Source organism: Quercus robur, chromosome 3, assembly GCF_932294415.1.
Source record: "Quercus robur chromosome 3, dhQueRobu3.1, whole genome shotgun sequence".
NCBI classification, from domain to species: Eukaryota; Viridiplantae; Streptophyta; class Magnoliopsida; order Fagales; family Fagaceae; genus Quercus; species Quercus robur.
The window spans coordinates 18,781,881-18,910,317 of record NC_065536.1 but is presented as its reverse complement, the minus strand read 5'-3'; the positions used below and the strand labels follow the sequence as shown (position 1 = coordinate 18,910,317).

Here is a 128,437-nt window from a genome sequence, read left to right as displayed (position 1 = left end):
TGTCAAAGTTGTTGAGATTTGTACCCTCTCGTTTACTTTTTTTCATAATTGTTTTTCTTAATTGGATTGTGTAGCTATATGGACTTACATAGGAGGACATTGTAGGAACCATTTGTTGGAAAGTGACCGCATCGATAGTGCTTCCCACATATAGATTTTTCTAAAGAAAATGAATGGTTTACGCATGCACACATTTTGGTTTTTAAAAGACTATATTCAAAAGCTTGACTGCTTGGTTTTACTGCAAGTGCAGTCTACTAAGACTAGCCTACAAGAATTGATATATAAACTCACCTATACCATCTAGGTTTGGCTCTCGAGAAAATTTGCTTGTGAAGTACTAATTGATAAGGAGAAGCATTAGCTAGCCATACCACAATTTGGCAGGCATACTTGTTTAAAAAGTCATATGGTTTTTCAGTTTTTTAAGGTATTGGGGTATTAGAGCTCTTTCTTCTATCCTTAATCGCAATCTAAACAAAAATACTTTCAGGATTAATAAGCTAAAGTGGATAGTACACGAATAATTGCTACTTAGTGTGAGTACACTGTTAGAAAAATGCATAGTTAATTTTCTCATCAAATGATAGCAGTAGCTAATTAGGAAATGAGAGAACTTACTAATCATGTTCTAATAACATTATGTGGGGAAAACAATATTGAGGAGGAAGTCATTGTTAAAATCACTACTTCTGAGACCAACCTAGTGTTTGTTTGGAGGTGCTCTAAAGGTGTAAGTAAAAAAAAAAAAGAGAGAGAGAGAGATGAGGGAACAAGTTTACATACAAAGTGTCTGCGTTTTTGAATTTTCCATACCTTTGTTAGAACCAAGTTCAGTAAAATTGTAAAAATGTAATTTGAGATGAGCTATAATCAATAATTAATTATGATTTGATGGTGTCACAAATTATCCCAAATCCATAATTCGTCCATATGTATCGTCCAACGACAGAAGCAACAACAAGCGCACCAGCGACCCTCGTCCGTATATGGACGAGCTTAATACCTCTAAGATCTACTTGTCATTTATGAACGACAAGCCTTCCAAGATGATCTCGTCCGTCTTTCACTAAAAGTGGACGAGATCATCCTGGAGGTCTCGTCCATCCTTGCTATGGATGGACTAAAAGTGGACGAGCTCCTCATGAAGGTCTCGTCCATCCTCACTATGGATGGACGAGTTCATCGGCCCCTCCGACCTAAGTAACTTCCACAGCGGTTACTCCCAATTCTCCGGACTCCTCGACACTGGGAACGGTTACCAAATAGATAACCGTTCCACACACTATATAAGGCTTCTTCGATGAAGGAAAAAGGTATTCAGACATTTTCTTACTTTTAAGAGAATACTTCTTCGTTACAGAGAGTTCCAAGAAACTAACTTGATCATCGGAGGATTTTTGGCCGGTCACCACCGGTCCCCTCTGATTCTGTGTCTTTGGTATTACAGGAGATAGCCCGAAGATCAACGTTCAAGTCTTATCAACCCACTGATAATCAAGGAATCATCAGTTGGCGCCGTCTGTGGGAACGATTGTTTTACATTTTGTGTCTCCGTGACAAAGGGTTGATGGTTCGGACTAGATCAAGGGCTACTAGCCCAGGCCATCAGGGAAGCAGCAACCCGCTTCGCGATCGCCAGTCTGCGCCGGTCATGCAGTCATCTGCCCAACATACACAATCTATGGTAGACGCTATGGCGGAGTTGACTCGCCAAAACCAAGAATTACGAATGGAGATTAATATGAGGAGGCAAACACAAGAAGAACGTGAAGGAAGACAAACAGATGGTCATGGTGGAAGAGAGAATACCGAAGTCGGAAGTCAGTTTAGAGGCACCACTTCGCGAACGGTACCATACTTGAAGGAGGAAATGGACCAAATGAAGAGAGTTATGGAGGAGATGAAAGAGAATATGAAAAGAGCGAATCCGATAGAAGACTTGGTTCACAGGACTGATTCTCCCTTTACGGCCTCCATCAACGGTCACCCACTACCATCAAAGTTCAAGTTGCCTTCTCTGGATTCATATGATGGAACACGTGACCCGTTTGATCACATAGCCACTTTCAAGACCACCATGCATCTTCAAGGAGTGCCTGATGAGATAATGTGTAGGGCCTTCCCAACCACCCTTAAGGGTTCGGCGCGAGTTTGGTTTAGTAAAATACCTCCAAATTCGGTGAGTTCTTTTGAAGAGTTGAGCAAGTTATTTGTTAACAATTTCATTGGAGGACAAAGGCACAAACGTTCCTCGTCCAGTTTGTTGACGATAGAGCAGGGAGAGAACGAGAGCCTTCGGTCATTCATCACCCGTTTTAACAGGGAAGCTCTCAGTGTGGACGAGGCAGACGATAAGCTTCTACTGGCAGCCTTCCACAACGGGGTGAATTCAGATCTGTTTATACATAAGCTCTACGAGAAAGAGCCCCAGTCCATGGCCGAACTCGTCCATTCGGCTCAAAATTTCATGAATGCAGAGGATGCAATCATTGCTAAGAAGAGGAAGAGGTCCGAGAGAATGGACGCAAATCCCAGTCGTCAGCACGAGCAGGGTACTCGTCCAAAGAAGGGACGGATGGAGGAAAGGAGAGATCGAGAAAGTAAGAAACCAGGCCCTCCAGTACGGAACCAGCAGTATACCCCTTTAAACGCCCCACTTGACCAAGTCCTTATGCAAATCAAGGATGATCCTTCCCTGAAGTGGCCGGAGAAGATGAAAGGTGATCCCAACAAGCGCAACAGGAACAAGTACTGTCGCTTCCATAGGGATCATGGTCATGACACGGACGAGTGTTTTGACTTGAAGCAACAAATTGAAAATCTCATAAGGCAAGGGAAGCTGAGGGGTTTCCTTGGACGAGACCAGAGGGACGAGAAACAGAAGGGAAAGATGGAAGATTCATCGCGACCACCACTCGGGGAGATAAGAGTCATCATTGGGGGAAGTACAACTGGCCAGTCGTCCAAGTCCAAGAAAGCTTACTTGAAGGTAGTACAAAGCGTCCAGCTTTCTAGACGGTCACCAATAGCAAGATCCACGGACGAGCGGGCAATTACTTTCACGGACGAGGACGCTGACAGAATTCATCACCCTCATGATGATGCCCTCGTCATCTCCTTACTAATTGCAAACTACACAACCAGAAGAGTGCTTGTGGACAATGGAAGCTCAGCAGACATTTTATATTATCCAGCTTTTCAGCAGATGAGATTAGGACGAGACCAGCTCCGTCCAGTGAACTCCCCCCTAGTAGGCTTTGGTGGGATGAAGGTGCAACCAGTGGGTACCATTTCCTTATCCGTGATAGTGGGGGCATATCCACGACAGATTACCAAGGATGTGAACTTCCTTGTGGTAGACTGTCCATCCTCTTACAATGCCATCATTGGGAGGCCAACTTTGAATAGTTGGAAAGCTGTTACCTCCACTTACCACTTATCAGTCAAGTTTCCAACAGAACACGGGGTAGGACAGGTACAAGGTGACCAACTGGCAGCAAGAGAGTATTATTTGGCCATGCTGGCCATGGATGAACAAGTTCAAGCAATGAACATTGAAGAAAAGAGGGTTGTAGCAGAACCTACTGAAGCATTGGAAGATATTCCCTTGGATGAAAATAACCCTGAGAGGTGTACCAGGGTTGGAGCAGATTTAGAAGAGAAGATTAAGACGGACCTCGTCCAATTTTTGAAGAACAACATCGACGTGTTTGCGTGGAGTCATGATGATATGCCGGGTATAGACCCTAGTGTCATTACCCACCGTTTGAATGTATGTCCTTCCTCCAAGCCTGTGCGGCAAAAGAAGAGGGTGTTTGCCCCCGAAAGAGATAGTGCAATCAAGGACGAGGTCCAAAAGCTGATGGTAGCAAAGTTCATTCGGGAAGTGTACTACCCGGATTGGTTGGCCAATGTAGTAATGGTCAAAAAAGCGAATGGAAAGTGGAGAATGTGCGTTGACTTCACTGATCTGAATAAGGCTTGCCCCAAGGACAGCTATCCGTTACCGCGCATTGACCAGTTAGTAGACTCAACTGCAGGCCACAAATTGCTTAGCTTCATGGATGCCTTTTCAGGATACAATCAGATAAGAATGGACGAGGCTGATCAAGAGAAGACATCTTTTGTCACCAGTCAAGGCTTATTCTGCTATAAAGTGATGCCGTTTGGTTTGAAGAATGCAGGGGCGACATATCAGAGGTTGGTCAACCACATGTTCCGTCCGCAGATTGGGCGGAATGTGGAAGTCTATGTAGATGACATGCTGGTGAAAAGTCAAGACGAAGGAAGACATCTAGACGACCTGCAGGAGACATTTGAGACATTGAGGCGGTATCACATGAAGCTGAATCCTAGCAAATGTGCTTTTGGAGTATCATCAGGGAAATTCCTTGGCTTTATGGTATCCCACAGGGGAATTGAAGCAAATCCAGATAAAATTCAAGCAATACTGGACATGAAGCCACCGCAAAATACTAAGGAAATCCAATCCTTCACTGGACGAGTTGCTGCGCTTAACAGGTTTGTCTCTAAAGCTACTGATAAATGTTTGCCATTTTTTAAGGTTCTCAAAAAAGCATTCGAATGGACCGACGAGTGTCAGAGAGCTTTCGAAGATTTGAAGGTATACCTTACCAGGGCACCGCTGCTAAGTCCATCAGTGGAAGGAGAGGAACTATATTTATACCTAGCGGTAACCCCATATGCTGTGAGCTCAGCATTGATAAGAGAGGAAGATAAAGTCCAAAGACCTGTGTATTATACAAGCAAGGCATTGAAAGGAGCGGAAGGACGATATCCACAAATGGAGAAGTTGGCCTTCGCACTGATCACAGCTTCAAGGAAGCTGAGGCATTATTTCCAAGCACATGTCATTAATGTTATGACAGATCATCCTCTCAAAAAAGCAATGAGTAGACTGGAAGCTGCAGGACGATTAATCCAGTGGGCTGTGGAGCTAAGTGAGTTCGATATCAGATATCAACCAAGGCATGCCATAAAAGCTCAAGCCCTAGCAGATTTTATCGCAGAGTTTACCCCAAGTCATAATGAGGCAGAGGAGAGCAAGAGATGGATCGTCCATGTGGATGGTTCGTCTACACGGCATGCAGGAGGAATTGGTGTGGTCCTGCAGTCCCCAGAGGGAGACAAACTGAAACATAAAGTCCGTTTACAGTACCAAGCGACAAACAATGAAGTCGAATATGAAGCCCTCCTCAAAGGGCTAGAATTGGCGAAGTCCGTGGGAGCCAAGTCCATATGTGTTATGGGAGATTCCCAACTGATCATGGGGCAAGTGAATGGGATGTATGAAGCGAAGGAAGGACGAATGAAGAAATACCTTAGTAGGGTGATGCGCCTTGTGAAAAGGTTCGAAAAAGCTGACTTCGTTCAAATCCCCAGGGAGGAGAACGTGGAAGCTGATACTATAGCAAAAGAGGCCTCAGCAGATGAATCATTAGAAAAGTCAGATGAAGTTCAGTATATGCCGAGTATAGATGCCCAGGAAGTACAACAGGTGAACCACAGAGAAAATTGGATGACTCCCATTATATCATATTTGAAAGACGGACGACTACCAGAAGAAAAGGACGAAGCAAGAAAGGTGAAGGTGAGATCAGCTAGATACGTCCTTATGAATGAAGTGCTATACAAGAGAGGCTTCTCTCAACCTTACCTTAGGTGCCTTGCTCCGGACGAAGCAAACTACGTGCTGAGAGAAGTTCATGAAGGGGCGTGTGGCAATCACTCAGGAGCCAGATCACTTGTCCACAAGGTCGTCCGTGCAGGATATTACTGGCCGAACATGCAAGCTGATGCAAAAGCATACGTTAAAGTCTGCGACCAGTGCCAGCGATTTAGCAATGTCCCCAGGCAACCGTCGGAATACCTCACCCCAATGGTAGCACCGTGGCCCTTTGCACAATGGGGATTGGACATTTTGGGTCCCTTCCCTTTGGGAGTAAGGCAGATGAAGTTTTTAGTTGTGGGCATCGATTACTTCACCAAATGGGTGGAGGCAGAACCGTTGGCAAATATCACACAACAGAATGTTAAGAACTTCGTGTGGAAGAACATTGTTTGCAGATTTGGAGTGCCGAGGGTATTGGTGTCTGACAACGGACGACAATTTGACAATGCACTCTTCAAGGACTTTTGCCTACACTTTGGAATTCAGAACCATTATTCCTCACCTGCACACCCCCAAGCCAACGGCCAGGCTGAAGTAGCAAACCGATCCTTGTTGAAAATCATCAAAACTCGGCTTGAAGGGGCAAAGGGAATATGGCCAGATGAATTACCAGGAGTTTTATGGGCATACAGGACCACTGTGAGGACCCCTACAGGGGAGACCCCTTTCAAGTTGGCCTATGGAAGCGATGCAGTCATACCTGCAGAAGTGCATATGGCTAATCACAGGGTGATGACGTATCAAGACAAGGATAATGAGGACCAGCTTCGTCTGAACCTCGATCTAATAGACGAGGTAAGGGCAAACGCAGAATACAGGGCAGCAAAGTATAAGAACCTCATGGCTAAGCAGTATGATGCGATGGTGAAGCCTAGGCGTTTCCATATAGGAGATCTCGTCCTGAGAAAGGTCTCTTTGTCAACCAAGAACCCAGCACATGGGAAGTTGGGCCCAAACTGGGAAGGACCCTATAGAATAATCAACTGTAAAAGGCAAGGATCCTACTACCTGGAGGCCCTGGACGGGAGAAAATTGGAACATCCTTGGAATGTGGAGCACCTGAGGAGGTATTACCAGTAAGAGTGAACCTATGGACGAGACTTGGGTCTTATCTGTCTACTAGCGTACTATTATGAGTGATGCTGCTTGATACTACTATGTTTGGTATTGTTTGTGTGTGAAGTTTGAAACTATGATTTACTTTTTATAGTTGTGTTGTGGTTATGGACGAAGTCATGAAGTATGTATTTATTAAATAAAAAGGCATCAGTGTGCATATGCCTTGTCTGTAAACAATATTTATGTTATGTACAAAATGTTGTGTGAATTCTCCATGATATTGTCGTCCAATTCAATCCTCAAGAGGGTTGAAAGATCCAAGACGAACAAAATCTCTGGACGCAGAGATGTAACGTCTAAATTTTCTTGAATAAAAGAAACCACATCCATACTCGTCCAACTCATGGACGAGGTAAAGCCAACTGAAACAATCCAAATTCTGGACGAGACAAAAAGTTGGCAAAATAAGTAGACGGTATGTAAAATTAGTTTGCAAGTCTTAAGACGAATCAAACTAATTAAAAATACTACCTGCTAAGACGAGTTAGACTACATGAAAAATATGTATTATGGACGAGCTAAGAGTAAAATAGCTTAGCAGCATCCGTCCATGCAAAGAAAATGAAATCACTCGTCCATTCAAAGAAAATGAAATTATTTATCCATGCAAATAAAATAAAACTTCATTCAAAGGGTGGACATCCTACGTCCAAAAACCCTTGATTAGTTTGAAAAGCAGAAATAGTATACTTAAAAAACCCGTCCTAAAACCATGGACGAGTATAATGTATTCTTGTTACATAAAGAAGGTCCAAAAACAAAGGACCAAACACAAAAGTTACAAAAAAAGAAAAAGCAAAGCTACAAAGTTTAAAATCTCGTCCTAAGAAGGGGGAGCATTCACTGTAGGCTCGTCCTGAGGAGGCTGAGTGCTGGCGTCGTCTTCCACGTTGACATCATCAGAGCCAGTCTGGAGGAGAGAGCTTGTGGCAACAGCAAGGTTAAGCTTGATTGTGCTGAAATCAACTTCAGGAAAGTTTTCAACAGCGTCCATTCTGAAATCTTCAAAACCAGCTGCATAATTGCGATCCAAAATGTCTGTATACTCTTTGGACGACTTGAACTCAGCCACAGCGTCCTCTCTTGCCTTGGAAAGACGAGCATTCAACTCATTGTTCACCTGTTGTAAGTGATCAATGCGCGTCTCCTTCTCCAATGCATCCGTCCTTAGCTCCTCAATCAGCTTGTTATGCTCTTTGACCTCGTCCTTAGCTTTTTCAGCAAACCCAGCCCATTTCTTACAGTCAGCGTTCACCTCCTGAATCCTCGTCTCCAACAAGACTCTCGTCTTGTCCAACTCCGTTGCCTGTCTAGACGCTGCTATAAACTTCGACATGGCCTGTGAACAGAGAACAACATAGAATGATTAAATGAGGAAAATTTAATAACTAAACAAGGACGAGGGATACTGGCATACCTTGAAAAGGTCATGGACGCCTGAATGCTCAAATTCCTTCAAGCCCATGTTATAGCACATGTTTATATCCTCGTCCTTGACGGCCATCTGGAACCGTTCCCAAGCCAGGTCTTCATTTGCAATAATATTCATAGAAGGCTGGGACGAGCCAGGCATGGTAGATCTGGCCACAGGAGTTCTGGGAGGAGTCTTGGACGGGGTGGACTCAACTGGAGTGGACGAGTCCACATCAACTATTTGGACGGCAGGCTGAGACGAGGGTGGTTTGGACTTGACCACCTTGGACGAGCTTTGTTTAACCCTTTTATCTCTTCGACTGGGGAGCCCTTCCAGGTCAATGTTCTTAGGCAAGAACTTTCTTTTGTCCCCAGCCGTTGGACGATCCTGGGCTTGACCCTCAGGACGTTTCCCCTCTCCTGCGATCTCTTTTCCTCGGTTCTCTTTCATTGTTGACATTCCTAGGACGAGATGAACAAATGAGGAATGTATACATAAAAAAGAAAAAGAAGGGAAGTTTAAGTTAAAAACTTACTTTTTCGCACAGTGACTTCGTGGGCTATAGCTTCGTCTGAAGGCTCGGGACCTAAACCCCACTTGGCCAGACGCCTAAGCGTGACAAGGGAATGGAAGCTCCTGTCTGCGTGTAGACGGGCCCTGTGGACGCGGTCACGGTGAAATTTGCTCAAGGACGGACGTTTGGCAGCTACAAAACAATGAACAAACAAAGGTTAGAAATTGTAAATGTAATAAATAGAAGAATAAAAGTAGACGAGGGGAAGGGACGTACCTTCTGGACGAAGGTTCCCCAGGTCCCCAGTGTAAGGAGGAAAGGGATCCCTGCCAACGTCCACAGGGTTCCCTGCCCAGAAGCCTGAAATAAAAATAAACTCCGTCTTCCACTTCCTATCAGACGAAGCTAGGGACTTGATCAACCTACAATCATTCCCTCTAGCAGTAAATTGGTAAAAACCTTCAGACTGACTTATGGCAGAAGGTTTATAACAATAAAGGAACTCGTCCACTGTAAGAGGACGGTCCCTACCAAAAACTTCCCTCCACAAAATTTGCATGGAGATAATTAATCTCCATGCGTTGGGATTGAATTGACAAACACCTAGACCTAATTTGACTAGTAACTCCCTAGCAAAGGCATTTAAAGGAAACCTAAGGCCACCTAGGAAGTAAGATTCATAGACGCCTATTCCAAAACGAGGCTCACAACACCACTCTCCATGGACGGGTAGCCTAGGGTTAAACTCGTCTGGGATTTGATACCAGGACCTAAGGTTACCTAACCTCTGTTCGTCCGTCTTAGAATGGACGCCTACAGCGCAACTGAAGACGGTCTCTACCTCGTCCGTAGGATTGGACGGAGAACCAGCTTGAGAGCCAGAAGCTCTCCTAAGCTGTTCTTGGACGACTTCAATAGGGAGCCCAGGGGCCCCAGAAGAGTAGTTCTCGTCCGTGCTTCCTCCACTCTCATCACTAGCACTGCTAGAGCTAGATCTATCACTCGTATCATCACAATACTCGTCTATAACCTTATTAAGGCTATCTGTAGACGAGGAAGCGACAGACATCCCTAACAAGAAACTTAAACCTAAAAACGAGAAAAAGAAGAGTACCTGGCTCTAGACGGAAGAAGACTCTAGACGCAGAGAACTCCTAGACGAGGCTCTAGACGATGGATGTCAAGGAAGAAAATTTCTGGAATGAGGAGGGTCAAGGGAGGCATTCCACTATTTATAGGATGCTGACCTGGGTAATCGAAACGACCCAACCAATACAGAAGCAACACGTGGCATCTACCTTGGAAAAATAAATCGACGGAATCAGTCTCTAATAAGAAAAGGACACGTGGCACAGTAATTATTAACCAAATGTGTCCAAGAACGTTCAACCTTTTGGACGACTCACATGGACGAGGGGGCAACTGATGGTGTCACAAATTATCCCAAATCCATAATTCGTCCATATGTATCGTCCAACGACAGAAGCAACAACAAGCGCACCAGCGACCCTCGTCCGTATATGGACGAGCTTAATACCTCTAAGATCTACTTGTCATTTATGAACGACAAGCCTTCCAAGATGATCTCGTCCGTCTTTCACTAAAAGTGGACGAGATCATCCTGGAGGTCTCGTCCATCCTTGCTATGGATGGACTAAAAGTGGACGAGCTCCTCATGAAGGTCTCGTCCATCCTTACTATGGATGGACGAGTTCATCGGCCCCTCCGACCTAAGTAACTTCCACAGCGGTTACTCCCAATTCTCCGGACTCCTCGACACTGGGAACGGTTACCAAATAGATAACCGTTCCACACACTATATAAGGCTTCTTCGATGAAGGAAAAAGGTATTCAGACATTTTCTTACTTTTAAGAGAATACTTCTTCGTTACAGAGAGTTCCAAGAAACTAACTTGATCATCGGAGGATTTTTGGCCGGTCACCACCGGTCCCCTCTGATTCTGTGTCTTTGGTATTACAGGAGATAGCCCGAAGATCAACGTTCAAGTCTTATCAACCCACTGATAATCAAGGAATCATCATGATTGATTTATAAAAAGAATTAATTTTTAACTAGTCATGAGTCAAAATTTTATTGGTTAAATTTAAAGACAAAAATGTCTTAAGCGTTTGTAGGATAATTCTAATGGATAATGGTTATTTTATAATATTTAGTTAATTATCTTTCTAAAAATTGATGATTAATTGAAATCTAAAATCTTAATAATCCCTCAGGATAATCTAATTGAAAAGTATTTTCATCAAACACATCGAGTTATAAAATCACTGAAAACACATTATAGTTCATTTCCAAGTTCCAAGCACCAAGCTCCATATTCATCCAAGTTTCCAGAAATTTATCACCCAAACTACCATCGACTCCTTAAGATAACTTCATTTAGTAAACCTAAAGACATCTTTGCACATGATCAATAAAGTCTGAAGAAGTCGGACCAAAATTCCACCAAATCAACACACAATGTTGTGAATGTGCGTTTCTCAAAAAAAATAAATAAATAAATAAATAAAATGTTGTGAATGTGCATGTAACTCCCTCATTAATTTGAAGAGAGGGAAATAGATCAAGGATTGGCAAGAGAGCATTAATTTAAAGTAGTGCATACAAATATAACTTTTTAGCCATTTTTTAAATTTTCGCTCTTTATTGTTATTATTATTATTATTATTATTATTATTATTATTATTATTATTATTATTATTAGGGTAAATTTTACTAACTACCCCTGAGGTTTGGGGAAATACCAAAGAGGTCCAGAAGTTTTCAAAACCAACCCTTTCAGTCCTTTATGTCCAAACGGACCTAACCCCGTTAACCTCTCCTCTCATCCCTTTCTCTATCTCTCTCTCTTCTCTTTCTTGACTGAGAAAAATAGAAACTTCCCTGTAATTTTCTCAGTAAACAAACAGGGAAAGAAAATGCTTGAATGAATCCAACAACCAAAACGGAAAACACACAACAAAAATCACAAATCCATCAAGAACTGTGACAAAAAAAAAATCAGCCTCTCAACTCAAAATCCTAATCCCAAAACCAAACCCAATAAATCAAAACCTCTCTTTAACCAAAAACCCAAAACATCTTCTCAAATTCACAAACACTGCTCACTCCATCACCAAAACCCCTTTACCAATGGCTCTCAAGCTCAGCATCTTCATCAGCAAAGAGAAAATCTTTGCTCAAACCACAGCAAACCCACAAAACCTTTGCTCAAACCAAAGCAAACCCACCTTGCCGATCCAAACCAAAATACACAAACCTCCGCCGCTGACCCACCGCCGATCCAAACCAAAATCAAAAACCTCCACCGCCGACCCACAACCGATCCAAACCAAAATCCACACTTCAGTCGTCGACCCAAACTAAAATCACAAACCTCCATCACTGACCCACAACCAATCCAAACCAAAACCCACACCTCTGCTGCTGACCCACAAATAACCCAAACCAAAATCCACAAACAACCTCCATCATCGACCCACAAATAACCCAAACCAAAATCCAAAAACAACCTTCACCGCTTCCACACCAAAGCCCACGAACCACTGCTAACCCACAGCACGACACCGCTGAAAGACCACGAGAACCATTACCAATCCACACCGAAACTCGCAAACATTGTTTACCCACAGCTCGACGTTGCCCAAAGACCACGAGAACCAACACCGATCCACACCGAAACCCATGAACGCTGCTAACCCACACCACAGCATCGTCGCAAAGACCACGAGAGAGAAGAAAGGGACAAGAGAGTCAAAGAAAGGTATGAGAGTGGAAGAAGGTTAAGGCAATTAGAAAGATTGAGAAGAAAGGTCTAAGAGTGGAAGAGGGATGAAGGATTCAGAGAGGGTGAGAAGAAAGAGGGATGAGAGAAGAAAGGTTTGAGTGAGTGTAAAAGTTAAATAACGGCAGTTAGGTCCGTTTGGACTTAAAGGACTGAAAGGGTTAGTTTTGAAAACTTCTGGACCTCTTTGGTATTTCTCCAAACCTCAGGGGTAGTTAGTGAAATTTACCCTTATTATTATTATTATTATTGAGTATGGGTGCAAATAACATTTTTTTTCATTTGCTGATTTGGACTGAATACTTATATGACATGGTGATGAAATGTGACACGATAGGATGATGGGTGATGACGCCCAATTAAAAAAAAAAATGAAAAATTACATTTTATTACCCTAAACTATACACCGAATTACATTTTACATCCTAAATTTTTCAAATGAATATTTTGCACTCTAAACTATGACATTTGTTACCCTTCCCACCCTCCCATTAAGTTTAGCATTACTATGAACGGAATGCTCAATCACATGACTCCCACGTGACTATTGCTTAAGTGTCACCAAGTCAAAAGACCCAAATGCCCTCTTCCAAGTCCAAAGACCCAAAAGACGTTACACGGATTCTCGGTATCAGTCCTTCCCTCTCACTCACGATTTGGTGTTTTGGGTCTCTCCATGCACCGATCCACACAGATCGGGAGAGATAGAGGGTAGTGAACGACGGTGGCTGGGTGGCGATGGTGGCTGGTCACAGATGGTGGTGCCGATGGTACTGGGTCCGATTTGGGTTTTGTTTTGGTCATGATTCAGAACTAGTATGGTCAACTCCAAGAGCTCACAGTGGCATCCATGATCTCAAAATCGGTTGGGTACGATTCATCTCCTCTCTCTCACTTTCACTACAGATCTTGGCGATGGATCGGTTGAGAGTTGTGATTGTGATCTAAAATTCTGAATGCATTGATCAGAAAGTGTGGATTTGTGTCTGTGGATCTTAGTCGGTCCGAATTTGTGTTTGTGATTTGGTTTTTGACAGAGGATCTCATGCTCGAAAATTGGTGGCTTTACGATGGTATGTGGGTTTTTGATTGTGGATGTCATGCCCGAGAATTGGGCGACAGTGTGTGGCCAAAAAAGGTGGAAAAGTGCAGTTTGCAGAGGCAAAAATAATCGCTCCAATTCCATTTCCTCCTAATAATATCCAATAATAAACCATATCCAAAACAACTATATATATACAAGTTTCCATATACACAGAAAGAAAAAGAGAAAGAGGAAAATGTCGATGAAGAAAGGGAGTAGAAACACGATGACTCTCAAGGACTTTCACGGTGGCTCCATCCCAACTGATCTCCTTCTTCCCTCTTTTCCCGGTGGCTCCATCCCAACAGAAAGAAAGAGAGAGAGGTGTTTGTTGCTGGAGTTGGAAGAGGGATATTTAGGTCATTTGGCTTAGTGCCACTTAAGTAAGAGTCACATGGGAGGCATGTGATTGTGCTTTCCGTCTGACATAACAGCAAATTTAATATTACGGTGCAAAATGTAATAATGGTTATAGTTTACAATGCAAAATGTGCATTTGAAAAGTTTAGGGTGCAAAGTGAAATTTGGGGTATGGTTTAGGGTGGTAAAGTGTAATTTTTTCCAAAAAAAAAAAAAAAAAAAAGTAGCAAACAACCAACCAAAAAATAAAAAGACAATCCCCCAAATTTATTTTATAAAAAAAAAAAAATCATGACCAGGAAAATAAATAAATAAAATAAAATAAAGAAAAACCATGTCCAGTTAAACCAAAAAATAAATAAATAAAAAGAAAAGAAGAAGAGCAAACAAAAGAAAGCACCTACAAAAACAAAAGAAGTTGTACTTTATAGCAAAATATTCCCCACCCCCCCCCCCCCCCCAAAAATAATAAAATAAAAAATGCAAAAGCATGTCTAGTACATAAGAGGGGGATATGGTAGTTTAGTCATTGACTACAACTATTTCTCTCCCCTCTATTTTCAATCCAATTTGGAGAGATAGAATTTTGATGGGATTGGGGAGAAAACACTCGATCCTACCAATTTTATATCCTCCCATTCATTGGGGGGGGGGGGGGGGGGGGGAGGGATAGAAGGGGCCATGGCCCCCCTTGGGTTTTGAATAAATCCTTCCCCCTCCTTGCAATTTCTATGAGAAATAAAAAAAAAAAAAATTATCTATATTTTTATACATTAGCCCCCCCCTAAGAAAATAATCTGGCTTCACCATTGCAATCCCATTCTCTACAACCAAATACTCATAAAATTAGTTTTCTTTCCACTTTTCTTTCTCCCGTTTTTCTATCCTCCCTATTTCACTCCCAACCAAATGGACCCTTAAAAGGTCAATTTTAAGGTCAGGCTAGATGAATACCTTACAACTTCCATTATCGTGACATAGCCTTTAAGCTTAGATTTTAGGATTTAGATTAATAATTTATCTATGTCATTTCTATTTTTAGAATGTAATTAAAAGTCAGCATGTCATGCTAAGAGCCTTATACCTTAACCAATTGACACTTCAAAGTATTTACAATGAAGACAACCAAATTTCAAATTCCTCATCTCTTATTGTAAATTTTGAATTTTATATATATATATATATATATATATATATAAAGGGCTAGCTTGTTGTAATTTTCCTTTAGATTGTAACTAGGAAAATAAGCCATGTAAGTTTTTGTTTTTATGTAATTTTATGAAAGGAAATGTATATAATTTTGAGTTTTAATTGGATAAAAATATCTAATTTTGGTTTTCTTGAGTTTAGGTTAATCATCCCGGGCCTTCCCCATATGTGGTAGAAGAATGGCACCTTTCTTTTCTCCCCAAGTCATAGAGCTCATCAATTGTCACACAATGTTTAATGAATTTATGGTAGTTAGCAGATGGTACACCCCAATTTGGAGAAATTATAAGGTCCTCATGGTAGACTACATCACTTGTCCACAATTCCATTAAAAGACTCTCACTTGTTTAAAATTGATGAGTCGAAATTTTTTTTAAAGCAGAAACTGATTACTAACTCAGCAATTTTAAACAAGTGAGAGTATTTTAGTGGAATGGTGAATAAGTGACGTGGTTCACCATTAGGAGTGTATAATTTTTCCCCAATTTGTATAGGTTGATAAACTTAGATCCCTGGTCTCGATGAGGAATAATCCCAACACCTATTAGTGAAAGGGCTTGACCACTTGACTTAAAAAAAACACTTAGGGCTTGTTTGGTTTCAAAAAGTGATGTATCCGGTTTTCATTTTCTTTATTCTATAATCAAATTCTGAATTTGAATATAGAAAAAAAAAAAAAAACACTTATTTTCACATGTGGTAGTGTTTGGTAAGTTATTTTGAATACATAATTTGGGTATAAAATACATCATACCTGGGTTTGGTCATTGTTTTCTATTAAAAAAAAAAAAAAAGTAACTTTTCTCATTCACACATATCACACCATTAAAAAAAACAATTACTTTATATTCTCACAATATTTACAAATATGCCACTGTTTCCGTATTCATAGAAAATCAAAACATTGAAAAATTGTATTTATTTTATGTATTCAAATCTAACTCTTAGCATTCTCAAAAAAAAAAAAAAAAAAAAAATCTAGCTCTTAGGATACTGAAAATGGAAACTGAATACAAATGCTAAAACCAAACCAATTTTTTAATGGTGGGATCCACTAAAAACTGAAAATAAAAACAAAAAACAATACAATTTTCAGCTAGCCAAACAGGCCCTTATATTTTTCTATTTGTTTATGTGCAAGTGCAATTTTTCTTTATTTTTTTTCAATGTACAATTATATTTTAATTAATTCTCAATAAATTAGGGAATAAACTTCCAGCAAAAATTTACATCCAGAAACTACCAACAATAATTAAGAGTCAATTTTAAGTTATACCAGTTTCTCAAAAAAAAAAAAAAAAAAAAAAAATTTAAGCCATACCAGTTTCTCAAAAAAAAAAAAAAAAAAAAAAAAGTTTAAGCTATACCAATAGTAACTTTATATAGAGTGATACTAATCAATATCTACTTTTATAATCACGGCCGTGGACAACATACCTTTTATACTTAATTAGTATGTTAACTTTCACGTCAATAACATTATTAAAAAAAAAATTATGTCAATAAGAACATTATGAATAAATAATTTATATATGCATGCATTATAAATAATTTTGATTTATAAAAGGTTAAATTTAAGGTCTTGCAGACAAAATAGTTATTAATTCTTCAACATCTTTAAATTTGATAGGTATCGAGAATATGAAGAGAACATACAATAGAATTGTGATTTTGATAAAATATTTACCTACTAAATCTCTCTCACTCTCTATCATTTTCGTCCAAATTTGAGAGAATCACATTAGCACATTATACTTTACATTAATAGAATGATGAAATTAATATCTTTTAAATCTCTTTCTTCTCAAAATTAAAAAAAAAAAAAAAATTATAGATTTGTAAATTTGATAAAAACTTAAAATTAAATTATTTTTTAAGGGGAAAACATATATTTATATTTTTACTGAATAAGAGGATTTTATAGAAGCAAAAAAATTACTCGGATCCAGGCCATCTTATTTTTGGGCCTGAATCATGAATGAGAGGTGGGAGTAGATAGAGATGGGCTCTTTCCTATCACAAGGCCAGGGCAGCTAGCATATGGGCTAAACCGAGTTAATGGTCCTGAATCACCTGATAACATAACAACCAAAAAGTAAAAAATTAGAAGCTAGGAAATCTAAAGTCTATACACAAATAATTTGATACTTGTTTATGTCACAAGCGGTTAAGCAGTTAATGGTAAGTAAAAATGTAAACTTAATAACAACTCTAGATGAGAACTAATTAAGGTTTACTAATTCAATTATTGTAAAAAAATTGTGAAAATTATTTATTTATAGCGTTGCTCTCAAAAAATAACAGGGACCATCTGTCTAGACTATTAATCACAACAATATATTTGCTTCAACAGTGTCCAAAAAAAAGCAAATTGCTAAATCAGTGTTTGGTAGCTTAGACTTGGTGTGATCGGTCGGTCCTGGAAGGACCAGAAGATGGAGATTTGGTACTATGATGGTAAGTATTAACAAATGGTGGTAGGTGGGATCTGAAGTCAAGTCTGATTGGTTTGGTGAAAGTCATTCATTCCATTAATGTACCAGTGACACCGCTACCACTGCCACCAAAATGTTGAGAAAATTTCACATTTATGATACTATTATGGTAACTATTGACACAATTTTTTTTTTTTTTACTACTTATTTATTATTCTTTTAGGACTTGATAATTGATACTTGCTAAGTTTTTATTAGTATATCACTTAATACATAAGCAAACCATCCAAACAAATAAGCATATTAGAGATTTGATGTCATTTTAATTGATAATTAGATGCTAGAGATTTGTGTTTAATTTTAAATGTATCCATGCATTTGCATGAATTACATGCTAATTTGAATAATAGATATCTTTGTTGAAATTAGAAAAAGTTCAATTAGAATTTGAAATTATAATTCAATTTTGCGTCATGTGTCTACATTTATATGGAGACCACAGTATAATTATACACTTAAGTTTTTTAATCTTTTTGCCAAGTGAGTTAATGACTGCAAAATATTAAGAATATAATATTAATAAATTATAAAATTAAAAAAAAAAACTAATCACATATACTCAATAAAAATCACCACACATTCTATTTTGTTAAAAATTAGGAAAATAAATGATCATAAATAGTATCAAATTTAGGTAAGAATTTTAATATGTGACTAATTATGTTTACTTTTAAAAAAATAATTTGATTAATATTTTATATTTTTATGATAAAAATTGTGTTTAATTTTAAATATATCTATATGTATGCATATGTTACATGCTATTTTATTTTTTAATAATTTGACTAATTATTTATATTTTTATAATAAAAATTATATTTAATTTAAAATACATCCATACTTTTGCATGGATTACATGCTAATTTGAATAATGAATATTTTTTATTGAAAATATAAGCAGATTCCAATTAATTAAATTATAAAACTCTCGAAACATATTTAAAAATCTAAAATAATAATTATTTTTTAATTATTTAAAAAAGAAACAGCAAAGGTCCAATAAAATAAATTAATGAAAACGGTAATCTGTTTTGGACTGTTTATAAAACCTGAACCAGACATACCGTTTGTCTATACTCTGTTTGCTGAGGATTCCCATTTCCCACTATAATCTTTTCAATCAGAGGAGTCTCCCCCCAATACCCAATTGAGTGAAAAAACCTGTGGAAAACAAGAACAGGATGGCTGACGAGCACAGTGCCCAAATTCCAAAAGTGAAACTTGGAAATCAGGGACTTGAGGTAAAACCCATTTCAGTTCCTTGGTTTTACTTTCAAATTTTCAATACCCTATAAGATAAAGCACAAAACTTTAATTTCATTCTTTCATATACGCTTTTACTATGTGTTTGGAAATTGCTCGAGGTAGTACTAATTATCCAAATTCATGTACTACAACTGAGAAAAAAATGAATTTGATTTAAAACCCAGTTCATTGCTTGACTTCCCCACTGCAATGGCATCATAAAAATCTAAACTTTTTTGATCATATAGCTTTTCTTTATGTTCTTTTGCATTTAGTTTATATATTATGTCTGGGTTTTTTCGTGTCTGCCTATTAATCTATTGAAGTGCTTAAATGGCAAAATGAGATATAAAGATTTCTTCTTTTTTCCAGGTATAAATGGGGTTATACCTTTTGAACTGATAGATCAACAATTTTAGAAGTGTTTTAAGTCAAAAACTGATAGAATTGATAAGTAAGATCAAAACAATTATAACATTGTGTCCCTCATTTTCTTTTCTGTATAGGGTTGAAGAAACAAACATTATATATTTTTGAGATGGTAGGCTGATAAGTTATTCTCCTGTATCATTTGTTGATCTATTTGACGAGCCGTGATGGTGTTAAGTAATTCATTTTGTAAACTGGGATCACATATTTTTACCTCAAGTAGACATGCTATCATCAAATTCATTTGGACTCTCTCTTAAAAAATTGATCAGAGGCCTGAATTATGCCCCACTGTTCCTCTTTAGAATGTGGAGAAAGAGTTAAGAAATGGTTGTTTGAGTTCTTCTCCGCAAAATAAGAGATGTTTTTGCTTGATATAAACTTTTTAGATTGTAATGTAATTTGTCTTCCAGGTTTCAAAGCTGGGGTTTGGCTGTATGGGGCTGTCTGGGGTCTACAATGATCCCGTCCAGGAAGAGGTTGGCATATCAATCATCAAGTATGCATTCAGTAAAGGAATCACATTCTTTGATTCAGCAGATGTTTATGGAGCAAATGCTAATGAAGTTTTGGTTGGAAAGGTAATGCACCTGCACAATAATATTTTACTGGATGATCTATATTCATTTATGCTAGCTATAGTGCGTTTGAACTTTGAATACCTTTGCTGATTTATTTATACTGGCAGTATATCCGTGAGATGCATGACATTTTATAGGGGTTTAAAATCTCCATATCTACAATCACACAAGTTAAAAGACTTTTCAAATTTTATTTCACTAATCTAATTAATTTTCCATAAAACAAAGAAGGAATCAAAGAGTTCCCTCAAAAAGTATTTTTAGAACCTTCTTGCGATATCTGTTTGTATCATGTCCATATCTAGAATTAACTTCATATAAACATATAGAAAACAATATAACACATATAAAGATGAAAAACTCAACACAAAGGAAAATGCAGATCTAGATGGGATTTTGGGATTTAAAGATGTGTGTGTTCCATTGGTAATGGTTTGGAGAGAGAATGAGAGATGAAGAGCTGAGAGAGATGAAGATAGAGGGACAATTATTAAAAGCAAAGGAAAAGGTGTAATAAAACAATGAGCAAATGGAGCAAGGACAATGAGTAATTGAAGGACCTACAAAAATTAATATAACAACCAGTATTTGTATTGGATCCATTCATAATAGAGTGACTAGATTTTACACTGGCCATCAACCTACTGCAACACTCCTCCTTTTCCCAAACTTGAGACTAGTTGTGAACAAAATATATAACACTAAGCATAGACACAGGTTGAGTTACCCACAAAAATTAATAGCACAAAAAAAAAAAGGTCAATTCTAGCTGTCCTTGTAGCTGAATTTAATTCAAGGGCTGAACTTTCTCCGAGCTTGGATTTGTATATATTTATATGGTTTAGATAATATCTCTTTGTAGACTAGGACATCCTAATTAACAAAGAACGATATAGGAAAAGTTTTGGCTTTGTTTGAAAAACTCTGTAAAAGAAGGGATTGAGTACAATATGTGTTATAATTTTGATATGATATTGTTATTATATCTCTTGTATCAAGAAATTAATGCATTGCTCATTTCTGGGCTCTCAACCTTAATGAACGAAGCCACTTTCTTACCCTTGGGAAGAATGTATAACTTGTTAGCTACAGAGATCAATCTCCTGTGCATCTAAAACCTGAAACATTGGAAATGGACTTCTGAAGAACCATTGTCCATGCATTGTCCACATTAATTGAAAAGCCTTAAGCATTTCTTTTGGAAAATAAAAAACCATCACTTGCTTCTGAAGCCTTTGCCAGAAACATTTGTCATTATGCCAGGTTTCATAAAAATGACAATCAAAATAGTGACAGCAAACCCTGATGGTGAAAGCTTCTATTTATCTATTCATTAGTGGAAACAGAAACTATATTAGTAGACCATCTTATGAGAACACAGAATGCCATGATTGTTGTTACTTCTGCAGCTGGCTCAAGAGTAAAGAGTTTCATAAAATTTATGTCTTTTCAGGCATTGAAGCAGTTGCCTAGGGAGAAGATTCAGTTAGCCACAAAATTTGGTATTGTCAAAATGGAAGCTAATAGAGTTACAGTTAATGGTACTCCTGAATATGTCCGCTCCTGTTGTGAGGGTAGTCTGAAGCGCCTTGATGTGGATTATATTGATCTCTACTACCAGCACCGTGTTGACACTTCAGTACCTATAGAAGACACTGTAAGTGTTTCAAAAATTCTTTCTCCCCCTGTTTAAAATGCATTCTGCAAGTGACATCAATTTTTATATATATTGTTGCCTTAACTCAAACTCATAAGCAGTGCTGTTAGACTCTTTCAGCTTCTTGAAGTTGTAGACTAGGTAATTCATCTATTAATTTTTTTTTTTTTTTTTTTTTTTTATGGTAGATTGGGGAACTTAAGAAGTTGGTGGAAGAAGGAAAAATAAAGTATATTGGATTGTCTGAAGCTAGTGCAGACACAATAAGGAGGGCACATGCAGTTCATCCCATCACTGCTGTACAAATGGAGTGGTCCCTTTGGACTCGCGAAATTGAGGAAGAAATAGTCCCCCTTTGCAGGTAACTTCATATTCTATTCCAAATTATTAGAAAATCAAAATCTCTATTCACAATTTATCCATGCCTTCCTGCCCTAAAACCATTCCAGTTACCTTCTTCCATTAGGTTTATATATCAGTCAACATCTCAAGTTCTTGAGGCTTAAAACAGAAAATGCTGTAGCATGTTTCTTGCATCAGAGAAATGTACATGGATGTATGATAGACTAGCTCTATTAAAAAATATACCTTTTTATTTGAATTTTATATTTTGGCATTAGATTTATCTCCTAGGATAAAATGTTATATTTCCCCCACCTTGGGTTGTCGTGCCATTTGCATTTTCCTGTTACTATGCTGCTGTTACAATTTGTTTGAACACCATACTGTGCTGTGAAAAGTGTCCTTTAAGGATATATGCCAAAATGTACAGGGAGCTTGGAATTGGAATAGTACCATACAGCCCTCTTGGTCGTGGATTTTTTGGTGGCAAAGCAGTCATAGAAAGTATACCTGCAAATAGTTTTTTGGTATGTAGCTGGTTTTTCATTCCTTATCTGTGCATCTATATAAACAGATATTTTTTGGCTTGTTAGAAGTTGTTGTTTTTCTCTTGTTGCTTGTGAGATTAAGCTTGGACTGATGGCTAATTTTTACCTTTTGTCAGAACGCAAATCCTAGATTTCAAGGAGAGAATTTTGATCAAAACAAGACCCTCTATTTTCGATTTGGAAAGTTGGCTGAAAAGCATGGATGCACCCCTGCACAACTTGCACTTGCATGGATTCTTCATCAAGGAGATGATGTGGTTCCCATCCCTGGTGAGTGACTCTTGTGAACCTTGTTCACCTTCAATCTTGTATGTGTTGCTCAGATTTTCCAGCATCCTTTGAATTTCTTGGAAAGAAGAAAATAATTTGAGATAAACAAATCATTAGAAGATTTTCTATTTATTGGTTGGGCTACTGAAAAATCAACCATCACTATAAATTCAATATTAAATACTCTATCTGCTATTAGTCTTCCTCCTTCATCACCAGCTAGTTAAAAAAAGGGAAAAAAGGTGCTCTTACCTACTTATGATGTTTATTGGTAGCAAATGCCAACTTGCAAATCTGTCTTGTCATTCAAAAGCAGCTGGACACGATCATGATATGTTGTTATGATATTCTGGTTTCAAAATAAATGAAAAGTTCAGATATATTATTTCAGCGTCACAACTTTATGAAATTGGAGCAGTTCAAAAATCAAGAACTTCAGTTTTCCTTGTCCATCTAATCAAGCAACTAGGGAGAGTACAAAGTTATGTGATTATGTTATGCAGCATAAAATTATGCATTAGTCATACTTCTTTTGTACCTCAAAACATCTCATGAGAAGTAAGAACAGGTCAAAGTATTGGAATAAAACTTTACTCAACCTATGAAGAAAAAGGGCAAAAACAAAATAAAAATTAATCAAACTCAACTAAAAGCCTCAATCCCAACAGATTGGGCCAGCTACTTGGAACCTTTTTCTTTTTCTTTCCCTTTAGCACTATCAAAGATCATTCACTTCAGTTTAGAAATAGAACTAAAAGTATATTTTTTATTTTTCATACTTATCAAAAAAATATTTTTTATTTTTCATGAATCATGCCTATAATTTCTTCATGGTTCCTTCGTATAATTCACAAGTTGTTCAATTTAATGATTATTGTCAACTTCCTTTCATCTTGAATCTTGAATTTTATCATTTTTGAGTATTGTATGAGTTCCTTCGACAACGTTTACAATTTCTGTATTTTACCCATTATTTTATTTCTATCTTTTGGTCTAAAGACAACAATATATTTGGTTGGCACTTACAAATTTTTTTTTTTTGGAAAAAATTATTTGATTAGCTCTTCAACTAAGATGAATTGAAGTATAGCCTGAATTATTTGTCTGACCTTGCTTATGTTTTCTAGGGACAACTAAGATTAAAAATCTTGATGATAACATTGGTTCCATAAGAGTGAACCTCGGTAGAGAAGATGTGAAGGAGATTTCTGATGTAATACCCGTCAATGAGGTTGCAGGGGATAGAATAAGTGATAATTTTATTCGCTGCTCATGGAAGTTTGCAAATACACCATCAAGGGACAGCAAATTAGCTTAAAAGTCTTTATTTGATATGAGGTGTTTGTTTCGTGCAAAATTTATGGTGAAAGATGATGCTGATCAGCTACTAAAGTACAGTCCAACCTATGCTCAAGATGGTTTTCATTGAGGTGAATAACAGAGTACTGAATTTTTAGAATGGCAATGTTGTAGGATATTACGTGTGCTAGTGTGATTATGATGTTGTTCTCTGTAATTGAAGTACTATCCTCCATTTTAGGCACAATTAAATGTGTTGATGGCCAATATCTTAGAGATGTTTTACAAATCTGGTTACCTCTCTTTATTCAATGGAGCCACAGTGAGAGTCATGAATCGTAGTATAGTTTCACAAACTTCAGCCAATGCTGCCTAGTTTTACTGGGATGACAAGTTTTTTTCACTAAAGGCGCCTGCTAGAAAAAGCCTCAGCATCAGCTAACATGTCTATAGGATTCTAACTCAAACAAAAGACTTAGAATGCATGAAGGGTTAAAAGCTATGTAAAGATCTGCAAGACATGAATGTTCTGTTGAACTTCGCTCAAGCAATCATTAAAGTCAGGCAGAAAGTTCGCAAGACTCTTGCTTGAACTGGATAATAGAAACTTGAATTCAATAATTTAATAAACTGCTAGACAAATTAGATCTAAGAAAGATTGTAGCTCCAACGCATTTGTCTCATTCCCTTCGAGGATAATTTTTAATGTTGGGAGAACTTCCACTAAGCAGAACAGCTCAAGTGGGAAACATTACATAAAGTTTATCAATGGGGACATGTGCTACTTTAACATAAGCAACAAAAACAAAGCGTTGAAGATGCTTCATGGTGTCATATTTAAAGACGAAAGAAACAAATAAAATGGCCTTATAAAAAATATAGTGACAACGTGACATAATCAATGATGTCAGAAAGTTTGGACTGCAGGACCGATTTTGTGGTCTGAAGTTCATTTTTGTTGTTTTTTAATGGCATGAAATTTTTTGGGTTAGGTTTGGGTGCAGTGTCCAGTTACACTGGGCCCATTAAAATTATAACACGTGTCTACTTTTGAACACATGTCACTATCTTAACACGTGTCTACTTTTGAACACATGTCACTATCTTAACAGCTATAGCACACTACATGCATTGGACCTCACTCAATTTTTTTAAAACTCGACTCTAGTTTCCAGAAGTTTGATTTTTTAAATCGGCGGGTTCCAGCTATGGCTGAAAATTAGCTTACCATTTAAAGGTGAACTCATTGAGTTTATAAAAAAAAAAAAAAAAAAATGTGAACTCCTTCATGCATGTATCTTTGAATTCTTTAGCATTACTTGCTATTTAGGAAAATACTAGGACCATAATTTTTGCCACAACTTGCTCATGTGACAAGTCGTGAGTGGAGGAGTAAAAGTAGTGGATCCACAACTCCACCTCTCATGACTTGCCACGTGAACAAGTTGTGATTCTAATATTACTCTGTTTACTCCTCCACTCACGACTTGTCACATGAGCAAGTTGTGATTCTAATATTACTCTGCTATTTAAAGGTGAACTCCTTGATTCATTTATCTTGAATTCTTTAGCACTTCCGAGAAGTATTGCTATATATATATATATATATATATATAAAAGGTTATATTCAATGCATAAACTCTTATTTTTGCAAGGTTTGGGAGAGGTTATGGTAGGCAATCTTTCTTTTCTTTTTCTTTTTTTTTCTTTTTTTTTTGAGAGAGAGACTAATTACCTAACTTCAACTTATCATTTTTGGTGAAAGGCAAACAAAGATATGATTTTTTGAAGTAAGACTAATAAAAACAGCTGAGGAGCAGAAAGTTCAGATTCCTAGGGTGAAAAAGTTCATGAAGGGGAAGATATGTGTGTTTGTAGATATGACAAATTCTAAGCAATATTTTGGTTCACCATCTTAGTGGGACCATCATCCTTACTGCTACAAAAAAATAGTGACTAGTCGTAGCAGCAATAATACACCTATTAAGCCAAGTTTTTTTTTTTTTTTTTGCTGAATCTTCAGCCAAGTTATGTGCCTCATTGTTTGCTTCCGTACTTTCATAGAAACATCCCAAATAAGATAATGCATGAATATAAATGATAATCTCTTTTTTGGATTTTATAATGTCGGAGAACTTTTGGAGGGATCTCCTCCCAAAGCAGGCAATTGGGGGAAGACTTGTTAAATATTAGCAACGCGATGTGTTATATCATGTTGTATATGCTAGAGTAGATGCGGAAGAGGAAGCATAGATGAGGAACATTGAGAACACAAGGGTTACGTGGTTCAGCCTTACGGCCTACATCCACGGAGGAATCCCTTAAGGGCTACATCTTTATTGTATGAGAGTGTAGTACAATAATCTCCTGTGTTACAATGAACCCTAACATGAGTATATATAAGCGACTAAACCCTAGACTACTAGTACAAGCAGGAATGGGCTTGGGCCTATTACATTGGGCTAATATGTCTAATATATATCTCTAACACCCTCCCTCAAACTCAAGGCGGAAGCTCGATGAAGGCTTGAGGTTGGATAAGCATGAGAAGATCACTTGGAGATGCCTTGAAGAATGCCTTTGAAGAAACCACAATGAAGAATGTGCCAAATGTCCAATTTCGGAGCTTCAAATGAAGAAACGGAGGCCAAAATCGGAATCTACGCGAAAAACTGAGCAAGATAAGCCCTTTTAGAAATTTTGACTTTTGGTCAAAAGTCAACGCAAAAGTCAAAGTCAAAGTCAACTGGTCAGAGTCAAAGTCAACAGTCAAAGTGCTCACGGGTCAGATCCGGGTGGTCCGGGTCGGGTCGGTCCGGGTCAACGACGTGGTGCTGACGAGACGACACTGCTGACGTGGCTGATGACGTGTCGCTGTCGTGGACCAGGGCTGACGTGGATGAGCTTGCGTGGCTGCTGACGTGGAGTGATGACGTCATCCGGTGACGTCAGATGACATCAGCAGTAGTTTTCCGGCGCTGGCAGGAGCGTGCGATGTTCACCGGCGCGTGGAGGAGAAGCCAGAAACCCAGGTGGCGCGTGGAGGCGCGTGCAAATGCGGTTGAAGACCATATTTCTTCCATACGCAGATCGGTGGTCGACATGGCCGATTGGATGGCGCGTGTGGCCAAAGGAGGAGCTACTCATGAGGAAATCATGGCGGTGCGTGGGAAGGATCCTGAAACGCAGGCGGCGCGTGTGAGAGTTCCAGGAACCATTGTTCGCGCGTGGTGGCGCGTGCGGCTGCCAACGGAGGTCAGGTGCCTGGGTTTTGTAGATCGGTGAACGAGGAGGCCGCCATGGCGGCGCGTGTACCAAGAACACGATCTGGAAGTCAGGAATCTGAGGCGGCGCGTGGGAGATTTTCCAGAGACAACTGAGGCGCGTGGAGGCGCGTGGCAGGGCTTTGGGTGACCGGATTTCTGGGTTTTCCTCATAGGAGGCTGAGGAGCACGTCTGTGGTGTCGGTTTCGACAGGCGAAGGCTTGATGTGCACAGATCTGAAAAGTTAAGTCACGGCTTTGCTTGAGTTTGTGGATCTTGGACACAGCACTGCGCTACGGTGGCTGCGAGATGCCGTGGATTCTAGATCCAGCAGAGAAACATGTGTGACTTCAGATGGTGGTATGCACGTGAGAATCTTCTTTGCTTGCTAGAGATGTTTTGTTTGATGCCAAGAACGAAGTTTGGCTCTGATACCATGTTAAATATTAGCAACGCGATGTGTTATATCATGTTGTATATGCTAGAGTAGATGCGGAAGAGGAAGCATAGATGAGGAACATTGAGAACACAAGGGTTACGTGGTTCAGCCTTACGGCCTACATCCACGGAGGAATCCCTTAAGGGCTACATCTTTAAGGTAGACTACTAGTACAAGCAGGAATGGGCTTGGGCCTATTACATTGGGCTAATATGTCTAATATATATCTCTAACAAGACTAAATAATAACTTTTGGTGGGGTCTCCAGCCAAAGCAGGCAATTGGGGGAAGACTAAATAATATATAGCATAGGCAACTATATATATATATATAACTGACAACAGAAGTAAGGCAAACAGAGATTAGGATTTTAAAGTAAGAATAAGAATGGTTGAGGAGCAGAAAGTTCAGATTCCTAGGGTGAAACTTGGAACTCATGGATTTGAGGTACCTTCTCTCTCGGGTTTTTTTTTATTTATTTTTTTTTAATTAAAGTTTTTCTCTTGCATATGGTTGAATTGAATACCACCACTATAGATTTTTCCCATTCCTAGATTAATTGAAATTTCAAATTAAAAGCTTTTAATTGAGAAAATTAATGATTTTTCATGGTTGTGCTTGATAAGCACATGTTTGTGAAACATAGAATTTTGATACTTTACAGCCCTTGAGCCCCTCAAAGAAATCTCACTGAAAAGATAGCAATGGCTATTCTGCCTAAATAATTGAAATTTAACTTGAATGTAAAGTTATGTAATTTGCCATAGCTAGAAGATCCTCTTTCTTATCTGGGAACATAAAATTGAAGGTTATGACCAAATGAAAATCAAAACTGATTTAGGAGTGAATTGGTATTACTGATAAGCAACCTTTCAGAAGCTTTAGGTCTAATTTGTGGCAGGTGTACTGAACTAAAATTCTACAAGTCACTAATGCACAATTGGTATTGCTAGTATATCTATCCAATCTAAATAAGGACCCTTTTGCACATAGGTGCGTGCAAAAACAATATTGATTATGAAGATTAACAGGGCAGTTTGATTCTAATGGTTCTCATAAATGAAGCAGTATGATATTTGATTATCTTTATATATACCCCTCTCTTTACATAATGATTTTCCTACTTAACAAATGATATTAGCTACACTAGATATTCTCTTGAAAACCAAGACAACTGCTGTGACAATAGCATGCTCAAATGTAGCTGTACGGCACCGAGCTCCCAAAGTCCATACTTCCCTTGGGCCCAGATCCGTCTGGGCCCCGGGCCCAAGCCCATACCGGCCCTGGATGCAGGCCCGGTGCCGAGCTTCCAAAGCCCGTACTGTCCTTGGGCCCGGACCCTTCTTGAAACTGCCTTAAGGTAAAAACAGGTTTTGAGCACAATGTTCCCGGAGTTTTTCCGGTTATTCCTTCCCGGAAGAGCGCTTGAGTCATGCCCGGGAAGGACACGATATGAACGGGGACGCGAGTTGCCGAACATAATCGGCGCAAGTGGAAACAAGTTCCAAGATCATAAATGCTGCACCGCCCTTCCACCTAAACGGCCACTTTAACCAGATAATACTGGACCCTTAGTAGCACTAACGGTGATTGTAATCATGATCTCCCCACTAGCCTTGACTATAAATAGAAGAAAGTTGGGAGAAGAGGGGGTTCAGAAAAATGGAGAGAAAATAGTCAAGGAGAGAGCTTTTCAACTGAATGCTGCTTTGAGTCTCTCTGCCGAGAACGACCCATTGTAGGAAATCCTTAAACCCACTACAAATAAATTGTGAGCCCAAGGGATCTAAGGCCCAGAGTTCTTGTACTTGGTTCTTACAATTGGCGCCCACCGTGGGGCCATCCTACGAAGCTGTGGTTCGAGTGAGACTCAAGCAAAGAAGATGTCTGAGGAGCGTTCAAGAGGGCACGTTCCGAGCAATTCCGCAGGATCTTCCCGGGGATCGACGTGGAGGGAGAGAAGGCAGAAGCGGCTGGAGGATAGGGAGCATTCAAGAGGAGAGGAAGGGTCCGGACTGGGAGAAGGATCGGACCAAACGCACCGGACGATTTCAAACGTCTCAGCACATCGGCAACCTGATGATAGAGACCGGGAGCTGGAGCGGTTGCGCAGATTGGTAATGGACTTGGAGCTGGAGGCAAGGGGTCGGCGCCAGGAAAGGTACCACAACCCCCAACATAGGAGGAACCGTGGCGAGGAAGGTTCCAGCCGACCTGTCACGCAACAACGCCGAGACCGATCCCATTCTCAAGAGTCACGTCGTCACCCCCGGGATATTCGTCGTAGACGGGACCGTTCCCGGTCACATGGGTATGATAACCAAGGGTCAGAGTCGCCAGAGAAGCAGCAGCACCACAACGCCGCAATGGATGCCATGAGCAGGGCCTTGCGGATGGCGGCCCGGTCTCCATTCTCGGATGAGATTGAACGGGCACCCATGCCGAGCAGATTCGCGCGCCCACCATTCAATTCCTATGAGGGGAGGACAGACCCCGTGGAGCATGTCAGTCATTACATCCACATGATGTCGTTGCATGCGCACAACGACGCATTGATGTGTAAAGTATTCCCTTCCAGTCTCGGCTCTACCGCACTAAGGTGGTTCAATGGGTTGCGGAAAGGTTCTATACACAGCTTCGCCGAACTGATTCAGGAGTTCGGCAGCAGGTTCGTAACATGCAGCCGAGTGCAACAACCGGTCGACGCGTTGCTTTCCATGAAAATGAGGGTCGGGGAAACCCTTCGGAGTTATGCCAGCCGATACTGGGAACTCTACAATGAGATTGGTGGGGGAAACGAGAAGATTGCGGCTAGCACCTTCAGGATGGGGCTCCCCGAGGATTCTGAACTACGGGAGTCGTTGACAAGAAGACCCCCGGAGAACATGAGGCAACTGATGAGACGCATAGAGGAGTACAAACGCTTGGAGGATGACCGGTTGCAAAGCAGGGGGAAAGCTCCTTTTTCGGGGAGATCTCGGCAAAACATCTTGCCGCCAAAGCCGAAAAGGGACTTCAGAATGCAGGAACCAGAGGTGCAGTTCGAAGGGGTTAATGTGTTATTTAAAGAGCCCGTGCACAAGATACTGGAACGGATAAGGAACGAGCCATTCTTCAGATGGCCGAACAAAATGGGGGGCGATCCATCTCGGAGGAACCAAAGCCTGTACTGCACTTATCACAGAGACAAGGGGCACACCACCGAGCAGTGTAGGGTATTGAGAGATCATCTCGGGCAGTTAGTGAAGGCAGGGCACCTGAAAGAGTTTGTAGCAGATTCCGCTGACCGGGAGACCGAGCAGGGCGTCCCACAGAGAAGGAATCCCCCCCCACCACCCCGGGGAGTGATCAACGTCATTCATGCCGCACCGAGAGGGACAGCAGCGGCGAAGATGGTGATGACAGTGGCTTGCGCGGGGGGAGAATCATCCAAGAAACAAAAGAGAGTTGGACGACCGGACATCTCGTTCGGAGAAGATGATTTCGAAGGAACCATCCAACCTCACGACGACGCTTTGGTAGTCACAGCCCGGATAGGCGGATTCTTGGTGAAGAGGGTGATGATTGATCAGGGTAGCAGGGCTGACGTCATGTACCCGGATCTCTTCGAAGGGCTCGGGTTAAAAACCCAGGATTTGGCGACGTATAACACGCCATTGGTCTCGTTTGACGGGAGAATTGTGATTCCCGAGGGGCAAATCTCACTCCCAGTGGACATGGAGGGCAAGGAAGTTGTAGTTACGTTCATAGTAGTCCGATCGTTCGCACCCTACACCGCGATCCTGGGGAGGCCGTGGATTCACGCCATGGGGGCTGTTCCGTCCACCCTTCACGTAAAAGTAAAATTTCCTACTGAGTACGGGGTTGCAGAGGTAAGGGGGAGTCAGAAGGTGGCGAAGCAATGCCTCGTAGCCGCGGTCCAGTGGGAAAAGGAACAGCTCGGCCAAGCTGAGCACGCCGAGAAGGAGACAGCATAGCAATTACAGATACCCCAGGAAAAGGGGGCGGACGTTGCCGAGGAGGTGCTGAAGGTAAGAATTCTCCCAGATAGTGACAAATTCTTCCAAATAGGTACAAGCATGGGTGACCGGGAAAGGGTAGAGGTGTTGTTGTTCCTGTTGCAGAACATAGATGTCTTCGCGTGGAACCCGTATGAAGTTCCCGGCGTAGACCCCGAGTTCATTGTTCACAAACTCAATGTGGACCCATCATTTCCTCCGAAAAAGCAGAAGCCGAGAAGAGCATCAAAGGAGCACGTCGATGCAGTAAACCTGGAGGTCCAGCGACTGAAAGAAGCCGGGGTCATAAAAGAAATATTCTTCCCAAGATGGCTAGAAAACACTGTCGTAGTAAAGAAGAAGAGCGGTAAATGGAGAGTCTGTGTGGACTTCACCGATTTAAACAGAGCATGTCCCAAGGATCCGTTCCCGATGCCCAAGATTGATCAGTTGGTGGATGCCACGTACGGGCACCCGAGAATGAGTTTCCTGGACGCCTTTCAAGGGTATCACCAGATTGCCTTAGCACCCGAGGACCGAGAGAAGACAGCATTTATATCCCCGAACACGAACTATCACTATGAGGTCATGCCGTTTGGATTGAAGAATGCCGGGGCCACTTACCAGCGTATGATGACAAGGATGTTCCGGGAAAAAATTGGCTGCACGGTTGAGGTTTATATCGACGACATGGTAGTAAAGAGCAGAAAAGAGTCGCAGCATACTGAAGACCTTCGGGGAATATTCGAGATACTACGACGACACGGGCTGCGCCTCAATGCCGAAAAGTGCACTTTCGGCGTGGGGGCTGGCAAGTTCCTAGGCTATCTGATCTCCACTCGGGGAATAGAGGCTAACCCCGATCAAATAGAGGCAATCAATCGCCTAAAACCCCCGAGCAACCCTAAGGAGGTGCAGGTGCTCACCGGGATGTTGGCCGCCCTGAACCGGTTCATCTCCAAATTTGCCGATCGCTGCCGGCCATTCTATCAACTTTTGAAGAAGTGGAAGGGGTTTCAGTGGGACGAGAGCTGCGATGAAGCTTTTCGAGAACTAAAGGAGTATTTGGCAAAGGCGCCGAGGTTGACGGCCCCAGAGCCCGGGGAGGATCTGTTTATGTACCTTGCAGTAACCAATCATGCCGTAAGCGCTGTATTACTAAGGGACCGGGGAGTGCAAATACCGGTGTATTACGTAAGCAAAACTTTGGTCGATGCCGAGACAAGGTACCTGCCGCTTGAAAAGTTGGTTTTGGCCTTGGTACACGCCACGAGGAAGTTACCACACTACTTCCAGGCACACACAGTGTTCGTCCTCACCGAGTATCCATTACAGTCACTGTTGAAGAGGTCCGATTTCACAGGACGGATTGCTAAATGGGGAACTCGGTTGGGATCGTTCGACATAAGATACCGACCTAGAAGCTCGGTGAAAGGGCAGATTCTCGCTGATTTCATCACGGAATTTACACCTAAGAACGAAGGCCAGGTAATCTGTAGTGCGGAGATTCGCCCATGGAGGTTATTTGTGGACGGCGCAGCAAACGCTATGGGGGCCGGGGCCGGTATTGTCATAATCACCCCTGAGGGTATGCGACTGGAACATTCCTTCAGATTGGGGTTCAAAGCCTCGAAAAACGAAGCCGAATATGAGGCCTTGTTGGCCGGACTGAGGGCAGTATTGCATCTGGGCGCCAGGGACGTGGAAGTCTACTCGGACTCTCGGCTGGTTGTTTATCAGATCACTGGTGACTTCGAGGCTCGGGATCCCCGGATGAAAGCTTATCTGAGTACGGCAAAGCAGATTATCGGTCGGTTTGGAACGGTAAAAATATCCCAGGTAGCCCGGTCGCAAAACAAGCATGCGGACTCTCTTGCCACGTTAGCCTCATCGGCTACCGAGGACACACCAAGGCTTATCACGATTGAACTGGTAAGGGAACCGAGCATCTGTGTGAAGACTGCCCTCGACCAAGCTGGAGTAGGGGTTGCGCAAGTGGCGGTGCCCGGATCATGCTGGATGAACCCAATCATAGACTTTCTTTCCGAAGATAAAGTTCCAGAGGATGAGGCCGAGGCCAATAAGATTCGACGAATGGCTCCCAGGTATTGGTTGTCTTCGGACCGAAAGTTGTACAGAAGGTCCTTCGCTGGCCCTTACCTCTTGTGCCTGCATCCTGAAAAAATCCAGGAACTTCTAACCGAGCTGCATGAAGGAGTATGCGGCGGGCATGCCGGGGGACGATCTTTAGCACACAGAGCAATGACGCAGGGGTTTTGGTGGCCACAGATGCAGAAGGACGCCGCCGAATATGTTTGAAGTTGCGAACAATGTCAAAGGCACGCCCCAATGATCCATCAGCCAGCCGGACATCTAAACCCTGTCAGCAGTCCGTGGCCATTTGCACAATGGGGGCTCGACATCCTCGGGCCATTCCCCCGAGCAACGGGGAACCGCCGTTTTGTTCTGGTGGCCGTAGATTACTTCACAAAGTGGGCTGAAGCTGAAGCCTTAGCCAATATCCGGGATACCGACGTGAAAAAATTTGTGTGGAAAAACATAGTTACAAGGTTTGGGGTGCCGAATTCCCTAGTGACAGACAACGGGCTACAGTTCGACAGCAACGCTTTTCGGACATTTTGCAGCGAGCTCGGCATCAAGAACAAGTATTCGACCCCGGCATACCCCCAGAGCAACGGCCAAGCTGAAGCAGTGAACAAGACTATTTTGAACGGGCTCAAGAGAAGGTTGGATGGAGCGAAAGGAAGGTGGGCAGAAGAGCTACCCAGTGTTTTGTGGGCCTACCGAACGACCCCCAGGAGATCCACGGGGGAAACCCCATTTTCTCTGGCATACGGAGCAGAAGCGGTAATACCAACCGAGGTGAGCTTGTGCAGCGCGCGGGTTGCCGGGTTCGACCCCGTGCAGAACGCCGACCTTATGATGGAGCAGTTGGATTGGCTAGAAGAATGCAGGGAGGCCGCGACCGTACGTCTTGCCGAGTATCAACAGAAACTGGCGCAAAGGTACAACCGAAATGTGAGGACCAGGGAATTCAGCGCTGGGGAATTGGTGTTAAGAAGGGTAGTAGGGAACATGCGGGACGTGGCTGCAGGGAAGCTTGCTCAAAGTTGGGAGGGACCATACAGAGTCACAGCCATCGCAGGGGCAGGAGCTTACTACTTGGAGGACCTGGACGAGAGGCCGCTCCCCCGACCATGGAACGCCAACAACCTGAAGAAATTCTACGCGTAACCCTCGATGTAAGTCAAAACTTGTATTCTGTGAAGATTAAGAGTATGATGAACCTTTTTGTCATTGCTGTTTTTGAACCAGTAGCCGCGCATTAAGAGAATCGCCGAGCATGTGAAAACCGAACAAAATCCTAAGGACAGAAACCTGACACTCGGCTCGATCAATATCGCCGAGCAGGTGAAAACCTTACAAACAAGATACTAAGGACAGAAACCTGACACTCGGCTCGATCAATATCGCCGAGCAGGTGAAAACCTTACAAACAAGATACTAAGGACAGAAACCTGACACTCGGCTCGATCAATATCGCCGAGCAGGTGAAAACCTTACAAACAAAATACTAAGGACAGAAACCTGACACTCGGCTCGATCAATATCGCCGAGCAGGTGAAAACCTTACAAACAAAATACTAAGGACAGAAACCTGACACTCGGCTCGATCAATATCGCCGAGCAGGTGAAAACCTTACAAACAAAATCCTAAGGACAGAAACCTGACACTCGGCTCGATCAATATCGCCGAGCAGGTGAAAACCTTGCAAACAAGATCCTAAGGACAGAAACCTGACTCTCGGCTCGGTCAATATCGCCGAGCAGGTGAAAACCTTACGAACAAGATCCTAAGAACAGAAACCTGACTCTCGGCTAGATCAATATCGCCGAGCATGTGAAAATCTGACGAATAAATCTTAAGGGCATACACCTGACCCTCGGCCCAGTCAAAATCACCGAGCATGTGTGAAACTTGCAAATTAAATATACGAAACTAGTTCCCGGTTAAAATCGAATACTCGGACAAATGAAGACCTTGAAAACAAATGCTCGGATAACGAAAACTCCATTCTCGGTCAAACCAAAACCTAATAAAAACCTATGCCTTTTTACAAAAATTAAGTCCAAATAGCGCTCTCAAAACTATAGGTTCTCCGGGGTAACATTCTGTCAAACGGCCATAGCACAGGTATAATTCAAGCAAAGCACAAACGGAAGTAATTTCACTCAACAAATTGAAACAGGAAAAGGGAACGGACTACCAATTAAACAAGTAAAAACAAATTGTTCAATCACCACATCCCGGTGACATGGGCAAAATAAAACCAATAAAATAGTGCAACGGTTCAGTCACCACATCCCGGTGACATAGGCAAATAAAAAATGAAATAAAAAGAAAATAAAGTCAACTAAGGGGTTGAGTCGGCGGGGGCACTTCCTGCTGGACGGTCAGGGTGAGAGGCTGGGCCTCGTCAAGAAGTTCCTGCACGGTAGGTATGCTCGTCGCCTCCAGTTCCTCGGGCTCAGCATGGGAGTCGATTTGTTCAACCAACTCCCTCATACTAGCCGTCTCCTCCTCGTCAAGAGCGGCCGGGGCATCCTGGCCGGCAGGTTCAGGGTTCGGGAATGGGACTTGGCTGGGGTCCCTCAGCGGTGAATCCTCAGGAACTCCCAGTGCCTGAAGAGCAGCAAACCATCCGGCCTCAAAACCCATACGCCGAGCCCCAGTAACCACCGGCTCTGCAGAGTTCTCGGCATCTGCGAAACCTACATCGTACCACTTCTGCTCCGCGGCCGCCAGGCCGGCCCTGAGATCGGCTATCTCATCAGCATGAGAAGTGTTGAGGCTGAGGGCTTCGGCCAGCTTAAGTTCTGTCTCATTTTGCCGGGCCAGGAGTTCGGCACACCTTTTTTCAGCCGATGCTCGGAACTTCTCCGCGGCTGCAGCCTTCTTCTCGGCAGAATCAGCAATCTTCGCCTTTTCCTTAGCAGTTTTCATTGCTGCCTCCCGCGCCTCCTTCTCACGCTCATTCTCCTCATCAAGCTCCCGAGCCCGGGCAGCCACGATATGAGCCAGTTGAGCGGCCTAGCAAGCACGGGGGTTAACAAGGAAATCCGGGGAAATCTATATATATATATACGAAAGTGAAGAGATAAAAGAATTACCGCAATGGCGTGCCACTCTAACCGGCGCCCCACAGACTCCTCGGACCCATCCTCGAAAGCATGCACGTCCTCGGGGAGTTGGAGAGCTCCAGCCAAAGTATGGGCGATACGACCGCCCTCGCCCTTATCCCACATCCGGATGGAGGCGGTTGAGGGCAATGGCTTGCCGTCCAAAAGGAACTTAGGCTCCCAAGCTGGAGCCACTTGGGAGGAAGACGCGCCCCCCGTGCCAGCCTCGGTTGGCGGCTCGCGGATAACGATCCCGCCGGTTGGACAGAGAGGAGTCTGAACTACGGCGTCCCCCGGACCCGTGGAATGTTGCTCGGTAACTTTCTGTTTCTTCCGGGCACGTCCGGACTGCGAGGGGGGAGGAGGTTGAGAAACTGGACCCCGACCCTGAGTAGGCGGGGGCTGGTTGGTCGGCCGGGCACCAGGCACGAACCTGTCAAGGGTCATTGCTCTCCTTGCCACCATTCTTACTCCGGGCTGGATCGCTTCAGCTAGCAGGTTAGCCGCGTCTGTCACTTGCTGATGGTGCTCGGCAGGTCGATCCTCGGGATGGGGCTGCTCTTGGGCTTGGTCCCCTTGTTGTATGGCTTCGTGAGCTCTCTCTCTAAGGCGCCGGGATACCTGTTCCGCGGAATCGTCTCGTAGGGGGGCTAGTTCGTCCGCGGTAGTGAACCGCCGACCAAATTCCCTCGCTTCCCCGGTTGTAAGCTTCGGCGGCAAGAAGTTCACGTACCGGACGTCTATGTACGATAGCAGGGGGCTGTCTACTATCAACGCCTGCTTGAAAGGCTACCAGGTAGAGTAAACCGGTTCCACGCCGAGGATCAGGTGGGAGGCCCGGAGTTGCCCGTCCCAATGCACAAAGATCTCGGAACGAAGGACGAAGTTTAGGTCCCTGACGTGGACTGCTCTGAGATCCTGAGCAAAAACTTTGCCGTCTGCGAAAGAACAGATAACGCGTTAGCCTTTAACAAACAAATTTTTTTTTTACTCAAACAACTATAAGAAGGGGAGGGTACGAACCCACTTCACGGCGTGTGAGAGGGCAAGGGATCTCCCCGGCAAACCAATTGCCGCGCACCCTGACGAACTCCCCGGCGGAGTTCCTGTTCGAATCGGGTAGGCAAGATATCAGCCGTACCCGAGCATCCCTCGTCTTTAAATAATAATTTGTGGACTTGCTCCCACAGAGGCTGTACATTTGGTTAATATCATGTTGGTCTAATTGTAAGTTAAAGGTTCGGTTCAATTGGCTAACACAACTAACTACCCGGTAAAAATTGGGGGGAAGCTGGTCGGGGCACAACCCATAGTAGATGAGTGTGTTTATCAGGAGGGGATCTACCGGGAACCTAACCCCACCTTCTAAGATGGACATCAAAGGAAAGAAGGCTGTACCCTGCCCTCGGTGGAATTCCATATCACTCTCGTGACAGTAGGCCACGTCCACGTCACTGGGAATGCTAAATTTACTCCTAAAGGTGGCCAACGCAGCCGGGGTATCTAGGAGGTAAGAATAACCCATCTATAAAGCCTAAAACTATAAGAATAAACTCAAAAAAGCAAAGCTGAAGGAAAAGGAAGGGGAAGGAAGACTTACTGTGGGTTCTAAGGAGGAAAAGAGCGCTGAGCGAGCAAGCACACAGAACTATGGTCGGCAGAGAGTAAACGCTAAAGATCAGAGGCGAAGGAAAAATGGAATGATGTGTGGAGAAGGACTATTTATAGAGCCAAAAGAAACGGGGGGAGAGGAAACGCTTTATCAAGCAATAAATGGGCACAGCCTACGAGCGACCCAACGAATGCCAAGCGTAACTGACGTGCGCGCCGCTTCGGTTTGCGAACCGTCAGGCAATAATGATGACTGAGCCTGGCGCCGCGAAACGGCGCGTCTTTTGAGATGAATGTTAATTAGAAGTGACAGCCAGAAGCCCAAGGCTAGAAGACTCCTGGGATCAAAAGGCCCTAAACAGCACCTTGATTCTCCTCGGCAACCGAGTATGAATCAAGGGGGGGCTATTGTACGGCACCGAGCTCCCAAAGTCCATACTTCCCTTGGGCCCAGATCCGTCTGGGCCCCGGGCCCAAGCCCATACCGGCCCTGGATGCAGGCCCGGTGCCGAGCTTCCAAAGCCCGTACTGTCCTTGGGCCCGGACCCTTCTTGAAACTGCCTTAAGGTAAAAACAGGTTTTGAGCACAATGTTCCCGGAGTTTTTCCGGTTATTCCTTCCCGGAAGAGCGCTTGAGTCATGCCCGGGAAGGACACGATATGAACGGGGACGCGAGTTGCCGAACATAATCGGCGCAAGTGGAAACAAGTTCCAAGATCATAAATGCTGCACCGCCCTTCCACCTAAACGGCCACTTTAACCAGATAATACTGGACCCTTAGTAGCACTAACGGTGATTGTAATCATGATCTCCCCACTAGCCTTGACTATAAATAGAAGAAAGTTGGGAGAAGAGGGGGTTCAGAAAAATGGAGAGAAAATAGTCAAGGAGAGAGCTTTTCAACTGAATGCTGCTTTGAGTCTCTCTGCCGAGAACGACCCATTGTAGGAAATCCTTAAACCCACTACAAATAAATTGTGAGCCCAAGGGATCTAAGGCCCAGAGTTCTTGTACTTGGTTCTTACAGTAGCCATAGTGCATAGGTCCTAGTATCCCATGAACAGAGTCAGAATATGTACATGGAGCTAATGTAAGTCTTAGGTGAATCCCTTACCAAATGTTGTTTGAGTTACAAGACAGTTTGATCCCCTTATTTGTTTTCCATTATGGCCTTAACCACTATCCTTAACTTCAAGTTCCCCACTTATTGAGAATCTTGAAAAGAAAAAGCAGGAATATTTTGATAGATGGCAGAATAGAACAATGCATACTCATTAAATCATCAGTTCATGTCATCACCTAAATCTCATGTCATGTTTATGATTTACAGAATGATGCATGAGAATATGTGATTATTTTGTAAGGAAATATAAAGAATATATAATTTTTTTTTTTAAATATGCGTAAAATCTTATATTAGGATGAGTCATCTGTAACAAAGTATTTTTCTCTTTTTTATTTTTTATTTTTTTTTTATTTTTTATTAAACTACTAATTGCTGAATGCTCTTTTTTTTTATAACCCTCTACCAAACCAACCAACTAAAAGCAAGGAATTTTTTTAAAACTAAAATAAACATTGCTTTCTTTTTTTAATAATGAAATTTTGTGTTCTTTAGAAATAAAAAAAATTAAATATATATATACACACACACATGTATATTTTACTTTCTTTTTATATCAAAATTTTCATTTGCTCATATTATTAGCCCATTCGCTAGTGATAGAATATAACGAGGATTAGGTTTTTCCAATCATTTAGTTAGAAAGGAAAGAGAAAAATAGAGTCTTCCCATCATTCAAAAAACTTCAACTTGTAACCACTATTTTAATGTTATCTTTAATACCAAACCAATTTATCTCTTTGAAGTATACAAAATATGATCATGATCTCTCTTTTTGAATACATTTCTTATCTCAATATGTTCGTAAATATATGCTAAATCAAAACATACTCATTCCATATGAAGAAACTTTGCAAAAAAACAAAATGTCATATCAATCATTGCTTAACAATGATTAACTAGACTGATTAGGAAAATAATTTGATAGTGATAATCTTTTTTTTTTCCGCATAAATTGCAAATTCATCCACCCAAAAAGATTATCAAACAAACAATTATTAGCAAAATCTCATAATTAAGTGTTATAACAACAACAACAATAATAATAATACAATTGCAAAAGCAAAAACATGTCACTAATCCGATTATTTTCCTTTGACTAACCTTTGCTTTTGTCTTAATAAGTGGCACTATAGAGTACTTCTAAATCAATTACTAAGAGTAATTTCTCTACAAAAACAAAAATTTTCCACAAAATGATTAAAAAATAAACAAAATAGAGTAAAGTCTCATAAATTAACATCTAAACAGAACCCTAAAAAAAATCAAATATAACTTGCAAAACAAGTAATTAATTATTAACCCAATAAAATCAAATCAATGAGATAAAGAAAAAAAAAAAGTGTAACTAGGAATTGGAATATCAAAACAACTAAATATGCATAGAAGCCGATACAAATTTTCCAAAAAGAGAAAGAAATGTGATGTGTCAGTTAAATCAACAATAACAAAAAGAACCATTAGTAGAAGAAAAAAAGTGGTTGTAACAACAAAAAATCCACCAAAAGAGAAACAAAATCGAAGAGAGAGAGAGAGAGAGAGAGTATGATCCTTTTTTTCATGGACAACTTGGAAGGAATAGGAGAGGTGGAAAGGAAGTAATAAGAAATTTATATGAAAATTTAGAAAGAAGAAGAATGGTTGAAGTAGGTAAAAGGTTGAATAAAGTGAAATGGTAGATTTTAAGAAGATATAAAGTATAAGAATACAATGGTTGAAGAAAATGAAAGGTTGAATAAAGTGAAAATTCCAAAAATTAAAAACTAAAAAGTAAGAAAAGATGCAAATGATGTGGCACAATAGGAGTTTTGTAAAATTTATTGCAAAGCTTTCGTTATTATATATTGAATGTATGGATAAGATGGGAAGTTAACAAACTTCCTTCTTGTCAAGTTATTTTCTGACCTTTGACAGTATTTAACGATTCATCAAATTCACATGGACTCCATCTTAAGAAATAATCAGAGGCCTAGACCATTGCCTATAATCTTTTTGTCTGTTTAGTAATTTTTCCCCGCATGAGAAAATGTGGGAGGAAAGAGCTTAAAATCCCTGTTTAAATTTTCTTCCACCAAAACAAGAGGTATTTTTCTTCAATAATTACTTATAGTATTATTTGTCCTCTAGGTTTCAAAGTTGGGGTTTGGATGTATGGGGCTTTCAGGAGGCTACAATGATCCTGTCCCTGAAGAGGTTGGCATATCAATCATCAAGCACGCATTCAGTCAAGGAATCACATTCTTTGATACTTCAGATATTTATGGGCCACATGCTAATGAAGTTTTGGTGGGAAAGGTAAATTTACTTGAAAATGATATCTCAGATGGTTTGTATTCATTTAGACTAGCTTGGATACCTCTGAGTACCTTATTCAGTTTGTTCATAGTATACATAACATCAATCTTGGGGTCTACATTGCTTAGATTAGAATTTTGGACCATGGTAAGTGGTCAGCCTTTGAATATAAATTTGTGGGCTAGAAGTAATTCATTCTGTCTATGTAACTAAATGAATAATTTTCTGAACAAAATTCCATTTGAAATTTGTTTGTATTTAATGAACAAGGATACCCTTCTCAATAAAGCATAATTGTAATAATTTTGATCTGTGTGGTTATAGAGATTACATAACCTTGGAAAAGTAGGTAACCAGTAAAATGTATCTCGTGATTGATTTGTATTTCTGAAAATCTGATTACACACTCCCTATTGCACACTCGACGCTACCTTTTGAAATCGTGTTTTCATTGAAACGATTTCAGTCAAAATTGTGAAATTGTGTTTTAAAAACATGATTTCAGCATGTGACAGTGTGTATTAAAAAGTATGTGACTATCATTACTCTTTGAATTGTTTGTGTATTATTTTAAGAAGATATCGTAGAGCCAGCTTATTTTCAAAAAAGCATTCTAGCTGCTTTTTACCCTTTGAAAGAATATAACTTGTTATCTAGAAAGATCAATCTTGTATTTAACAAAATCCTGAATCACAGGAAATCACTTCTGCAGAACTTCTTCCAAATTATAATTTTTGATATTAATTGACTGCCCTAAATACTTTTTTGTTAATTAAGAAAAATAATTTCCTTATGCCAAAGCTTTGATCATAAAAATTTGTCACCAAACAATTTCCATGCTTTGGGGTTACAAGGGAGCTAACCTTTTTATTTTCGAAAAGAAGAAAATAAATTGTTTTGTTTAAGTTGATTACTCAAACATAATGTTTTCACTCATGTATCATGCTATTTCTCTTTCGAGAAACAGAAACAGAACCATTTGAATGCGCATCTTTACTGTAACATTGGTTTTCTTAGTTATTGGTGGCTTTTTTTAGTTGGCTTATGAGTAAACAGTATAATTTAAAAAGGCATTTTCAGGCACTGAAGCACTTGCCTCGAGAAAAGATTCAGTTAGCTACAAAATTTGGTATTGTCAAATTTGATCTTAATAATGTTGAAATAAATGGTACCCCTGAATATGTTCGATCCTGTTGTGAGGATAGTCTGAAGCGCCTTGGTTTGGATTACATTGATCTCTATTATCAACACCGGATTGACACGACAGTACCTATAGAGGAGACTGTAAGTGTTACAAAACTTCTTTTTCCCCCTTTTTTATAAATGCATTTTCCATGTGACATCAATATATATAAGCAGAATTTCCTTTACTCCAACTCAGAAGTAGTGCTGTGTTATTCTTTCACTTTCCTGAAGCTGTAAACTAGGCAATTCATATATGAAAACTTATTTTTTTGGATCATAGATTGGGGAACTTAAGAAGCTGGTGGAAGAAGGAAAAGTAAAGTATATTGGATTGTCTGAAGCTAGTGCAGACACAATACGAAGGGCACATGCAGTTCATCCCATCACGGCTGTACAAATGGAGTGGTCCCTCTGGACTCGCGAAATTGAGGAAGAAATAGTTCCACTTTGCAGGTAACTTTATATTCTCTTAAAAACTATTGGGTGTTCCATTCAAAATGACTGGCCCCCAAGGTAAGGGAATGGGATGAGGAAGATTTAAATAAGTGACCTCCACTGCATAAGGCATATTTCTCAATGCATGGTTCCAGCCTGAGGAGCCTCTTGGGGTTATTTGCATTTATCTTTTACTATACTGCTGTCACAATATGTTTGAACTCCACATTATGGACTGAAAAGTGTCCTTTTGATATGCCAAAATGTACAGGGAGCTTGGAATTGGAATAGTACCATACAGCCCTCTTGGTCATGGATTCTTTGGTGGCAAAGCAGTTATAGAAAGTGTACCTGCAAACAGTTTTCTGGTATGTAGCACATATTTGTCTTGACTTTTTCTTTGCGTTTAAATTATGAAAAAAAAAAAAAAAAAAAACTGATGAGGAATCAATTCTAGATATTTAATTAATCAATTTCATGCACAATTTAAATCATGGATAATCAAGCATGAAATAAATAACGCATGAAAAAATTACACACACAGACGAGGAATTTTTCATGAAGTGAAACCCAATTGGGAAAAAGACTCTGGGCCAAAGTCCAACCTATCAAATCCACTATGAAGACTGTTATGGCATAGACTACACTTGCTACACTTTCTGAACAAGTAAACCGTACTTGAGCTCCCCACTTTTGCTTGCAACTGCAGACTCTTGCCCTGTGTCTTTACAGTTTTTTGATGCAGCAAGTCAATATGCTGACTGCCAAACAAGTCTCTTGGTTACTACTAGGTTCATAGTGTGTCAGTTGGCTAACAAAAGTTAAGTCTTGAATGTGTTTTGAAGTTTAAGACTCAAACCCAAAACAACTCAAAAAAGAAGAAACATTTTGGAACCTCAACACATAGCTCGACACCTATAAATTGATCAAGAAAAGCTTGACATGTATCGAGGCTCTTGACACCTATCGATTAATTGAGAATCATGGATCCAGATTCTCAATCTAGACCATTAATTCATCCAATCTGAAGTTTTTGTACCCTACTTGCTAGAGTTTAAAAGGACTAATATGGGACGACTTAAATAAGTTTTGAGAGCTGTGTTTTTATATGCTTAGGGTTTCGTGACTGAGTTCTCACTCACCATTAACCAAAGAAGATCTCTAGACCAGTGATAATGCTAAAGCTACTGCATAACACAGACCAGTTGTGGAAACCTTCTAGAGGGTTCTTGAAGTCATAAACAGAGTGCTCATATGAATAGAATCTGCCATAAAAAAGTTCAAGGAGTTGGAGTTGCGTGCAGTCACATTAGTAAATACAATAGAGGTAGCTTCAGAATTAGAGTTAATTCTATTGTACAAACTTATATTCTATGTGTGAATTTGTTTTCTTGAGGAGTGGTGGTAAACCCTGCGCGGGGGGCGGGGTGGGGGGGGGGGGGGGGGGGGTGGTTACAATTTTGGTTAGTCTTTGTGGTTTTAATGAATGCTCCATCAACACAGGTGGTTTTCTGATCTTGGTAGTGTGAATCCTCTCAAAATTAGGCAATGGGAGAGGGTGAAAGATCGTTTGCACTTAGAGTAGTTTTTCTCAAGGATATATTGGCCATCTTCCTCCTTTGAAATCACTCCTCTAAAATCAGGGTTTAATTTTTGACTTTATTTGTCAAGGGTTTGAGGAGTGATTGGCCCCAAAAATTGCCGTGAAAGCCTAAGTTGGTGCTTTCTTTAACAAGTTCTCTTGACTGAATGTTGAACGAAAGACTGTCAAAACTTTCTGTCCATGCTTCTGAATTTCTTCATATATTCGCCCGACCGAATGTAAGTCCGCTCAACCAAATTTTACAGATGTGCACAGTGAACACAATCTTCCATCTTCATCCTCAATTACACCAAATTAAAAAAAATTAAAATTCTTGAACGGTTACAAGGAAACTTTGTGATTTAATCAGCCAACACTAAAATACCTAACAAGACATACAAACAATTTTTAGTGGGCTTGTTGCAAATTTATTATTTTTTTTTCTTGTTGCTTGTGAGATTAAGATTGTGACTAATGTGTAACCTTTCCTTTCATCAGAACATACATCCTAGATTTCAAGCAGAGAGCTTAGAGCAAAACAAGACCATTTATTTTCAAATAGGAAAGTTGGCTGAAAAGCATGGATGCAGCCCTGCACAACTTGCACTTGGATGGATTCTTCATCAAGGAGATGATGTGGCACCTATCCCTGGTAAGTGACTCCTTTTTAATGTTCATTCACCTTCAATTTCAAGTGTTCATCTTTTACCAGCAGCCTTTCAACTTTAATGGACAGAAGAATAGCTTGGATAAATCAGGGGAAGAGATAAAGTGGCATGTTTTTCCACCAAGGCTGCTCTAAATCCACCATCAGTCAATCACTATAAAATCTGAAATACCTCCTTCATTATCAAGAAAAATGGATTAGAGCACTGTACCTACTTTTGACGTTATGAATGAACAAAACCCCACTTTCCTTTGTGACTTGCCAATTCACAACTAGTATGGCACAATCATGGCATGTTCAGCAACTGTATTTAGGTAGAAAATTTTTCAGTCTTATGACTTCTTGAAATTTGATAGTAATCTCAAATTTCCATCAGTTTTTCTTGCCCAATACACCACCATCTCTGCAGCATACAAAGTTATGTGGCTCATTTGAAGAGTAATCAAATCTTATGTTTAGCCACATACTTCTTATGTAGGCTATAGATCAAACAATCTGGTCCCAAAGATGGACTTATACAACTCAAGTAAACTCAACTATGCCTGGTATTCATAACAGAAACTAAATTCATAATTACGATTTTTCTTGAATTATGTCCGTATATTATCTTGATGATTCTCACATAATTCCTGAATTTTTGAATTTATCATTTTTGAATCTTGTAATATTTCCTCTCTAAAAATTTAACAATTGCCCCCTCCCTCTTTTTTTTGGGGGGTAGAGGGAGGGGGGAGGGGCTATCCTTCGGTCCAAAGATAACAACCCCTTAGTAGTAGTACTGTGTATATCACAACTTGCACTAATATTTTAAATAGGGTCTTGAACTAAGATTTATTGCTTATAGCTGATATATATTTTTAACATTTCTCATGGATTTGTAGGGACTACAAAAATTAAAAATCTTGATGCCAATATCGGTTCCTTTAGAGTGAAGCTCACCAAAGAAGATTTGAAAGAGATTTCTGATGTAATAACCATCAACGAGGTGGCAGGGCATAGAACAACTGATGCTTTTATTCACTGCTCGTGGAAGTTTGCAAATACACCAGAAAAAGAAAGTAAGTTAGCCTAATAAGCTATGTGCACAATGGGAAGTGCATGTCTCATGGAAAGAAATAAAATCATGAGGCCACATAAAGCTACTTCAAATTGTGAAAGACGAAGATGATCAGCTACCAAAGAACAGTCCAAACTATGTTTGAGATATGGTTGCTTACTGTTAAGACTATGATGAATGGTGTAATATTGAATTCACAGAACAGTGATGCTGCTTGTTTTGTGTGTTACAATAATTATGATTCTGGTTACTCTGTTGTTTTAAGAATTTTGTCTATTTTCTTCCATTTTAGGCAATTACAGGTATCGTGATTGCAAATTTCTTACAAATATTTGCTTCTTATCAACATCTTTACTCAATTGAGTTGAAGTGAAAGGTGAGAGAAGTGTATCTTACCATAGCTTCTTAAGCTTTGGCCAATGCTGCTTATTCTTAGTTTGAGGCCAACATTTTGGGTACAGAAATAAAGAAATACGGAACAATAAGAAGCTTTCTTTCATATATACATACATATATATGGGTTTTTTTAGGAAATTCTTTATGGAAAAGCGAAAAAGTGATTAACTTTTTTTATGGTCTTTTCAATTTCCTATAAAAACTTTTTTAAAATAGATGATTACTGTGTGTCCTAAGGGCACATTAACTGCACCCTATATATATATGTATATATATGCTTATGTACTTACGTGCTTAAGAGATGCTAGATTTAAAAATTTTGAAACTAGTATTCTTGGAATGATTCAATCATCCATGTTCAATGGTCCTATTTACTTCAATTGTTATCTTGATTTAACTCTTGCCATTGATGATCCTAATATTCTTAAAGCATTAACTTTGAATATTTTGACATCTGGTTATGGTATGGAAGATGGTAGTAATCCTCTTGCTATCATTTATCGTATTTATTATAGATTGTTGAAAACCAAACTGAACCCACATGCTAAGTTAAAAAATGCTGGTGATAATACTTTGCTGATCCAATGCTCCACACCTGATGCTAAGGTTACCCTTCCAAAAAGGATTCATTGGAAAGACATCACTCTACCCATGGGTCTCCTTGTTTGAAGGAACATATATTATGGAAAAAAATCGTGGAAGGTAGGGTCTCTCAATCATCATTTCCATTAATGTAAGCACTTTGATCTATCATGGACTAGGTTTTCTTCCTTTCTTCTCTTTTTCTTTTTCTATATATATTTTTTCATTGAAGACTCAAAAACAATCAGTGATTTACAAAAGAACCCTTATGACTCGTGAGTCATCCACTCACCACTAAATGGGAAGCAACCTATCTTAATGCTCTTCCCAATTTGTCATTCCATTTCTTGAGTCATATTGACAACCCCGGTCAATACATAATTTGAGAACAAGCGATAGTCCAAGAGCCAATTCCTCCAAATTTTCATCACATCTTTCATTCTCCTTATCCTTTTAGATCTGCTCAACCATCTGCTAAGCAATCCTAATGGCTCTTCTAAAAATCAAAGGAGCTTCATCTTCCTCTTTCACCCACCAATCCAAGGACTTTGATGTCTTCTTGAGTTTTAGAGGTGAAAATACTCGTTATGGTTTTACATGCCATGCGTATCATGCTTTGGTTCAAAATGGTGTTAATACCTTCATGGATGATAACCTTCGATTGGGAGAAGAAATTTCAATGGAACTTCTCAAAACCATTAAAAGGAAAAATTCAGAAGTCAGAGTAGGAGTGGATCCTTGGAATGAAATTTCAGGCTAGGTATTCCACTCATAAAGCCATTAAACTGTTAAATTAGGTACAATTTCAAAGTCATTTGGGAGTTCAACAATTTTTTAAAGATTAAAATTCTTGATGATAACATTGGTTCCATAAGAGTGAACCTCGGTAGAGAAGATGTGAAGGAGATTTCTGATGTAATACCCATCAATGAGGTTGCAGGGGATAGAATAAGTGATAATTTTATTCGCTGCTCATGGAAGTTTGCAAATACACCATCAAGGGACAGCAAAGTAGCTTAAAAGTCTTTATTTGATATGAGGTGTTTGTTTCGTGTAAAAATTATGGTGAAAGATGATGCTGATCAGCTACTAAAGTACAGTCCAACCTATGCTCAAGACAGTTTTCATTGAGATGAATAACAAAGTACTGAATTTTTAGAATGGTAATGTTGTATGTGCTAGTATGATTATGATGTTGTTCTCTGTATTTGAAGTACTGTCCTCCATTTTAGGCACAATTAAATGTGTTGATGGCCAATATCTTAGAGATGTTTTACAAATCTGGTTACCTCTCTTTATTCAATGGAGCCACAGTGAGAGTCACGAATCGTAGTATAGTTTCACAAACTGTGGCCAAAGCGGCCTAGTTTTACTGTGATGGCAAGTCTTTTCGGTAAAGGAGCCTGCTAAAAAAAGCCTCAGCATCAGCTAACATATCTACAGGATTCTAACTCAAACAAAAGACTTAGAATGTATGAAGGGTTAAAAGCTATGTAAAGATCTGCAAGACATGAATGTTCTTTTGAGCTTCGCTCAAGCAATCATTAAAGTCAGGCAGAAAGTTCGCAAGACTCTTGCTTGAACTGGACAATAGAAACTTGAATTCAATAATTTAATAAACTGCTAGACAAATTAGATCTAAGAAAGATTGTATCTCCAACGCATTTGTCTCATTCCCTTCAAGGATAATTTTTAATGTTGGGAGAACTTCTACCAAGCAGAACAGCTCAAGTGGGAAACATTACATAAAGTTTATCAATGGGGACATGTACTACTTTAACATAAGCAACAAAAACAAAGCGTTGAAAATGCTGCATGATGACATATTTAATGACGAAAGAGAAAAATAAAATGGCCATTTACCTAAAAAATATAGTGACAATGTGACATAATCAATGATGACAGAAAGTTTGGACTGGAGGACCAATTTTGTGGTCTGAAGTTCATTTTTGTTGTTTTTTAATGGCATGAAGTTCTTTAAAGCTCCACTCTATGTTTCCAGAAATTTGATTTTTAAATCGGTGGGTTCCAGCCGGGGCTGAAAATTAGCTTGCCATTTAAAGGTCAACTCCTTGAGTTTATTTAAAAAAAAAAAAAGGTGAACTCCTTGATGAATGTATCTTTGAATTCTTTAGCATTACTCTGCTAACATAGCAAAGTTGTGACAAAAGTTATAGTCCTAACATTATTCTATTATTTAAGTGTAAGTCTAGTTACTAGTGTCCCAACTTTTCTACAACTTTGCCACAACTTTTCTAAATGGCGACTCATGAATGGGACCACCATTCATGAGTCGCCACTTAGCAAAGTTGTGGTAAAGCTATGGAAAAGTTTGTGGCACTAAACTTACTTGCTATTTAAAGGTGAATTCCATGATTCATGTATCTTAAATTCTTTAGCATCTTCCAAAGAAGTATTGCTATATATATAAAAGGTTATATTCAATGTATAAAACTCTCATTTTTGCAAGATTTGAGAGAGGTCATGGTAGGCAATCTTTTCCTTTTTTTTTTTCTTTTTTTTTTTTTGAGAGAGAGACTAATTCCGGGACTCGAACTTGTCATTTTTGTGAAAGGTAAACAAAAGATTTTTTGAATTAAGACTTAGAAAAGCTGAGGAGCAGAAAGTTCAGATTCCTAGGGTGGAAAAGTTCACGAAGGAGAAGAAGATATGTGTGTCTATAGATATGACAAATTCTAGGTAATATTGTGGTTCACCATCTTAGTGGGACCAACATCCTTGCTGCTACAAAAAAATAGTGACTAGTGGTAGCAGCAATAATGCTCTTGTTAAATGTGCCTCATTGTTTGCTTCTTTACTTCAATAGAAACATCCCAAATAAGATAATGCATGAATTTAAATGATAATCCCTAGGGTCATTCATGGGTTATTGGAAATTTGACTCATTCTCTTTTTCGGATTTTACAATGTAGGAGAACTTTTGGTGGGGTCTCCACCCAAAACAGGCAATTGGAGGAAGACTAAGTAATATATAGCATAGGCATGTATATATGTGTGTGTATATATATATACATATATAACTGACAATAGAAGTAAGGCAAACAAAGATTAGGATTTTAAAGTAAGAATAAGAATGGCTGAGGAGCAGAAAGTTCACATTCCTAGGGTGAAACTTGGAACTCAAGAATTTGAGGTACCCTCTCTCTTGGGTTTTGATTTTTTTAATTAAATTTTTTCTCTTGCATATGGTTGACTTGAATACCAAATCCCATTCCACCACTATAGATTTTTCCCATGCCTAGATTAATTGAAATTTCAAATTACAAGCTTTTAATTGAGAAAATTAATGATTTTTCAAGGTTGTGCTTGATAAGCACATGTTTGTGAAACATAGAATTTTGATACTTTACAGCCCTTGAGCCCCTCAAAGAAATCTCACTGAAAAGATAGCAATGGCTATTCTGCCTGAATAGCTGAAATTTAACTTGAATGTAAAGTTATGTAATTTGCCATAGCTAGAAGATCCTATTCCTTATCTGGGAACATAAAATTGAAGCTTATGACCAAATGAAAATTAAAATTGATTTATGAGTGAATTGGTATTACTGATAAGCAACCTTTCAGAAGCTTTAGGTCTAATTTGTGGCAGGTTTACTGAACTAAAATTCTACGAGTCACTAATGCACAATTAGTATTGCTAGTATCTCTATCCAAATTAAATAAGGACCCTTTTGTACATAGGTGTGTGCAGTAACAATATTGATTATGAAGATTAATAGGGCAGTTTGATTCTAATGGTTCTCATAAATGAAGCAGTATGATATTTGATTATTTTTATATTCACCCCTCTCTTTACATAATGATTTTCCTACTTAACAAATTATATTAGCTACACTAGATATTGTCTCTTGAAAACCAAGACAACTGAGCATGCTCAAATGTAGCCATAGTGCATAGATCTTAGTAACCCATGAACAGAGTCATAATATGTACATAAAGCTAATATAAGTCTTAAATAAATCCCTTACCAAATGTTGTTTGAGTTCCAAGACAGTTTAATCCCCTTACTTGTTTTCGATTTTGGCCTTCCACTATCCTTAACTTCAAGTTCCCCACTTATTGAGAATCTTGAAAGAAAAACCAGGAAAATTTTGATAGATAACAGAAGAGAATAATGCATACTCATTAAATCATCAGTTCATGTCATCACCTAAATCTCATGTCATGTTTACGATTTATAGTAAGATGCATGAGAACATGCGATTATTTTGTAATGAAATATAAATAATATATATTTTATATTTCAAATTATGCCTAAAATCTTATAGTAGGATTAGTTATATGTAACAAAGTATTTTTCTCATAATTTTTTTTTTTTCATTTTGATGTATTAAACTACTAATTACTAAATGCTCTTTTTTTTATATAACCCTCTACCAAACCAACCAAAGGCAAGAATTTTTTATAACTAAAATAAACATTGCTTTCTTTTTTTAATAATGAAATTTTTGTATTCTTTATAAAGTAGAACACACACACATATATATACACACATGTATATTTTACTTTTTTTTATATTAAAATTTTCATCTACTCATATTATGAGCCAATTCGCTAATGATAGAATATAATGAGGATAAAGTTTTCCAATCAAAGGAAAGAGAAAAATAGAATCTTCCCAATTCCTACCATTCAAAAAACTTCAACCTATAATCCTATATTTTAATGTTATCTTTAATCTCAAATCGATTTATCTCTTTGAAGTATACTTAGTATGATCATGATCTCTCTTTTTGATTATATTTCTTATCTCAATATGTTCGTAAATATATGTTGAATCAAAACATTCTCATTCCATATAAAGAAGCTTTGCAAACAAACAAAATGTCATATCAATTGTTGCTCAACAATGATTAACTAAACTGATTAGGAAAATAATTTGATATTGATAATCTATTTTTTCACCCGCATAAATTGCAAATTCGTCCACCCAAAAAAGATTATCAAACAAACAATTATTAGCAAAATCTCATTATTAAGTTTCTATAGGTATCGTTATAACAACAACAGCAACAACAACAACAACAATAATAATACAATTGCAAAAGCTAAAACGTGTCGCTAATTCAACTATTTTTCTTTGACTAACCTTTGCTTTTGTCTTGATAAGTGGCACTATAGAATACTTCTAATTCAACTATTGAGAGTACTTTTTCTACAAAATCAAAAAAAAAATTCACACAAAATGATTAAAAAATAAACAAAACAGAGTAAAGTTTCATAGTTTAACATCTAAACAGAACCCTAAAAAAAAAAATCAAATATAACTTGCAAAACAACTAACTAATTATTAATCCAAATAAAATCAAATCAACGAGATAAAGAAAAAAAAATTGTGACTGGGAATTGGAATACCAAAACACCTAAATATGCATAGAAGCCGATTCAAATTTTCCAAAATCGAGAAAGAAATGTGATGTGACAATTAATTAACAATAACAAAAAGAACAACTAGTAGAAGAAAAAAAAAGTGGTTGTAACAACAAAAAATCCACCAAAAGAGAAACAAAATCAAAGAGAGAAAGAGTATGACCTTTTTTGTCGTGGGCAACTTAGAAGGAATAGAAGAGAGGTGGAAAGGAAGCAATAAGAAATTTATATGAAAATTAAGGTAGAAGAAGAAGAGTTGAAGTAGATAAAAGGTTGAACAAAGTGAAATGATAGATTTAAGAAAATATAAAGGAGAAAATTAAAAAATCCATATAGGGAATCGAATAAAAATTTAAGAAGACAATGGTTAGAGGAGATGAAAGATTGCACTAAGGATACAATGATTGAAGAAAATGAAAGGTTGAATAAAGTGAAAATTGCAAAAAAATAAAAATTAAGAAAAGATGCAAATGATGTGGCACAACAGGAGTTTTGTAAAATTGATTGCAAAGCTTTCATTATTATATTTTGTATAGATAAGATAGGAAGTTAATAAACTTCCTTCTTGTCAAGTTATTTTCTGACCTTTGACAGTATTTAATGATTCATCAAATTCACATGGACTCCATCTTGAGAGATAATCAGAGGCCTAGACCTTTGCCTATAATTCTAGGTGCCTTTTTGTCTGTTTAGTAATTTTTTCTCCGCATGAGAAAATGTGGGAGGAAAGAGCTTAAAATCCTTGTTTGAATTTCCTTCCACCAAAACAAGAGGTATTTTTCATCAATAATCACTTATAAGTTATAGTATTATTTGTCCTCTAGGTTTCAAAGTTGGGGTTTGGATGTATGGGGCTTTCAGGAGGCTACAGTGATCCTGTCCCTAAAGAGGTTGGCATATCAATCACCAAGCATGCATTCAATCAAGGAATCACATTCTTTGATATGTCAGATATTTATGGGCCACATGCTTATGAAGTTTTGGTAGGAAAGGTAAATTTACTTGAAAATGATATCTCAGATGGTTTGTATTCATTTAGACTAGCTCGGATACCTCTGAGTACCTTTTTTAGTTTGTTTGTATTGTACATAACATCAATCTTGGGGTCAACATTGCTTAGATTAGGATTGTGGACTATTGTAAGTGGTGAGCCCTTGAATACAAAGTTGTGGGCTGGAAGTAATTCATTCTGTCTATGTAACTAAATGAATAATTTTCTGAACAAAATGCCATTTGAAATTTGTTTGTTTTTAATGAATGTTGAAGGCTAAAATTTCACATTCCATGAAAAGTAAAGAAGGCCCAATTCAAGCAGCAAGAAGAATCAACATTAAGGCCCTATTTATGTTCAGATTTCCAGCAAAAAGGTCATTAAAAAGTCCTGCAAAATTCAGTGAAAGAACTGGGCCGGGATACCCAGAGGCTGCCAGAGGGCCGGGATACCCAAAGGCTGCCAGACGCCCGGGATCCTCAGGTAATGCAGGACAGCTACTATAGGATTGAGACAACTCAAGAAAGGTACCATGAAATACAAGAAATGAAGAACAGAGATGTCCTTCTCAAGTACCCACTGGTGCAGCAAAGAATCATAAAGTATAAAGCAAACATTTATGAACAAAGGAGCTGTACTACAAGGAACCAAGAATGAGAAAATCATACGTAGAAGCAACTGGAAGAGAACTTTCAACCCAGCAGTAAAAGATTCCAATTATTTGGGAATAATGATAACAAGGAAATAACACCGACAGCTAAGTTTGAAAAGTGAGAAATCTTGAAGGAAGAGAGATTGAAGGCTAGGACGCCCCGGAATGGAAAGTCAGCAAGTGACTTTTAGAGAAACAGTATTAAAAGATGAAAACCATGAGAAAAAAGGGAAGAGACCAGCTCCTAAGAAAATGACACAGCATGAGCTCTGAGGGGCAAAAGAGAGAAATCACTAGTACCATGGAGCCCTAGAAAACACACTATAAAAGGAAGAGAAAACCCATGTTGAAAGGAAGGAGGATTTTCAGTAGGAAGAATATCAAAACAGAGTCATTAGAACTCTGTAAAATTTAAGAAAAACAGAGGAATGTCTCCCGGTATCCCAGAAACAGCCACTATAGCACATACTTGGATTCAAAAGGATTCAAACTTTGCAAGTCTTAGAGGCTTGAATAGCCATCAAAGTCTGTAATTTTTGAGCTTATTTGAACCTTGTATCACGTCTTAGTGAGCACATTTGTAATCCACAATCAAGAAAAATAATGAAATATCTCATATTGATTTGAGAATTTCTAACAATTACTTTGCATATTTCTTTACTGCTTCTTGCTGCTCAATACATATATATTCTTGCTTGTAAAGCTGAGTCCCTGCCCAAGCAAAGCCACTCAGACTTGAGTTCCAAATCCCACAAGTCTTGTGCAAAAGCATAAGTCTGTGAGAATTGGGGCCAGGATCCTCGTGGCTGAATCATTCTTATGAAATTCATTTACATATATGTATATGTATTAATATATATATATCCTAATCTAAGAAACTAACAATTATTTGAAGATATGTGCATTGTATAGTTGTTCTTGTGTAGGACCTATAGAGGTAAAAGGAAAGGACAAAACTTCATTGCATAACAAGCATGGAGAAATATTGTATAGTGCAGAGAACCAGAGATTCTAGGTTCTTACAGGCCTAATACGCCCCGGGATCCCACGACAGTACATCCCGGGATCCCACGACAGTACGCCCGGGGAGGAATCGCATTTTTGTCTTGAGGAGATTTATGTGACTTGCGCACAACTTGGTTCGTAATCAGCCCCCATTTAGCTGCGGTGAACCAAGCCCAGTCCATCAGAATACAACTATTTGGCCCAGGATCCTTGGGCCTGTGTGCTAAAGAAAAAAAGCACTCTCACAATGAACAAGGATATTCTTTTCAACAAAGCATAATTGTAATAATTTTGATCTGTGTGGTTATAGATATTACATAATCTTGGAAACGCAGGTAACCAGTAAAATGTATCTTGTGATTGATTTGTATTTCAAAATACTTATTACACACTCCCTATTGCACACTCCGTAGACACTGTGTTTTGAAATCGTGTTTTCATTGACAAGATTTTAGTTAAAATTGTGTTTTAAAAACACGATTTTAGCACATGTGGCAATATGTATACAGTGAATATGTATTAAGGAGTGTGTGACTGTCATTACTATCTGTATTTATTGTGTATTATTTGAAGAAAATATCGTAAAGCCAGCTTATTTTCAGAAAGGCATTCTCCAACTCTAGGAAGGGAGCCACTTTGTACCCTTTGAAAGAATATAACTTGTTATCTAGAAAGATCAATCTTGTATTTAACAAAATCCTGAATCACAGGAAATGAATTCTGAAGAACTTCTTCCAAATTATAATTTTTTATATTAATTGACTGCCCTAAATACTTTTTTGTTAATTAACAAAAATAATTTCTTTATGCCAAAGCTTCAATCATAATTTGTCACCAAACAATTTCCATGCTTTGGGGTTTTAAGGAAGCTAACCTTTTTATTTGTGAAAAGAAGAAAATAATTTGTTTTGTTTAAGATTATTAATCAAACATAATTGTGGGGGCCAGTTAGCTAGAAGGTACTGTTAAAACTGTATGTATTGGGTCTATGGCCCAGTCCAAGGATGTCTACTAGTCCGAGGATGGTCAAATAAGGTTATTACGGGAATGGTAGAAGAAGAAATAAGGATTGTATATGATAGTCCAAAATATGTCCGAGAAGAAAAGTCATGTCGGAAATGTAGATCCGAGGTCAGTAGAAATGTCTTATCATCCTGAACATCCTTCAAGATTGCATCACGGTTAGGAATCAGGCATTGGATAAGAGAAGAGTAGAGGGAGGCAACAAATATCTGCAAAAGCTGCTACCTCCGCATTAAATGCATCCCAGCTAACTCTCTGACCGCATTAATGTGGAGGTGATACCTGAACAGTGGTAAGGTAGCCTTACAGCTGCTAATTGAGGGTTCTGGGAGGTGTTAGATGGGACAAGAAGGATTTCCTAGAACCTAACCTACACATGTATGGTGGGGATGATACCAAAATTATAGTATATAACATGGAAAGGTGGCCAAAAAAAAAGGGGATGGAAAAACCAAGAAATCTTTGTAATAATCCTTTGAACTCTTGTAACCTTGATCATAAACTTGACATTATAACATAGCTCCTCAGACTGTGCCAAGGACAAATTTTCTTACCTTACTTGTGTTTGATTCTCTTAAATAAACAATTGTTATTGTCTTTCTTACCAAATAGAACTAGTTCTTTCACCCACGCTCTTCAAATTCATTGTTTGGGCTCATTGGGCTAAAACCCAATCCTATATTGGGTCCAATCCAAATCCAGTCCTTACAATAGTGTTTTCACTCATGTATATTTCTCTTTCAAGAAACAGAAACAGAACCATTTGAATGCGCATCTTTACTGTAACATTGGTTTACTTAGTTGTTGGCGGCTTTTTTAGTTGGTTTATGAGTAAACAGTATAATTCAAAAAGGCATTTTCAGGCACTGAAGCACTTGCCTCGAGAAAAGATTCAGTTAGCTACAAAATTTGGTATTGTCAAAATGGATCTTAATAATGTTGAAATAAATGGTACCCCTGAATATGTTCGATCCTGCTGTGAGGATAGTCTGAAGCGCCTTGGTTTGGAATACATTGATCTCTATTATCAGCACCGGATTGACACAACAGTACCTATAGAGGAGACTGTAAGTGTTACAATACTCTTTTCCCCCTTTTTAAAATGCATTTTCCATGTGACAAAGTTTTATAAGCAGAACTTCCTTTACTCCAACTCAGAAGCAGTGCTGTAATATTCTTTCACTTTCCTGAAGTTGTAAACTAGGCAATTCATACATGAAAACTTATTTTTTTGGATCGTAGATTGGGGAACTTAAGAAGCTGGTGGAAGAAGGAAAAGTAAAGTATATTGGATTGTCTGAAGCTAGTGCAGACACAATACGAAGGGCACATGCAGTTCATCCCATCACGGCTGTACAAATGGAGTGGTCCCTCTGGACTCGCGAAATTGAGGAAGAAATAGTTCCACTTTACAGGTAACTTCATATTCTCTTAAAAACTATTGGGTGTTCCATTCAGAATGACTGGCCCCCCAAGGTAATGGAAGGGGATGAGGAAGATTTAAGTGACCTCCACTTCATAAGGCATATTTCTCAATGCATGGTTCCAGCCTGAGGAGCCACTTGGGGTTATTTGCATTAATCTTTTACTATACTGCTGTCACGATATGTTTGAACTCCACATTATGGACTGAAAAGTGTCCTTTGGATATGCAAAAATGTACAGGGAGCTTGGAATTGGAATAGTACCATACAGCCCCCTTGGTCATGGATTCTTTGGTGGCAAAGCAGTTATAGAAAGTGTACCTGCAAACAGTTATCTGGTATGTAGCACATAGTTGTCTTGAATTTTTCTGTGCGTACAAGTTATGAAAAAAAAACACTGTTTGAAACTCGAAGTCAGCTTACTAATATAATTCAATTCTAGATATTTACTTAATCAATTTCACACAAAATTTAAATCATGGATAATCAAGCATGAAATAAACAACACAAGAAAAAATTACACACCCAAATGAGGAATTTTTCATGAAGTGAAACCCAATTGGGAAAATCACTCCGGGCCAAAGTCCAACCCATCAAATTCACTATGAAGACTGTTATGGTATAGACAACACTTACTACACTTTTTGAACAAGTAAATTATACTCGAGCTCCCCACTTTTGCTTGCAACTGCAAACTCTTGCCCTATGTCTTCACAATCTTTTGATGCAGCAAGTCAATATGCTGACCGCCAAACAAGTCTCTTGGTTACTATTAGGTTCATAGTGTGCCGCTGGCTACCAAAAGTTAAGTCTTGTATGTGTTTTGAAGTTTAAGACTCAAACCCAAAACAACTCAAAAAAGAAGAAACATTTTGGAATCTCAACATGTAGCTCAACACCTATCAATTGATCAAGAAAAGCTTAACATGTCTCGACAGCTATTGATTAATTGAGAATCATGGATCCAGATTCTCAATCTACACCATTAATTCATCCAATCTGAAGTTTTTTGTGCCCTACTTGCTAGAATATAAAAGGACTAATATGGGACAGACTTAAATAAGTTTTGAGAGCTGTGTTTTTATATGCCTAGGATTTCATGACCAAGTTCTCACTCACCATTAACCGAAGAAGGTCTCCAGACCAGTGATAATGCTAAAGTTACTGCATAACATAGACTTGTTGTGGAAACCTTCTAGAGGGTGGTTCTTCAAGTCATAACTCATAAACAAAGTGCTCATGTGAATAAAATCTACCATAGAAGAGTTAAAGGAGTTGGAATTGCATGCAGTCACGTTAGTAATTACTACTAGAGGTAGCTTTAGAATTAGAGTTAATTCTATTGTACAAACTTCTATTCTATGAATGGATCTATTTCCTTGAGGAGTGGTGGTAAACCCTGGTAGAGTTTTCTAGTTAGGGTTTTCTCTTCATAACCATTGCTTGTATTCATTACTTTCTGCACTTATTTATTTTGGAATATTGGTTTGTGGATTGAGTTAACCAAATCTGAATTGGAAAGTATAATTTGTAAATTAATTGAATCCATAATAAATTAATTGATTGTAACCGGGGTCTGGATTTCTAATAGTCAATTCCAGGCTTCTTGAAGATTTTGGTTAGTCTTTGTGGTTTTAATGAATGCTCCAACAACACAGCTGGTGATCTTGTCTTTGGTAGTGTGAATCCTCTCAAAATTTGGCAATCAGAGAGGGTGAAAGATCATTTGCACTTGGAATAGTTTTTCTAAAGGATTTCTTGGCCATCTTCCTCCTCTGAAATCAGGGTATAATTTTTCACTTTATTTGTCTAGGTTTGAGGAGTGATTGGTCACAAAAATTTACATAAAAGCCCAAGTTGGTGCTTTCCTTAACAAGTTTTCTCGACTGAATGTTGAACGAAAGACTGTCAAAACTTTCTGTCCATGCTTCTGAATTTCTTCATATATTTGCCCTACTGAGTATAAGTTCACTCAACCAAATTTTACAGATGTGCACAGTGAACACAATCTTCTGTCTTCATCCTCAATTATGCCAAACAATTAAAAATGAAAATTCTTGAATAATTAAAAGGAAACATTGTCATATAATCAGCCAACACTAAAATACCTAACAAGATATACAAACAAAGTGCTAGGGGGGGAAAGGATTTGAACTGCGGGGTTAGAAGCATGTTGTAATTATTTCTCCAAAAAAAAAAAAAAAAAAAGGATATACAAACAATTTTTATTGGGCTTGTTGCCAAAAAAAAAAAAAAAAAATTTCTTGTTACTTGTGAGATTAAGCTTGGGACTAATGTGTAACCTTTCCTTTCATCAAAACATGTATCCTAGATTTCAAGCAGAGAGTTTAGAGCAAAACAAGACCATTTATTTTCAAATAGGAAAGTTGGCTGAAAAGCATGGATGCAGCCCTGCACAGCTTGCACTTGGATGGATTCTTCATCAAGGAGATGATGTGGCACCTATCCCTGGTAAGTGACTCCATTTTAATGTTCATTCACCTTCAATTTCAAGTGTTCATCTTTTACCAGCAGCCTTTCAACTTTAATGGTGAGAAGAATAGCTTGGGTAAATCAGGGGAAAAGATAAAGTGGCATGTTTTTCCACTGAGGCTGCTCTAAATCCACCATCAGTCAATCACTATAAAATCTGAAATACCTCCTTCATTATCAAGAAAAATGGATTAGAGCACTGTACCTACTTATGATGTTATGAATGAACAAAACCCCACTTTCCTTTGTGACTTGCCAATTCACAACTAGTATGACACAATCATGGCATGTTCAACAACTGTATTTAGGTAGAAAAATTTTCAGTCTTATGACTTCTTGAAATTAGATGGTAATCTCAAATTTCCATCAATTTTTCTTTCCCAATACACCAGCATCTTTGAAGCATACAAAGTTATGTGGCTAATTTGAAGAGTAATCAAATCTTAAGTTTAGCCACATACTTCTTATGTAGGCTGTAGCTCAAACAATCTGGTCCCAAAGACGTGCTTATACAACTCAATTATACTCAACCATGCCTGGTGTTCATAACAGAAACTAAAGTCATAATTACGATTTTTCTTGAATTATGTCCGTATATTATCTTGATGATTCTCACATAATTCCTGAATTTTCGAATTTATCATTTTTGAATCTTGTAATATTTCCTCTCTAAAAATTTAACAACTGCCCCCCCTCTTTTTTTTTGGGGGCGGGGAGGGGGTCTTGGGGTATCCTTTGGTCCGAAGATAACAACACCTTAGTAGTAGTACTGTGTATATCACAACTTGCACTAATTTTTTAAGTAGGGTATTGAACTAAGATTTATTGCTTATAGCTGATACATTTTTTAACATTTCTCATGGATTTGTAGGGACTACAAAAATTAAAAATCTTGATGCCAATATCGATTCCTTTAAAGTGAAGCTCACCAAAGAAGATTTGAGGGAGATTTCTGAGGTAATAACCATCAACGAGGTGGCAGGGCATAGAACAATTGATGTTTTTATTCACTGCTCATGGAAGTTTGCAAATACACAAGAAAAAGAAAGCAAGTTAGCATAATAAGCTATGTGCACAATGGGAAGTGCATGTCTCATGGAAAGAAATAAAATCATGAGGCTACATAAAGCTACTTCAAATTGTAAAAGATGAAGATGATCAGCTACCAAAGAACAGTCCAAACTATGTTTGAGATATAATTACTTTCTGTTAAAACTATGATGAATGGTGTAATATTGAATTCACAGAACAGTGATGCTGCTTGTTTTGTGTGTTATGATAATTATGATTCTGGTTACACACCAATATTCACTCCATGAATGCCATTGTCTATAACATGAATGGATTAGCTGTATCTTCAATCTGTTGTTGCGTGTGATATATTTTGTCAATTCACTATCACCCGAAAGGTAGATATTAAATGAAAACATGAACAGAAAACTAATGTACCTTGATGCAGACATCAAAAAACATGATGACAGTCTACCACCATTTGTTTGGTACCATCACAAGAAAATCCATTTTGACCAAGGTTGATCCTTACATCTTTGAATCAAGTCCACAAACTATTGTAATGTCTTTTCAAGGCCTTGTTCCTATCATTCCATCCTCTCTCTTAAACCCCTTCTCTCTCTTTCTCTCTCTCTCTCTCCCTCTTGCTTTCTTTTTTCTCCTATAAATGACATCAATCTGCATAATATCACAACAATTGTCTTTCATTCTTAGTGCCACCTAAATAACAAAGCCAGAAGAACATTGTGTGTACCTCCGAAGATATCCTCATATGCTGATTTTCCATTCTTGAACAGAATTGATGCTGCACAAAACCCACAAATAACTTAACTGAAACACAGATGCCATGCAATCTGGGTGCAGATAATCAAAGGTCATTAGCATCCAAAAATCTCCTATAATTATAATATTGTAAAGCCTAAAATTGAACTAGTAGGAATAAGAATGAAGAGAAATTCACATTGATAGTGAAAAAGAACAAAAATTATTTTCAATTTCCAGTACAAGCAAAGACAACTACATCTTGGCTTAATGCATGAAACTTCAAGCACATTTTTATTCATATGCACACCTCCCCTGCCTTTCCCATTATGTTACCAACTCAAAGTTTCTAGTAAGTATCCATATTGATAAGTTTGAACTAAACCAAATAAGCTCTTCCTTATCACTGACTAGCTAACATGATTGCAAATTGCATGTCCACAAACAATAACTAAAGCTTCATAACAAGAACATTTGAAAGGGTATTCTTAGGAATGACAAAAAGTGGATCCAAAGCAGGACACTTCTAAACTACCTTTAAAAAATTCTTAGTACCAACTTCAAATATAAATTGGCGTAGGAAGAGAAACTACCTTACAACCTAGAACACATGAACCCACCTTCATTTTTTTAATTTGGGAACATCTCAAAGCCTAGAAGTAGCTAACTAATATAGGAGATGATAGGATAATCTTTAAAAAAGTTTGAAAGCACCACTTCCTTTCCCACCTGGAAACATAATTAGAGTGCCTCCAGGATCCCTTTACTTAGACGTACATATTGCTGAAGAAGCCAGTTAGGAATTTGTTAACAAGAACTGAGAATGTCACATTGGAGACACAAGATGAAGTCCATTTTGCCCCATGGACAATTCTGTTAAGCAAATACAAAGAAGCTACCAAATGTTATTCACCCCAACACCCCACTCTCCCCCCCCCCCCCCCCCCCCCCCCCAACACAAAAAAAAAGGCCTGCATTTTTACCTAAAAGAAAATGGACCCTCACATACTCATCTCACCCACATAATACATTCCAAAACTAGTGTGTATTGAAAAGGAAATGTGAAAAACTGCCGTATGACAGGACCTAAGCCTAAATTTGGCACTTGTATGAAATTTTTTATTTTACATCAAGAATATCAATCTGAATTTTTTACAAACTTTTGCACATATTTCCTTGCCATCAAGGGTTACAAACTATAGAATCATACAGCACTTTGTAATATACACGAAACAATAATATTATCCAACTAAGATCTAAGCTACCTAAATATCAAAGAAAATTCATCTCAACATGAATGCCACCCTCCCCAACCCTTCCAAATGAAAAAAAAAAAAAAAGAAAAAAAAAAGAAAAAAAAAAAAAGGAATTTCTAGTAGCAAATTTTGGATCTAACAAACCTAGGTGCCTATAAATTCCAAAAGTCTGACCTCAAATGAAAACAACTTACAATCTTAATTCAAAATTTATTAATATTCATGCAAGGTGATAGGTTTCATTTTTTTTTTTTTTTCCGAAAAAATGAGGTCCGAAACTTGATTTAAATTAAAGCCACAAGCGTTAACTTTCATTCACTTCACTATATTGGGCTTCCATGCTCAATTTTATCTGTTTAATGAAATTTCTCCCTAATTCACCATATACTTGTGTTTAGTCTAAAATACAATAGGAAATCACATACTTGACATCCAATGACTCCCTAAAATCTGGCCATACCCACTCCTAACAACCATTCAAACTCTAGTATACCACTATCAAACTACTTCCCTCAGTCGTGGAATATAAGCAATCGAGAGAGATGAAAACTCACCTTTAAATCCCCTTGGAATGGATGAAAGTATGGAGGAAACAATTTGTTGGCTTTGGGTCTTGTCGAATTCAATGGTCATGAAGTGGTGATCCGGTGTGATTGCCTGGTGCCTCAAACAGAGGAGATTAGTATGAAGAGGGGTTGAATACGAGAAGATCAAAGAACCTGATATAATTCGATGCCCCTCAAATGAATTTCATCAAAAACAATCATAAATAGTACTTAAATACACAATAGTAATTTAAAATCTTGATACATGTGCTAAATAGCAAACTTTTGAATTTCTCAAAATTATTAACAACTAAAAAGTGCAAATATAAATATTGAATGGAAAGAAGAATCACCAACTGCACAAATGTTTGTCTTTCTTTTCCCTTTATTTTTATCCTCTTTGACTGGATCGAGCCATTAAAACTCTCTTTGGCTTAGCCTTAAGCCTTTAAAAGAAAAAGAGTACTCCAAGTTAGTCTGCAAAGATAGAAACTTTTACTTCAAAAGTCAACTAGGAGAAAAACATATAAATGCACATTAAGAAAATATTGGGCAGCAGGTTAGCACAAGAAAAAGAAATATACATCATAAAACAGAATAAAAAATTGTTAGTTCAAAGCCTGCAAAGTTTTAATAGAAAGAAAGGGCCTAGGAATGTGCTCTAAGGCAAGCAAGTGAAGCAGAAAGTATATTAAGAACACGTTCAACCAGTAAACAACTGACCCATTCTTATGATTTTTAACTAAGTAGGAGCATCATTACACGTTTATTTGAATCAGGTTGGAGGCCAACCTCTAGAAGTGACCAGTCACCTGGCCCCATATCCTTTTCGTACAAAGCAACAATCTGGCCATTATATTATGTAAATGCAAGAACATAATTCTTTAAGCAGATTGTGAAATAGTATGACTATATTTGGGCAAGTTGTAAATCTGAAAAAAAGAAGAAGGATAAAACAACAAACTTATCCACTTCACAAACAACTTGCTAAGGAAAATCAACATTGGAATTACTACGCAAAAGTCCAGGCAGGTGATCATAAGCATGGCATCAAGGCCTCAATTGGCCAAGGAAACTGCTGAAGCCACCCCACTTCTTTAAAATGAGCAATAAGGAAGGGAGATGGCCTCTTAGTTGGAGCTCCAATGCTGCACATACATTAACTTCAAGCTACTAATCATATTGTGAAAAACCAAAACAATCATACCAGAAATAGAATTAATGCAAATCGATGATGTTTAAGCGATCAAAGAAATTAGAATTGGTAAGTTAGAAAAAAAACATAATGAATTTTTTGGAGTTGGAATAATTTTGAAAACTTTTACAATTAAAAGAAATTGAATTCTGTAACAAATTAAATTACTACTTTTATTAATTCTGCTTTTTCTTTGAATCAATGTACTTTAGAATTGGGTTTATACCCCCACAAGAATAAGCTTGTTCATTTAGAGAGAGAGAGGTGGAGAAGTGACAAAGACACCTACAAGAATGAAACAATGCAACTAAAGGAGACATATCTATACTATCCAAAAAAAAAAAAGAGGAGACACATCTTGAAATTAAACAATGCCGTTGTAACAGAACAGGGACAACACAAAAGAAAATTATTTCAAATTTTTCATTGTGGTACCTTGGCATATTTCTTCAAATTTTGATTAAGAGGTTCTCATTCTCTTTGTCCTCATTCTCATTTCGAATTGGTTTTGAATTTTTTGCTCACCAAGTGGCATATCCTCTATCTTTGAAACATTGGCGATGTTTAATGCAGCACGACTCCTCTTTTGTGATTTTGGTTCACCAAGTGGCATATTTTTCTTGCTACTGTTTTTTTTGATTTTGTGTGCTTTTAGTAATGGCTGACGAGAAGTACTCCGAGTTGGGCACAATGTATGGTACAGTCTGCGTAGAATAAAACCTGGACCTTGGCAAAGAAATGGTCTAAGCCGTTGGTGCACAATTCTCTTTGAAATTTGATAGAATCGAGGTTGGACTCCTTCATAGTTGTTGTGGGAATTTTGAGGAGGACATGTGCATTCTACATGGACACCCAACCTTTTAATGATAGGAACAACTTGTCTAGGCTTACTCGTCCAATGAGAGATTTTACATGAAATCTCAACGTGATTTCTATCACCTAAATTCAAGTCTTGAAATAGCGGCTGCAATGAGCTATGAGGTCTATAGTAAAACCAAAGATGATCACACCTAATTGCATCAAAGAGTCTCACTTTGAGCTCTCGTTTAGTATCATTGATGGAAATGTTGACATCACAAAGATATTCGTAGAAAACATCATCCAGCAATCCAAAAGCAAGACAGAGAAATTGTTGGAAATTCTGGACCAATGGAGAATGATATAAAATTTTCAATACTTTGATGGTTGAACCACTTTGGAACCTTATTTCCTGGTACTACGATTTCATATTCACATCTAGTATCCTTGCCATCAGAATTAACATGCAAGCTTTCAGATTTGAAGTAAACCTTCTTAAATACAATGAACTCAGAGGTGCTGAGAAATGAAGGGAGGTCAATATGAAGTGACAATCCGCTAGATGACTGTGGATCCATTGATATGTTGCTTCCCAAACCTAAACATGCTATATCCTGTGGAAGCCCTAACTTTCCTCCAAACTGCATACAATAAGAGAAATTAAGAAACTACAATTTAGCAAACTAGTAATGTACTTGGGAAGGTAACCATAATTGCTTCTTGGAAAATGTTAAGCTTACTATAAATTTTACTAGAAAATCTTTATAGATTGGAGTGACAATGAATGTGGTTGGTGTCATTTAACAACATATATATAATGTTTAAATTGCTTTTCTGTGATGCACACCAGTTTGTAAGATGTATACAGTAAAATTGGTAGTATCCCTATAACTTCTTGTATATCTTAATGAGAGAGAGAGAGAGAGAGAGAGAGACCTGAATCAATAATTTTCTTGATGATTGTGAATCCAACAAGAAGCAGCTTGACGCATCTACTTTTGTTATACTTTGTGGAAGCCTTGGTATTTTCACAAGCTCAGCACACCCCTTAATACAAAGTGTATGTAATCTATCAAATCTAATAATGCTTTCTGGGAGTGTAGCTACATTGCTTGGATATATATATAATGGTTTCAAAGAGAGGGTACAGCAAGAAGTCAAAACAAAATCTAATTCTGAAGGAATTGAAAACCCATGAAGACTCAGTTTATTCAACCTCCAAAAACCATCTTTGGACAATCCACCATAAGAATTACATTGTGGTTGTCTATTGGTCCTCACAGCCCTTGGAAATTCAGCACTGCCATATATAGTGAGCTCACAAAGCTTTTGCAAGTCATAAATGCTAATTGGAAGATGTACCAATTGGTCTTTAGAACCTAGGAGTAACTGCTCAAGCCTAGTGAGATTTCCAAACGATTGAGGCAACTTTGTAATAGCAGTCTTATTCACATCTAAAAACACTAAAATTCCCATTTCTTGTGAAATCTCAGGAAAGTTCTCAAGGCTCGAGCAGTTAAAAAGACAAAGATACAAAAGAGATTTCATCTTGAGCAACCTAGGAAGACTTCTAAGTTTAGTGCAACCCTCAAGGTCCCATGCTATAAGCTTATCAAGACATCCAACAAACTCATGAACCTCAACTAAACTTTTACACTGACAAGAAAGCAAACACTTTAGGTTTGGTGTGGCCATTGACAAGTCAGGCAACATCTCAATCTCTTGACAAGAACTGAAGTCCATATAAGTCAAGCTTTCGAACTGTTACCTCACAAAAAAAGTAAAATATAAATACAGCTTCAACCAACTTCAAAATTTAGTTTAGAGAAATAATAATTAACAAATACTAATAATAATACCTTGAAAGGCTTGTCCAGCTTGATGTGGCTTTGTGGCATTTTGAGTGCAATGAGTTTTTGAGGATGAAATGTGGTTGGCAAGGAAGAGAAAGGAAATTCACTCCAATCAAGCAACCTTAATCCATTGGGAAGATATTCAATGCCTCCACAAACGTGTGCATTACTAATTATAAGCAATCTAAGATTTTTCATCTTTTTAAGAAAGTCTGCTTTTAATTGCACGTTTTCTGGCGAGCATAACATTATGCCTTGAATATGATCCGACCCCTAATTAGAAAAAGCATTAAGTGAATAATAATACACAAAAGTATAACAAATATTAAATTTTAAACAAAATTGATTGATAAACTTAAATATTCTTCCAAATCAATATATTACTAAAAGCTGAAGTGTAGCATTTAATGTTGCTACGCTCCCATTAAGCCACGTCAGTAGCCATGTCATTATCAATTTTTTTCCAATTTTTTATACAATTTTTTAACATTTAAAATGAATTAAAAACTCTATTATATTACAATCAAAATATCATATTTAATTTATCTTATTTTTAATTATTCTTATTTATTATTAAATTTTCAATTCCATTTTAACTTTTCATATCCCCACTACTCTCTACCTTAACTTTCTTCAATCTTTCTCATTCCATTTCAATTTTTCATATCCCCACTACTCTCAATATTAATATTATTCTATCTTTTTATCTTCCTTTATTTTTGACTCTTCTTATTCTTATCCTCATGCTATAAAATTGTCATTCTCCCTCTTATTCCATGCATAATTTCTATTTTTTCACACACAAAAGCTCCTCTCTCTCTCTCTCTCTCTCTCTCTATATATATATATATATATTTTTTTTTTTTTCCTTCAATTTTTGGTATATATATATTTTTTTTTTTTCCTTCAATTTTTGGTATATATATATATATATATATATTAATTTTAGTGTAACAGGTTAACCATCAAAACATACTGATGCAGTATTGAAAGCTCCACCAAATACATTGCAGAAATCAGTTTTAGACTACTAGAAGTCAGTTAGTTTGCTAAAATTGGAATTGACAGGTAATCGAGCTTGATACGATTTAGTTTTATATTTTATGTTGTTATCTTTTTTATTCTCATTGGTTGTTAAATGTTATATTATTGCATTATAAAGATAGTATATAAAAATGTAATATTATTTTATTACCTAGCATAACTAAAATAATATGGTGTTTATTGCTATACATTTCATTTTTATTATTTTATTCTCATCTTATTTTATTCAACATTTAAATTTAGCAACATCCTCCATATCATAATTATTTATATTTTGTCTCATTTAAAAAAAAAATTAAATGTATAATATTTTATTCAATAAATAAAAATTGTTCTTATAAAGTCTTCCCATGAAATGTTACAATGCATCAATGGAAAAATGAAATACAAAACAAATATCAATTTAGAAACACTCAATTTATAAAAAAAAAACAAAAGAATAAACAATTTTCTTATAAAGTATTCCCATAAAACGTTACAATGCATTAATAGAAAAAGAGAATACAATACACATGCTATTTTAGAAACACTAAATTTATAATAATAATAATAATAATAATAATAATAATATCAAACCAAACATATCATAAAATAATAAACTAATAGTTATGGATGTACTAACTTCATGGCAGCAAAATGGAGTAAAATAAAAATAAAAATAAACGTTACAATATGCATATTTAGTACATTAGAATTATCATCAAATTTGGGAAAACAATAGGATGTTAACAAAGAGGGAGAGAAAGAGATTAGTAAAAGAAATCAAACGTCAATTAAATAAATTAATTAGTAACCGTTAATTGGAAAACAAAGAGACCGACGGCTAAAGAAGTAAAAAATTAATTAAAGATGACCCTAAGAATATTATTATAAACTTTACAATGCAAATAAATAAATCGTTAAATTCACTTAATTAAATCATATAATCAACAATTAAATAAAATCATACAAAATTTAAACTTGAAACTAATCAAACTTTAATCTAGAAAATCATATTTATTATCAAAACTAAAAGGAAAACGTTCTTCAGTAATAATAGAAATATATAAGAAATAAAGATGAAAATTTTCAAAATCTTTTTTTTTTTTTTGACATTTCATTTAACATTATTTAAAAATAATGAAATATAAAAAAAGTCCTTAAATGCTTATATTCTTCACACACCATGACTTTTAAAATCTAATGAAAGGTTCGAAGAATTTAACTCTCATTTAATGCCTCTATTATGAAAATCAACGCCAGTAAAATATGATAATAGTAAGAAACGTTATAAATGAGAACATGAAAAAACTAATTAGTCACTATTATTATGGAATAAAGGTCTTTTTTTTATGCATCTAAGAAAATGAAATGTATAGGGTTTACTTATTAAGGTATATGTAAAGATTCACGTTAAAAAAATATGTAAAGGTTTTTTGAAAAAAAAAAGTAGATGTAAGGTTTTTATTAACTTAAAAGACAATGAAAAACCAATTTTTAATTACTACAACCGTTGCTACTCTATAAATCACACACAACACTATATTCAATATCCTAAATAACATAGTTAGGCCTTTTTGGATATACACCACCATATTCAACTTATAAATTACAACCCAAATCAATCATACAATTACACAATCAAAGCATGAACATGTAACATGTATTACCTTCTGAATTATTGCTTGGAATTTTCACAATTATTGAAAGAGAATCTCCAAATTTAATTTTTAGAAAACATCAAGACAAGGTGAATTTTATTCTTTTTAACTTCCATAGAAAAAAAATATTACACACATTATTTCAACCTTTATGGAAAAGAAGGTTTACATGTAGCATGCAAAACGTGTTTAATTGACTTAGAGATGTAAAAATTAGTCAACCAACTATGGTAGACTTAAGGTTTCAAATTTTAAATAAAACAATTCTACAATAATAAAAAATTATTTTGTGATAAATATGATTATGAAATGCATTACTTTTCATTAAATTAGTTCAAATTACAAAATAATAGTAATAATAATAATAATAATAATAATAATAATAATAATGAGATCATCATAAAAAATAATCACGCGCAACGCGTGGGTCTGTGACTAGTTAAAAAGAAAAAATTAATACATCTTCCATGTGATAGGAAAAAAAGAAAAAGAAAAAATGAATCAAAATAACTCATACCTTATTTTCATTTAGTACTTCAAGAACATCTTTAGAACTCCACAATCTGCTACGTTTTTCGGGCTTTTTTGGTGATTCTTGACGAACAATTTCCCTACCCATTTGTTGTAGCAAGTCATGCATTAACAATTCATTACATTCACCCAAAGTTATGAGGCACTTATCAATAAGTTTTTGAATACCATAATCTGGGCATAAATCACAAGCATCTAGTACATCTATAACATAATGCTTTTGGAGTCCCTTGAAGAAACATGCAATATCAAGGAAAATATCCTGTTCAATTTCGTCCAATCCTTCATAACTTATTTTGAGTATACCTTGAATATTTTTATTAGGAATTCTTTCATATTTATCTAACGCAATTTTCCATTCATGTTTAGTTCTTCCACATAAATCAGCACCCATTACTACTAGAGCTAATGGAAGGCCATTGGCATAATGTATAACTTGGTTTACAATTTCTAAATAATCTTCCATGCGTTGTTTTTTTTGGAAAGCATGTTTACTAAAGAGTTCAAAAACTTCATGTTCATCTAATTCCTTAACCTTGTAGGATGAATGACCTTCTCCAAGAGTAGCTAGCAAGTGTTTGTCTCTTGTTGTTATAATGATTCTACTTCTAGAAGCAAACCAATCACATTTTCCTAATAATTTCTCTATTTGGCCCAATTCATCCACATCATCAAGAATTACAAGAATCCTCTTTTTGTTAAGCCTTCTCTCTATTTCATTGATTCCACGAGATGCATTAGCCATATTCCAATTTGTATCTCCTAGGGTCTCAAAAAGAAGTGTCTTTTGTAGATTGGTTATGCCATCATTTGTTCTTGATTTGTCTCTAATATTCTCTAGAAAGCAACTTCCTTCAAATTGATTAAAAATTCTATTATAAGTAGCTTTTGCCATTGTTGTCTTACCAACTCCACCAGGGCCATATATTCCTACCACATGTACTCCATCTGACTCAATATCTAAAAGTAATTCTATGGCCTTTACCCGAGGATTTATTTCAATTGGATATTTAGCAACATATAGTGGTGTGTCCCTTAATATGGCACTCAAGATCTCTTCAACAATTCCTTCAATAAATTTGAATTCAAGATAGCTGCAAATTAACAAGAATTGAAAGCACATAATGAGTTAAGACTAGAAAATAGAAATATAAACTTGAACTAAATTCAAGATGTTCAAGTTGTGCATTACAATACTAGTGTTGTTAATTAAAGTAAGTGGCATGTAACTTAAAGTAATTACTATCACTATGCTAGGTGCTAGCACTTCTTCTTTTGGATAGGATTTTAGTTTTAACCTTTAAGCTTGTAAGCTCAAAGTTGCATAGAAAAACCAGCATCTTAGTTAGGTGAGGACACAAACTTATTGGAAACCCATTCTAATACTTTGGATTTGGGAAATTGTTCTAAAAACACCCAATTAATTGGTAAGGTTATCTTCTGTTGAAATCTTTTATTTCTACTATTGACCTATAACTAGGGTTTCTTGATATTATGCCAAGAATGTTGTAATTTAATTGGCATCTCCCCATGCACAAAGTGCTTAGGGGTCTAGGGGGGAAGGGTTTAGCTACAGAATTAGCAGCATATTGTAACACTAATTGGCTTGGACTCCTTGGTTTTAACTACTTAGTTGCCAAGAGCTTTGTAGTTTAACTAGGTCCTAGTGTTTCTAACAGAATTTAGAATCCTCCATCCGAAGTCCCAACTATTAAATTATCCACATACAAAAATGCAAAGTCCAAATTAAATAATTACACTCATTAATAAAACCCCCATTCCTTCATAAAATCCAAAATAAGATCTAATAGACCATAAAGTTAAAAACAATATAATACATATTGAGTCAAATTATTCAATTAAAAAGTCAAATAGATGGGAGAAGATTTCATACAAAAATTCTTATTCCATCTCTCAATTTGATTATAATATTTGGTCATTTTGGTGTTTTTATTATTTTATTTTTATTTTTAGGGTTATTTTGTCATGACCAAGGTTTTCAGAGGTATTTTGACCATTTAGAGGTTCAAGGATAATTCAATTGTTTTGAAGATAGATATTGAGTGTATTTCAATCCTTTCAAAGTTTTAAAAAATTATATTGATCATTTTGTTGTTTTTGTTACTTTCAGGGTATTTTCTAAATTTGAGGTACAAAGATATTTCTGTCATCTTGGATGATTCGGAAAGTATTTCCATCACTTTGGAGGTTTTAGAGTTATTTCATTCATTATACTATTGTATAGATTTCAAGCGTATTTTGGTGATTTTGAAAATTCTTATTTTGTTAATATATGTTTTTTGGTAATATATATATATATATATATATATATATATATATATATATATATATATATATAAGGATGGCAATTTCATCTTGACCAAACCCCAATTTGTCTCTCTACTACAAAGAAGTGATGGGGCAAGGACATGATAAAATACACGTCCTCACCACTGAGGCGGGGTAGGGATGGATTTTGGTCGCCTCGCCCTAACTCACACAAAGCATATTTACTAAAATACTATTATACCTTTTATGATTACAAAATTACCACTATGGGTGCTAGGAACTTTGTAGTATTATTTTATTAAACAATTTAGCATGTAATTTGTGTTTTTTACTAGTGTTTAACTTCTTTATTTTATTATTGAGGATTATTTTTTGGGAAAATAATGTGGTTTTTGTTATTATTTTGGCATATGGAGACTTTGTACTATATAACTTTTTTTGAGGGGAGATTTTGTACTAATTAATGTCCGGTTAGTTAATTTGGTCTGGATTTTATTATATTAGTGTTGAATATTTGTTTTAAATTATTGAGTATTATTGCTTGGTAAAAATTATGTTTGTGAAATTAAATATTAATATTATATTATTGTCTATCTTAATTATGTTCTAGGCAAGTTGGTGCGAAATAGGTTGCCTCGACCTGCAGGGAGGGGCAGGGCCGTAATGCCTCTTTATTAGGTTTTACAGAGGGCTTGCTACCGGCAATAACTATATATTTAGTTAAATCAATAATAAATGTTAAGCACTAAACTCATTATTTAGTTAAATCAATATACCGCACTATTTGAGCAAGTTGGTACCTCCATTCGGAAAATTCTTAGTTACATTCGGATTATGGAGAAATTGTGTTATCTCTTTTCACGTTCATAGTGGACCTCACTATGAGTTTATTAAGGAGACCTCACCATAAATGTGAGAAGAGAGAGTACCACTTCCTATGCTCTGAAAATACTTAAGAATTACCAGACACTAATAATTGCTTTGGAGAGTAAGGGAAGGGCATGGGTTTAAGCTGTGGAGATTAGTAGGTAAATATTTCTAATTTTCTCAACAAAATAAATAAATAAATGAATAAACCCATTATCATTTGACCCAAACTTGCTCATTTGCTGGGAGATTATTCCATCTCCTTCTCACTTAAGGGTACGTCACATCTATGGGAATCACATGTGAGGCTATATTTTTTGTAAGGTGGGTGTAATACACCGAGTGAATTATATAAATTAACCTCATTTGCCACCTTTAAACAAACATTTAAACTTATATAAAAGCATAAAATTTAAAAATTATTAATAATAATAAAAAAAAAAAACATACCCATACTTGTAATGCCAACCCGATAAATTAGCAGCTTCATTTAGAGCTTCCCTCCACCTTTTCAGCTTCTTGCTATCCTTGAATTGTTCTTCATGTTTAGCCAATGCTTCCCCAATCTTACCCTTTTGGTTACGTACTTCTCATGGATCTACGTCGTAAAAAATAGGCAGCACCACCTGGTCATTTTTCTTACACTCAAGAATTTTGATAAGCTCATCCAAACACCAAGCAGAAGATGCATAGTTTTGAAAGAATACAATTATCAAAAATTTTGAGCTTTCAATGGTTTTGAGAAGCTCCGTAGGAATTTCTTCTCTTCTTTGAAAGTCATCATCAATAAAGGTATTAATACCCTTTTGATGCAAAGCATTATACAAGTGACCCGTAAAACCATAGCGGGTATCTTCCTCTCGGAAACTTAAAAACACATCAAAATTCTTGGATTGATGGGTGAAAGAGGAAGATGAGGCTCCTTTAATGGTCACAAGCGCCATTGGGATTTATGAGCACACAGAAATAGAAGATATAAACGGAGGAGGAGAAAGAAAAATGTGATTGAAATGGGAATTTAAAGAGACTCTTTTGAAATAGCTAGACTTGCTTTCGGTGTGTTCAAGTTTCAAGTTTTCAACCACTAAGCTCTATTTTCTAAAAATAAAATACATAAATAAACTACTACTCTCAATTTTCTAAGCACCACCATTTTGATTCGAATATAAAATGCAATTTCTTAGAAGCTTCAACAACCAAAAAATAATTCTTCGAGCTTTTCAAGCGCCATAGATTGCTGCTTTTCACGTGGCAATATCTTAGAAGTTCTGTCTGAAATCAAAAACAGTTCTTTGAACTTTGCGCAAAATGAAATGCAACTATGTTTACAATATTACTGTGTGTTTGTTGATTTTTGTGTCTTGGGTATGTTCTTGTTATTTTTTTGGTTGTTTGTACTCGGTACGTGCTTGAAGATTCAACTCTGTTTTATGAGAAAACACGTTTGTTCTTGATTTTTACAAAACCATAACTTGTTGATCTTGATTTCACTCTTTTTTTTCAATGAATTTTTTATTTTTAATGGTAAAAGTGATGAGGTGGATAGTAAATGTCTAACAGATCAAGCAAAGAAATGTTAAAATGACCCTTATCATATGTGAATAAAATATAATTAACCCTTTAGTCAAGGCTTGATGCATGTGAATACTCATCAAGAGACAGAATTCATTATCTTGAGGTTTGTAAGACATTAGAACCAAGACGTTCAGTGAATCTAAGCACACAAAAGTACAACTCTCCACCAAAAAAACCAAAATTCAATAAAATTAGTATTTTTCTCTTTTATTTTTTAATAATTCGATAATTATAACAATGAAGGAAAATAGATACAAATTTTAGTTCTCCTAATAAAGAAGAACAAGTTATACCATTAAATTATAAAACTTAATAGGCAAGTGCTTTGATGCCTGCAAATATAGTCCAAAAAACATTTGCTTTGGCCCTTAGGCCATGGACTAGAGTAGAAGCAGCGTAATAGATTAAAAAAAATTTAGAGCATGTTTGGTAAACTGTAATAGGTATTGTGATGTAATAGTTATTCCTATGATTTAATTATTTTTTAGTTTGGTTATATTTTTATTACAATGAATAGTCATTCCTTAGAATAGCTATTCTTCAAAATGAGGAATAATTATTCTTCTTTAAAATGTGGTATTAGTTATTCCTTAGTAAATGCAATAATTTCAAAACTTAATATATTTCTAAATAAACAAACTTTCCATATACATCTAACAATTATAAAAATAATAAATTATAAAAAATAACGCATATCTCTCTTAAATTTAAAAATAACAATTTTTAAGGAGATATAATTGTATGATTAAGATATTTCCTAAAATAAATGTTAAGTTTCATTCTAATGTTATAACTCACAATCAAACTAATGAATATGTTTAGTTATTACATCAAAACACACTTTATTGCTAATTACTAGTAATAAAGATTACAATTTCTGTCATAATCTTTATTTAGTGTACCAAACATACCCTTACAATTTATTAAGGCGATAATAAATTATAATTAAAGTAACATCATTTTCATATGTATTAATCATTTATATCTCATTTATTATATATCAATTACAATAAATTATGTCAATAATTATGAAGAATTATGCCACCAAATTTGTTACCACAACAAAAAGACACTCGCTTACTTTTGTCATTCCAAATTGCCTAATCATGAAAAACATTCACTACGGTTGCATATTAAAAAGTTTTATTAGTCACATAATCAATGTGGGAATCTGTTCATAATAAATTTTTTTTTCTTTTTTGAAATCTGATCCATCTTGTACTTTAATTAATTTAGGCTTGAATCAAATACCCAAGTTAGTATTCTAATATTCGATTCAAACAGCCTACCATCAACGCACCAGTGGTCTAGTGGTAGAATAGTACCCTGCCACGGTACAGACCCGGGTTCGATACCCGGCTGGTGCATTTTTTTTTCACTTCTATTTTTGGGAGAAATTAAACAATAGTATTTATCAATTGCATACTTTTTGTTCTTGTTGAAGTTGATGACCTTGCATTTTTTTTTTCACTTCTATTTTTTGGGAGAAATTAAACAATAGTATTATCAATTGCATACTTTTTTTTCTTGTTGAAGTTGATGACCTTCCAAAATTTTCCACTTCTTTTTTTGAGAGAATTAAACAATAGTATTATTAATTGCCTACTTTTTTTTTTTTTTTTTTTTTTTTGTTGAAGTTGATGACCTTTCAAATTTATCAAATTTCCAAATCTAGACGCTTATACCCCCCCCCCCCCCCCAAAAAAAACCTCCATTTTTGATTTGTTGGGAGAAATTAAACAATATTATTAATTTCTTACCTTTTTTTTTTTTTTTAATTGACAACTTTCCAGATTTATCCAATTTCAAAACCCAAACGCCCATACCCAAAAAAAAAAAAAAAAAAAAAAAAAAAAAGAAAAGAAAGACCTCTATTTTGATTTGAAAAAGTTTAAGCCTACAAATTATTCTATAACTTTTTTTTATTCACAGTCGTGATGTGGCAAATTAAACAATATTATTATTAATTGCATACTTTAAAAAAAAAAATTGATGACCTTCTAAATTTATCCAATTTCCAAACCCAAACGTCCATACTAGGGATGGCAATGGGGCGGGGCGGGGCCGAAGGATGGGGTCTTCGTCCTCGCCCCGCATGGTTTTGTCTTACCCCATCCCCGCCCCGCCCCGCCCCGCATGATGGGGAATACTTTCTCACCCCATCCCCGCCCCTTGGGGCCTCGCGAAGCCCCGCCCCGCCCCATAAAACTCTACTTTTTGTTAATTTTCCCTACAACTAGTACAATTTTTTTAATAAAACTTATTTCATTAATAAAAATATACTTGAAATTACAAATTTATCCCATCAAATCAAATCAATTTTTAGAAAAAAATTGAATAATATAACACATAACAAAATAAAGACAGAGAATCAAATTGGGTAGAATAAGATATGCTAATATTAATATGTTTGTTTAAATAGTAGGGTTTTAGGGTATGAAAAATTTACAATTATAACCCTTAGTAATGCGGGGCGGGGCGGGGCGGGGACGGGGAGGGGTGGGTCTAAAAGATCTAAACCCATCCCCGCCCCGCCCCGCCCCGTGGTGCGAGGCTAAAATCTTGCCCCATCCCCGCCCCACTACCTTTGCGGGGCGAAGCGGGAAGGGGCAGGTTAAGCGGGACGGGGAAAAATTGCCATCCCTAGTCCATACCCAAAAATAAAAAAGCAAAAAAAAAAAAAAAAGACCTTCATTTTGATTTGTTGGGAGAAATTAAACAATATTATTAATTGCCTACTTTTTTTTGGTTGAAATCGATGACCTTCCAAATTTATCCAATTTCCAAACTGAGACACTCATACCCAAAAAAAAAAAAACCTCCATTTTGATTTGAAAAAAGTGCAAGAACACAAGTTATTCCACAGTTTTTTTGTCACTATGATGTGGTAGATAAAACAATAGTATCATTAATTGCCTACTTTTTTTTTTTTTTTTGAAATTGATGACCTTCCAAATTTATACAATTTCCAATCCCAGAGGTCCATACCCCAAAAAAATGTGAAAAAAAAAGACCCTCATTTTTAATTTGAAAAAGTCTAAGACCACAAATTATTCCACAAATTTTTTTGTCACAACTCTAATGTAGCAGGGTATGGCTGGTAAAAAAAAAATAGTGGATCCATATGAAAGTGATGGTTAATCACTCAAATTTAAATAATAATATTATTAATTTCCTACTCTTTTTTATATATAAATTAATAACTTTTCAAATTTATCCAATTTTCAAACTCAGATGCCTATACACCCAAAAAAAGACCTCCATTTTTATTTGAAAAAGTCTATGACCACATAATTTTTCATAACTTTTTATCACAATTGTGACATTATAGAGTGTAATTGATGAAGAAAAAATTGTGAGTCCTAACCCACCCACAGTTTACCACGCCAAAAATGTGGCAAAAAAATTGTAAAATAATTTTTATTCTTAAAACTATATTTTAGTAAGGAAAATACTATCGAATGCTTTTAGAGTAATGATTAATAATCTATTTAAAAAATATTTTATGTGAAAAGAAAAAAAAATTAATATTTTAACAATAGTATTAAATTTTTTCTAAAATGAATGGTTAACCATTTCTCGAAAGTCCGGTTAGCATAACCAGTTTTGTAAAAGAGAAAGTGATATAATCAATGACGGAAGAGATGGCGGCAAGTGGGAAATTGCTCAATTTATTCGGGGAGAACTGAAAGTTCTTGTCAGAGTGTACCATTCTTATCACACGTTAAATTATTCACATTATCCGAAAGAAATAGGAACCCTAATCAATGACATAATCAATGATGAAACAAAGGTTGAAAATTGGAATATGTCTATAAATATGTGTAGTATTTTGATTCGATACTATGTGTGTGTTTGGATTCCAAGTCTGTGTTTCCAAGCTACGTTTTGTTCTTCTTTTTTTTTTTTTTATCGTTTTCACGCGTTTTGGAGTATTGCGGTTGAACAGTAACCGCAAATGTTGACTTTCTGTAATGAACAGTGCACATATGCACTGTTCACGGATCCACAAATTTCATTTTTATCAATTTTTTCATTAAAAATGGGTCTCACAGTACTATTCACACATTTAAAAATTATTTTACTACAATGTTTTCAGTTTTCAATTTCAGCAAAATAAGTTCAATCCAAACACACCCTATAAATATGTGCAGTGGCTGCCACTGACAGCAGTTATCACTTATTCTCACTTCAACTCCTAATCCTAGGTACATGTCTTTACCAAATTTTTAAAACTAAACTAGTCTTTACATTTTTCTTTCTTTTTTGCAATGTTATTATTACCTCCACTGCTCTATATATATCTGATGTTGTTGATAAATGAACAGGGAAATCCTAAGACATTGAAAATCTTCAAAAGAAAAACACAGAATTTGGAAGATGGCAGAAGGGAAAGAAGTCCAAATTCCAAAGGTGAAACTGGGCAATCAAGGCTTTGAGGTGAAAAACCCAATCCCATTTCTTGAATTGTGAATATACCCTTTTTTTTTTTTTTTTTTTTTTATATTTTATTTCAAGAAACTTCCACTTTGTATATGTCCAACTCACATTTCTTTGGAAACCCATCTGCATAATTTGGTCTATTTCGAGATTTTAAGGTTACATTAACCCATCTACATAATAGCTTCTCGGAATATTTGATGGAAGCTTATCCAGTACCATCAATGATAGCTCTTTTATTTATTTTTTAACAGAAATGCTCCTGAATGATGAAGCTAATATGTAATGTAAACTTACAAGATAGCTCATTTAATTTCCATGAAATTCACGAATTTGCATGGCTATAATTCCTGATGATAGTTTTAAATCCTAAGCCGTAATCTTTTGAGGAGACATGAAGGAAGGAAAGATTAGAAGAAAATTAAAACTGATTTTGGGAGTTTCCATGTTACCTTTATGTGATCAGAAGCTTCTAGGTGTTAGGAGTATTATTATGAAAATAACACTCTTGCAGATTGTACGGTATATGTACAGTTTATGTTTGTAAAAATATGATGGGGTCCTGGGGACCAAGTTAACTGAATGCTAGTTAGAGACACAGACCAAAAAGGTCATGGCCAGTGTATAGAGTTCCCACTTCTTCAAAGTCTAAGAGAGGTGATTGGTACAGTGACTACAGTCTTACCCTCCCATCCCCCTCCTCCTCCAAACCTTTTTTTCTCTCTCTCTCTCTCTCTCGGTTTGTAGAGAAGTGTTCCATTGTAGCTGTCTTGAGATGTGGCTTGCTTGCTGCAATAATGATGTCTTCTAAAGACATTTGGCACCCTTCAATAAGTGAAAATGATAAGACACACTTTTATTCACAACAAATTTTACAATTGTTGAGTTGGTCGACTGTAATTGATGGAGAAAAATTTGTGGGTCTATGAATGACAGTTGTGTCCACCACTCACAGTTGACCAACTCAGAAATTGTAAAATTTCTTGTGAAAAAAAAAAAAAAGTTGTGTCAATAGTATTACTGTTCAATAAGAACTTCCTACTGCAGCAAGAATTGCATCATCCCTAAGAACCACAATTTTATATTCAAAGCATGAGCTTGGATCAACCTCAGAGAACAGGAATGATTTAATAAGAGGTAATCTTTAAGCTTTGGCCTAGTGAGAAACTACTTGTGCCAGAAAATTTAAGTGGGAATGACAAAACAAGAGTTTAGAGCAATTTGATTATACTTAAAATTGAATTGTTTTTTGAGATTATGATGCCCTTGAAGCTCTGTCATGGCACCAAAGCAGCCATCTATATGCCTCATAACCAAGTCAACAAGATAAACTTAACAGATTGAGGTGATTGGGAAACTTCTATTATAAAGTCTGACTCCAAAAAGATTTTTTTTTTTCTTGTGAAGACGAGATTTGTGACAAATGCCATCTCTTAAATAGTTACTATTCTCTTGCCTACTATACTAAGAACCTTTTTTGGTAATCGTCTATGCTGTATAATCGACTACTGTTGTGGTGAGATGCTGGAATCGACAAACTCCTGGTCTTTCATCCTTTTGATTTTCAGCACGTAATATTTGTATGTATTAAAGTCCATCAATCTTGTGTGCTTCATATGTTGTCATGTGGGAGGCTTCAGAGATTAAAATTGATAGAAAGGATAGAAACTTTAGACCTTAATAGTTCTGTTTCTTTCTTACATCAAGAGTCTCAACATAAGGCTGGACCTGCATAAATAATCTATAACCCTGAAATCTTGCAATTAATCTTTCCCAATGTTCAAGATGCATAGGTTCTAAGGCTTTAAGGAAATTTTTTTTCTACTAAAATAGTTTGCTGCGCTCTATTTTCTTTCTATTGCATGTTTTGCCAACTTCTTGTTTCTCATTTCTTTGTAATTCTAAACTCTCTCTCACCTTTTTTTTTTTTTTCAGGTCTCAAAGCTGGGGTTTGGATGTATGTCCCTGACTGGAGCCTACAATTCTCCTATCCCTGAGGAGGACGGGATCTCAATAATAAAGTACGCTTTCAGTAAGGGTATCACTTTCTTTGATACATCTGACGCTTATGGACCCCATTCTAATGAAATTCTGCTGGGAAAGGTAAACGGCACTAATTTTTACTTTTACTAGCTCAAGAAGTTAAATGTTTTTGTTCCTATCTGGTAGTAAATCTTAAGATGGTTGAAGATGTGGAAATTTCTTTGTGATACTATCTTCTATATGTTTTGTTGTTAGTGAATTGATTAATAATGAGGACCATGTTAAAACTCTGTTCTATTACCTGAAAGAAGTTTTATATCTTTCAGGCCTTGAAGCAGTTGCCAAGAGAGAAAATTCAGATAGCCACCAAATTTGGCATTGAAAAAGTAGGATTTCCTCACATGCAAGTTAACGGTAGCCCTGAGTATGTTCGCTCATGCTGTGAGGCTAGCTTGAAGCGTCTTGATGTGCAATACATTGATCTGTATTATCAACATCGGGTAGACACAAAAGTACCCATAGAAGACACTGTAAGTGATTCTCTTGCTCTTTCACTAGATGCCTACAAAATTCTTGCTTGTTCATAATTTGAAATTATCAAATTCTCTGCATTCATTATTTCATTGTAGATGGTGAGATCCAGGTGGTAAATTTGATTTGATACATATTTTTGGAATGTAGGTTGGTGAACTTAAGAAACTGGTAAATGAGGGAAAAGTCAAGTATATTGGTCTATCTGAAGCCAGCCCTGATACAATAAGGAGGGCACATGCTGTGCATCCCATCACAGCTGTACAAATGGAGTGGTCTATCTGGACTCGTGATATTGAGGACGAGATAATTCCACTATGCAGGTTTATTCAGTTCACACTTCACAAATGATATTTTTATTAATTTTGGTCTCATGAGTGCCTCCATGTTTACACCACTGACATGTTCTTCCTTTCTTGATTTGAAAATTTAAAATTTAGAGCTTCTTGTTCATTGCCCAGCTGTACAAATGCTTTTGTTCATGTAGGGAGCTTGGCATTGGAATAGTTCCATATAGTCCTCTTGGCCGTGGTTTTTTTGCTGGCAAAGGAGTTGTGGAAAATTTGGATGCAAATAGCTCCTTGGTACATATTTCACCAATGTTTTTTCTCATTTATGCATTGACTGTCAAATTGCCTACATTCTTTGATCAATGCATACTTCAAGTTTATTGAATAAAAAAGGAGGCAGTTGGGTGGTGGGTAACTTAAAGACACCCCTAATGTTAGGGAGCAAATTAGAACTTCTAGTAAACTTCAGGAGCCAAAATAGTTTATTCCCTTCATTTTTTTATAAGTAAATCAATTTTATTGATGACAAGCTATACAAGTACAGAAGAAACCTGGGGTATTTTGCCAATACATCTAACAATTCCCCTTGAAAAGTCAAAAGTACAATGAATCTATGAAGTCATATAGAGTAGAATTTATCAAGACTTTAACTTTATCATGTCTGCAGATAACTCCTATGCCTCAATGGTCCTCCTTTTCCTCTCCTTCCATACTTGCCACATTACACATTATGGAACTATATTCTACGCTATATTTCTTAAAGAGTTGGACCTTAGCCACTGTTTATTCAGTTGGCTTTAAAAGAATTATACATTGTAACATCTAAAATATGTATTTTTTCTTAAAGCAATCTCCACTGAAGAATTTTCACGTAAATGCAGCATTTATTTTATTTTGAAGTTATCATAATTGCTATTTTTTTTGGCAATATTATGTTTTTTAGCTTAAGACTAGCTATGATCTATCCTATTGAGTTTTGAGCTATTAAGAATCAACATGATAATAAAATAAGCTTAACTAAAATAAGAATGTTGTAGATAAGTTGGGGAAAAAAAGAAGAAGAAAGTGCACAAAATGAAGGTATTCCTTTAAAGATTGGTGGCTCCTATTGATGCAAAGATAAGAAAGAGTTGCTTAAGACAGTTTGGTCATTTACAAAAGAAAGTGATTGATACACCAATGAGAAGGAATGATTTAATTCAAGCCAAGAGAACAAAACGAAATAGAAGAAGACCTTAAAAAACATAAATAAAAGTACTAAGAAAAGATATATTAACTATGGAGGTGATAGAGTATGATTTTGTAAGGATAGAATGGCATAGAAGAATATATATGGCTAAGAATACACATTGTTGACCAAGTTCTTTAACATAGGACGAATGCAGAATGGATGCAGCAAAACAATTGAAGAACCAAAAAAACAAAAAGATAGATATCCTAGGAGTAAAGTACTAATAACGTAACTTACTAATAAGACTTAAAATAAATTAATTCACTTCACACTTCCCGCATTATTTTTTGGTTGAGAATTTATAGCCAACTCCAAAGTTTTGGGATTGAGACTTTGTTGTTAAACTTTAGAACCATCTTATATAAAGGATTTCAAGAATTTGGCATTTCCCCTTAACAGTAGTAATAGTAACAATAAAAAATAAAATAAAAGTTTTAAATGAAACTGACATCCAGCTGTTCTTCTTTTTTCTTATTAGGCGTTGCACCCTCGTTTCCAAGGAGAAAATTTGGACAAGAACAAGACCATTTATAGTCGCATTGAAAACCTTGCTAGAAAGCACCAATGCTCTCCTGCTCAGCTAGCTCTTGCATGGGTTTTCAAACAGGGACAAGACGTTGCACCCATACCTGGTAATTGGCTTTCATTTTTTTTTTTTTTTTGGTCATGATTAATTACTTTAGTGAAAAACTGTGCTCTGTATTTAAGTTTTCAAAAACAGACGAGGAAAAGTGGCTGAAGATTTTATTCATTGTTATTTATACCATTATCTTTTGTGTGCTTCAAATTGAGTTAGCTTGACTCCAAGTCTGTAATGCACTTCCCTTTTTAAGCTGCAACAAGTAGAATTAAGATCACCTGCATCTTATAGAAGACAAAGTTGACGTACAAGTCATGGAAAAATATCACAAGTATCCCTATTGAGTTCCATAAGGTTTTCCTGCCTCAAGTTTTAAACTATATAAATGGTTAACAACCCATTTCATGGCTGGAGATTACGTAAATATTGCCTGCTATAGTGCCATAACAGCCTCAGAAAAAAAATCAGAGATTATAATTTAATGTTAAAATATTTATAAACATAGTGTTAGGTTGTGGTCATAACTAAAAATAGATTTTATTATGGGTTCATGTTTATGATCACAATGTCTTGAAGGCATCATTGGCCATACAGGCTAGTTTTTAACTTTTTGAATGAGTGGTAGTATGGTTTTGAGGAATAAAAATTAATATCATGAGTCAACCATGTGTAATTTCTAAAATATATTAGCAGATCTGCTAAATATATTGGGAGCTGTGTTTAGAAAAATCTGACAGCATTGATCAAGGTTTAGTTGAGCTGGTCAGAAAAACCTATTGGCATTTGATTTACTTTTCATTGGAAGTGTTACATGAATGAAGATGATGAAGCAGAGTGGAATTTTATGTTCAGTAAACCCTTTGGTACCTCCACAGGCAGAAAATTTGGAGTTCTATTTTATTTTGTTTTTTTTTTTTTTTGCAGCAAAAATTGATAATCAAGAAGAGAGGATTGATAGTTCCATGGATATTTTAAGGATGATTGTAAATGTAAATGTATATAATTTTGAGTGTATATATCTTCTTTTCTCTTTCAACAAGAAAGTTCACTAATATGCTCATTTTCAATTATATTTATTTAGTATAAACACTAACCGTTGCTTTTTTACTCAGATCCCTTTTGAATTGTTTATGAAATTTTATTATCCAATTTGCCAAATCTCTTATGCCTCCTACATTTTCAAAAGGAGGCAAGTTGAGACTTTCAAGTTTCGCCTGCTATTTCTCATGTTCATTTGGCTTGAACTTTTACAGGGACAAGTAAGATCAAGAACCTGGAAAACAATATCGGCTCTTTGAACGTGAAACTTACAGAAGAAGACCTGAAGGAGATATCAGATGCTGTACCAATCAAAGATGTGGCAGGTGGAAGAAGCTATCAAAACATGGATCATTTTCAATGGAAGTTCGCTAACACTCCTCCTAAAAATTAATTATCTCCACTATGGAGCTGTCCATTTCACTTGGATAATGCTATGTTTTTGTGAAGTGAATGGCTAGATTTATGTTAATAACTAGCTGTGTATTCACTCAGCAGATTAGGAACACTATTATGTCTTTCTCAAAAAAGAAAAAGAAAAAGGAACACTATCATGTAAACTTTTTGAGAATAATACCAACGTGGTTGCTTTATGTCACGCTCTATTGGATGTTTTGATAGTTTGTTCCTCACTTTGTTTTAGGGTAAATTACATGTTAGACCATATTCTTTAGGAGTGGTTACAAATAAATTTTGAAGTTTAAGACTTACAAATTAAACATTCTAATTTTACTAGTTTCAAAATGAGTCCTAAAGTTTTAAAATTATATCAATTTAAATCTTGAACTCTTTAGGTTTGTGTAGGGGGTTTAAATTAATACAGTATTAAAAGTGCAGGGTTAAATTTGAAACTAATGAAACTAAAAGGTTTAAATTGTAAGAGTCTTAAATTTTAGGATTAAATTTGAAACTTCCCTTAAAGTATAGGTTTTAAAATTTAATTTGCTTTTTTTTTTTTTTTTTTCTTATATAGATATTTTGGGAGCTCGTTCCTCTCCTTTTGTATATTTACCAGTCGGCACTTGTGCAATATATGGAAAATTTTGACAATTTGTTTTTATTTTTATGTTAAATGAATAATGAAATAGTAGATGAAACGTATAAGTGTTTGTCTTAAACCCTTTTTAATGATGTGATTATTTTCTAACAAAGTATAGTTGATACTTGATGCGATATGTAAGATTTTCTAAATTACACTATCAATATTTGTTATTTGATAGTGTTTTTAATTTCTTTTTCAAGGAAGCATAATGTACTTTACATTCAATTATTATATAAGCCAAAATGTTTTGTAAATAATATAATGTATGATTAGAATTTGTTTCCAGTAGTTCTTACAAACGGTTCATCCTCTGTATGTCTTGAATGACCTAAAAAGGATGCAAATATAAGTAAATTCATTACATATATTATTAAAAAAAATACAAGACTAAAATAAAAAATAAAAAATAAAAAATAAATGTAATTTTATCTAGAACCTACCTACATTACGTTGAGAATATGACATAATTGTCACTGAAGTAACTTCTCTTTCTACACAAACCTCTCCTCTCAAAGCGTCATTGAATAGGACTGAATGGATTGAAGTGGACCAAATAGACAGAACTAGGTCAAAATTGACTGAAATAGACAAAATAGACTTAAGTGGACCGAAACGTGAATATCAATTTCTACTATTTCCATAGGATATACACAACTTGAGTATCATAATGTGGTTGACATTTGAATCTAAACCTTCATGAGAATATCTAGAACTGTGTACATCAACATCCACTATTTTGTTAGGTGATACAAAATCTAAAGGAAATTTGGACACTTGACATCCAAACCTTCTAAAGAATATCCATATTTGTGAATATCAATGTCCACGATTTCCATAATATATACACAACTTAAGTATCATAAGGCGATTTGGACATTTGACATCCAAACCTTCTAGAAAATGTCCAAAAATTATGTACATCAATATCCACCATTTAGTTAGGTGATACACAATCTTGAGGAGGCTTGGACATTTGATATCCAAACCTTCCTAAGAATATCCACATTTGTGAATATTAGCGTCCAAAATTTTCCATAGGTTATACACAACTTGAGTAACTTAAGGTGTTTTGGACATTTGACACCCAGATCTTCTAGAGAATGCCCAAAATTGTATGTACATCAACATCAATCATTTGGTTAGGTGATACACTCTCCTAAGAACATTTGGACACCTGACATCCAGACCTTCCATCAAACATCTACATTTGTGAATATCAACACCCATGATTTATATAGGTTACACATAACTTGAGTATCATAAGGTGGTTTGGACGTTTGAAATCCAAATCTTCCAAAGAATGTCCAAAATTGTGTACATCAACATCCACGATTTAGTTGAGTGATACACAATCTTAAAAAGGTCTAAATATCTGACATCCAAAACTTCTAACGAATATCCAAATTTACCGAATATCTACATACACGATTTTCATAGGTTTTACACAATTTGCGTATCATATGATGGTTTGGATATTTGATATCCATACCTTCCAAAGAGATTTGTGTAAATCAACATCCATATTTTGTTATCCGAAGGATATTTGGACAATTGGACATCTAAGATCACTTTGAAATTCAAAGCACCATACTCATTAATAAACTCTTGTCATAAACCCGACAACATGAAACCTATAAATGGCTAAATGTTCTTTCCAAAACCAAATAAACCCACACCATTAATCTAACTAGTCGCAGACCCATGCAATGCATAAGAATATATATAAATATTATATAATAGGATGTAATATATAAAAAGTAACACTTACTTCAAGTATTGTCAATTTTTTAAAAAGATTTCTACAAGTATTTTTTATCTTTTTATCTCTACAAATATATTATTCTATTATTTTTTGTATGTTTGATTAATATTTTTTTTAAAGTGAACCATATCTTTCTAATTTTTGTTGTAGTGTGTTATATTAACCTAATATATAACTAAAATTTATAAGTTTCAAATCTCTTAAAGAATAAGGAGATATCATGTAATCAAAACTCATCACAAAATTTCAAATTTATCTTAACCAAAATTAAAATGTAACCAACGAAATAAATGATTGACTTTATCATAATTTATTGTTCAAATAATTGGTAGGTATATTCAAATTCATAACCATGTTAATTGTGTTTTGATATAAACTCAAATTCCTATTTCAAAAAAAAAAAAAAAAAAAAAAAAATCTAAGTATTAACCTAAACCAAAATTCAACCAAAGCTATAAAAGGGAGAGAGAAGACTTTTTAATGAAAAATTATAAAATTAAAAAAAAAAACCTGAAACACATTTTTTTTTAAACCATCAATCTTAATTAAAATTATAAAAAAGAACAAAAATTCACCAAGAGAGAGAGAGTACTCATGGTTTTTGTGTGGTAAAAATATGGATTGAATGGGAGAAATGATATTAAATTTATACAATTAAAATGGGAAGAAGAAGAGTGAAGTTATAAAAAAGAAAATAGAAAATGATGAAGGAAATGTAATAAAGTAAAGAGTAGTGGGGGAGGTAAAGAGGCAATGAGGGAAGAGAAAGGTTGGAGGAAGTGTAACCATAAATGTGTACACACAAAATGGGATGAAGAAGAGTCAAGTTATGAAAAATGATGAAGGAAGTGTAATGGTGAAGTAGAGAGTAGTGGGGGAGGTAAAGAGACAAAGATGGAAGGGAAATGTTGGAGAAAGTGTATGGAGAAGAAGAAGTTTTTGTTTTTGTTTTTTTGTAGATAGTAGTGAGAAGAAAAGTTTGAAAAATAAAAGAAGAGATAAAAAATAAGTGGATGATGTGGCTCAATGATTGAGTAGCAAAATGTATTGTGTGTGTGTGTGTGTAAGGAATAGGATGGAAAGAAAATGACACTCAATGTTGAAAGGAGCTTTCAATATAGACAATAAACAATTAGAATTTATGATGACGTGTAGTGCATTACATTTGGCCACAAAGAATTAATTTTGCAATAGACAATCAATAAAGATGGAAAACCAAAAAAAATAAAAATAAAATAGTGATGTGACCGCTAATGTGGCTCAATAGCAGCGTAGCAATAATAAATGTTACAGTTCAGTTTTTAGAGATATATATATATAAATGAAAACGCTTCCTTGATGGATTCTACAACCATAGAACCCACTTCAATTCCAATTGGACCTCTAGTCAGTAGTCTCTACTCTAGCTAGCCAACATTTGGGGGAGAGGGAGAAGGATGCTAGAAGCTAAAACCAATGTTTGTTTGGTTACATGGACAAATTTTTCATGGATGATAGGGAGAATGGTTGGTGGGAATATATATATATATATATATATATATATATATAAATAGGTAAATCCGAGAGAAAGTTCAATTAGAATATAAAATTAGAATCCAATTTTGTGTTATGTGTCTAAATTTATGTGGGGACTACACTATAATTATCCACTTAAATTTATGCCATGTGTTCACTTAATTTTTTTTAATCTTTGTGCCAAGTGAGTTAATGAGTGCAAAATATTAAAAATCTAATATTAATGAACTATTTCAAAAAAAAAAAAAAAATCACATATACTTAATAAATATCACCACACAACAAAAATCACCACACATTTTATCTTATTAAAAATTAGAAAAAAATTATCATAAGTAGTATTAAATTTAGGTAAGAATTTTAATATGTGACTAATTACGTTTACCTTTTTATAAATAATTTGACTAATTATTTATATTTTTATGATAAAAATAGTGTTTAATTTTAAATGTATCCATATGTATGCTTGTGTTACATGCCATTTTTTTATAATAATTTTACTAATTATTTAAATTTTTATAATAAAAATTGTGTTTAATTTTAAATGTATCCATGTGTTTGCATGGATTACATGCTAGTTAGAATAAGTGATTGGACAAAATTTGATAGATTTTTTTAACATATGGCAACGCTCACAAGTGTGTGTGGGGGCAGTGTCAAATGGTTAATGCTTAATTTAAAACAGAAAAGTTAACTAATGTCTTGACCACAATGATTTAGAAAATATTTTTTAATGTATTTTACTAAAAAAAATAAAAAATTTGATTTTTAAACCTTTTTTTTTTTATATATTTATCATGATAGTGATTAGTGTTATAATTTTCTTTTTCAAAATAATCAATTAATAAATGCACACTCAAAATTATCAATAAATAAATAAATAAATCCACAGCCATTAACCCCTACGGTTTTCTTAAAAATAAAAAGTAAAAAACTCAACTCTTTAGGCACATCCAATTCATTTGGTTAGAAACTTTAGAATTCTTTGAAGTCAGCTATCAGTGACTACGTTTTGAATCTTTTCTTTTAAATTGTGCTTACTCTTTTAAGATCATGTCACGAATTTAATTATAATTGTAAAATAGTGAAATTATGTTTAGTGAAAAATGTTAAATGTAAAATATTTTTACAAGTTTTACGTGACAAATTGTTATTATTAGATAAAAAAAAAAAAACATTTGTGGTAAACTCGGATTAAGTCATCAATCTACTATTTAAGATTGGTTATGAAAATATATTCAACACAGATTTTATTTGAAATCCTGTATTAGTTGAGGGGATTAGAATCCGGTGCGATATCTAGGGTATTGCACCAGGTGCAATTTACCATTTCCACTCACAATTTTTTTTCACTTTTCATTTTTTTAACTTTCACTGTTTACCTCTTTAAAATTTTTCTTAACTTTTTTGAATCAATGGTTGAGATTGAAAGTCGCTTTTTGTAACTATCAATCTCAACCATTCAAAGGAATTAGCAGTACCCTAGGTATTGTACCTAATCTCAATCCTAGTTGAGGTGGCATTATGTGTGCTACACCGTTATGTAACTATCATTAGAGCACTAGCAATAGAGGATGTAAAAAAACATCTATTAAATATTCTCAAACACTACTTTATTTATTTTACTATCTCATTTTACAATTCACTTAACATCTTAATTTCTATTTTTACATACTATTTATTAAAATAATATAAACTATACCATCAAATAATATAAAAAACAAAACAACTCTTCCATCTCTATACCTTTTTGTCTTTCTCTCTCTACCAAACCCACACACTACTTAAAATAATACTAATATTTAAGTTTACCACCCAACTATAGTAGTTTGCAAATATGACAACTTACTGTAGCAAGGTGGTATAAATTTTTACCACTATCTACCCCAACAGAGTGAGTTTTTAATGAATTTGGTTGTGAAATAGCAACTTTAGAGTTTTAGGATCTGTCAGTAGAAAAATTTGAATAATGTTATTTGTAATTATTTTTTGTAAAGATATATATAAAAATATATTTAATGTTATTTAAAAACTGAAAATCTATCGTTTAGAGGGTTTAAGCCTCACTTTCTTTTCTTCTTTTTGGGTCAAAATTAGCGTTTTACTGTATATCTAACACTTCATCATCTCAGCAACTTATACATGCAGACATTGAAAAGAAAAACACAAAATTTGGAAGATGGCGGAAGGGAACGAAGTCCAAATTCCAAGGCTGAAACTGGGCAACGAAGGCCTTGAGGTAAATCTAAACGCCACTCCTTGAATACCCATTTCAAATTTTTTTTTTTCCTTTTTAAGAAACTTCCACTTTGTATATGTTCAAGTCATATTTCTTTGAAAACCCATCCACAGTAACTCAACACTGATTGACTATTAAGTTTGAGTCTCAAACTCAAATCACGAATGGTTGAAAACCGATGATGGGTATTGCCTAGTTACCTTTTTGTGATCATAAGCTGTGAAGTGTTATCATTATGAAAAAATTCCTCTTGCATATAGTACCCTGTGTGTTAAAAGTATGGTGGGGAGTGGGGACAAAGTTAACTAGTGTGTTAATTAGAGGCAAGGAGCAGTGCATCATAAATTTGAAACGATTTCTATGAAGCTGTTTAGTTTAGTCACATGCTATAAATTGAGAATAAGTTTGTAGAGAAGTGTTAAACTGTACCTATCTTGAGATGTTGCTGCAAAAATGATGTTTTCTATATTCATGTGACGCCCTTCAATGAGAACTTACTACCACAGAAGGAATTGAAAGTCATCCCTAAGAAACACAATTTTATATTCAAGTCATAAGCAGTTAATGGCTTCGGTTTTGTAGTCATTTAACCACATACTTTTAACATTCCCCCGCACTAGTGAGTTGGGATTTTAAATGCGAAATAGAGTGGAGGAGACAAAGATCGAACTCAGGATCTCATGCTTACATACCATGCTAAATTACAGATAGTCTCAAAAGCTTAAGCTATTAGGATATGGTAAATTTAATTATTTAACCACATACTTTTATGATTTAATAGGAGATAATCTATAAGGTTTGGAATAATGAATAACTATTGCGGCTGCAAGTTTAAACTCGAATGACAAAGCAAGAGTTTAGAACAATTTGATTATACTAGTTATGATTGAATTGTGTTTTGAGGTTATGATCCCTTGAGACTCTCATAATTCAATTGTGTTTTGAGGTTATGATGCCCTTGGAACTCTGTTATGACACTACACTAAAGCAGCCATTTGTATTACCTCATAACCAAGTCAACATGATGAACTAAAAAGATTGAGCTGATTGTTAAACTTTTAAGATAAATTTTAAGTCCACAGGGATTTTGTTGTTTTCTTGTGAAGACATGATATTTGTGTCAACACTACAGATGCCATCTAGTATTCTAAGAACATATATATGATACACATACACCAATTTGATTTGGTGGGGAGATTTTGAAGTTAAGTGTCATTTTAATATGTATCTGTTGGATAATGATCTTAAACTATATAATTGAGACTATGGTCATGGAGAGTTTCTGGAATTAACAAACTTATGCTCCTTCATCTTTTCTATTTTCAGCACCTAAGATTTGCATGTTTTAAAGTCCTTCAATCTTGTGCTTCATATGTTGTAATGTGGGAGGCTTTGGAGAAATAAAAGTTGATAGAAAGTATGGAGACTTTAAACCTTGGTAGTCCCATTTCTTTCTTCCATCAAGAGTCCCAACATAAGGTTGAACCTGCATAAATAATCTATAACCATGAAATCCTCTGGTTAATCTTTCCCAATGTTCAAGATGCATAGGTTCTAAGGTTTTAAGGAATAGTTTTTGTACTAAAATATTTTGCTGCGCTCTGTTGGGGACATAACACTTGGGGATATTCTAGTTGAGTTAATATAACATATAGGGATAACATTTGACCCAAAAACTTAAGCCTATGAATTAGAGCCTAATTATGTCATATGAACCATTCACTCTTGCCATTATTATCCAATGTGGAAACTCACTACTTAACTAACTACAATACTCACTCATGAATATTCCAACACGCTCTATTATCATTTTACTACATTTATTCTTAACTTTTTGTTTCTCATTTCTTTGTAATTCTAAACTCTTCTTTTTTCCCCCCAGGTCTCAAAGTTGGGGTTTGGATGTATGTCCCTGACTGAAGCCCAAAATTCTCCATTCTCTGTGGAGGATGGAATCTCAATAGTAAAGTATGCATTCAATAAGGGAATCACTTTCTTTGATACATCTGATGTTTATGGACCCCATTCTAATGAAATTCTTATTGGAAAGGTAAAAGACACTAATATTTACTTTTACTAGCTCAAGAAGTCAAATGTTTTTGTTCCTATCTGGTAGTAAATCTGAAGATGGTCACAGATGTGAAAGTTTTGTTACTACTTTTTATATTATCTGTTAGTTAATTGATCGAGGACCACGTTAAAATTCTATGCTATTTAACTGAAAGTAGTTTATATCTTTCAGGCCTTGAAACAGTTGCCAAGAGAGAAAATTCAAATAGCCACCAAATTTGGCGTCCAAAAATCAGGATTTCCTCAGACGCAGGTGAATGGTAGCCCTGAGTATGTTCGCTCAAGCTGTGAGGCTAGCTTGCAGCGTCTTGATGTGCAATATATTGATCTGTATTATCAGCATCGGGTAGACACAAAAGTACCCATAGAAGAAACTGTAAGTGATTCTCTTGCTCTTTCAACTAGATGCCTGCAATGGGTGATTTTAAAAATTCTTGCTTGCTTTTTTGTAATTTGAAATTATGAAATTCTCTGCAAATTCATCATTTCAATGTAGATGGTGGGATCTAAGCGGCAGATATGATTAAATACATCTTATTGCAATGTAGGTTGGTGAACTTAAGAAACTGGTAGAGGAGGGAAAAGTCAAATATATTGGTTTATCTGAAGCCAGCCCAGACACAATAAGGAGGGCACATGCTGTGCATCCCATCTCAGCTGTACAAATGGAGTAGTCTCTCTGGAGTCGTGATATCGAGGAGGAGATAATTCCACTTTGCAGGTTTATTTTGTTCACAGATGATGTTTTTTATAATTTTGGCCTCATGAGTACTTCCACATATAAGAAGATTACAATGTTCATTTGTTCTAGATGTGGAGTTAAATTTAGAGCTGCTTGTTCATTAGTCATTGTGTCTTCCCTTAGGTTTCAAAGACCATTATCTTCTTTGAATGACTGCCACTATAAGGAAAATTTATTTGGTTTTGTATCCATTTTGTGTAGGCAGCTTTGATTTCATTATATGTAATTATCTTATCCAAAAGCATGAGAATGCTCTCTTGATGCCTTTGTTCATGTAGGGAGCTTGGCATTGGTATAGTTCCATACAGTCCTCTTGGCCGTGGTTTTTTCGCTGGCAAAGGAGTTGTGGAAAATTTGAATGCAAATAGCCGCCTGGTACATATTTCACCAATAATGTTTCTCCTTTATTTGTGGACTTTCAAATTTTCTGCACAATTCTTCAGGCAATAATTGTTTTCTTTTTGAGCAATGCATACTTCAATATTATCGAGTGAAAAATTCCTACGAGGGAAAACAACTATTTTAGTTCTTGCAGTTTACAAGAAGTTCCAATTTCGTCTCTAATATTTGAAAATTTGCAAACAAGTTGCTGACATTTTTAACGTTTTTCAACTAAGCTTTTCTATCTGCCTCACACATACAATAGATGACCTGTCACGTCAAATAGCTAACCTGACATGACTTAGATGATGATTTGCCAATTGGAAGTCCACCTAGAATGATAGGAAGATGAGGTAGAAGAGTAATAACTATTCACAGATAAGTGAAAAGAACAAAAAGGTCAGTATATGTTTCCAATTTCCAAATCATCGCTAAGTTGTGCCACGTCATCTGTTGGCATTAGTTAGCACTTGGTTGTGTCATGTCATCTACTGATTACCACTCATCACTGACCCTCTCCACTCACTTCTGCTCTTCTCCTTCCCTGCCAAACAACCCCAACCGCTCACCCAAAACTGGGGTGTTATCCACTTCAACCCATAATCTAGTAAACAACATGCAGGGAAGTTCCCAACCCAAAAAAAGAGTTAGTCAAGTAGCAGGTTGATACCAAACCCAAACTGCCTCAACTCGTTGACCTCCCTAATGTTAGGGAGAAAATATAACTTCTTGTAAGCTTCAGGAACCAAATTAGTTATTTTCCCTTCATTTTTCTATAAGTAAATCAATTTTATTGATGAGAAATTATACATAAGTATTGAAGAAACAAACGGGTATTTTTGTTCCCTAGATCTCTTATCTTTGTGTTCCTTCGATCTCTTTTATGAACTAAATCATCTCAAATATATCCACAAAAGAAAATAGTGGAAGACTTAAGGTAACATTAGTAGTAGTAAAAAATGATATATTGATTAAGGAGGTGACAAAGTATGATTTTTGATCGGATAGAATAGTTGTGAAGAAGAATACATATGGCTGACTCCGATCAGTTGACACAGGACAAAACCGAAATGGATGCAGCAACAACTTGGGAGAGTCGTGTATTGAATAACAAAAATACTTTTGACTAAAGGAAATTTAAATAAACTACTAATAACCTTATTCACTCATATAAACTCTGGTCCATATGGAGTTAGTTTGTGGAAAAATATTAGAAGGGGGTGGCCCTCTTTATCTCGGTTTTTTCTGTATGAAATTGGAGATGGATCAAAAGTGCAGTTTTGGCTAGATAGATGGTGTGGATCATCTCCTCTTGTAGACTGTTATCCTGAATTATATTGGATTTGTTGAAACAAAGAGGCGAGTGTGGCTGATCTAATGAGGTACTCCAATGGAGTCCTTCATTGGGAGATAAATTTTTGTAGGGATGTTCATAATAGGGAATTGGAAGCTTTCTAGAGCTTCATAAATACCATTTATAGTACTTCTGTAAGGGGGATTGGGGAGGATAAAAGATGTTGGCTACCTTGTAAGAGTAAGGGGTTTATGGTTAGTGCGTTCTACCATCTTCTAGTTGGCCACAATGAACAATTTTTCCCTTGGAAAAGCATTTGGAAGCAGAAGATTTCTTCTAGAGTTGCTTTCTTTGTATGGATCGTTGCCTTGGGGAAATGTCTGACAATTGACAATTTAAGGAAAAGAAAGGTTTGCATTTTGGATTGGTGTTATATGTGCAAATGTAATAATGAAACTGTTGACCATCTATTCCTTCATTGTTCGGTTGCTCTGGAGTTATGGGACATGGTTTTTGGTTTATTTGGAGTTTGTTGGGTTATGCCAATGTCTGTTGTTGAGCATTTTGCTTGCTGGCAAGGTCGATTTGGTTGCCATCAAAATGGAGATATATGGATGGTTGTTCCTCATTGTTTGATGTGGTGTATTTGGAAGGAAAGAAGTAGTAGCCAGTAGGTGTTTTGAAGACAATGAGCATTCTATGCCTGATCTCAAGTTTCTATTTTTCAGAACCTTATTGGACTGGTTCTCAGTGTGGAGAAACCAACATTTTTCTTCTATTTTGGATTTACTTGATTTATGTAATTTTTGTATTTGATATGTACTCCCTTGTATACTTCTTGTGTACTTGGGTGTCTCTTTCTTTTTGAAATCAATTAATCAATAAATCCTTATTACTTATTAAAAAAAAAAAAATCCAATTGTCCAATGAAAGTACAATTGACCCAAAATTCATAAGACTTGTTGTTTACTGTGAAAGTGTTTTAGGGTTTGATAAGTAAACCCTAACACAAAATATTATTTATATATAAAGTACATGATATTACTGTTTTGCCCCTATTACTGATAACACTCCCCCTTAAGCTGGAGATTATATATCATACAATCCTAGCTTGTTACATAATAAACCCAAACGAGTCTTACATAAAGCTTTAGTAAACATATCAACAATCTGGACTCTTGTAGAAACATATAGAGTAGCAATTACACAATCTTCTACTTTCTCCCGAGTAATATGACAATCTACTTTAATATGCTTGGTTTGCTCATGGAACACAAGATTGGAGGCAATGTAAATTGTTGCTTGATTATCACAATGCATAGTCATAGGCAGCTTCACATGATGTGTGTGCCATGGCTCTATACTAAGCCTCTGCACTAGACCTGGCAACAACAGTTTGTTTCTTCACCAAGTAATCAGATTTCCTCCTAGAAAAGTGCAATACCCAGTAGTGGATTTTCTATTTGACGGTGATCCAGCCCAATCAGCATCAGTGTAGGCAGGGGTGCCAATTCGAGTTAACGTGTCGGGTTCGTGTTGTATCGAGATAGGGGTATTCGACTAAATGGCTCAACCCTAATCCGACCCATTTAATAATCGTGTCATGATCCTTTAACCCTAACCCGACTTGTTAATAAGGTGAGTTGACCTGACTCAACCCATTTGACACGCTTAATAAACGAGTCGTGTTCGGTTGACATGAACGTAACACAACTCATTTCAACCTGCATAATATTAAATATAACATCCATCTAGAAATAATTTTTTTTCATCCCAAAAGGAGTGCATATACTTCAAGTCTTCAACTCACATTCAATATAATATAGTTCAACAAAAATATAACATTCATCTAGAAATAAGTTCTTTGCACTCTAAAAGAAATGCATACACTTCAACCCAAATTCAAAATAATATAGTTTAACGAAAATAAAATAACATAATTCAACAAAAACAAGTGGGCCATATCATGCAATCAAGAAAAACACAAGGCACATGGGTTCAAAGTTTATTGTACAAAAGCATTATGCAGAAAAAATAAACACATGAGAGAGAGAGAGAGAGAGAGAGAGAGAGAGAGAGAAATAATTGGTTTGAGAGTTGACTATTTGAGTTTGAGAATTGGGCGTGAGAAGGGGATGCCAATACCAAATTCTTGCTAAGAAATTGGCTGCATTGAAGTTGGATTTAAAAAAGTGGAATGAGACTGAGTTTGGCAATGTCACTTTTAAGAAGTAGGCCCTTTGGAGTAAGCTAAATGATTTGGATGCTAAAGAGGAGACTTTTAGTCTATCTACTGAGGAGAAGTTAGATCAAACTAATCTTCGTTCAGATATTGAAAAGTTGACTCTTATGGAAGAGACTAGTTGGAGACAAAAGTCTAGGGTGTTGCATTTGAAGGAAGGGGATGCCAATACCAAATTCTTTCATAGAATGGCTAATTCCAACAGAAAAAATAATGGTATTGAAAGCCTAATGGTTGATGGTACTTTGTCGTCGGATCAAGGTATAATTGCAGATTACATTACTCATTTCTTCATGAATCTATACTCTGAGCAGCAGGTTGAGCGGCCGTTTCCAGATTCTTTGGTTTTTCCAATGATATTTGGTGAGAATGCGGATTGGTTAGAGAGGCCTTTTGAAGAGGTAGAAATCTTTGATGTGGTAGAAATCTTTGATGTTATTCAAAGTTTCCATGGTGTTAAATTCCCTGGTCTTGATGGCTTTCCTATGGCTTTTTTCCAAGCTTGTTGGGGGATTGTTAAGCCTGATCTCATGGCTGTATTTCATCAGTTTTATGCCAATGGTCAGTTTGAGAAAAGTTTAAATGCAACTTTTGTTACTCTCATTCCTAAAAAACATGCGGCTTATGAGATTAGAGATTTTCGGCCCATTAGTTTGGTTGGGGGGGGTTTATAAAATTATTGCTAAAGTTTTGGCTAATCGTCTCCGCTTGGTGATGGAGGATTTAATCTCAGCATCTCAGAATGCTTTTGTGAGGGACAGACAAATCCTTGACCCTGTTCTTATTGCTAATGAATGTCTTGATAGTAGATTGAAGTCTGGGGTGCCGGGGTTGATTTGTAAACTGGATGTTGAGAAGGCTTTTGACCATGTAAACTGGAATTTTCTGATGCAGATGTTAGAAAGAAGTGGTTTCTCTACCAAATGGAGACAATGGATTCTCTTTTGTCTATCTACTGTCCGTTTCTCCATCTTGATTAATGGCTCTCCTTGTGGTTTTTTTGGTAGCTCCAGAGGCTTGAGGCAAGGTGATCCGTTGTCTCCATTGTTGTTTGTTTTGGTGATGGAAGCTCTTGGTAGAATGTTGGACAAAGTAGTTCTTGAAGGTCGCATGTTGGGTTTTAGTGTGGGTAACATGGAGGGAAGATCCATGGCGGTGTCTCATCTCCTTTTTGCAGATGACACGCTAATTTTCTGTAAGGCTGATTTAGATTAAATTTTGATTCTTTGCATGATTCTTATCTGGTTTGAGGTGGTGTCAGGCCTAAAGATTAACCTGGGCAAGTCTGAATTGGTTTCGGTTGGGGTAGTCAATAATATTGACCTTTTCTTGGTTGTTCTTGGCTGCAAGCAGGGCTCTCTCCCCATGAAATATCTACGTCTTCCTTTGGGTGCTAAATTCAAAGATAAGACCATATGGAATCCTATTCTGGAGAAAATGGAGAGGAGATTGGCGGGTTGGAAAAGCTTATACTTATCCAAGGGAGGTAGAGTCACCCTTATCAAAAGCACCCTATCTAATTTACCCACTTATTTTCTATCGTTATTTCCTATTCCTGCTAGTGTGGCTAAACGAATTGAGATGCTCCAGCGGAATTTCTTATGGGGCAATTTTGGAGATGATCCTAAAATTCATTTGGTAAATGGGATACTGTTTGTTCTCCTATTTCTTCGGCTGGATTAGGGATAAGGAAGATAAGACTTTTCAATGAAGCGTTACTTGGGAAGTGGCTTTGGAGATTTGGGATTGAGGAAGATGCCCTTTGGAGGCAAGTGATAGAGTTGAAGTATGGTTGTGTGTGGGGGGGCTGGTATACCAGAGCTATGACTGGCCCTTATGGTGTTGGTTTATGGAAAAATATCAGTCAGGGATGGCCTTTCTTCTCGCGCCATATTCTGTATGATATTGGTAATGGGTCTAGAGTGAAGTTTTGGCAAGACCGGTGGTGTGGAGAGACTTCTCTTGCTGTTAGATATCCTAATCTGTTCAGATTTTGTAGGAATAAGGATGCCAGTGTGGCTGAGCTTATGTTGTCCACCAATGGTGTCCTCTTTCGGGATGTGAGATTCGTTAGGGGTGTGCATGCTTGGGATCTTGAGGCTATGTCTGACTTCATGGTAACTATTTATGGTTCGTCTATAAGGGGTCGAGGTGAGGATAAAATGTGTTGGATTCCTAGCAAAGTTAAGGGTTTCTTGGTTAGAGATTATTATAGAATTTTAGCTGGCACCGCTTCCTTTGGGTTTCCTTAGAAAAGTATTTGGAAGTAAAAGATTTCCTCTAGAGTAGCTTTCTTTGTTTGGACTGCTACTTTAAGGAAATGCTTGACGATTGATAATTTACGTAAAAGGAAGGTGTGGATTCTAGATTGGTGCTACACGTGTAAGAGAAATGGTGAATCGGTTGACCACCTATTCCTTCATTGTCCTTTTGTTTCGGATCTTTGGTCTATGGTTTTGGGCCTTTTTGGAGTTTCTTGGGTTATGCCGCGCACTGTTTTGGGGCTGTTATGGTGTTGGCAAGGCAGCTTTGGTCATCATCGAAATGGTTGTATTTGGTCCATCATTCCTCATTGCTTATTGTGGTGTCTTTGGAGGGAGAGGAATAGTAGATGTTTTGAAGATATTGAGAGATCTATTCTGGACCTCAAGCTTATCTTTTTTAGAACTTTAAGGGATTGGTTGTTTGCTTTGCAAGATAAATCTTTCCCTTCTTTTATTGATTTCTTAGACTCTTGTAATTTCTGTATTTGATTTCTTTTTCCTTGTTCACTCCCTATGCACTAGGGTGGCCCTTTTATATCAATATATTTTATTACTTATCAAAAAAAAAAAAAAAGAGAGTAGTACGGCTGAAATAAATTAAAAAAAAAATTAGATATTTATAAGAAGGTTTAGAGATTTAGGATTCGTAGGGTTTAGAGATCTAGGATTTGTAAAGTTTCAATTTCCAATTATATCCCTTGTAAATTTTTGTAATTACTTACTTTTTTTAAAATTTAAAATATATATTGGATATAAAAGGTATTTGATAAATCTAAAATAAGATGAATATTTATTTGTTATATGAGTTAAATGGATTGTGTTAAGTGGGTTATTTCAAGTTGACACAAATAAATTGGCGTGTCAAACGTGTCTATTACAGATTACGCGGGTTGACCCGCTTATGATACGTTTTTTATTGTGTCATTTTTGGGTTGACCCGTTTCTGACCCAAACCCATTAAAGCCCAACCCTAACCCAAAAAAACCCATGTCGGGTTCGTGTCGTGTTTGCGGGTTGGGTCAAACATTGACAACCCTAAGTGTAGGCTTCTACCCGTAGGTGACCATTAGCTTTATACAAAAGACCACGGCCTGGATGTGCTTTAAGATATCTCACAATTCGAATAACTGCCTCCCAATGTGGAAGGCGAGGATCTTTCAAAAACTAGCTCAAAACACTAACTGCAAATGATATATTTAGGCGAGTAATTGTGAGATAATTTAGTTTACTAACCAAACGACGATATCTCTCAGGATTAGATAACAGCTCTCCCTGATCTTCATACAATTTGACATTAGGATCCATAGGAGTCTCCACTGGTTTAGACTCTAACAAGCTAGTTTCTTCCAAAATATCCAACACATACTTCCTCTGTGATAAACTGATGCCTTTTTTAGATCGTGCTACCTCAATATCCAAGAAATAACAAAGTTTACCCAGACAGTTTGAAAGGAGTTTTGAAGGTATCTTTTCAAATCATCAATACCATGCTTGTCATCTCCAGTTATTATAATATCATCAACATATACTATCAACAAAATCTTTCCTCTATCAGAGGTATGAGAAAACACAGAGTGATCAGAATGACAACGTCGTAATCCAAACTTTAACACTACTTCACTAAATTTACCAAACTAAGTTCTGGGAGATTGTTTAAGACCATAGATGGCCTTATGCAACCTACACACTTTTCTAGACTCCCCTTGAGCAACAAACCCAGGTGGTTGCTCCATATACACCTCTTCCTTCAAATCACCATTCAAGAATGCATTTTTAACATCTAACTGAAATAATGGCCAATCCAAATTAGTAGCCAAGGACATCAAAATCCGAACAGAAGAAATTTTAGCAACAGGTGAGAATGTCTCGGCATAGTCAACACCGTATGTTTGGATATAACCTTTGGCAACCAAGCGAGCCTTCGAACGCTCAATAGAAGCATCAGGCAAATACTTCACAGAATACACCCAATGACAACCAACAATAGTTTTCCCTGGAGGACGAGTAACTAAAGACCAAGTAGCATTTTCAGATAGGGCAGACATTTCTGCCTCCATAGCAGATTTCCAACCCAAGATGGACATAGCCTCCTAGACAGACTTAGGGACAATAGTAGAATTCAAGGATGTGGTAAAGGCATAAAGAGATGGAGACAAGTGACCATAAGAGACAAACTGAGAGATAGGGTGAGAGGTACAAGAACGCTTACCTTTGCGCAAAGCAATTGGAAGAGAGGCAAGATTAGGAGTTGGATCACTAGGCGGGGTAGAGGTCTCTGTTGGAGGTTTCTGCCGGCGACAATATACCTGGAGTGGTTTTTAAGGAGATTCAATAGGAGACACAAGTGGTAGGAGAGGAAGACAAGGAGGAGAACTGTCACTAGCAACCAAATGAGAGAAATAGCACTGAGATTCATCAAATGTGACATCAGCACTAATGAAATGACGCCGAAGAGTAGGTGAGTAACATCGGTATCCTTTCTGAGTACGAGAATACCCAAGAAAAACACATTTAATGGATCTAGGATCAAGTTTGTCACTCCCTAGACCTAAGATATGAACATAGCAGACACAACCAAAGATCTTAGGAGGTAGTTGAAACAAAGGTGCATCAAGAGAGAGCACAGTATAAGGGATCTGACCACCTAGAACAGTGGAAGGCATACGATTAATTAGGTGACAGGCAGTGAGAACAGCATCACTCCAATATGATTTGGGAACATGCATATGAAACTTTAAGGCACGAGTGACCTCTAACAAATGACGCATTTTGCGTTTAGCAACACTATTTTGTTGTGGAGTACGGGAGCATGAAGATTGGTGAATTATACCATGATCATCAAAAAATTGAGACAAAGATGTATGAAAATATTCACGAGCATTATCAAACCGAAAAATACGAAGCAAAGCATTAAACTAAGTTTTTATTTCCATATAAAATGATTTGAAAATTGAGTACAATTCAGACCGTTCTTTCATAAGATAAAGATAAGTGACTCTAGAATAATCATCAACAAAAATGACAAAATATCTAAATCCCAACAATGAGGGAGTGTTTATTGGACCCCAAATATCAGAATGAACTAAATGAAAATGACTACTAACATGACTCTCACCCCTAGGGGCAAAAGGCACCCTATGGTGTTTACCCAATTGACATGCTTCACATTGTAAAGACTCAATTTGACGACACGACGGAACTAATGACTTCAAATTCTTGAGAGATGGATGACCAAGGCGACAATGATGCTGAAGAGGCGAGATTGACAAATGAGAAGCCACTAAACGGGAAGAACCACGTCGATCCAAGTAATAAAGTCCACCGGCTTCATGCCCTCCACCAATAATCTTCCCCGTCTTGAGATCCTGAAAGATACAATGAGTGGATAAAAAAATGGCAGCACAATTCAAAATTTTAGTAAGCTTACTAATTGACAAAAGGTTAAAAGGAAAATCAGGAATATATAAGATAGAAGAGAGAGAAAGATTAGGACTATGATTGGCAGTGCCCAAACCAGAAACTGTAGTGGCTGAGCCATTTGCCAATGTAACATTGGGAAGACTACTAGATTGCTCAAGGTCAGAGAGTAAACTTGAGGTACCTGTCATATGATCAGTAGCACCTGAGTCAATGACCCAAGGGTCCTGAGTGGCAAGACAAGCAGCGGAGTTGAGCCAAAGTAGCAGTAGAATTAGACCCAACAAAGTTGGAATGCAGAGACAAGAGGCGATTGTACTCTTTCTCAGGAATAGAGACTACTCTAGATGTTGGTGGAAGTGACTTTGAAGGTGGTTCTTGAACTTGAAAACTAGCTTGGTTAGCCGAGGGTTTACCATACAACTCCCAACAAAAGTCTACTGTATGATTCTCACCATGACAATAAGTGCACTTACGAAGACCACGTCCTTTACCATGACCCCCTTGTTCACTCCCACAACCCCCTTGGTCACGACCTCCACGGCCTCGGCCCCCATGACCTCGACCTCCACGACCACCTCTATTACTCCCCATATAAGTGGTAAAGGTAGATTTATCACCAGAAGGTAATGCATCAGTATGGGAGAAAGAGAAATGGTCAATACTCGAATCAGATAATGTGGCTTGTCGAAGTCTACCAAAAACTTCACTCAATGAAGGGAGGTCTGGACTAGTTAAGATTTGTGATTTTACTAGATTCAAACTTTTAGGCAATCTAGAGAGGAAGTGAGCAACATGCATAGAATCTTGTTGTTTCTTCATAATTTTAACATTAGAGGAGATAGGCTGATAAATATTGAGTTCTTCACATACACCCTTAAACTTGTTATAATAGTCTTTTAAAGACATATCACCTAAACTCAAGGAGAAATAATTTTGATGAAGATCATAAATCCGCTTCAAATTGTTAACACCAGAGTAAAGTTCCTTGGCTTGTTCCCAAACAAGTTTAGTAGTTGGTAAGAAAACCAAACTACAACTGATCTTAGACTCCATGCTATTCCACAAACAACTCCTAATTTGTGCATCTTTGGCTCTCCAATCAGCAAATTTAGGGTTTGTAGGCACAGGAGGTTCCTTTATCACGTAATCAAACTTCTTTCTACCAAGAAGAAAGACTTCAACTGCCTGTGCCCACTGAGCATAATTACTACCATTTAGACGAATGGAGGTAATTGATAACATATCAGGAGATAAGAAATAATTAGGGGGCTGAGCACTGTCTTTGGACTCCATAATAGCAATCTGAAGAACAAACTAACACTAAAGAAATAAGCTGGACTGAATTAAACCAAACTCCAACCAACAACCAATATACTTCAACCAATCAGCCACGTCAACAGTAACTCATCTATCAACGAATCAACACCAAACTATTCCAAAAAACAAGGCAGCAACAAATCCATACCAACACCAAAAAAAAAAAAAAAAAAAAAAAAAAATTGCCCAATCCACCACTAAACATCAACCTAAGGCTGCCTGAACAGATACGCAGAGAATGTATTGAAGAAGAGAAGAAAATCAGACCATGGTTGAAACCCTCAATTGAAAAAGCTTCGGCGGCGACGCTAGGGTGCAGGAGCAGCGGTACGAGGACCAGTGAGTAAAACCCTGCCTCTCTCGCGATCAAGCGACGTCGATTTGGTGTCGCAAGACTGGACAAAGGGTCACCGGCGCTGGACAACTTCTTCAGCCACTAAATCGAGATCGTCGGAGTCTCTATTAGGGTTGTCGGAGCTAGCGAGTAGGGATATGGTTGTCGGCGACAACAATATCGGTGGGTGGTGGTTGGAGGGTTAACGGCAGCGGCGGTTTGGTGGCTCTGATACCATGTTGTTTACTGTGAAAGTGTTTTAGGGTTTGATAAGTAAACCCCGAACACATAAAATATTATTTATATATAAAGTACATGATATTACTATTTTGCCCCTATTACTCATAACAAGACTAAATTAAAATAAACTTTTCTTCGCACTTTCTGCATTATTACTTTGTTCAAAATCTAGCGAACCCCAAAAGCTTGGGATTAAGGCTTTGTTGTTGTACTATAAGAACCATCTTATAGAGATGATTTCAAGAATTTGTTCTTTCTCCATAATAAAATAGTAATAACAACAATAAAAATTCTTCAAATGAAACTGAAAACCAGCTTCTTTATTTTTTTTAATTTTTATTTTCTATAAGGCCAAGCACCCTCGGTTCCATGGAGAAAATTTGGAGAAGAACAAGACCATTTATACTCGAATAGAAAGACTTGCTAGAAAGCACCAATGCACTCCTGCTCAGCTAGCACTTGCATGGGTTTTCAAACAAGGAGACGACATTGCACCCATACCTGGTAATTGGCTTTCATTTTTTGTTTTTTGTCCTGATTAATTACTTGTCAAAAATGTGCTATGTATTTAAGTTTTCAAAAAGAGAAAGAAAAGCGCTGAAGATTCTATTTCTTGTTATGAATACTATTATCTTTTGTGTGCTTCAAATTGAAATTAACTTGACTACAAGTGTGCTCTTTTCCCCACTTAAGCTGAAACAAGTAATATTTAGATTTCCTGCATCTTATTGTGGACAAAGTTGATATAGAAGTTGAGGAAATATATCAGAATTATCCCAATCCAAGTTACGTAAGGATTTCCTGCCTCAAGTTTCAAAGTTTAGCATATAAATGGATATCAACCCACTTCATGGCTGGAAATTACATATATATTGCCCACTCTGATGTCATAACGGCCTCAGAAAAACTCAGATTTTAATTTCCTGTTAACATATTCATAAGCATAGTCCTAGGCTGTGGTCATAACTAATTCAGATTTTATTATGGGTTACGGTTTGTGATCACAATGTCTTGAAGGCATCATTGGCCATACGGCTGGCTAGTTACTGACTTTTTGCAGGAGTGGTAGTTTGATTTTGAGGAATAATAAATCATGAGTCAATTATGTGTTTTTGATATTAAAATTGCTAAAAAATATATGCAGGTACGCTAAATATATAGGGAACTGTATTAAGAAAAAATCTAACAACATTAATCAAGGTTTAGCTGAGTTATCTACTTTTCATTGAAAGTGTTACATGAATGATGATGATGAAGCAGAGTGGAATTTTATTATGTCCAGTGCACCCTTTTGTACCTCCCACAGGCAGGAAACTCAAAATTTGATAATTAGGAAGAGAGGACTGCTAGTTCCATACATAGTTTAAGGGTGATTGTGTGTATATATCTTCTTTTCTCTTTCGGCAGGAAAGTTCACTAATGTTCTCATTTTCAATCTTATTTATTTAGTATAAACAGTTGCTTTTGTATTAGAGCCCTTTGGAACTGTAGATTTTAAAAGTTGAGGCAAGTTGAGACTTTCACCTGCTATTTCTCAATGTTCATTTGCCTTGAACTTTAACAGGGACAACTAAGATCAAGAACTTAGATGACAATATTGGCTCTTTGAACGTGAAATTTACAGAAGATGACCTGAAGGAGATAACTGATGCTGTACCAATCGAAGAAGTAGCTGGTGGTAGAAGCTATCTAGGCAATGAGCAATTTCTATGGAAGTTTGCTAACACTCCTCCACAAAACTAATACTCTATTTACACTTTCATGGATATTGTCCATTTCGCTTGAATAATGCCATGTTTTTGTGAAATGAATGGCCAGATTTATGTTAAAAACTAGCTATGTCATTCACACCACAAAATTAGCAACACTAGTTTGTAAACTTTTTGAGAATGATAACCAATGTGGTTGCTTTATGTCAAGTTCTGTTAGATATTTTGTTCCTCACTTTGTTTTAGGGTAAAATACTTGCTAGACCATATTCTTTAGGAGCGGTTACAAATTAAATCTTGAAGTTTAAGACTTACAATTATTTATTTATTTATTTTTTAGATTGTTACAAATTAAACATTATAATTTTGCTAGTTTCAAATTGAACCCTGAACTTTTAAAATCATATCATTTTAAACATTAATATGATTTTAAAAGTTGAGGTTCAATTTGAAATTTATGAAACTATAAGGTTTAATTTGTAACAGTTATAAATTTCAAGTTACAATATTAAACTACCTCTAAATATAGGGTTTTAAATATTATTTGACTTTTCTTATTTAGATTTTATTTTAGTTTGTTCCTCTCTCTCTCTCTCTCTCACGCACACACATGTAGCATCCTTGTCAAATGTTGTAACATACATTAGTGATATTAGCCATCTGCTGCTTTTGTTACCTCATCACAAACTACAGAATTAAAAGTTGATTGAGAACTTTGCAAGTTATCTCCAGTAATGATCTTATCATCAACATAAAGTAACATTGTGTGGTACCGTGGTCAATGCATCTAATAAATAACATTGCGTCATATTAATCGATAAAGTAACCAAGATGTCTTATGAGGATGCTGAATTTTGTAAACCATGTTCGATCTTTACAGGATACGATGAAGTATACAATTTATAGAAGAATGAGGCAAGCCTAGAGGATGCATCATCTAAACCTTTTTTTGAGTTTAGTTTTTGTTGAGAAAGACATTCTTCATGTCCATCTGAAGAAATAGTCAATCTTTAGAGGCAATGACTACAATGATAATGCAAAGTGAGGAGAGGTATGCAAAAGGGCCAAATGTCTCCTAGGTAGTCAATGGTGCGCTCTTGTGCGTGCGAACCTGTTAGCTACAACATTGGCCTGGTAGCAGTCAACAGAAGCATCAAATGTTGAATGTGTATGGAACGTGAACATGGAATGGAACATCTTGTGTTTCCCAAAGACAACAACATGATGGGAGACTCTGACTTACTTAGTGATAGGATTGTAGCATCCATAACAAATACCCTTTTGTTTAAGATCATACCCCAGGAAGTAACACGGTTGAGAGCGCATTTGTCATTTAGTGCGAGTGCGAGTACGAGTACTAGGTTAGAAAAGAATAAAGCACACACCTGGAAACTTGAAGGTGAAGGTATCCAATTGATGGTAGAATGGATGGCAATGGGAGATGCTTCTCCCTTATAGGAGGTAGGAAAAGAAGCTGAATATAATGAAGTTTTTGATTGGCTAGACTCTTATATGGTAATGCATGTTTTTTGTCTTGTATACCTAATATACAATCAAATGATTTAGAATTGACTTGACTTAAACGCTGGCCACTAAAGACTAAACAGTAGACAAGGAAGCATGATTGAGATGAGAGTGCCATAGAGTAGAGGAGTGCAACAAGGGCAAAAGTCTCCTCTAAGTCAAGTCATATTCTTGAGAAATCTTTAGCAACAAGGTGGGTCTTGTAACACTTAACAGGATCATCAAGGAGAATCTTGATCTTATACACACACTTGCATCGTACAATAGGCTTTTTAGGGGGGAAAAAAACGTAAAGAAAAAATATACTAGATTGAGATCCCATAATTTGACAAGTTTGTGATTATAAAATAATGCCTTAAAACCAAGAAATGTGCTATGACTCTAAGCTCAAAAAAGGACAACTTCCACATTAAAATGATAATGAAGAAAATTTAATAAATGTAATCCTTTAAATAACAAAGCTACAAATGCTCACTACTTGTAGCATGAGGCCTAGATTTTTTTTTATTCAACAAAGCTGCTAAAAAAAGCATATGCATTAGTCATGATGGCCGTGTAGACACTCACTTTATGATTTGTTTGTATTATGAAAAACGATTTTTGGAAAATGATTTCGAGAAAATAAACTTATTTTCCTATATTTGGTTGTGATCTTGAAAATAAGTTAGAAAACTGCTTGCTCACTCCTAAGTACAGGAGATCGTAGCAATATAATTCTCGGAGTAGCGAGGTCGAACCACAAGGAGCAGGGAAAATTCAAAAGACAATATAATTAAATAACAATTTGGGTGAAGAAGAAAAGTACTTTTGCTTGGAGATTGTTAACAAGAATAATAATAAAAGACGATTAAAATCAATAATGTAAATACCAAGGCATCGGGGTGTTTCCCTATATCGATATGAAATTCTTTGTGATCTAAGAAATTATATATTTCATAATTGATTGTTCTTATACAATTAAATACTTATGATTCGGTTGAATTGAGACAATTCAAGAATGCACGATAACCTAGATTAATAATGCGGTTAGAAAAGTTTTCAAAAAAACTCATTCACTTTAGAACCTGATTTCTATTTAAAACTATTAGAAATTCATCTAAACAATAAGAAAAACATGATTGAACTTATTGAAAGCATGGAAGAACTAATACAACAAAAGAAATCTAATTGAACAATCAAATATGTTGTTAATAAAATCTTAGAAAGAATCACATTGAATATTCATACCATATAGAAGAAACATAACCCCTAGCCCTAGCAAAGAGTTTAGACTGCCATTAGAGAAAAGAAAATACAAGGTTTTCTCTACCAAAATTCGTTCTCCCAGCCTCCCTTCAAAACCCTAATGTCTAAATGTCCAAAGAAAGTAAAACGTTTACTATTTTAATTTCCATCCAAGTTTACAGCAGAAAATTGTGAATTAATTTTGGCATTCAAAAATTGAGAATTTCGAAAAACTCAAAACTAGAAAGTTGTAGATATTTAAGTCAAGGTTCCAACCCATCTAGCCTTGTGTCAATTGGATTTTCGAGGAGAGAGATACGCCCAAAATACTGATCAGTGCTCAAATCAGATTTTTCCTTTTCAGATTCTGCCTTTTGATTTCTTTCCTTATTTGAAGCTTCCAATCATGGTAGACAATCCAAGCACTCCAGCTGCACCTCCTTAGACATTTAAGAATGGTCCTTTAGCTCCACTTTAATTCTAGTTTGGCCTCCATTCTCTCACAAATTTTTGTAAACTCATTTTTCTCACATGATTTCTTGAAAGTAGAAAATTATACACAATGAATGACATCTTATTCAAGAAACTATGTAAAGATAAATAATAGGGACTAATGCAAATCATGGCTTAATTATACAAATTAAGCATAGTAATACCAAGATAACGCCCACATAAATATATAACAAGTATACATTTCAAGGCATTATCAAAAACATTTTTTGTTGTTTGGCTTGCACATAAATCATTAATAATCGATGATGAAACAAACGCAGTAATAACTTTGTCTCGAATGCATTATTAGTGGTCTGATTTTTAATGTTTAGAGGGTGCCAATATTTTGACATAACTCATGAATACAACATTATTTTTAATTATTTTTAATATTTTATTTAAGAATTTATTTTTTGAAGTTAATATTTAGTGTAATTGAGTTTGCATCAAAGCACAATTAATAAATGGTTCAACCTCGTGTTGACCTACATAAGTCACAATCAACCCAAAATGATTTGGTTAATTATTTATGTTAGGATGGATGACCCATTTTGAACCCATTTAGTTGAATATATCTAGAATTGAGTAATTAAAAGAAAGTTAATGTTATATTGGTAAATTTTTATATCAAACCTTAAAGTGTCTAACCTTGCATTTCATTTTATTTTCTTAACTTGTATATTTCTAAAGTTGTATGGAATTTCATTGAATTGAAATGAAAACTTTTAGGTTGTGTGCTATTAGCATTTAAATAGATGTTATTGTGAAGCATAATTTCAATTTGTATGAAATTTATTTGTTTAATACTATTATAATTTAGTATGCTTACAAAAATATAAAAATATGGTAATCTTGTTAATTATTTGGTTTTTTTTTAAAAAAAAAATTTATAAAATAACAAGAGACTTTACCTGTTGTGCTAACTAAAACTCATGGTCACCTATATTAAATGTGTTGAAATGGGTTATATTTATGTCAACCTAACCTATTTATTAAATGAGTTGAAATGGATTGTGTTAGATATAAGCATGTTATTAATAATCATGTTGTTTTAAGGTCGAATACTTTTGAGTCGTGTCGATTTATGTACTCAAATACTCCTAACTCAACTCAAAAATGACCCACTAACATGAATTTTCATCGACTAGTGCAGTGGTTGGATTTTTAAGGCACTTGGTAATACCTATCAAGATCTTTAAAAAAATTATTTGTCAAGAGTCTTATAACTTAATTAATATTTTCTAGTATTCCCAATAAAAACGAATTCAAATCCCCTTCCTCCAACTATTATTTATATATATATATATATATATATATATATATATATATATAAAAAACCTTAAGACTAGTAGTATCATCTTTTCTAAGAATAATAAATTCAATTGTGTCATGTTTTAAATTTGCTTGGGAAACTTAACGTAGTACACCTAGATAGGAAACTATAGCTTCTTCTTAAGAAAAAAAAAGAAAAAGGAAACTTTAGCTAAAATTTTTCCCATTGAACCCCTATGGTTTTTCTTAAGGGAAAAATAAAATTAAACTCCTAGGTAGCAAGGTACATATTCGTGCATGTGGTTAGAATTCTTTGAACTTGCCATCAGTGATGACGTTTTGAGTTTCGTTTCAAAACATCTCCAGATACTGGAAAAGTAAAAATGAACTCCTAGTTCTACTTCTAGGTAGGTAGTAGGTACATATTCGTGGATGTCGTTAGAATTCTTTGAACTTGCCATCAGTGATTACGTTTTGAGATTTGTTTCAAAACATCCTATAGTCTTTACTCTGTACCTCTCTACTAGTACCCCTATATATATCTGAGATTTTTAATGATAAATGAACAGGGAAATTATCCTAGAAACAGATTTAAGGTATTGAAAATAAACTTTTTTTTTTTTTTTTTGAGAAACCGTTGCAAATAATCTTGGAAAGAAAAACACACAATTTGAATGATGGCAGAAGGGAACGAACTCCAAATTCCTTTGGTGAAACTGGACAATCAGGGCCTTGAGGTAAATACCAGTGGCATTCCTTGAATATACCCATTTCAAAAATTTTTTTTTTTCAAAAAATTTCCGCATTTTATATATGTTCAACTCGCATTTCTTTGAAAACCCATATGCATAATTTGATCTGTTTGAGTTGTTAATAAAGTTACAAGAATCCATCTTTTGTAACTCAGTATCATTAACTACTAGGTTTTTTTTTTTTTTTTTTGAGTGAATTGACTATTAGTTTCAATCTTAAATCATTCATGAAAATCATGCATATCCATTATCTATATAATATTATTTTATTATTATTATTATTGTTATATTATATTATATTATATATATATATATATATATATATATATTAAAGTCAATCCTTAGTGCAATCACAAGTGACTTCTACCAAAAGTTACAAGTTACAGGTTTAGCTATGTAGGGTGTGGGTTTGAGCGCTCCTTCTGTTGGAGGAAAGGTCTCAGGCCCAACTAGCCCAATACAATGAATTTTTAGAGAGTGAGCTTAAGAACTAGGTGTTAGTCTGAACCACAATCACTGGACATGGTTAAGTGCGAATGGACCAATAAGGAAATGGGTTCGAGTATGAAATGTTGTCCCCGGGTGTTTCGTCCGAGGAGCTTGGTATTCTACTTCTTCCACTTTCAGTACTAGGTTACCGTCGTTTTCAAGACCATGCAGACTGTTGCAGTTTTCTCCTTTTTCTCTCTTCCTGCCCCTTTTTTCCGATCCTCCATTCTTGGGGGGTCTCTCCCATTATATATTTCTTTCCAGTCGATCTTGACCCTCCATCTGTTGATTGTGCAGACCATTACTCAAGTGCTCGTCCCATTAGCCATCTTCCCAAACCCTCTGTGAGTTGCGGCAACCAAGGCCATACTGTTCAGGGGTCCTTTCATCATTAATGCAGCCAGGACGTTAGTTGGGCGCATTAAATGCGGAGGTGACAGCTTTTCCTTGAACTGCTCCTATACCATACCCCCGTGTGCGTCCTACTGTACTCGTCCTTTTTTCAAGGAACGCTCTGGGAGGCTACCTTTGATGGCGTGCTGTTCTTTCCTACTGGAGTCTGGAATGCCGAGGACAGAATCGTCCTTGGCAACATCTCTAGGCCATTTGGATTTTCATCGTATGTCCTCGGACATTTCTCTCCTCAGCGCAGGTCTTGGGCCTAGTACAAAGTGGGCCGGGGTCACCAAGTTCTCTGGCCCCACAAGCTGCAACTTGTAGGCAAAAAAAAAAAAAAAAAAATGGATATGTTTATTTGATAATATGTTTTGGGTGGATGAAATTACAATTTCTGCAAAGAAAATAACCTTAATAGATTATCAACAACAAATTGTTTTTCCTAATTGGTCCAATTATTCATTGTTAAGTTTATTGATTTTCTTAGTTACGTTTTTCTTTGTTTTGTTTTGGATTGTAGACAAAAAAAAAAAAAAAAAAAAAAGGTTTGAGAAAGTTTGTTTAAAACTAAAAGAATAATTTTCAAAATTTATATTTTTTTTAATGATTCACAAAATATAAATAACTTTTATTAAAAAAATGAATGTTTTCGTTAATTTGCCTTTTGAATTTCTGAGAAAAATTGTATTGTTTTCAGTTTGGTACGACAAAATTTATATTTATGATTTATGATTGTTCCTATAATAAATAAAACTATGATTATGAAATACATTATTCTTTATTAAATTAGTTTAAATTGTAAAAAAAAAATACAATAAAAATAATTATCACGCGCAACGTGTGGGTTTGCGGCTAGTATATATTAATAGGTAAAGATCAAAGAAAGTTCAATTAGAATCCAATTTTGCGCCATGTGTCTAAATTTATATGGGGACCACACTATAATTATGAATTATCCACTTAGGTTTGTTCCATGTGTCTATTTAAATTTTTTAATCATTGTGCTAAGTAAGTTAATGAGTGTAAAATACTAAAAATCTAATATTAATGAACTATTTTAAAAAAAATCAAATATACTCAATAAAAATTACCATACAACAAAGATAATCACACATTTTATCTTATTAAAAATTAGAAAAAAAAGTTATCATAAGTAGTATTAAATTTAGGTAAGAATTTTAATATGTGACTAATTACATTTACTTTTTTTTTAATAAATAATTTGACTAATTATTTATATTTTTATGATAAAAATTGTGTATAATTTTAAATGTATCTATATGTATGCATATGTTACAACTTAAATGCCATTCTTTTTTAATAATTTGACTAATTATTTATATTTTTATAATAAAAATTGTGTTTAATTTTAAATGTATCTATATATATATATATATATATATATATATATATATATGTATGAGTTACATGTTAATAGGAATAACTGACTAAACAAAATTTGATAGCTGTTTTTGACATATGGCAAGGCTCACAGGTGTGTATGGGCAGTCTCAGATAATTAATGCTTAATTTAAAACAGAAAAGTTAACTAACGTTGGACCACATTGATTGAGAAAATATTTTTAAATGTATTTTGCGGAAAAAGATAAAAATAAATAATTTTTTACAACTTTTTATATTTTTCATAATAGTATTATAATTTTCTTTTTTTGAAATAATCAATTAATAAATGCACACTGAAAATTATCAATAAATAAATAAATATATCTGCAGTGAATAACCGGGGCCGTTAATGCACCTAAAAATTTGCCCATTTCTTACTCTCAATTCAACCCCTACGGTTTTCTTTAAAATAAAAAGTAAAAAACTCAACTTTTTAACCACATGATCCATTTGGTTAGAAACTTTAGAATTCTTTGAAGTAGCTATCAGTAACTCAAGTTTTGAAACTTTTCTTTTAAATTGTGCTTACTCTTTTAAGATTGTATCACGATTTTAATTATAATCGTAAAATAGTGAAATTAAGCTTAGTGAAAAATGTTAAATTTAAAATATTTTTATAAGTTTTATACGACAAATTATTATTATTAGATAAAATAAATATTTATGGTTATGAAGATATATTCAACACAGATTTTATCTGAAATCCTATATTATTTGAGGTGGCATTATATGTACCTTACATCGGTATGTAACTATCATTAGTGTTTTACTTTCTTTGTTTTTTTTTTTTTTTTTGGGGTCAAAATTAGGTTTTACTATATTTAACACTTCAATGAGAAAATCAAAAGAATAAGCAACATATACATACAGACATTGAAAAGAAAAACACAAAATTTGGAAGATGGCGGAAGGGAACAAAGTCCAAATTCCAAGGCTGAAACTGGGCAATCAAGGCCTTGAGGTAAATCTCAAGGCTAAATCTTGAATACCCATTTTAGTTTTTTTTAATCTTTATCAAGAAACTTCCAATTTGTATTTGTTCAAGTCACATTTCTTTGAAAACCCATCCACAGTAACTCAGTACTCATTGACTATTAAGTTTGAGTCTCAAACTCAAATCATGAATAGTTGAAAACCGATGATGGGTGTTGCCAAGTTACCTTTTTGTGCTCATAAGCTGTGAAGTGTTACCATTATGAAAATAATCATCTTGCATATAGTACCCTGTATGTTGAAAGTATGGTGGGGACAAAGTTAACTAGTGTGTTAGTTAGAGACAAGGAACAGTGCATCATAAATTTGAAACGACTTCTAAGTAGCTGTTTAGTTTAGTCACATGCTATAAATTGAGAATAAGTTTGTAGAGAAATGTTAAACTGTACCTATCTTGAGATGTTGCTGCAAAAATGATGTTTTCTATATTCATTTGACGCCCTTCAACGAGAACTTACTACCACAGAAGGAATTGAAAGTCATCCCTAAGAAACACAATTCTATATTCCAGTCATAAGCAGTTAATGGCTTCGGTTTTGTAGTCATTTAACCACATACTTTTAACTCTCCCCCTTACTAGTGAGTTGGGATTTTAAATGGGAGGTAGAATGGAGGAGACAAAGATCGAACTCAGGATTTCATGCCCCGATACCATGCTAAATTATAGATAGTCTCAAAAGTTTAAGCTATTAGGATATGACAAATTTAATCATTTAACCACATAGTTTTATGATTTAATAGGAGATAATCTTTAAGATTTGGAATAATGAATAACTATTGTGGCTGCAAGTTTAAACACTAATGACAAAGCAAGAGTTTAGAGCAATTTGATTATACTAGTTATGATTGAATTGTGTTTTGAGGTTATGATCCCTTGAGACTCTCATAATTCAATTGTGTTTTGAGGTTATGATGCCCTTGGAACTCTGTTATGACACTACACTAAAGCAGCCATTTGTATTACCTCATAACCAAGTCAGCAATTAAGATAAATTTGAAACAATTAAGATAAATTTGAAGTCCACAGGGATTTGTTGTTTTCTTGTGAAGACATGAGATTTGCGTTAACACTAGAGATGCCATCTCTTAAAGATTAGTTACTATTCTTTTGCCTAGTATACTGAGAACATATATATGATACACATACTCCAATTTGATTGGGTGGGGAGATTCTGAAGTTAAGTGTCATTTTAATACGTATTTGTTGGGTAATGATCTTACACTATATAATTGAGACTATGGTCATGGAGAGTTTCTGGAATTAACAAACTTATGCTCCTTCATCTTTTCCATTTTCAGCACTTAAGATTTGCATGTTTTAAAGTCCTTCAATCTTGTGCTTCATATGTTGTCATGTGGGAGGCTTTGGAGAAATTAAAGTTGATAGAAAGTATGGAGTCTTTAAACCTTAGTAGTCCCATTTCTTTCTTCTGTCAAGAGTCCCAACATAAGGTTGAACCTGCATAAATAACCTATAACAATGAAATCCTCTGGTTAATCTTTCCCAATGTTCAAGATGTAAAGGTTCTAAGTTTTTAAGGAATAGTTTTTGTACTAAAATATTTTGTTGCGCTTTGTTGGGGACATAACAACTTGGGGAGATTCTAGTTGAGGAGTTAATATAACATATAGGGACATCAATTGACCCAAAAGCTTCAGCCTATGAATTTGAGCCTAATAATGTCATATGAACCATTCACTCTTGTCATTATTATCCAATGTGGAAACTCACAACCTAACTAACCACAATACTCACACATGAATATTCCAACATGCTCTATTATCATTCTACTACATTTATTCTTAAATTTTTGTTTCTCAATTTTTTGTAATTCTGAACTCTTTTTCTCCCCTAGGTCTCAAAGTTGGGGTTTGGATGTATGTCCCTGACTGGAGCCTATAATTCTCCTCTCTCCGAGGAGGATGGAGTCTCAATAATAAAGTATGCTTACAGTAAGGGAATCACTTTCTTTGATACATCTGATGCTTATGGACCCCATTCTAATGAAATTCTTATTGGAAAGGTAAAAGACACTAATATTTACTTTTACTAGCTCAAGAAGTCAAATGTTTTTGTTCCTATCTGGTAGTAAATCTGAAGATGGTCACAGATGAGAAAATTTTGTTACTACTTTCTATATTATCTGTTAGTGAATTGATTAATAGTCAAGGACCACATTAAAGTTCTGTTCTATTTAACCGAATGAAGTTTATATCTTTCAGGCCTTGAAACAGTTGCCGAGAGAGAAAATTCAAATAGCCACCAAATTTGGCATCCAAAGATCAGGATTTCCTCAGATGCAAGTGAATGGAAGCCCTGAGTATGTTCGCTCAAGCTGTGAGGTCAGCTTACAGCGTCTTGATGTGCAATATATTGATCTGTATTATCAGCATCGGGTAGACACAAAAGTACCCATAGAAGAAACTGTAAGTGATTCTCTTGCTCTTTCAACTAGATGCCTGCAATGGGTGATTTTAAAATTCTTGCTTGTTTGTTTGTAATTTGAAATTATTAAATTCTCTGCAAATATGATTTAATACATCTTATTGGAATAGGTTGGTGAACTTAAGAAACTGGTAGATGAAGGAAAAGTCAAATATATTGGTCTATCTGAAGCCAGCCCAGACACGATAAGGAGGGCACATGCTGTGCATCCCATCACAGCTGTACAAATGGAGTGGTCTCTCTGGAGTCGTGATATCGAGGAGGAGATAATTCCACTTTGCAGGTTTATTCAGTTCACAGATGATGTTTTTATAATTTTGGTCTCATGAGTGCTTCCACATATAAGAAGATTACACATGTTCATTTGTTCTAGATGTGGGAGTTAAATTTAGAGCTACAAATTTAGAGCTGCTTGTTCATTGCTCATTGTGACTGTAAATATTAGTTAAGGGAATAGATTCAATGAGTCCTAAGTATCTCTTTTTTTTTTTTTTTTTCCCCTTAGGTTTCAAAGAATTATCTTCTTTGAAAGACTGTTACTATAAGGAAAATTTAATTGGGTTGTATCCCTTTTGTGTAGCTTTGATTTCATTATATGTAATTATCTTATCCAAAAGCATGAGAATGCTCTGTTGATGCCTTTGTTCATGTAGGGAGCTTGGCATTGGTATAGTTCCATACAGTCCTCTTGGCCGTGGTTTTTTCGCTGGCAAAGGAGTTGTGGAAAATTTGGATGCAAATAGCCGCCTGGTACATATTTCACTGATATTTGTTCTCATTTATTTGTGGACTCTCAAATTTTCTGCACAATTATTCAGGCAATAGTAGTTCTCTTTTTGAGTAATGCATACTTCAAGTTTATCGAGTGAAAAATTCCTACTAGGGAAAACACCTATTTTAGCTCTTGCAGTTTACAAGAAGTTCCAATTTCGTCTCTAATATTTGAAAATTTGCAAACCAGTTACTGACTAACATTTTGCTATTAAGCTTTTCTATCTGCCTCACAAATACAATAGATGACATGTCATGTTAAATAGCTGACCTGACATGACTTAGATGATGATTTGCCAATCAGAAGTCCACCTAGAATGATAGGAAGATGAGGTAGAAGAGTAATAACTATTCACAGAAAAGTGAAAAGAACAAAAAGGTCTGTATATGTTTCCAATTTCCAAATCATCACTAAGTCGTGCCACATCATCTGTTGGCATTAGTTATTACTTGGTTGTGTCCTGTCATCTACTCATTACCGCTCATCACTGACCCTCTCCACTCATTTCTGCTTGTCTACTTCCCCACCAAACAACCCCAACCGCTCACCCAAAACTGGGGTGTTATCCACTTCAACCAATAATCTAGTAAACAACATGCAGGAATGTTCCCAACCCAAAAAGGAGTTAGTCAGGTAGCAGGTTCAGGTTGATACCAAACCCAAACTGACTCAACTTGTTGACCTCCCTAATGTTAGGGAGCAGATAGAACTTCTTGTAAGCTTCAGGAACCAAATTAGTTATTTTCCCTTCATTTTTCTATAAGTAAATCAATTGTATTGATGAGAAATTATGCAAAGGTATGGAAGAAACAAATGGGTACTTTGTCAATATATCCATCTTTTTGTTCCCTCTATCTCTTTTGTAAACTAAATCATCTCAAATATATCCACAAAAGAAAATAGCAGAAGACTTAAAATAACATTTGTAGTAGTAAGAAAAGATATATTGATTAAGGAGGTGACAAAGTGTGATTTTTATATTGGATAGAATAATGGAGAAGAAGAATACATATGGCTGACTCCAATTAGTTGATACGGGACAAAACCAAAATGGATGCAGCAACAACTTAGGAGAGTCACGTATTGAATAACAAAAATACTCTTGACTTAAGGAAATTTAAATAAACTACTAATAACCTAATTCACTAATAAGACCTAAAATAAAATCCAATTGTCCAATAAAAGTACAATTGACTCAAAATTCATAAGACTACATTAAAATAAACTATTCTTCGCACTTTCTGCATTATTACTTTGTTCAAAATCTAGCCAACCCCAAAAGTTTCAGAATTAAGGCTTTGTTGTTGTACTATAAGAACCATCTTATAGAAAGGATTTCAAGAACTTGTGCTTTCTCCTTAATAAAATAGTAATAATAACAATAAAAATTCTTCAAATGAAACTGACAACCAGCTTCTTTATTTTTATTATTTTTATTTTCTATAAGGCCTTGCACCCTCGGTTCCATGGAGAAAATTTGGACAAGAACAAGACCATTTATAGTCGAATAGAAAGACTTGCTAGAAAGCACCAATGCACTCCTGCTCAGCTAGCACTTGCATGGGTTTTCAGACAAGGAGATGACATTGCACCCATACCTGGTAATTGGCTTTAATTTTTTGGTTTTTTTCCTGATTAATTACTTGTAAAAAATGTGCTATGTATTTAAGTTTTCAAAACGAGAAAGAAATGCGGCTGAAGATTCTATTTCTTGTTATGTATTATTATCTTTTGTGTGCTTCAAATTGAAATTAACTTGACTCCAAGTGTGCGCTTTTCCCCACTTAAGCTGAAACAAGTAGAATTTATATTTCCTGCATCTTATAGTGGACAAAGTTGATATAGAAGTTAAGGAAATATATCAGAATTATCCCAATCTAAGTTACATAAGGATTTCCTGCCTCAAGTTTCAAAGTTTAGCATATAAATGGATAACAACCCACTTCATGGCAGGAAATTACATAGATATTGCCTGCTATAATGTCATAACAGCCTTAGAAAAACTCAGAGATTTTAATTTCCTGTTAACATATTCATAAACATAGTCCTAGGCTGTGGTCATAACTAAATCAGATTTTATAATGGGTTACGGTTTGTGATCACAATGTCTTGAAGGAATTGGCCATACAGCTGGCAAGTTACTGACTTTTTGCAGGAGTGGTAGTTTGATTTTGAGGAATAATAAAATCATGAGTCAATTATGTGTTTTTGATATTAAAGTTGCTAAAAAATATATGCAGGTATGCTGAATATATAGGGAACTGGATTAAGAAAAAATCTAATGACATTAATCAAGGTTTAGCTGAGTTATTTACTTTTCATTGGAAGTGTTACATGAATGAAGATGTTGAAGCAGAGTGGAATTTTATTATCCAGTGCACCCTTATGTACCTCCCATGGGCAGGAAACTTGAAATTTGATAATTAAGGATGATTGTGTGTATCTATCTTCTTTTCTCTTTAAGCTGGAAAGTTCACTAATGTTCTTATTTTCAATCATATTTATTTAGTATAAACAGTTGCTTTTGTGTCAGAGCCCTTTGGAACTGTTTGCTAGATTTTAAAAGTTGAGGCAAGTTGAGACTTTCACCTGCTATTTCTCAATGTTCATTTTCCTTGAACTTTAACAGGGACAACTAAGATCAAGAACTTAGATGACAATATTGGCTCTTTGAACGTGGAACTTACAGAAGATGACCTGAAGGAGATAACTGATGCTGTACCAATCGAAGAAGTAGCTGGTGGTAGAAGCTATCAAAGCATGGATCATTTTCTATGGAAGTTTGCTAACACTCCTCCACAAAACTAATTCTCTATTTACACTTTCATTGATATTGTCCATTTTGCCTGAATAATGCTATGTTTTTGTGAAATGTATGGCCAGATTTATGTTAAAAACTAGCTATGTCATTCACACCACAAAATTAGCAACACTATTTTGTGAACTTTTTGAGAATGATAACCAATGTAGTTTCTTTTTGTCATGTTCTGTTGGATATATATTTGTTCCTCACTTTGTTTTAAGGTAAATTACTTGCTTGACCATATTCTTTAGGAGCGGTTACAAATTAAATCTTGAAGTTTATGGCTTTCAATTTTTTTATTTTATTTTTAAGATTGTTACAAATTAAACATTATAATTTTGCTAGTTTCAAATTGAACCCTGAACTTTTAAAATCATATCATTTTTAAACATTGAACTTTTTAGGTTTGATTAGGGGGTTTAAATTGATATGATTTTAAAAGTGCAGGGTTAAATATTTGAAACTAATGAAACTATATGGTAATGATATAATTTTAGAAGTTCAGGTTCAATTTGAAATTAATGAAACTATATGGTTTCATTTGTAACAGTCGTAAATTTCAACTTACAATATTAAACCACCTCTAAATATAGGGTTTTATCCCCTCAAAAAAAAAAAAAAAAAAAAAAAAAAATATATATATATATATATATATATAGGGTTTTAAATATAATTTGACTTTTTTTAATTAGATTTTATTCTAGTTTGTTCCTCTATCTCACACTCTCACGCACATATAGCATCCTTGTCAAATGTTGTCACATACATAGTGATAGTACATAATTAAAAGTTGATTGAGAACTTTATCTCCGTATCATCAACATAAGGTAAGTAACATTGCGTGGTATCGTGGTCAATTCATCTAATAAATAACATTGCGTCATATTAATTGATAAAGTAACCAAGATGTCTTATAAGGGGGAAATTATTATGTACTCTCGAAGTACCATAAATGCATACTCCTTCCTCTCACATGAATGGTGGGTTCCACTAATTAAATTCATGGTGAGACTCACTATTCATTTGAGAGGAGGGAATACGTATTTATGATACTTTGGAAGTACCTAATAAACTTCCCTTATAAGGATGCTGAATTTTGTAAACCATGTTCGATCTTTACAAGATACAATGAAGTATACACTTAATAGAAGAATGAGGCAAGCCAGAGGATGCATCATCTAAACCTTTTTTTTGAGTTAATTTTTTGTTGAGAAAGACATTCTTCATGTCCATCTGAAGAAATTGTCAATCTTTAGAGGCAATGACTACAATGATAATGCAAAGTGAGGAGAGGTATACAAAAGGGCCAAATGTCTCCTAGGTAGTCAATGGTGTGCTCTTGTGTGAACTTGTTAGCTACAACGTCGTCTGGTTGCGCTCAATAGAACCAACAAATGACAACATGATGGGAGACTCTGACTCAGTTCGTGGTAGGATTGTAGTATTGATATGATGATAACCCTTTTGTTTAAGACCATAACCTAGAACGTAAAATAGTTGAGAGTGCATTTGTCATTAGTGTGCTCACTTGGTTAAAAGAGAATGAAGCATACACCCGAAATCTTGAAGGTGAAGGTATACAATTGATGGTAGAATGAATGGCAAAAAGAGATGTTTCTCCTTTAAAGGAGTTAGGAACAGAAGCTGGGAGGATGAATGTAGCATAATCTTGAAACAGTGAAGTTTTGCTTGGCCAGACTCTTAAACTAAGATGTGTCGGGGCAAAATGTGAAAAGAAATGTCAGAGTAATGTGACCTTTCTACCCCATTGTAGGAATAAGTGATGGACCCAACACATCAAAATGAATGAAGTAAAAAAGAGCAAAAGAAAAGACTCACTTGTATTAAATGGTAAGGCATGGTTTTTTTTTGTGTTGTTTGCATAAAATACAATCAAATGATTTAGAGTTGGTTCAACCTAACAAAACCCTAGCTACTAAAGACTAATGGTCCGTTTGGATTGAGGGGGAGGGGGAGGAAGTAGAGTAGAGAATAATAGAATTAGGCCAAAATTAGTTTATTTTTAGCGAACTCTGTTCTACTCTCCTTTACTCCTCCTCTCTCCTCCCTCAATCTAAACAACCCCTAAATACTACACAAGGAAACATTATTATCGAGATGCAAGTGCGATAGAGTAGAAGTGTGCAAGTAGGGCAAAAGTCTCCTCAAAGTCAAGTCATATTCTTGAGAACTATTTAGCAACAAGGTGGGCCTAATAGCACTTAACAGAATCATCAAAGAGAATTTTGATCTTATACACCCGCTTGCATCTTACAACAAGCTTTCTAGGAAAAAAGAAAGAAATGATGAGGCTTGTGTCTAGTGGCCAGTTCTACTAGACACACTAGGATACAGATACGCGTCCGTATGATAGTGTGTCCAGTAGAATTGACCATTGGATACAAGCCCAACCCCAAAAAAAGAAAAAGAAAAAATCTACTTGATTGAGATCCCATGATTTTACAAGTTTGTGATTACAAAATAATGCCTAAAAACCAAGAAATGTGCTATGAATCTAAACACAAAAAAGGAAGAATTCCACAATAAAATGATAATGAAGAAAATTTAATAAAAGTAGTCATTTAAATAACAAAGCTGCAAATGCTCACTACTTGTAGTATGATGCCTAGATTTTTTTTTTTTATTCACCGAAGCTACTAAAAATGCATATGCATTAGTCATGATGGCCATGAGTAGAGACACTCACTTTACGATTCGTTTGTATTATGAAAAACATTTTTTTTTGGGAAAATAGACTTGTTTTTCTGTGTTCTTGTGATTCTAAAAATAAGTTAGAAAACATTTTTGTTGTTGTTTGGCTTGCAGATAAATCATTAATATTTCTTGTCATTCCAAATAATTCTATGAACAAAAAGGAAAAATTCCAAATAGGTTTCATTTTTGGGCTATTTTATGAGGCTTAAATTGGAAACACACTACAAATTTGGAATTTACACAAAAAATTAAACTTGTATAAAGATAGTTTTACATGTTTTTTAGTGATTGGTAGTATCAGAAAAAATGAGTCAATGAAAAACTATAATTGGTCAATAGAAAAAATATGGCTTATTTTTAAGATTGTTTTCTACTAAATATTTTTTGGGAAATAACTCTATCTCACGACAAACTAAATAAGGGAAATTAGAAAATTATTTTTCAACTCATTTAAAGTTCCTACCAAACATAAAAAAAAATAAGACAGTTTTATAGAAAATATTTTTTTAAAAATGACTAATTTTCTTGAAAACATTATCACCAAAACAAATAGAGAGTGAAAAAACAATTGGTTTGAGTTTTATTATTAGTCACTTAATCGTGCTGGGAATCTTTTCATAATAAGTAGATCAAGATCATATTTCTAAAAAAAAAGGTAGATCAAGAACATGTACTAATATGTATCAAATATATATCATCGGTGTGCTGTATTAGCATATAAGATTCAAATTGTAGTCAGCACCAGCCACTAGTGGTGTAATCTCTAATGGCAGAATAGTGCCATTAGTGGCATGACATAATCAATGACGAAGAGAGGCTGACAAGGAGAAACCATATATGTCCCAAAACCTTTTCAATCTACTAGGGAAAAATGAGAACATGAACATATTCATGACATAATGGACGATGAAACAAAGGCAGCAATCCAGGGAGCGCAGTAGGTGGCGGAATCATTAGGGATTCTAACAGAGCATGGATAAGAGGTTTTGACCGGAACATTGGAGCTGCTACTTGTTCTTTGAATCTGTCTCATGTGATTGTTGTGCTAGACGCTAAAGTGGTAGTGTCCTTTTTGTCATCCTCTTCAAAAATTCACCCTAAGTTGTGGGCTTTGGTTAATAACCGCAGGTTGCTGCTGCGGAGCTTACATAATGCCTAAGTCCATCATGCGTTTAGAGAAGCTAACAGAAGTGCTGATGCTTTGGCTAGCTTGGGGCGAACTCAAGATGATGATTTTGTTATCTTTTTATCCCCCAGACTCTATTGGGGGTGTTTTTGTAATGGACAATTCTACGGAGTCTAGTACCCGTCTTGTTTGGCCTTTTAATGCAACACTATTTACCCAAAAAAAAAAAAAAAAAACAAACAAACAAACAAAGGCAGCAATAACTTTGTCTCAAATGCATGATTAGTGGTCTGAATTTTAATGTTTAGGAGGTGTCAATATTTTGACACAACTTGTGAACACAACATATTTTTTAAAGGTTTTTTTAAAAAAAAAAAATTTAAGAATCTATATTTTGATGTTAATATTTAGTGTAATTGAGCTTGTATCAAAGCACAATTAATAAATGATTTAACTTCGTGTTGACATGCATAAGTCACAATTAACCCAAAATGATTTGGTTTATTATTTATGTTGGATGGATGACCCATTTTGAACCCATTTAGTCCACCCATCCACACCCCCCCCCCCCCCCCCCCCCCACACACACACACACACACACACATATATATATATATATATATTCAAATTTTAAATATAAAATTGAGTAATTAAAAGAAGGGAAATGCTAACGGATGTCATAGAGTTTAAGGGAGTGGAAAAGTGGGAAGATAGACAATCGTAGGAGGATGGAAAAGTGGGAGGATAAAAAAAAATTTATTTTCTCTCATTATTATTATTATTATTATTATTTTTTGGTTGGGAGTGGAAAAGTGGAGGGAAAGAAAAAATAAGTTTGAATAAATTTACTTATTTACCATTGTTCAAGAATGATGCCCAATTAAAACAAAAAAGTGACAAATAATCACAAAAAAGAGCAATCACCCAAATTTATTTAAAAATAAAATAAAAATCATATCCCAAAAAAAATTCACGTCTAGTTTTTTTTTATTTTTAAAAGAACAACTATCATGTCCAAGCCCTAAAAAATCAAAAGAAAAGAAGAGGCAACGTTAATGCCCAAGGGAGAAGAAAAAAAATAAAATAAAGGCAAATTGAAGAAGTTCATGTGCACGT

At 35.9% G+C, this 128,437-nt stretch overlaps 7 protein-coding genes, 1 non-coding gene and 1 pseudogene across 13 annotated transcripts; 7 read left to right on the top strand and 2 right to left on the bottom strand.

Annotated features, from left to right (window-relative positions):
* Positions 1 to 7,481: 7,481 nt before the first annotated feature.
* On the bottom strand, positions 7,482 to 9,811 carry LOC126719356 (uncharacterized). Its single transcript, XM_050421924.1, has 4 exons — positions 9,019 to 9,811; positions 8,764 to 8,934; positions 8,232 to 8,689; positions 7,482 to 8,153 (listed from the first exon to the last, which is right to left on the bottom strand). The coding sequence occupies exons 1-4, from the start codon at positions 9,809 to 9,811 to the stop codon at positions 7,638 to 7,640; spliced, it is 1,938 nt and encodes a 645-aa protein (XP_050277881.1). The 3' UTR covers positions 7,482 to 7,637.
* Positions 9,812 to 18,743: 8,932 nt separating this feature from the next.
* Positions 18,744 to 24,371, top strand: LOC126717380 (probable aldo-keto reductase 1). Its single transcript, XM_050419057.1, has 7 exons — positions 18,744 to 18,934; positions 19,781 to 19,948; positions 21,402 to 21,605; positions 21,794 to 21,966; positions 22,378 to 22,474; positions 22,612 to 22,765; positions 23,893 to 24,371. The coding sequence occupies exons 1-7, from the start codon at positions 18,875 to 18,877 to the stop codon at positions 24,081 to 24,083; spliced, it is 1,047 nt and encodes a 348-aa protein (XP_050275014.1). The 5' UTR covers positions 18,744 to 18,874; the 3' UTR covers positions 24,084 to 24,371.
* A 3,694-nt stretch (positions 24,372 to 28,065) lies between these two features.
* On the top strand, positions 28,066 to 62,180 carry LOC126717378 (probable aldo-keto reductase 1). Of its 5 annotated transcripts, XM_050419054.1 has the most exons (8): positions 28,066 to 28,214; positions 41,833 to 42,000; positions 43,081 to 43,284; positions 43,466 to 43,638; positions 43,892 to 43,988; positions 45,701 to 45,854; positions 46,751 to 46,854; positions 61,859 to 62,180. In XM_050419054.1, the coding sequence occupies exons 1-8, from the start codon at positions 28,155 to 28,157 to the stop codon at positions 61,943 to 61,945; spliced, it is 1,047 nt and encodes a 348-aa protein (XP_050275011.1). In that variant the 5' UTR covers positions 28,066 to 28,154; the 3' UTR covers positions 61,946 to 62,180. The 5 variants fall into 5 exon arrangements, 4 of the variants coding, with proteins under 4 accessions (XP_050275011.1, XP_050275010.1, XP_050275012.1 ...); XR_007652541.1 differs by lacking the exon at positions 45,701 to 45,854 and having other exon boundaries at positions 61,859 to 61,949; XM_050419053.1 differs by lacking the exon at positions 61,859 to 62,180 and having other exon boundaries at positions 46,751 to 47,193.
* On the top strand, positions 50,460 to 61,887 carry LOC126717387 (probable aldo-keto reductase 1). 2 transcript variants are annotated; one of them, XM_050419069.1, is made up of 7 exons: positions 50,460 to 50,604; positions 50,838 to 51,058; positions 54,120 to 54,287; positions 57,830 to 58,033; positions 58,209 to 58,381; positions 58,632 to 58,728; positions 61,755 to 61,887. In XM_050419069.1, the coding sequence occupies exons 2-7, from the start codon at positions 50,999 to 51,001 to the stop codon at positions 61,803 to 61,805; spliced, it is 753 nt and encodes a 250-aa protein (XP_050275026.1). In that variant the 5' UTR covers positions 50,460 to 50,604; positions 50,838 to 50,998; the 3' UTR covers positions 61,806 to 61,887. The 2 variants fall into 2 exon arrangements, with proteins under 2 accessions (XP_050275026.1, XP_050275027.1); XM_050419070.1 differs by lacking the exon at positions 50,460 to 50,604 and having other exon boundaries at positions 50,712 to 51,058.
* Positions 62,181 to 66,749: 4,569 nt separating the features above from the next.
* LOC126719355 (disease resistance protein RPV1-like) lies at positions 66,750 to 75,618 on the bottom strand. Its single transcript, XM_050421923.1, has 6 exons — positions 75,318 to 75,618; positions 75,125 to 75,260; positions 71,505 to 72,612; positions 68,310 to 68,576; positions 67,732 to 68,211; positions 66,750 to 67,091 (listed from the first exon to the last, which is right to left on the bottom strand). Exons 1-6 carry the CDS (start codon positions 75,616 to 75,618, stop codon positions 66,750 to 66,752), a joined length of 2,634 nt encoding a protein of 877 aa, XP_050277880.1.
* Positions 75,619 to 77,545: 1,927 nt separating this feature from the next.
* On the top strand, positions 77,546 to 77,616 carry TRNAG-GCC (transfer RNA glycine (anticodon GCC)). The gene has a single exon. It is a non-coding gene; the product is annotated as a tRNA-Gly (tRNA).
* A 2,771-nt stretch (positions 77,617 to 80,387) lies between these two features.
* Positions 80,388 to 86,974, top strand: LOC126717381 (probable aldo-keto reductase 1). The gene is made up of 8 exons (XM_050419058.1): positions 80,388 to 80,457; positions 80,578 to 80,689; positions 82,625 to 82,792; positions 82,999 to 83,202; positions 83,354 to 83,526; positions 83,691 to 83,787; positions 85,203 to 85,356; positions 86,558 to 86,974. Exons 2-8 carry the CDS (start codon positions 80,630 to 80,632, stop codon positions 86,734 to 86,736), a joined length of 1,035 nt encoding a protein of 344 aa, XP_050275015.1. The 5' UTR covers positions 80,388 to 80,457; positions 80,578 to 80,629; the 3' UTR covers positions 86,737 to 86,974.
* Positions 86,975 to 92,736: 5,762 nt separating this feature from the next.
* On the top strand, positions 92,737 to 109,123 carry LOC126717383 (probable aldo-keto reductase 1; annotated as a pseudogene).
* Positions 109,124 to 117,274: 8,151 nt separating this feature from the next.
* LOC126717384 (probable aldo-keto reductase 1) lies at positions 117,275 to 123,685 on the top strand. The gene is made up of 7 exons (XM_050419068.1): positions 117,275 to 117,427; positions 119,316 to 119,483; positions 119,683 to 119,886; positions 120,016 to 120,188; positions 120,559 to 120,655; positions 122,125 to 122,278; positions 123,307 to 123,685. Exons 1-7 carry the CDS (start codon positions 117,368 to 117,370, stop codon positions 123,483 to 123,485), a joined length of 1,035 nt encoding a protein of 344 aa, XP_050275025.1. The 5' UTR covers positions 117,275 to 117,367; the 3' UTR covers positions 123,486 to 123,685.
* Positions 123,686 to 128,437: the final 4,752 nt, after the last annotated feature.

Excerpts from the sequence above, each read along its gene's own strand:
- LOC126719356 (XM_050421924.1), bottom strand. The coding sequence starts at position 9,811 with ATGTCTGTCGCTTCCTCGTCTACAGATAGCCTTAATAAGGTTATAGAC. Across the intron at positions 8,935-9,018 it reads GGGGAACCTTCGTCCAGAAG|CTGCCAAACGTCCGTCCTTG; the intron begins GTACGTCCCTTC and ends ATTGTTTTGTAG. Across the intron at positions 8,690-8,763 it reads CGAAGTCACTGTGCGAAAAA|GAATGTCAACAATGAAAGAG; the intron begins GTAAGTTTTTAA and ends ATCTCGTCCTAG.
- LOC126717380 (XM_050419057.1), top strand. The coding sequence starts at position 18,875 with ATGGCTGACGAGCACAGTGCCCAAATTCCAAAAGTGAAACTTGGAAAT. Across the intron at positions 22,475-22,611 it reads TACCTGCAAATAGTTTTTTG|AACGCAAATCCTAGATTTCA; the intron begins GTATGTAGCTGG and ends ACCTTTTGTCAG. Across the intron at positions 22,766-23,892 it reads TGATGTGGTTCCCATCCCTG|GGACAACTAAGATTAAAAAT; the intron begins GTGAGTGACTCT and ends TATGTTTTCTAG.
- LOC126717378 (XM_050419054.1), top strand. The coding sequence starts at position 28,155 with ATGGTTGAGGAGCAGAAAGTTCAGATTCCTAGGGTGAAACTTGGAACT. Across the intron at positions 42,001-43,080 it reads ATGAAGTTTTGGTGGGAAAG|GCACTGAAGCACTTGCCTCG; the intron begins GTAAATTTACTT and ends AGGCATTTTCAG. Across the intron at positions 45,855-46,750 it reads TGATGTGGCACCTATCCCTG|GGACTACAAAAATTAAAAAT; the intron begins GTAAGTGACTCC and ends ATGGATTTGTAG.
- LOC126717387 (XM_050419069.1), top strand. The coding sequence starts at position 50,999 with ATGGCTGAGGAGCAGAAAGTTCACATTCCTAGGGTGAAACTTGGAACT. Across the intron at positions 54,288-57,829 it reads ATGAAGTTTTGGTAGGAAAG|GCACTGAAGCACTTGCCTCG; the intron begins GTAAATTTACTT and ends AGGCATTTTCAG. Across the intron at positions 58,034-58,208 it reads CAGTACCTATAGAGGAGACT|ATTGGGGAACTTAAGAAGCT; the intron begins GTAAGTGTTACA and ends TTTGGATCGTAG.
- LOC126719355 (XM_050421923.1), bottom strand. The coding sequence starts at position 75,618 with ATGGCGCTTGTGACCATTAAAGGAGCCTCATCTTCCTCTTTCACCCAT. Across the intron at positions 75,261-75,317 it reads GCTTATCAAAATTCTTGAGT|TACGTAACCAAAAGGGTAAG; the intron begins GTAAGAAAAATG and ends ATCCATGAGAAG. Across the intron at positions 68,577-71,504 it reads AAGTACTAAATGAAAATAAG|GGGTCGGATCATATTCAAGG; the intron begins GTATGAGTTATT and ends TTTTCTAATTAG.
- LOC126717381 (XM_050419058.1), top strand. The coding sequence starts at position 80,630 with ATGGCAGAAGGGAAAGAAGTCCAAATTCCAAAGGTGAAACTGGGCAAT. Across the intron at positions 82,793-82,998 it reads ATGAAATTCTGCTGGGAAAG|GCCTTGAAGCAGTTGCCAAG; the intron begins GTAAACGGCACT and ends TATATCTTTCAG. Across the intron at positions 83,203-83,353 it reads AAGTACCCATAGAAGACACT|GTTGGTGAACTTAAGAAACT; the intron begins GTAAGTGATTCT and ends TTTGGAATGTAG.
- LOC126717384 (XM_050419068.1), top strand. The coding sequence starts at position 117,368 with ATGGCGGAAGGGAACAAAGTCCAAATTCCAAGGCTGAAACTGGGCAAT. Across the intron at positions 117,428-119,315 it reads TGGGCAATCAAGGCCTTGAG|GTCTCAAAGTTGGGGTTTGG; the intron begins GTAAATCTCAAG and ends TTTCTCCCCTAG. Across the intron at positions 122,279-123,306 it reads TGACATTGCACCCATACCTG|GGACAACTAAGATCAAGAAC; the intron begins GTAATTGGCTTT and ends GAACTTTAACAG.